This window comes from Plutella xylostella, chromosome 8 (genome assembly GCF_932276165.1).
Source record: "Plutella xylostella chromosome 8, ilPluXylo3.1, whole genome shotgun sequence".
NCBI lineage: Eukaryota > Metazoa > Arthropoda > Insecta > Lepidoptera > Plutellidae > Plutella > Plutella xylostella.
In genome coordinates, this window is record NC_063988.1 from 7,241,651 (window position 1) to 7,353,657 (window position 112,007).

Here is a 112,007-nt window from a genome sequence, read left to right on the forward strand (position 1 = left end):
CCGCAAGGGAGCACATTAGTACAAGGCGTGAGTGTGTGTGTGTGTGTGTATTTACCTCCCATATCTCTATTACCGGGTTCCTGATGCGATCCCGATAGCAATAAATAATATCCTACTAATATTATAAACGCAAAAGTTTGTAAGAATGCAAGTTTGGTAGTCTTTCACACGAAAACAGCTAAATAAATTTTCATGAAATTTTGTATGTTGTAGAGACCTGGTACCCCAGAGTAACCAGGAGATAATCAGATCATAGAAGCATATTTTTTTCAAAAGTGAGTTTAGTAGGTACCTTGACGAACGCGGGAAAAAAGAATGTTTTAAAAAAATGAGTATAGCACTCATTGTTGAAAGAAATTATCGGTATTAAATTAAAAATATTATAATCTGTTTTTTCATCGCATGTTACAGTATTAAAAGCTGGCTTTTATCCCGTTATCTGTCAAATCGAGCGGCAAATAATCTGAATTCGTTTATTAATTCACGACCACCTACGAGAACCAACGTCTAATGAAGCGGCACCGAGGCGCTATTCTACTAAATGTGTACACACGTATCTCATTCTGCGTACAGACCGGCCTAACGAACGCCCAACGATGGATATTTATCATACATAATACAGGGCAGATTGCAGCAACGAAGGTAAACGAAACCCAGGTACTTTTCCACCAATGGTTGCCTGAAGAGATCGCGATAAACCACATACATAATGTATTTTTATTTTTCACAAATTCAAAATTGTGAGCTGAGTCTTGTTATGTCAACAAAGTTATGTATGTATCGTGGTTCCTGGTACGCACTAGAGACCGACAAGATGGAAGTGTTCTTTAACTTGCCCTAAATGCATAAACATGAGTAAGATGTTGGCACCGTGTCAGTATCCAATTAATAATAATTTCACAGATAGAGAAATAACAACTTTTGTTACTCTACTTTTTGTATTTTCTCTAGTCGTCATTGTAGGTAATATAGTAGAATAGGCACCGAAGTTAAACCAGTTACATCGACAATCCGACACTCAGTCGCTTCAGTACGGTAATCTGACAATCGCACAAAGAACATTGACTTGTCACCTCCAATCTGAGGAGATACTGCTCCCCGGTGGTCTTCATCACAACTCCAAAAGGCAAACCTACTCATAAATACATAACTCCTTGCTGCTCATTGTTATGTGGACACGCGGCGCTTCCAATTATGGTGACTTCCTTCACATTTAATTGACAATATTTATATTTGCTATAATGATATATTTATAAAGGTTTTATTATGGCTGCTGAACTACTGATAGGATCACTTCACATATTTACAAAAATTCAGCCGTTGGCCAATATAGTTGTTGTTTCTTACAATTTTCTTCTTACGAGGGTCAATCTGATACGTAACTCGAATAGGAGTTTTAATTATCGTCGTTTCAATACACGACATATCTGGTCTGCTACATAGGTACGCACATAACGCACACAAGTATACACAAACACATTATTTAGAAAAATATACATTCTTATATGAGCGAAATCTATACAGTGCATAAACAGAAAACACAAACGTAAACAGTCCACTGCAGGACAGGGCCTTCTCCAACATTGGAGGGTTATTGCCATAATCTTCTCTCTTGCAAGCGGTTGCATAAATATCGTACAATTCCTACTTTCCATCCAGAACGGTACCTAAATCAGAGTGCGAGCGATATGGGGATAGCTGCATATAAAGCGTTTTTCGAAACGACAATTTTATCACCCGCGATAATATTTACAACGTAAACGGGATCCACCATCGGCAGCTTTCGCCATAAAAGTGAGCTTAAAGCACGTCTTTATTACCTCACATTGATGAACGTAATTGCAACTGAGAGCTTACCCTGTCTTCGTATCGAAACTTACAATATATTTCAAAATTTTATGAACAATATACATACTATTACATACCTAAAGGTATGTAATTTAAAGACACTGTTTACTAAATTATTTGTTACCCGCTGCCGTTCAGTGCAATTTACTAAATGATACGTTAAATATTACGTTACCTGGCATGTCTTTATCCAGGTAATGGCAAGTAAACGGCTGATAAAATAATTTCCAAGGTAGCTATTATATTTATAGTTTTCTTTATGGCATACTAAATTGACTTCTTTAGTATAATATTACGTATCAAAATTGAAAAAATGCAAGTCATAATTAAATATTCATTCATATTATAAGCAAATAATAGTTTAAGATAATTTGCTACGTGTACGTCGAATTATTTCTAATGTACAACTACAGATATGTTTCTTTTTTAAATATTAGACTTATTTCTACTCATTTGTCAAAATATGTCATATCATATCATTCATTTTACTTTACTAAACTAAACCACGTTTATTTCATTGTTCCCCCAGTCATTAGTACTGAATAACGGTACTTTATACTGAACTTATTATAAGTACTTAAAGAGAGTACATCGATTTTTGAAATATTAAATCAAGACCTCCAACAGGTTAATTAGTAATTATCGAAGTAATTACGTACCTTTAGTTCATAAGTTATAAATAATGAGTAATGAACATGTGGTGGGAGATTGGTTTTGAATTATTGCACAACAAAATTTATAAAAAATATTAAGGATCATATTTTTTTGCTAAATTTACGGTCCAAAATATGGACATGCGGTATCCTAAAAAAAAAATTATAGGTACTACCTTAAAAAAATATGTGGATGCATCACCACGATAATAATTCCGTGATAGGGAATGTATTCAGGATTATTAATGAAGAAGGGAAGACGAACGGTTAAGGGTTAAGTAGCTTTTATAATTATTATATTCGTAACAATAAGGTATTGTCGTCAACACCTTCCTAATAGTAATAAGGCTTCATTCTACATATTATAAAAGCTCATTAAGTTAAAAAATATTGATTTGCGATTCGCTCATTAGAGGGACATTAATCGGCCTGTTCTGACATAATCACCCTTAAGTACAAACTGGCTTATTTACGAACTTCATAAATCTCCTGCCGAGTCTGGAGCGAACAAAAAATGCCTCCAGCTGATCTTGTAACTGGTCGGAGCCTACGCGAAAACAAAAGCCGTGTATCTTGGTAAAAGTTTGTCAGTGATTAAGGAGAAATTCAGGAAAGTAAATGTGCCGTGGTTGCGTAAGGTTATAAAGCCTCGTCCTCTCATTCTAGAGGGCTCTATTTAAATCCTGTCATGTACCAATGATTTATTTTGAATTAAGGAAATTAAGTATAACTAAAGCAGTATACCACGTGCTCTTAAGGTGAACTATAAACATCGTGAGTTTACCTATACATTTAACAAAGATGGGTACCCGTAAGTATTGTGCCTACTCATTGGAAAACGAATATATGAAGATATGCAGAATTTTTCATGAAATTTGGTTTGTAGGAAGCCGACAATCTGGATTAAATTCTAAGGGAAAGCGGTGCTCGCGGGCAACTGCTAGTTCTACAGAATATAATCCATACTATGGATATCAGCAGAGCAGAAACCTATCTCCGGCTTTCCGCACCAGCCGCCAGTTCGAGTTGAGGGGTCACGCATTCTTCCGAGACCCGTGTAATTAATTACACACCCAGCTATAAATAATACAACAATGGACATTGAGGAGTCCATGGCACGCAGCATGGCAAGCGCGATAGGTCGTGATAAAACTATAAGAGTTTATATATCTCGTTAATTCTCCTATTACAATTCTCTTGACATGCACCAATATGTATACAAAAATAAAAACAGTCCAAAAAGGCAGCTTTATTGCTTATAGCAATCTCTACCAGTCCTTTTTATGGAATAGAGAACAGAAATGAAGATTAGAATTATCTGTAGTGCGGTACGGTGGTGTATCCATGCGATATGGCTGAGTGAGACAGAAAGCAGCGATACTCGCGATACGATGGTAGTCGCGTCGCGTGCCATGCTGGCCCCCCTGCAGCCTCCAAGTAGCGGGCGGGCGCCGTGACAGCCGCGATTTGTCCGAGCGGCTCCGAGCCGAGCTGCAACTAACGATTCGTTTCGTCTCGGCCCACTGCCACCGAAGAGTTTGGTAACTAGGGTTTAAGAAAGCTCGGGTTAGCTTCTGTCGGTTGTTTACATCTTCACTAGCAACTCAAAGCTAACTCAAATGTAGAGGCGCATAGTGATCATCTGTGTGAATTGATAATTTTAGTTTTTATTTTTTAATTTAAGTTAAGGATGCATGAATGCTAAAAATTATTAAATTAATTATAGGTAAGGTAAGGTTTCAGAATTTTTGTGGCAAATATAATGGATTTGCAGGGCATGACCTTATTTTCAGATAGCAACAACCTTGCGATAGTAATTTATGGTGGTTAACCGACTATAATTATTTGAAATCTTCGTAACCCACGAAAAGTAGATTTCATCGCTTTTTTACATAGAACCAAAAAACTGCGTATAAACATAAATCCATTGCAAAGACGGTAAAAACGGCTTACAGAAGTATTACCTATTTAAAAACAAGAACATCGAGCGTTGATTGAAGTTCAATCAAGTAACAAATGTTTATTATTTGATGTAAGCTTACCAGAACAATATGTAGTGATTAATAAATTTACCCAGCCAATGCAAAACAATAACATTCAAAGTTAATCTGCTCTTTAACCTGAGCTTTAGAATTCACCGATCAGTGGCGAAGGGTGGTGTAGTCGGGCCGCGGTCGGCTCGCATAATCTATCGGTGGCATCGATTCAATTAGCAGAGAAACAATGGAGCGGCTACGCGTGGCCTATTCCACCCCCCCTCTCTTCCCTTCCCCTCCCTTAGACTGTGTTGTGAGAGAAATAGGCAACGATACGTGCTGTTAAATAGACATACGTAGACAAAACGAACTATAGTACGGAAGAGTCATTGTAATTTATTCAGAATCTAGAATGCTTGCATTGCTAATTTTCAACGTCTGTAATAGATACCAACATTAAGTTACTAAGTTCATAAACCATAAAGTTACCTAACCAATACCAATACCTATATGAAAAAGTCAAAATAAGAAAATGCTTTTTAAATGACATGTTATAACAGACTACTTAGATGCCGCTCTGAGGTTTTATCCTGCGTGGGCGAACACATTACCTCGTCTGAAGTCTCCAGCAGTCAGCCGCTGCATATTGCGTCTTGATCCTTTTTGTCATTTACCTGCAATCTTATCCCGAAGTGTCGCGGGGGCGAAGTGTGGTGCGAGTGGTATTGGTATGACTATTGTTAGCGGCGGTGCCACAAACTTATCTGTTCCGGTGACAGCTAACGTAAATGTGTAATATTTCTTCATTATATAAGATTTTAAGTTTGCCAGTAGTGGTAATTCACTCTTGTGGTTTCAATAAACCCACCTAATCTATATTAATATATAATTCATGAGTAAATAATGAGATATGGATAAATTTAGTTCGTTCTCACCGGAACAGACAAGTTTGTCGCACTATAATCGCAACTCGTGGGTTGAAGTGTCTTTATTATGCTTGCAAGTCTGTGATGTAGGTCTGTACGGTAAGTTATATGTACTTAATAAAAAATATAAGGCAGGCAATATGTTTATAAAACTTGAGGGTGAGCTTTTAGATCTATTATATTATGTCATGTCCATAGTAAAATATATCTAAACTTTTCATGTATATTTATTTAAACATATTACTATTCTTATTACATACCTATACATATCGCAATACAGGTACCGCTATACCTTTTTTCTTCAGCTTCTGAACGACAAGCCAAAGTCGATAAATACAAAAGGTGAATTCGTGATTAAAGCTATTAAGACTCACATACAATGCAATCAATAATTAAAACCGTGGGCCTTTCACAAAATTATCATCAATTTTAATAAAATCTTACTTTAAACCGATAACAGACATTTCGACGTCTCCAGTTTATCTCAATGCGGGTATGTGTTTAATTCCATAGAGCTTTGGCCCGAGTGCTTTTAGTTGGACAAAATCGTTGTTAATCCTTTGAAGACGGTCAAAAATGCGCCAGAGTCCCCCGCTACCGGTGTTGCCAGACTACAAAATAAACACCGATATAATCCGACACGCACTTTAACGACAAGCTTTACGTTATCACGCGACGTCTTAACATTTCAATTAAAGGTACCATCGGGAAATTAAACATAATGAGTGTGCGCTTACGGGCGGGTCTCTCCTGAGCCGCGTGCGTCCTGTGTCATGGTTTTGCAGTGTAAAATTTAAATTGCTATTAGTTAGGCTAAATATCACCAATTGATATAATTAAATAAATATGATTAGATGGGATATTGCTAAACTTAGTCTCAGTTATTTAAGCCATCTTAGCCACACTCAAAAACTAATGATTGTACCATTTACAGGAGAGCACTAGCTTAAAAACATGAAAACAAACACGAGGGGCATATCAACAGGTACCTTGCTTAATGTGTATGCCCCCCATTCAGGGCAGTGCAGTGGCTATTCCTTCCACCATTGTGAAAAACGCCCGCCAGTCTACTCGTAGTGTGTCACCAACCAACGTCACAAAAATGCTTAAAAAATCGTGTAGAGATTCAGGGACGCGACGGGAGCGAACCGCTGCGCAGGCGCTGATTATAGAGCCGGCGGCGGATTTACGACGCGGACAAGTGCCGTAATTGACAGTATTTAGAGCGACACACGCCGCCCCGCCCCGCCCCCCGCGCACCCCCGCCCTCGCGCTCCATCATCACTTTATTAGGGTACGTAAGCATTATTGAACATATAAACCCATAGCTATTATATATAGCCTTTGGAATTGAGTGCTATATTATACCACCGTTAATTACCCGCGGCAAAGAATAAAAAGGCTAAGGACGCTTGAAAATGTTTTTTTTTTGTTTTGAATAATAAATAAAGCATCGTGCGGTGAATGTCGTACTTTTATTTCTCCGCATTGACAATGAGCTGTAAATAATATCGAGACCAAAAACAGTCGCTCAATCGAAATGTAATTACGCGAGACCATAGCGGGAACGCGTATCGAGATCGACGAATACATTTGAATATCGGCCGAGAGGCACCGGCCGCGGTTCCTGTGGACCCTCGTGATTCATGTTAAAATCCCGTTGATAGGGCACTATACTTTTACCACACGCACACGCATAAGGAGTTCAAAACATGGTAAATAATAAGGCAAGGCTATTTTCAGAGATTTTTATCGCAAAACAAAAACCAGATTTTAATAATATTTCGAAGCAGCCTTGCATCCTACCAGACGGTAAGTCTCATTAAATTTAACATGAAAACCGTGCGTTTACGGCAATGTGTAACAGGATAGGGTCTGTTGTGCATTGTCCGACGTGTCCTCTCAATGCGCAGCGCGTAATTGGCCGGGACTTACTTACCGCATACGGATATTCACCAAAAACGCACGCAAAAACGTCGATTGTAGCGCGTTCTTGCATTGGCGAGCTGCGACCCTCGAGGTGACAGCGCGCTCGCGACGAGAACAAAGAATTATACTTGAGTGGATGAATATCAAACTGCCATCTGTCCACATACCCGAAAAACTAACTTTTTGATTTAGTCGTGTTCTCCGTTAAAATGTCAGTTTGCCTATTCCCTTCAAAATCAAATAATTGCAAGGCATTAATAAGAAAAAAGCCGTTAAACAAGTAAGTTTTTTTCAAGTCCTATTAAGTCTCACCGTTTCGCATTTCAAATACTAACAAGTCCATTGCGGCCAATCACAGAGCGTAATTTTTTAACATGGCGTCTGTCTTGCTGGGAATTTAGATGTTGTGGTTTGCGCTCTTAGTGTTTTTTTAACTAAAATGAATGAAAATGTGGATCAAATTGTTATTGTTGAGCTCGCAATAGAAACAGGTTGAAGACTATAGCGAAGAAAGCAAGGAAAACTATAGTGAAGTAAGTTTAAAACCCCTCTTTTACCAACCCACGTAGCATTTTCGTAGTAAACACAGGGCATGATCGGGTAGAATATACAGTAGGTACCTACATTTTGGCCAGGTTTTATTTTTTTCTACCTCTATTACCTATATACCTTCTATTTTGTATAACTTTTGAAGGGCCAGTTGATTTTGTAAAATAAAAACTTAAAAAATATTAACCGGTATTTTTCAAACAACTATAAGTCCTTAAGATTCATATCAAATCAGCATAAGTCCTGTATAGGCATATCAAACTGCTATAAGTCCAAACAGTTTTTTTACTTTTCCGCATTTTTATGAGTGTTATAATGGATTTGTTTATTAAAATACATTCTTAAGGCCACAAGTCAACTGATTAAATCACGGGGCAAGTTCTATGACCATTAAATAATAGAGAAAACAAAAACCTCCATTTCCCAAATTTTGCGTGGAGGTGACATATGGCAGTTTGATATTCATCCACTCACTTACAAGAAATAATTACGCCCATTGATCGGAGCTCATTAAAATGAGCCAATAGGCGACGTCGGCGTCGTACACAAAAAGAAAGCGGTGGGTAGGCGCAATTTGCTGCGGCGCCGCGCCCGCTCCTTCTTATTGAAATAATTCGCGCTGCTACCGCTGAATTAAATTAGAGACAGCCCGTTACTCGCTCCCCGAGAATTTTTCAATTAAAGAAAAGTTTTAGTCCGCGATTGCTGCTTGTACCAGCCTGTTACAGTTGTCCGCTGCGAATCCTTTGTGCTTGTTTCAGATCAATGATAATCCAGCTCTCTATATAGCCTCACAGTTTATCATTGCAGGATTTCAATGTCTGTTGCATTCAAGATTTAAATGTCACCGCTAAATATAGAACACAATCCGCTGAGTCAAAAAAGAAGTTCAGGACACGCGTTGATGTCTTTTGTATGGGAGTTCTAACAAATCATCACTTCAAGTGTGTAACAAGCAAAAAAGTTGGGCTTAAAAGTGCGCCGCCGTAATGAACCTTTAATTCGGTTCCAAAAATCCTTGGCTCGCTCGTGCGTGCATTTCCTGGTGCAAATGCATTTCGAGGCACAGTCGGCTGCGCCCGCGCCGCTCGTCCGTCACTCACGACCTGCAAATTGACGTAAAGCAACATGGCGGCCGATCTTGACTGAATAATAACGTGACTTTAATGAGTCGTGTCGCCGTCCGCCGTCCGCCCGCTGACCGCCACAATGGCCTCTTCATCGACCTGTTGCACTTGCCTGTAGGTACTCAGATAGAGGTTCCAAGGAAATTACAGACTGTAATTTGTATTGTAGTTATATGTTACCTATTGCAATGAAATCTTATAGTGACTCTTGGTTGTAAAATGTTGTATGGACATTTGATGGGCACCTATACATAATTATAAGAAAACAAGTCTATCAGTCTCATCCAATGACTGTAGAGAGTTGAGGCGCCCTTATTGTTTTCGGAATTCGGATGAATCAGCCTGACTCAGTTGATGCCCTAAGGGGCTAACTTAAAAACCACAATTATAGAATCTGAAAATGATCCTAACTTCTACTATGCACTGGAGTTTTCTGGGTCATCTGATTACCTTGATTAGCCAAGTCTCGGAACAGACGGGGTAATGAAAGTTGGGAAAGTTACATGATACTTGCAACAAAATATGCTGAAATTGTCTGATGAAGGCGGTGACGAAAATGAAGCAAGTTATAAACACACAAAAAAAACGCGCAGATTGTCAACAAACTACAAGTTTTTTGTCGCAAGCTAATTATTCCACTTGGCGAGCATAAAGATTGATACGCGGGTATCAGCGGCCCTAATGACAGAGTCGATCAATTTTATACTTTCGGCCATAATTTAGCGCGTCATCAAGGGCGTCGGAACGGCACCAAACTGTCCAAAATATCATCATCGGCTTAAACGAAAAGCAGAAATAATTTCGGGATTTTAAGTACGTGTACACTTTACAACATTGTAAGCTGAATACATTTTAGAATGAATTGGTGTTCTACCATGTGTTTTGGTTATTAAAACTAGCCTCGTGTAAATTACTTTTGTAATTATATAAAACTATGTGAATGCTTGTTTATTATAATATATGTGCGCCTTCCTCATGTATCCAATTCATTCCTCCACCCTAAGGTTGCCTGGGAGAGTTTGCACCGCCTATTGTATAATTTACACTGTATAAAATTGTTTGTTGTATCAATAAAGTAATATATTCTATGTAGTCTTTTTAAAATTGCAGTTATTTAAACATTATTTACCAACTAAAACATTTCTCAGCTCCTTTATTAGAACTGAAGAATAGCAATAAATAATACTGAAGAATATAATTTTTTGCACACCTTTAACATAGTCTCTCCTGTACTTCCTGTTGGTTGACAGGTAGAAAATGCTTTTAGAATTAAGTCCACCCTTTGTACACTTATTTATATATTTGTGCAATAAAGGATTAAATAATAAATATTAATAATAGCAATAGAAAACACGAGAGTGCTATTGACACGTCGATATCGCGTCGTGTCGCAATATTTATGAGTTCCTTTATTTCTTCCGATCGCGTAGAGTCGGCAAAAACGGAAGCCCAGCGCAGACGTGCTGCGGAAACATGTCGGTAAACCATATGCCCTAGTGTACTTATAAGTACAGTGGGATAGTTCTATGATGGTATGTACTATAGGTCTTTAAAAGATTTTCAACATACCTATCCATAAATTTATAAAGATTTAACTAGGCCTACTGCGGACATACGAGTATTATGTTGCACAGGTAACCAATCTCATCTAGCTCAGTCTACTTGCTCAAGTATACCAAACATCTCAGTCATATTCACAGGGAGTGTAAGGTAGGTATGAGGCACGGGACAAAATATTACTTCACTAATTTTCTGTACCCTAAGAGGATCCACCGGCCCCCGACGCGACATGCGTCCTAATGGCACGCTCAGCGGACTTATCACTGCAGGTCCGGCTGCAGCCACGCACGGAGCAAAAACTAATCACCCGTGACTACACAATGCATAATACATCCGCGCCCCCGCGGCAGGTATTTTTATAGCTCGCGGCAACAACTCTAGTGCTAATAAGGCTAATTATCCGCTGGTACGAGTCTCTCCGAGGTCGGATACCGACAGGCAATTTGCGGTGCAATTAAAAATCCCCCTCGCCTCGCTGAAACAAAAAGCGATCGCGGCCTTGTCGATAAAAAGTCGCCAAGTCGCTGGCCCGCTTGTAAGACATCGATGGTGAGTTTTTGCGTGCGCCGTATCAATGAGCGGCTGAATGGCGGACGCGGCGGCAAAAAGCGGCGCGCCGCGTGTCGCCATTAGTATGTGCGGTGGCGTCCGAATGTAAGCATTAATTTATTGATAATATTGTATTGAATAATGCACGCGCTGGCACGTCGCCGCCGAGCACGCGCGGGTTCTTGCTGCCCCGCCGCCGCCGCCGCCGCCGTCGCGGGAGCGCCATGTGGTGGTGGACTGGAGCAGCACTAACTAAAGAGTTATAAGTCTTAGTTCATTATTTGATTATATGAGTATTAATTTATACGTAGGTAAATAGTATTAAAATATTTAAAATTTGGTTCCGAGGAAAATCATTGGGAGAACTAAGTTCTTACAATACCTACTTCGTGGGAAATCAGCGATTTATCATGAAAAACTTACCGTTATTTCCTGAAAAAAATCTAGAACAACAATCTTATGGTTTCCATAGTTTTTTCAAAGATCCATTGTAAATCATATCATTGATAGTTCGCTACTGCAAATGGAAAAAGTCTCGAGTCTAATTAGACCGGCTGAGAGTAACCGTAGTTACTACTCTACTAGATTGTTGACATCAAATTAATGAAAATTCTTTACCCGGACGCCATACGCCATTCTACAGCAATCACGTAAGCATTTGACCGACGCAATAACGACCCACTCAGTCCGCGCTTGCGAGACTTGTCGATAACTGAAACAGAAAAGCTTTTTAATCAGCAGAATGAATTTAAAATTTATGTTCGGCTGGTGTGGCATTAATTAAAATACTTGGTGGCGCACAATCGCAATCTGTCCGGGCATGTGTAGCGCATGCGCCGCCGAAACCACTGATAATGTTCAACAGGAAAATTAACGTTTATCAGCTGACTGTAACAGGACAGGGATGTCTGACACAAGAATTTCTCCGAAAATATTTTCATTAATAATTGTTTGCAAAAACCCAGAAATTGCTAAATTGAAAATGCTTTTCAATTTGCTAAACCGATTCTATTGAATACGTTCATATGGACAGAATTAAACATCCTATATTCCAAGTGAGTTTTCCTATCTATGAATAATATCTATCACAAGAGATTCCTTGAATTATTTATGTACCAATAACTCATTCTGGATCATGTGTAGTTGTACTTCGCGTCTCGTTGATTGTAGCTTGCCGATAGGTAGAGTTATGGAATTTTATGACTTGAAAAAGACATAAATCGGTCTTCTGTTGTTGAATGGACCATATTTCTCCGTCGGCCGACATTTTTTCGACCAAATTGACAGCGTCGGCCGGCGGCCGGCAAGCGGACTTATTGCTGCCCGTTATGTTTGGAAACAAGGAGACTGATTATACACAACGTTTGGGAACTCATTATGTTGTGTTGTGTGTACTGAAATAAGACTGCCTACATAATATTAAGACTGTATAGGTACTTGTTGTTTAGGCACACTGGAGAACACGCTAATATTACGCTAATTTAATTTATTGAATTTATGAATAAATGATTGAAATTGAAATTGAAAAATAGTTTTTACTAGGTTTTTGGTGGAGAGTAAATTTTAAATAAGGAAAGGGATTTGGCACTGCTTCCGTAGAATGTAACTACTGATTTATTTATTTGGGTCTAATATATCTCCTCATTGGCAGTTATCGCTAAGGAGCAACTGGCACTGGCACACAACTATATAAAGAACGGTTAGCGCATCTTAAGCTAATAAGCTGAGCTGGAAATGTTAATAAAATGCGAAAATATAAACAAGTGCCTAGATATAGGTCTGTAAAATATACTTAATCGTAGAAAATAATCAGCAGTAGCATGACAAGAACCATATTTTATTCGAATCATCTCATGCCAGCCCCTCAAATTGCTACAAGAAGCCCTGTTTAAAAATAAGTAGTAAATAAAGGAATACATCAGATAAAACATGTTCCATGGAAGGTTGACGCTTTGCATACTCTGCCGAGAGATGGATTGACAATGGAGCTCTCATTACGTCAACTGAATTCGACTCTTTAAACTGATACCCATTTGAAGGCTTGTTGAATTTTAAGGACTTTGACCTTCGGCGCTGGAGCTGCAGCTATCCAGAAATTAAAAACAATTAATTTACTTAACATTTTTATAAAATTGTTGGTAATATCCTGATGCGCAGTTAAAATTGTACTTCAATATTGCAGACGGCGTCATTAGCTAAGCCAGTCTTTTCCATTTAGGAGTATTTTGGTACTATTATCACTGGAACTTTTTAATTTCTCGTGACTATATTGTTATTATGATCATACTTATGCCTTTCTAGACTTTGAAGTCCACCTGTCCTATCACAATATTATGATAGATTTATGAGTCAAAATCAGAGAGGTGAGCATTTTAGGTTTTCAAATATCTGAGAAATTAAGTTTTATTTTGAAGAAAACTAACAAGTGGAGTCTGTTGTGGCATTTGTCATGAACCTATCCTGTGATGAGGCACGCACAAAATTATATATTTTAGAAATTATACCTGTTAATAAGAATAATGACAGGGTCAAGAGTCATTTCGGGAACACTTTTAATTATTTTTTAAATAATAATATAATTAACACGTTTAAGAATCCCCTTCACGAAATTGTAATTAACCTTTTCCTAAATCAGAAAATATTATTATTTAGATTTTTTTCATAATGAAAACACTTATTTTTCAAATTACTCTCCATAAATTTCCAATCTGTGCAAATTTCGTTCCATAATTTCAATTTATTGTATACATTTTTGCACTACGTTATATATTAATAATATAAATACAAAGGTTTCAAGGTAATTTAATGCTGTATATGCAAGATTTAATTATAGCATTACATAATAGTGACTTATTTGCCGTTTTTGTGATGTTCCCGAAAATGATGGGAGTGTTCCCAAAATGACAACGAAGTTCCCTAAATGACGTTGACCTTCCCTAAATGAACGAAAAGCCAGGTTTTTGGTACATTTGGTGTATGAAAATAATATAATCATCATCATCATCATCTCAGCCATAGGACGTGCACTGCTGAACATATGCCTCCCCCAATGATTTCCACCTTGTCCGATCGGAGGCGGCTCGCATCCAGTGCTTCCCCGCAGACTTGACTATATCGACCGTTCATATCGCGGGGGGCCGCCCAACAGTGCGCTTGCCAGTACGTGGTCTCCACTCGAGGACTTTTCTGCTCCACCGACCATCAGTCCTTCGAGCAATGTGTCCGGCCCACTGCCATTTCAGCTTACTGACTCGATAAGCTATGTCGGTTACTTTGGTTCTTCTACGGATCTGTTCATTTCTGATTCGATCACGTAGAGACACGCCTTCCATAGCTCGCTGGGTGACTCCGAGCCTATTCAAGAGGCCTAAAGTTAGAGACCACGTCTCGGCACCGTAGGTCATCACTGGCAACACGCACTGTTCGAAGACTTTCGTCTTGAGGCACTGGGGAATTTCGAACGTGAAGACGCTTCGTAACTTCCCAAACGCTGCCCAGCCAAGTTGGATTCGCCGAGTGACCTCTTTCCCGAAGTTGGATCTTCCTAGTTGGACTGTTTGTCCAAGGTAGACGTAATTTTCCACCACCTCAAGAATCGAGTTCCCTATAGATATTGAGGTGGGTGCTACCTGAGAATTGGCCATGACTTTCCACTTGTCCATATTCATCTTGAGGCCTACCTGTTGGGAAACCCGATTGAGGTCAGCATTTTGCTGAGGTCTTCCAACGATTCTGCCATAACCACGATATCGTCGGCAAACCGAAGGTGAGAGATGTATTCGCCGTTGATTGCCGAGTTCTTCCCAGTCTAGGAGCTTGAAGACATCTTCCATCGCATTAGTGAAGAGCTTCGGAGATACTTATAACATCTCCTTGTCTCACACCTCTCTGCAATGGAATTGCTTCCGTAGTCTGGTCCTGTACTCAAACTGACATGGTGGCGTTTCTATACAATCACTTCAACACTTCGATATACTCGTAGACAATGTGACACCGTTGTAAGGCCTTGTTGTCTCGATCGAATCAAAGGCCTTCTGATAGTCCACTAACGCTAAGGTTCTATTCTATTCTCTGTGGGGTGCAAGTACCTGCACCTGGCTCTCTCAAGTGGAACCTTTGCGCATATCCCCAAGGTCTAAACTGCCTTCCTAAGCTTGGACCATTTCCCACCAAGCTGGTCCACTGCGGGTTGGTGGGTTCACATATCTAGATGTGCTAAATCTAGATATGCAGGTTTCCTCACGATGTTTTCCTTCACCGTAAGAGCGATGGTATACATTGTACTTAAGTTAAAATAACTCATTGGTACATGTCAGCGCCGAGATTTGAACCCGCATCTCTTGCGTGAGAAGCGGGCGCTTACCCGACTGAGCTACCAACGCTAAGGTTTTTTTGGACGCCTATTCTATTCTATTCTCATAGGGGGTGAAGTTCCTGTACGTGGCTCTCTCGAGTGGAACCTTTGTACATATCCCCTTGGTTTCAGCTCAGCCAGCCTAGCTCCCGGGTAAACTGGAGTAGCAGGCCTGGGTGTTGTAATAGCTGAGGTAGGCGCTCTGTTGGTCCAAGAATAGATAATCTTGTTTCTGTAGTAGGTGGACAAGCTAACAGAATATGTTCAACCGTCTCATCTACTTCCTTACATGTCCTACATAAGGGACTAGTTGAGTTACCTATGGTATATAAGTGTTTATTCACGCAACAATGTCCTGTTATTAGTCCTACCATTAATGATATGTTACTACGGGACAGGTTGAGTAAGTAGCGTGTAAGTTTGTGGTTGTGTGATACAATAAACGCTTTAATTTGTCTGCAATCTACACGATTTTTCCACTCCTGATTGTGTTCAGATAGTGTTTTATCGGTGAGACATTGCCTTATTGCCTTTGATGACAGACTAATAAATGGTTCTGGCCCTATTGGTAGGGTATTTGATCCCATTCTTGCTAGTCGGTCAGCCTCGCAATTTCCTATGTTGTCGTTATGACTTTTAATCCACTGTACTGTTACATTATTTGAAATGCTTAGGTTTTCCAGTGTTCTGTGACATTCTAAAATTAATTTAGATTTTGTTACAGTTCTGCCTAAGGCACCTAAAATAGCCATACTGTCTGTGTAGAAGCAGATATTGCTATTTTTTGTGTCTTTTATTTGTGTGGCTCCGTCAAGTAGGCTGGCAGCTTCTGCCTGAAAAACAGTAGCTTTGTTCCCGAAGCTGACAGAGTATTGTAAATTAAGTTCCGGGCAGAAGACACCTCCACCGCTGCCCTTCTTGTTCTTGGCTCCGTCAATGTAGATATTGATGTCGTAATTGTTTTCGTCTGATGTGCCACACTGATCTCGCTGGATAGTGTAGCTTCTGTTGAAGATAAACGTCTTTATATGTATATGTAAATCAACTCAAAAAAAAGAATTTAAATAATTTGCAAACCTGAATTTCTAAGTAATGTTCCGAAAGAATATAAATTTCTCATCTGGGTGGCGCGGCGGTAGAACATGCGGGGGTCCAACTGTGGGCGCGTCCAGCTCCTCGCGTCCCTCTGGGCAGCATCAGGCAGCAGCATCCTCCTCCAGCCTCGCAGCTGTAGCTCGGAGGACATCCTCTGCTCCGACTCGCACACTCCCAGCGCCTTCTCCTCAGCAGCCAATTTGTCTCCCGGCGCCATCCATTTTTATTTATTTTGTAGATCGATTTTGGTTTTTTAAATTTATAATTATGTTGGTATGTTTATTTTCTTGGTATATTGATATAATTAACTCATGATTATAGGTACTTATATTATATTTAGTCCTTTACGTATTTTCATTGTCAATTTTCCACATTATCACTTTTTACCACTTTAGTTCATTTTTATTTTTATATATTTTTAATTTATTATGTGGTCCGCCGGCACTGCCACGGAGGCAGGCCGGCTGGCACGGTCGCCATGTAAGGACGCGCCCAATCAAAGCCAAGTCTGATGTTAGAATGACGTTTATTGGTAGGGGGAAGTGTTGCCACACTACAGTAGTGTCGCTGCATTCAGTGGACCCGGGAGCCGACAACTTGGCAATGTCAAGTATGCGACTGTGTCCCTGTGCAGTAGTATTCGTTGACCATAGTCCCATGTTACTTAGCCTTATCGCCGCCGCTTTAGCTTCCTGCTTGATGATAATATCGAGTGGTGGAAGTCCTAGAATTATTTCTAGGGCGGCTGTTGGGGTTGACTTCATACATCCGGTGATTGAAACGCATGCAAGCCTTTGAAACTGTCGTAGTTTGTTTTTCACAGTAATGAGGTTCGATCTTTGCCACCAAACCACTGCTCCATATGTTATTATAGGTCTGACCACCGCTGTGTACAACCATTTACACAGCTTTGGCTTGAGTCCCCATTTGGATCCAACAAGTTTCCTAGTTTGGTATAGGGATATTGTTGCTTTACTTATGGTTTTCTCCACATGTTTAGACCAGCTTAGGCGGTTTTGGACGCCTTTTTTGACTTCCTTTTCTCTTCATTTTCATTGTTCTCCACCTTACTCGTACTAAATGAATACCTAAAACCAAAATTTTGCATGTTTATATGGTTTTATAAGCATTAAAGCATCATTTTGCCCAAAAAAATGGCATTTCAGGAACGTAGGCGTCATTTCGGGAACATCTGTCATATACCAGAACGTTCCCGAAATGACCGTTCCCGAAATGATTATTCGTTAAATATTTTCATGTCTCGCTTGACGCCGCCATGTTAAATATTGGTTTTAGAGATTATGAACAAGTGAGCAACAATATTTATAAGAATTTTGCTAAAAGTACGCAAATTTTCGAAAAACTACTTACTAAAGAGCGTTCCCGTAGTGACAGGCAATTAAAGTACGCTTCACACATATGAAATTAAAAGGTACTTACCAACAAAATCTAATATTTTTTTTTCGAAAACACAAAACACGCCTTTTGCTTTGAATTGTGAACTTTACACTGCTGCTCGCTAACGCCACCTGGCGTATGTTGTTTTATTTACATCGACCGATATCCACCACGTTCACGGAATGATTTGAAAAACGACGGACAGCATTTGAATAACCAAAATATGAAGAAGTTTTACTTGTAATAATGTAATTTATACGTATATTTTTAATTTAATTATACTAAAAGCTAATATTAAAATAGGAGAGTTTTAAGTGGTAATTAAAAAAAAATGACTTGTCTGAACTATGAAACATGGTATAAGGACGCATTCCCGGAATGACGATTTAGACCTTTTTTGTTTAAAATCAAATAAAACTTACCATAGCGAAATAAATATGCTGAGTGCGCTGTAATAATATGCACAGAACCTTTATTTTGAAATAAGTATTTTAGTAATATCATGTAATAAAATGAGGAAAAACTTTGTCGGAAGCATAATGCTCACCTCTCTGATTTTGACCCTTATATAGAGGCAGGATGAATACTGCGGAATATAATCATCGATCTCTGCCATTGTATAGCCAATGCTCATAGCCCAGCAGTGGCAGATTACTAGTGAAATATCAGAAACAACATTATACTAAAATCAACCTAGGTCCAAGTACGCATGCATCAGCGCTGTGTCTACTGTTGCACACACGCATAATACATTGACCTGCTGCACTAACAGCTACAATTCATCACATCATGTAACAGATTCATACATATTAAGGTTATCGCCATTTAGAATGATCAAATGAGCCTTTTCGAGCGTTATGAACAGCGCCGGCGGAGTGATATGACAATGATTGATATATTCACGTGCGCGCGCGCACCCCCGGCTTTCTACATTGTAGCAGCTTGACACGTCGACCCAGAGATGTTCATTTGTTACTGTCTCCTGCGAGGCTGAGGGATGTGCGGGTTATACATGACTGCCACTAAACATTGCCGCTTAGATGCAGATTATTGTGACTCTCGGGTAGCGACATCGCATACCTAGCACATGCCTACAGTAAGGTGCTGCTTGCCGGTCGTCCTCGGAGCAACGGGGTAACTGGTGTAATAACAATCGCATAAAAACTTGGCATTTATTATTTAAACTGTAATTTATATTAAGAATGTACACATTGGAATACCGCGGCAAGTCATGTTTATTCAGAGCCGCGAGTACCGGAATCTGAGTCCCGGCCGCGGGCAGGCGGGGGCCGCGAAGCACAAAAACCTGCACCCACTGCCGACCAGTTATTTGTCAAAAATAAAATTATGTTCTGATTATTATTTCAAAAGCGGCGGAGGCTGCGGCATCCGCCCGCTCACAGGCCGCGATGCAGGCGATAAAGCGACAATAAAATAAATAAATAATTCATATCGAAAATGCACGTACTGATTCGCAAGAACGTGTCTCAAATGTTTTATTGTCGGTGGTATTAATAAATGGGGACAGATGTATGGCCTCGTTGTTCTTGCGGGCTGCATCTGATTGCTCGCCGGTTGGCAGTTCAATTAATAAAAATCATATTCGTTATTTCTTCATGACAATCGATTACGACTGGGAGCCGCTGGACGCAGCAGCAGGGCGCGATCTGCAGATAAATAATTATACGTCTCCACGCGCGGCCGAGCCAGGACACGGCGCTCGCGGCTGACGATTTGATAAACCTGCTTTGATGAAACTTGACCTTTGTGGTTACCAGGTACATTTATTTCTGCCCAAGGATCGCATACCTACCTCCGAATGCAAGATACATTTTTGTTTTCTGAGATTCGCCCGTTGCCGGCGCACTTTTATGGGCATCGTCCCGGCATTGCTATCCTTTCTTTTATCGCGGCCAATTAAGAGAGAAGTAATAAATAAAATAGAGATGCAGCATAAGCGCAAAAGTAGTTGTAATTACACCCACTGGCCATATATGGAATATGGACAATGAAGGGCGTTCGGTGCAGCGAGCAGCCAATGGCGAGGCGGGGACGAGGGCGCGCGGGGCGGGCCGGCTAGGCCGAGCGCACTCACATACCTACATACGTCTATACTTTATACCTATTAAATGCTATAAAATTTTTTACTCAAGCGCAAGCGTGGCTGAAAAAGCAGCCAATCTGCTTATGGCAATAACAAGCAATTTACAAGTCTAATAAGCGAAGTAATCGACGAAGAGAGCGGCCTAATAGATGCAATTAAATCTATGCGGGCGTTGTTTTTTAGCATTCATCAAAATTAAAAAATAATATGAGTCAGTCGGTGGCGGCGGTGGTGGATCAAAGAGGCCGCGGAATGGCGATTTGCCCCACAAAATGTCACCGACTCAGCGGCTCGCGCGGCGGCGGCGGCGGCGGCCGGGCCGGGAGTACGGACCCGCAGCCTTCATCGTCAGCGGAGTAAGTAATTAAATTACTTATATGGGGCATGCCGAACAATTTTGGAAATATATTTTACATAAATCCTTACTTCCTTACTTATATATATATATAATATAATATTATAAATGCGAAAGTAACTGTGTCTGTCTGTCTGTTACTCTTTCACGCCAAAACTACTAAACGGATTTGAATGAAATTTGGTATACATACGGTCTAGACTAGACCCTGGGAAAGAACATAGGCTACTTTTTATCCCGGAATTCCCACGGGAAAACTTTTTAAGGCGAAGCGAAGCGCGCGGGAACAGCTAGTAGTTAAATATAAAAGTAATAATAAATATCTACCTTAATGTTGACAAAAATTGTTGTAAACAAAAATCATTGTGTTTGCCTGTTGAAATAACTATAAAACTAACTACAACTAACCGAACCAATAGGATTAGTCTATACTGACGAAAAACGAACTAACGAGAGCTGTCTGTGTTTAATACGAGCGAGGTAGAGTTGTAGCTCACGCAGCAACGCTCCGCATAGAGTGAGCTTTCTGTAAAACTTATGCAAACCAAAAATAAGTCATGAAACTTATCCCGACATCTACAAAATTACCCCCTTATTCATAAAAAAGATAGTGGGCGCTTTAGATATTGAACTGTGTCAATCTCGGACAGTGAACAATTTGTTCTTTGAAGGAGGTTAGGCTCTAAAAAATATATACTCAAAGCTCTAAAATAACAGGCATTCTCAAAGATACAAATATATACTCACGACTGTAATCCCCGAAGGGGTAGTCAGAGTCCGCTTTTCGCTGTACATTTGTACTCACGTGGAAGGTCGCGAGCCGTAGCGCCGTTTTTAAATTAGTACAATGGACTAAGGGTTTACATCTAGAATCTAGTAAATGTGCAGGCAATACTAATAATAATAGTCGTGGCGTGGAGATATGAAATACAACCTAAATACTAGTACAGCAAGTGGCATATGAGCATTGACCACGGCTCTAGTAACTATATACATATAATAATAAATAATCCTATAAGTACTTATAAATTTTAAAAGTCAGTCAGTTTTGTGACGACAGCACGAGAGTGAACAACAACCCATAGTGCTGTCGTCACAAAAAGTTGTCAGTCCAAGAAAGTCCAGAAAGTCAATAAAATGAAAAATGCAATTCCAAACTAAATGCCAACTTTAGCGCACAGCAATTTAAGTAGATAGTCATAACTTCGTATCAATATTTGCATATTCTTAAGCTGTGTGAGCTTTTCATTGGTGTTTATAAATATTGACGGCAAGTACAGTCAGTAAAATACCTGCCAAGAACTCTACGTAGAGCTTGAAAATAAAACGTTTTTAAATTACCTATACTTACATATATGTACCTACGTATGCCCACGGGATCTCTATTGAATTCCTACCCCGTATTCATAGAACTTACAAAGCTGTTTAAATCGGCGAGAAACACACGATTTTAGATTCGACTCTTTGTTTCAGACAATATATAGTCGTTTGCAATAGAATCCAACAATCATGTAAACAAATATGGCGGACTGACATTGACAGCGTATTGTTTATGCCCATAGTGATGTCATAGTGTTCTGATTAGATTAAATATATAAGCCATAGACTATAAAATAAAACTGATTATATATAAAAAAGTGTTTAATAAAACAAATTTAAATCTTCGTCTTCTTCATCATCACTATCAGAAGTGTCGCCGGTGACCGTAATTATAAATGGAACCACTGTGTCATCGCTTGCCGTGTCTAAAATGCCGTCGAGCTTTTTCATTTATTCCTCTTTCTTTTTTCGTTTTGGTTAATTATATTAAGCTCTTGAAAATTATTTTTTATTGTATTCTAATAATATTAAATTAAAATAATTTATTAAATTAAAATTAAAAGATAACTTCAGATTACGAACAACACTAACTTTTCAATGACTTATAGAGTTCGATGAGTAAAAAACTAAGATGACAGCTTGTCAAATACTTCGAAATTTTTACGTTGCAAATGTTTTAACAAATTTAACTTATAAATACAAGTTAAATCGTGTTGAAGATAATGTGAAAACAATGGTGCGTTCGTTGAAATCAGACTATGTTCATAATTGATCGTCAAATGTATGTGATTACGGAGTAATCGTGACAATTTGGTTTGTTTACATGATTGTTGGATTCTATTGCAAACTACTATACCTATAGGTACGTCGTGAATTACTTATAGGCAATTCTAGGCTCTACTGATAGAATAGGGACAGTTTTCACGTGACAACACTATCAATTAGTATGGTTGTATACTTAACCACTCAATATTAGAAAAACTGCTCATTAGAATATTTCATTAATTTACATTTAAGTAGATATGTAGGAAGGTCCACGTACCGATCCATATCTGGGGCTGACCGTACGTACTACGTAGGTACTGCCAGGGACCACACACCGCGGCTTGTTGGCTAAAGATCATAAAAGCGCGAATCTCGTCGTTTTATTGGTCGTATTAATGAAGGCGACATGTGAAGACGGCACCCTTATCTGACCAACAAAGAATTCGATTAATTCTTGATTAAAATAATTAGCCTTTCGCCACGGGCCGCGGCTTGCTAACTGAGAGGGGACACACGGGGGCCGGTTCCGCTGTCTTCGATGTGAATATATTGAACGGCGGCTATAATACTCATAATTGTTGGCAGGTGGACTTCTGATTATGATAAGAAATTGTTAAACGTAATAGGATGGATATGACGGATTGCAACTTGGACGGACTGGTCCACCGACATAAAGTCACACGCAAGTAAGTATTAAGTTTACCAGAAGAGTATTGCCATCACCCCATGGTCATGAGCAAATAATACTATCGAAGTATAGCCACTCCTTTATCTGAGTACCCTGTCAAGACAACCGTCCCCTCCCCAACAACCCTAGTGGCAAGGCGCGGAGAAAAAAATCGTCAATGGATGAAGATTCCTAATAGTTCATCGATGACGTCATCATTTTCTTTCTATAACATCAAAACCAATATTGATTACCATCCTAATTGTACTTTTTGCATATTCATAAGTTAATGTATTTATTGACAGGTTTCGATAAAGGGGTCATGCTATTTCAAAAGAAATTGTTTTGCACCGAAGGGTACCTACCGAATTTCAATAAAGTTAATTCAGTCGATTTTGCATTTCATTCTTTTTTACTTTACGGTCTGCCCTCAAATTTAACAGGTCTATAAAAGCTTTTGCATATTCATAAATGTTTCATAAATTAAATTCTGCACGTGCTATCTATAAAAAGGGTTATTAAATTAATTGTCCATCCAAAATGGAAGGCATTGAATTCCTTTCAAAGTTTATCATTAAGTATTTTATAAATTATAGGTTCAGAATTAAGTTACGATAAAGTGTATGATGCCTAGTTGGCCATTTAAAACTACGGACCTTATGGCGGTCGCATAGCGGAGTGGTTTGTTATGTAAGTACTACCTATCTTACTTGAAGCATGTCTGGATTCGTTATAAATATGTACCTACCTATCTAAGCTATAATCGGCCTGTTTCCAGTAGCTGAATCGACATAACATACACGAATAAATTCGACTTGGCAGTTACGACTTGTTACTCTAAATAAAAATATTGATTCGACATTTTAGTCATACAGTGCGGGAAAATGCTTTGATTAGATATTTGTAGGCTAAGAATAATCGACTTACTTACCAAATTCACTGCATTTTTCATCATATTGCAGCACTTTTTAATGACCGCGTAATACCTAAGTTTAATTTAAATAGTACTTATATGTATATCTGAATAGATACCTATGTACTCATATAACTCTACATATATTCACACTATCCATCCTTCACCTGCGAGTCTTCAGACAGTTTTACCGGGGGGGTGGTACCCAATCATTGACTGGACAAAAGAGAAGCGAGGCGTGAGCATAGGATTCGATACTATTTTCGAATCTACACGAAGGGTCGCTTTTACCAAACGCGAAACGTATTTAAATCAAATTTTAAATACATTTTGTACCAACTGACAGACGTATGACAGCATACTAAATACGTTTAGCGTTTGGTGAAATTCCACCTAACATGGAAAAACAAATGCCACTTTTGGAACTAACAAATTTGCCTTACATTTTGACAGTGACATTTGACGATACGCAACGTAAACGGAGGTTTCGAATCCTGTGCTCGGGCAACTGTGGGGACTTATAGAAACTGTGTTCTTATTGTAGTAAATAACAAGAAAATTTTAGGAACTCCAACATACAAACTTTATTTTACCTTTAGGTAACACACCATAAAAAATATTCAGTCCATTAACACTTGTATATCACATGGGGATAAGTGCCAATTTGGCATGCCAACTTATCTGTATCCTTATTATGTTTCCATTGTAATAGATTTGTTTGTCATGATAGTTCTTTTATAAGTTTTAAATTGCAACAGTGTTGTCAGCACAGAATATAAAAGCATTAGGAATGAGAAAATTATTTTGTTCATAACAAATCTTATTAGAAAACTCACATTCCCACGGAAGAAAGATCAAGACATTGGGATAACGAACGTTACCCTTAAATTTAAAAAGCAGCTGAGCATTTCAATAAGTACAAAAAATACTTTTTTTAAACATTATTTTCATACATTTTCCTAATCTTGACTCAGCAGTTTCAGTAAATGCAAATGAGTAAATTATTTAAAATCAAAGTTTTGAGATCCAATCCTGTAGGGGTTTGACATCAGCTGGAGTGTCATCGTCACCAGTGTTAGCTGAACTCTCCGCTACATCGACTTTGCAGCTCAAGTGGGCAAACTCAAAGTCCTTCCCCAACTTGCCAAGGTACACTTGTTTGTTTGACTGGGACGGGTCCACAGATTGCAACTGGTTTGACTTTGTTACTCTTACCATGTTTCTGTAAAAGATATTGTTGGTGTTAGATACTGTACTATTCAATTATTCTACTAGGTTCTGTCTAGACTCGAGAGAGTAGTATAGGTCCCACTTATGGTGTAATGCATAGTAATATCTAATGCATTAGACAGATTTTGAAAAGGACCTTTATTGGCAGCACTACTGTCTGCTGCATACTAATACTAAATTTTCTAAGCAAACACGGTTGGTGTAAATGTTTCATCTAATTTGAAATCTTACTGTGTGTGACTACTAGCACAGTAAATTATAGTAATCATTAAATAAATATCTTACATTTCCTTTTCCAAGAGACTCTTGATGACCTGGCTGCCCTTGGCGAGGGGCTGGTCCTGCTTGTTGCAAAGGATCATCACGGGCGGGCTGTTGCTCTGCACCACCGGGTCCGACAGGATTGTGTACAGATATCTGGAAATAATTTAAGTATTACACATTATTATTTGAAGTTAATTTTTTTCTTCACATTTCAGTCTTTGCTGTATTTGTAATCAAGTGTAATTTTGTAATCATAGAAGACTGGATACAGTAATATTTATTATTGAGTTTCATTTACAGTCAGCTGCATAAGTAGCTATACACTTCTGTACCTTGTCAAACTGGCAAACCATCAATGTTTCATAGAATGGATAGGCAGTTTGTTAGATTTACAAGGTACAAAAGTGTATAGCTACTTATGCAGCTGACTGTACATACAAACAATGTAGGTATGTCAGTCATGAAGTTATGTATTAATGTTATAATAAAAATAACTTACTCTGCAACATCTCTGATTTCCTTCTGAATGGTGACAGAGTCCACAACATAGACAATGCCCTTGGCGCTGTTCTTGTATTGGTCAAAGAACTTGTTTCGCAGCCTCTCCTGGCCCGGAAGGTCAACAATTTTCAGTGAACTCTGAAATTTGAAATTATTTTTGTTGGGTTAAATTTTAAAAGTATAGACTACTGTTCAAGAGGATGACTTCTTTATAACTTTAAACATAACTGTAACTGTGTAACTGCCAGTACTACTGCATAGATAATACATATAAGTTAGGTAAAACTGTAGTGTACTGTACTGCAAAGGAGGTTCATTCCAAAGAACCGTGAATAGGGTTCGAACGATACTTTCGATACCGAGTAAGTATCGATACTTTCGTTCGCGATACCCGATACTGAGTACTCGATACTTTTGGGCCGATACTTTTTCGGTATCGATACCCTCGTCTCGATACACAAATCGCTGGTATCGAGTACATTGTCGTCACATTATAATATGATAGGCCTTCATAAAAGATCTTAAAACAAAATCAATCCGTTAAAACCTCAGAGTCTTGCATTTTTTTTGTGTTTATTTGCTATTATCACCAAAACTTTTTTTCAAAATGCAATGGAAAAGAAGATTTTTATGCTGGTGAAGGTACAAAAATTAACTATTTCGCAAGTACTCGATACTGAGTAGTATCGATACTTTTGGACCGATACTTTTTCGGTATCGATACCCTCGTCTCGATACCACATGAGTACTCGGTATCGATACCGGACGCCGATACTTCGAACCCTAACCGTGAATGGAAGTCTAAAACAGACTCTTGACTTTTTTTATTAGTTTGCCTGCAGGCATAGGCTAGACATGTTATATGGATTAATCCAAACAATAGAGTAGACATACAGCTAACGCTAGACTCTGCCACAAATAGGTTTCCATTTAACTCAGCTCACAAACTCAATTAACAGCAACCCACATAAGAACAAAGAGCTACAATAATATGTACGGTGGCCTGCGCCTAAAAGTATACAGGCGGAGTTTTTAAAATAGCGATCTCAAGCTCACATGCTGCTCAAGCACATCCACATAAACACCACTGCTATACACATCACACACAACACGTCCCCGGATTTATAACAGATGTAGCTGGTCCCTTCATCATCAGGGATCGCTATTTTAAAAACTCCGCCTGTATACTTTTAGGCGCAGGCCACCGTACATACATTGGCTCCGACGAAGTCTTCGACATTCTCCCTCATGGAGGTGAAGGTCTGCCGGTACTGCGAGTAGGCGAGGCGCACAAACAGCAGCGTCTTGCCGGAGTCCGACAGCCCCGCGAGCAGCACGCTTCGCCGCACGTGACGCCGCCGGCTTATGCACCACCAGAATACTGACAATGTGAAAAAATGTAAGCTTAATCTGGTTAGTGGGTCATGTTAGGGGCAAGTCTGCTATGGTTTAGATATGGATTGCAGTAGTAATAGTGTGATTGAATTCAGTAATATACTTACAAAGTGTGAAAACAAGGACGATGACACTGAGTAAGGTTATGTAGCGGGGATCGTTCAGCATCGGCTCAGTGTGGATTTTCTCCTTAATCACTTCAGATTCCATTTTGGAAGGAGTTGATGACGAAATTGTAAAGAAGATAACTTTTATTTGATAAACAATACGGATTTGTTACACGTTGTTGCCAACGCATACAAAAGATTGTACAAAAACAAAGAACAAGAGACTGGAAAATGTCAAGTGAGTGAGTTCAATGACACTCGCATCACAGATCAAAATTTCTATCAAAAAGCTACCTTATTAAAACCGGTTATAACCGATAGATCTATCGATATCGATGTTTTCTCACAAGCTGTCAAATTCAGTAAGTAAAGTCATTGATTGATGTCATTGCCATTGGTATTGATATCTCTAAGGTTTTTTTTTGTTGTCTATTTTAGTGAGAACACTGATAACATTTATTTACGTGTAAGTATACCCAAATCTTGCTTGTAAGAGATAACAACTTGATAAAGTATATTTTTCATCCTCAACCGTATCAGAAATATAATATTCACGAAGACTTGCAGTAAATTATTTTTGGCTAAAATTTATTGCAAACCAAGTAGGTAATAAATCTTTATCTATTGTTCTTATTTGTTCTAGATGTTTAAATTCTCATCACTAATTAGTGTTAGTACGCAATTAGATACGTACGGTAAACTTAAATAAGATAGTTAATGTGAGAAACTGTTTTAGAACGGCTATTCGCATGGGAGTGAAGGGTGTAACCGCTGCATTATTTTCTGCAAGAACTTTTATTAACTACCGCAGAATGAGCATCGATATTGGAGGTAAGTTAAGCGTAGTTAAGCTTATTTTCATTTTACATTCATATGAATTCATTTAACTGTACTTAATACCTACTTACTTTTTAATTTTTTACCATAAATTAACATTACAAAATTACCTAACTACAATGTTTAATTTAATTATATGTATTTAGGTATGCGCATTAGATATAAGGACAAGAGTGAAACATTTTTGGAGTCACATCTTGTTTCCAAAGAACCATTTGGCCAATTCAAGGCATGGTTTGAAGAGGCATGCACAAGAAAAGAAATCCTGGAGCCTAATGCAATGTGCCTAGCAACAGCTACAAAGTAAGATTTTTTACCTAAGTACCTATGCTTCAACTAAATCTAAAAGAGGTTGGGTAACTGATTCCTAACTAAGTATACGATTAAATTAAGCTTCTATTTCCTTTTACAGGGATGGATACCCTTCAGCAAGATTTGTTTTATTAAAAGGGTATGGCAAGGAAGGTTTCAAGTTTTTTACTAACTATGGAAGTAGAAAGGCCAGGGAAATGGTAAGATATTTAGTTTGGACTGAAAGTTCTTTATTTTCATCCTTGCTCACTGAATTAATATCAAGCACTTTCAGTATCATCATCATCGTCAGCTAGTCAGTCTACAACCACATAATGTAAACATTGAATTAATATTTTAGGAAGCCAATAACAATGTTGCTGCTACATTTTACTGGGAAATACTGAACAGATCGGTCAGGATCGAAGGCTATGTTGAAAAACTGAGTCAGGAAGAGTCAGAAAAATATTTTCACTCTAGACCAGTTCCTAGCCAGATAGCCGCGTGTGCCAGCTTTCAAAGTACACCAATACAATCACGAGATGTTCTGTGCGAGAGAGAAGCAGTTCTCGAAGCTGACTATATGATTCCTGGTAAAGAAGTTCCCAAGCCAGAATTTTGGTAAGTCATATTGTTTTTAATATTAATAATATGTATGAATGTGTGCTTCAAATGTTTATTCAATGTACATAATTCTTTTTATCAGGGGTGGTTATATTATTCGACCGAGAGCTGTTGAGTTTTGGCAAGGACAACGAGACCGGCTTCATGACCGAATTAAATTCAGAAAGCCCAAAGAAGGTGAGGTTGCTGATGGCAACCTCTTGCACGAAGGAGAGGATGGATGGGTCTTTGAAAGATTGTCACCGTAATATTTTGAAACTAATCATGGGAGATCAAAGGTATATAGAACAAATCAATGAAGTAAAAATGTCTTCCCTTAAATAAATAGATATAAGTTACAAATGAAATATATTTTTAATTAGTATTAATTCTAGTTATTTTTAAAATTTCTCGCTTCACCCCACCAGAACTAAGCCAAACAACCTCACTCTTTAATTTTAAACTTTTTGAGATACATTCTTCAAACTGTCTAGTGCCTCCACCTACACCGAAATAGTATGTCTTGGCAGCCACAAATACAACTCCATCTTGGCTTAGTCTTCTTAAAAAGAGCTCTATTAATTTGTCATAGTTTTCAGAGTTGTAAATTGTCTCTGAAGTCAAAATAAAATTGAATAGTTCACTTTCTTCCAATATATTCATAAATGAAGCCCAATCCCCAGAGTAGAATGAACACTGAGCTATTTGTTTCTCACGATCCTCCTCTTCGTCAATATTCAAAAGAACATTAGGTATAGTGACATGTTCAAGTACTTCTTTGTTCTGGAATAAAAAAAAACATGTAACATTAGTAACTCTTGATTTCATGACCTTGTGCATAATTGCCACTTTACATACATTAAAAAATAAGTAAATCAGGTAATCTTTGTGTTCGGGTGATATGTATAATTACTCACATAGTCTTGGAAAGTTACTTTAGCACCATTTAAAAAGGCATATATTCCTACTAATCCGGCTCCACAACCTAAATCAAGTACTTTTGTATCTTTAAGTGATATTTCAGTTTTATGATTTTCTAAATATTCAATTAAATCACTGGTACATTCCCAAATCTTAAGTCCCCCTGAAAAAAAAAACAAAATAATTATATCAATACTGCTACTGGATGTTATAATTATTGTGATAAGATGAAATAAATCAAAATCAAGCCCTAAAAGGGTAGGTATCACTTTATGTAGATTGCATATTACAGACGTAAGTGTTTATTCTAGATCAGAAAAAAAAACCTTCATATTTTCCTGTGACGAGATCACTGTGTTGACTTTCTGCGGCTACAATATCACTCTGATTCTCATCAATTAAGGATAAGGCGGTACTTGGAATTATATGGCCAATCTCTACATCTTCGAAAACAAATATATTAGCGCGTGCAGCAATCGTATCAAGATTCTTAACTTGCGTGTCTGGTTTCACAATTTCACTTTCTTGCCATTTAATATTTTGACCAGTATGAGCACTTACTGTATCTGAAATAGTAAAAAATCAGGATCATTACAAAAAAACTGGATAAACTGTATACTTAAATAATTTTGTGATACTCATAATTTCTCTCATCAATCACTTACATCTCTAATATCGTCGATATTCGAATGCTGAAACATCTACTTTTCGATGTAACCTACTGAATTTTATTTTTGGGAAATAATCTGTATGACATTATACATAAACTGAACTTACTGCTTTCCGTTTCAGTGTTTTCCTTCTCATCTGCTGAAAAGTTAAATTTAAAAGATGTCATTATGATTAATTCAATTTGTTAACCCTCATAAAACTTTTTTGAGGTTAGAAATAAATGTTTTTGTTTAGATTAGCACTGAGGCACAGATTACTAGAGAGCCTATCGTTTGCCATTTACGTCATTCTTAGCGTACTCTGTGAAATAATATGTCGATGTTGTCGATAAATATCGGTTTTTTATGAGGCCTTGTTCTCAGAATAATAACGTAATCGATGAATTTAATCTGTGATCGACAATTTAAAATATGAACGCAACTGAACGAAAGAATCTTCGAATAATCAAATCAAATCAAATTCAACGCAAGTAGCGCGATTGTAAAATTTGTAAAGCTATAGTTTTACACATTTTTCATTTGAAATATTGTATTATTTATTTGTGTTGCACATCAATAAAACTGTTTTACGATGACGGACGTAGCAAAGAAGGTAAAGTGGCCAATTTTTCCTAGAATATCCAACAAATTTGTTCCAGCATGAGCAAGTAGATAACTTACAACTCAAAAGGCGTGTTACGCTTGTTTGAATGTATAACGACTCAATTCAGATTAGAATTATCGTATATTAAGCCCATTATTCTTTCATTTCCATGGTTTTGCTGTGGTGATGAGTCTTAATATTGCCAATGTTTATGGTGAGTCAATATAACCTCAATGTTTTGACCATGGGGTGTCATTTCATGATCACTCATTCAAATTTCGCAATAATTATTTTGGTATTCTTCGTGAAAATTTCAGTGTCAATATTTTCAGGTTCAGGACTACAAGGATTCTTTGAAACAGAAAGCTGAGCATCTTATTATAAAGGGCTTCCCTGAAAAGATTGTAAAGTTGAATGAACTGCTAGAAACACCCAACTTCCAGAACAGAGCGTTTGCTGATGTCCACCAGGTAAATAATATATTAGTCCTGTACATGAGTTAACAATAAATAATGTATGCTGCAAATTAACAGATACATTCTAACTTATGTGTTCTGTGCCAAGTATGAAAATGATATGAAATATGAAATGAAATATGAAATATTTATTTTACAGAAAAATGGATACATTTGTCACACAGTACATCCTTATTTCAACTAAACTTAACTAATGAGACTATTTGTGACAAGTAATGTAGCATCTGCTGCTAAACTAGGTATAACCTGTATTTTAGCCCGCAGCGCCCGTTACCCGTTAGTTATATAATATTAAATTGTTTAGATATAACTGATAGAACTGTTATAATTATATCTTGCAGAAGTGTAAAGAATGATTTATCATTTTAATGAAGTCACATTATGTGTTATTCTATTACTGAATTAAAAACTGAATCTCTTTCAACAAACATACAGTGGAATAAATTTCTCTTGAAAAATGATTGCTATACTAGAATGATCATTAGTTGAAGCTCAGCATTGGCTCACACTTTTTACCATCTCCTCCATTCACTACCTAACATCAGCTCTATTAAGCCTTTATAAGGCAGAAAGAAGTAGAAGTGTATGCATTCCATTGTATTTCTGCCTTAACTCAATGGTCTCGATGATAATTTTTGTCCCCTGCCTGTTAAAAGATTTAAGTCTGATACTGAATAAATCTAATTCATACATTCCAGGACTTAAACATTCCAGTACCACCACCAGTAGGTGCCGCCGCTGAGCCCAACTCCAAGAGAGCACGAGTCGACTCTGATCTGAGCCCAGTGTCCGTGGACGGAACAAAAGTATATGCTCTGCCAAATGGAAGCGTCCCATGCAATAAGCCACTCAGTGACCTCATCCATCTTGTGAAACCTCATATCAGAGAGCTAGTTGAAGACTCTAACTTGGTAAGTGGTTTGTATATTATTCTTTCATTTCTTCTTCATGCCAATATCTCTCGGGCCAAGGTAAGTACTTATTGAATTCCTGAAAGAAGTTGAACACTGTATGATCCAGCATTGCTTACTTATTTATTATTCAACATCAATAAAGTCTTTTAGGCTTGCTACAAAAACTAGATCCATAAAGAATAGATAGCCTTTGGCTATCAAATGCTGCATGAAAAAGTTTTGAAAAATTTACAGTTCTTTAACATTTAATTAGTAAAAGTAAAGTGCATGGTTAAAAAGTACATTATGGGTGAAATCGCCAAAATTTGTACGTAACAAAAACGTAACAAAAGGGAAACGTTACAAAAATGTTACAAAAAGGAACTATACGGACTAGATCACACTGCTATGAATAAATAAAACAATTTTTATTTAATCAGCACTACGGCGAAGCGAAAAGGATGGTTATGATTTTGACCGGTACCTATTCAATAATTAAAACACGAACTACTTTCGTAATTTTTGAACAAAAATATTTAAAAAATATTTATATTTATGAGGTTTTTTTTTTATTAATTGAATTATTAATTATTTTGGTATTAGGTAACACTAGTTAGGATAATTTAAATTAAACTTCTGTACAACTAATATGTTTTTGTAATTTATTCGTTTAAAAAATGTCATCACATTCTTGTCAGTCTGAATGTGCCCTTAGCTTTCCTTTTTGTAACGTTACAAAGAAAATTGTAACAAAATGGAACAAAAATTCTTACGTTCATAAGCTAAAAATATTTTAACACACTTGGATTTAGTTTTCCGAAAATTTGACTAACTGCATAGTAAACAGACTGAAATTATGATTTTACGTGCAGGAATTACTTTGTAAATACTTTCCTTTAACTTAATTTGTCGGTTGTTACAAAGAGGAACACTGAAAAGTCTTTTTTCTTCCGAGTTCACTATAACTTCGATAACGACTACAAACAAAATGGCGGAGACGCGACACTAACGCCACTTCTAAAAAAACTTTTGCTCGTGGTGATGCCAGTAAAATAATTTAGATTTAATACTATTTTATACAAAAAAATACTGTTACAAAGAGCATAACCAAAGAAATATGATATTTTTATTAAGATTTAAATTTATGTAAATTTCAATAACCACTGTACAAAATATGATAAAATACAAATAATTTAATACGTTACTTATTCTACTAATATGATTTACCAAAATTTTCTATATGAAGTTGTTATATTTTTCACATTTAGTAGGTTTTAGTGCAACCAAGAGAAATGGACAAAAAATGTACAAATTTTGGCGATTTCACCCTTATACTACAATCCAAAATAGATAATTTAAGCTTTTCAATACCTTATTTGATAAGTGGTTTGATGAGATCTTGATAAGCACCCCTATTTGTAACATTTAAAACTAATAAAATATACCTATGTATAAGAGCGGTGGTAGCTCAGTCGGGTAAGCGCCCGCTTCTCACGCAAGAGATGCGGGTTCGATCCCGGCGCTGACATGTACCAATGAGTTCTTTTAACTTAAGTACAATGTATACCATCGCTCTTACGGTGAAGGAAAACATCGTGAGGAAACCTGCATATCTAGATTTAGCACATCTAGATATGTGAACCCACCAACCCGCAGTGGACCAGCGTGGTGGGAAATGGTCCGAGCTTAGGAAGGCAGTTTAGACCTTGGGGATATGCACAAAGGTTCCACTCGAGAGAGCCAGGTGCAGGTACTTACACCGCCACAGAGAATAGAATAGATAGAATACCTATGTATAAATTCAAATCTGAATCCTATGAAATAACACTACATTGTGGATGATATCAAGTTTATTATCATTAGTTTATTATAATTTTTATCAAATAAGCATATTTATGACAAGTGGGATTAAAAAAATATTAGCCTCCATAAGTGGGAACCATGTGGGAATTGTCCACTCGAAATTGCATTTTCTTTTCTCAACTGCCACAAAAAACTATAATAAGACTTCATCTGTTTCCATTTCAGTTAAAAATGTGGATCTCCTTTATGATTCCCAAAATTGAAGATGGAAACAATTTCGGCGTATCAATACAAGAGGACACACTAGCGGAGATCCAGTCGGTGGAGTCTGAGGCGGCCGCTTTCTTCGACCAAATCTCACGGTACTTCATCTCACGAGCGAAAATTGTGTCGAAAGTTGCGAAATACCCACACATTGATGACTACCGGAGAGCAGTCAGAGTAAGTTCCAGTGTACAGAACTCTGAAATTTTTATACTATACAGGGTGTTGCAAAAAAGGTTTCGGCTTAGTATACCCTTTTTGCAACATCCTGTATATATAAATATTTTACACTTTGTAAAATATAGCATGAGTCCTATGGCATCTGTAAAATCCATACATTTTATATGTCATTTGTTATTTTTAAGAGAAAGCAATCTTTATTTACCATGCATAAGGATCTGCCTTAGTCATACATTATAGGACTCATGCTATGCTATATTTTAAAATGTATTGTTCAGCCCTTTCCCCTCCGTGTCAGTTCATTCTGCCACTTGGTAGTGGCTGATTGTAATTGACATGTGCAGATCTCCGCGCACAAATAGATTGATCATTAGTCGTGATTTATGAGATGGCAGACTACCAATAACAAATTATCTCTAGTATAGAATCAATCATGCACTAATTCCCTACTTATACATACATTTGTCCATATACCCTGATACGGGCTCATTCACAATGAATGATTTTAGATTTATAACTTAGGGTTAAAAAGTTTATTGAAGGAATTTCGTGATAAAAAACAGCCTATAGCACTCAGGGATCAGAGATAATGCTTTAAATGGTTAAAGAGTTATCAAAGCTTTAAACATCTGTCAAAACAAAGCGCCACTTCTGAACGAACAGTAGTAGGTATATTTGTTAGTGTACAAGTGCAGACAATAACCCAAAATGTAATATTCGCAGGAGCTGGACGAGAAAGAGTACCTGTCTCTGTGGCTGGTGATGTGCGAGATCCGCAACCGCTACTGCTCGCTGCACGACATCGTCATCAAGAACCTCGAGAAGATCAAGAAGCCCCGCTCCTCCAATGCGGAGTCTCTATACTAGAGCCAGTTAATACTAGCGCATTACTTAGTCACATCCAGTTGTAAGGATAACGTTATGTAATGGCAAGTCTCTTTTTTATTCACTAGAAATCTGTGTTTGTGTGAGCCATTGTGGACAGAGTTTTGAGAGTATGGGTCTTGTTTAGGGTTAAGCTTAATTGTGCTGTTAAAAGCAATAATGTCAGTAAAAGTGTTTTTTAAATGAATGTTTAAAGGACAAATAGTATCCGCATATCTAACTAAGCAATATTCTTGATTTAGCATTGCAATATCAATGCATTAATATTCACTCATTATTTACGGTAATTTCCACATTGTAAATCCAACATTGATTCATGTGTTCACATATCAATTCTATTGTTTCAAACGCCCATTCTGGGGGATATTTACGTGCCACAATATTATAACTACTGTTAAAGCTCTATTTACAACGGCGTCACGGTTATATTTTCGTCAATAAGTGAGATTATTTTGTAAGGTTCAGTTAGTTTGCTAGGCTCTGATGACAAGAGGCCCTTGTTGAAGTTATGCAGAAAAAGCCACTGAAAGCTCCTCCCGGTTTCTATTTATGTATAATTATTATCTTTAAATATTTTCTAGTGGGTACAAAACAGATTTGTTCAATGCTGTAGTTTTGTGAAGCTAAAGTCTGTCTCGAATTTTCAAACGAAGAAATTCTTACACATTAAATAAATACATATTATAATAATGAATAGATACCAGTGATAAGTTCACCGTTCCTTGAGTAAATAAGCTTTTTAAACTACAGCCGTTAGGTTTAGGTTTATCCCTGAAGACATTAATAATTCCAAATATCTTTGATTCTATTACCGCGAAAGTTCGATTTGTCAGAAGTAATAACAGTTGTTGCTGTTTGAATTCCCTTTTAATTTTATATTTTTTAAATGGATTATTTTTTAAATAAATTTCAGTTGTAAAGTGCCTATGGTATTATTATAGACTTATATTATGTAAGAGTCAGTTGACAGTTAAAAACTTCCCAACTACCCACGATTGGCTAACAGTCAATGTTTAAACTTGACATTGTAAAATGTAACCAATTTGCTAATAAATTAAATTCATTTTTAATGAATGTGGAAACATACTTCTTGTTTTATTTAAGTCATATAATGTAGAACATAAGGAAGTGGATGAGACAGGAACAGCATGCCCATTGCCCATTCACTGAATAAAAATCAATAGAGGACCTATCTCAGCTATTTCGAGAGTTAGGCTGGCTAATGGCTGCTGGCTGGGCTGAGCCTCAGAGAGAGTTAGCCATGTACACAGGAACTCCGCCCCTCTCAGTAGTATAGAACATAATATTTCAGTCAAAAGATATTCGAAATTGGTAACTACCTACCACCATATTTTTTACTTATCTTGTACATAGTGCAATGGTCTAGCTAGAATCAAGCTAAATAATGTTTCAATGATGAGGTTGTCACTGGCAAGCAAGACACGTTTAACAAAAAAAAAACCACATTAACTTCAACTGCGACACCTGACATTTGACATCTTTATTTACAATTTTAATTGTTTACCTTGATTTTACTAGGAATTCCTTACTTTATTTACCAATGTTAACCCTAACCCTGTGAGCGATGCCTCGCGTGGACAATGAAGCGGGCGACAGCGCGCGGGGTAGCGGGGCGCGGGTGGGCGGGGCAGGGCTCGCGCGGCACGTGGTGGGCGCGGCCGGGGAGCACCTGCACTACCACAGCGACTCGGAGACCGCGCCCAAGCACAAGCCACGCTACATCAACCCAGCCATCTGCGTCGAAACACTAGAAGCCTCGCAATCCGTCACCTCACTCACAGACTCCTCCTCCTTCGAAGAAATAACTCCTCACCCACACAGCGGCTGCAGCAGCTCAACTCCGTTCTTAACCGGTCGAGTGTCTAACGCCTCGTCTGCCAGCTCGAGACGGAAGTCGTGTTTCTTGCCCACGGAGCTGAACTTGCGTGATGACGAGGAGACACCCCGGTACCACGAGACGGCGGATCAGAATACGTTTCGTTTGTCTGTCTCTTCGCTAACGACCACCGCTTCAGCCAATGAGGAGAGAGAACTCAATGAGCGGAAGAAAGAGGAAAATTTCAAGGCCTGGCTTGCAAGGAAGGAGCAGGAGGTTAGTCAGCCACTACATCTAGCCCTAGATAATCTAGCTCAGGATGGGGGTTCGAGCCTGAAGAATGCCATAAGTACCTAACCTACAGTGTGTTGTTATACCTACCTACCTATGTAACTACCAAAAATCAGACAATCCCTCCTTGATCATACTAAAGAACATAAACACATTTCCGTACCTATAACGACAGGGCTAGACAGTAGACAGCAAGATTCCGTCCGCCATTTTCAGATATAAGTACCTACCTAGATTACTTCCCGTACCTTCACGCCTTTACCTACAACCATTTGAAACCCTCCACCAATCTCCCAGAAGGCCGAGCGGGCGCGCCTAGAGAAGCTCCGTCACAAGGCCGTCCCGGGGCCCAGCGCGGCGCAGCGCGAGGAGTCGTACCGGCGCTGGCTGCAGCGCAAGCACGCGCAGGCCGAGCAGCGCCGCGCTGAGGAGATGCGGCGGTGTCGGTGAGTTAGAGATGACTTACTAGTTGTCTATTAGTTGTTATTAGAGATTTGTTCTCAGGTCTTGGATGTGCCCGTAAAATGGCAATAGGCCCGCCCCCTATTACATTGGGACTAACATAACATTCTGGCGAAAAGTGGGTGCAGCAATGCACCTCTACCTACCCCGCAAGGGAGTACATTAGTACAAGGCGTGTGTGTGTGTGTTATTAGTGAGATATCTACGTCCACCTTTATTGCTGTTGTCAGGCTCCTCAGCTTCTGCGTCTTCTAAGGAGCGCCAATACCATCCGATCTATCAAGAGGTTCCCGAGTAACTAATGACCTATCTGCGAAGGCCCCTCTCGGGTTTTCCGTATAGGTTAGACTATCCTTGGAATAATAGATTAGTATCCTCCTCTCAGATATCGATCCATTACATAGAGGACCGAGACAGGACCTCGTACATCCAGAGTATTCCAGAGATTTCGCGGGAGTGCGCGGCAAAAATACCTACACGGCTTGTCTTGGACGGAATTATATTTTCAAATTTTCGATGAGTACAAGAAGAGTAGGAGGTATAATAATAGCCTTGGATGGCACGTGACTTTAAAGTCTTATTGTATCTGTGTGCAGGGAAATAGAGAGACAGAAGCTGGAGCAGCTGAAGCGCGAGCGAGAGAAGGAGGAGAAGCTCACGGAGTGGGTCAAGAAGAAAGAAGAGGAGATGAAAGGTACCTAACACCACTACAACAGGTTCCTATGTAGGTAACAGTGGTATGGATACTATGCTCATTGATCACTTGATCAGCCAGCCAGCCAGCATTGCAAAAACTGAAATGTTTCAAAGTATTGCTGACTATTTTCTCAGCGGACCACTTATGCCTCGTATTTGATACATCTGCAACAAATATGTACGACTACGTACCGACCCTTCTACATTTATCTGTCTCCATCAGCAATGAAGACAAAAGAGGAGCGCCGGGCAGCCCGTCTCGCCATCGAGGAGGAGCGACGGCGAGTGCAGGGCGAGCGCGCCTACCGCGAGTGGCTGCGGACCAGCAGGCACAAGCCGCTGCCCGTGCCGCTCAACCAGGGGGAACTCAGTGAGTACATCTAGTACCTAGCCATGAGGAGGAGTGGCTGCGGACCAGCAGGCACAAGCCGCTGCCCGTGCCGCTCAACCAGGGGGAACTCAGTGAGTACATCTAGTACCTAGCCATGAGGAGGAGTGGCTGCGGACCAGCAGGCACAAGCCGCTGCCCGTGCCGCTCAACCAGGGGGAACTCAGTGAGTACATCTAGTACCTAGCCATGAGGAGGAGTGGCTGCGGACCAGCAGGCACAAGCCGCTGCCCGTGCCGCTCAACCAGGGGGAACTCAGTGAGTACATCTAGTACCTAGCCATGAGGAGGAGTGGCTGCGGACCAGCAGGCACAAGCCGCTGCCCGTGCCGCTCAACCAGGGGGAACTCAGTGAGTACATCTAGTACCTAGCCATGAGGAGTGGCTGCGGACCAGCAGGCACAAGCCGCTGCCCGTGCCGCTCAACCAGGGGGAACTCGGTGAGTACATCTAGTACCTAGCCATGAGGAGGAGTGGCTGCGGACCAGCAGGCACAAGCCGCTGCCCGTGCCGCTCAACCAGGGGGAACTCAGTGAGTACATCTAGTACCTAGCCATGAGGAGGATTGGCTGCGGACCAGCAGGCACAAGCCGCTGCCCGTGCCGCTCAACCAGGGGGAACTCAGTGAGTACATCTAGTACGGTCAGGTGCAGAGAAACCTGACCCCCATCTCATAGTAACAATGCTTCTGAGGGGGGTCAGGTTTCTCTGCCCCTTACTGTACCTAGCCATGAAGGCTAATCCGCGGCCGCGGTTTACAAACTCTAGTTCGGTTGTAGTGTTTTATTTATCTAGATATTAGCGGCAGTGGTCCAGTCCAGTAGGTATATAATCTTAATTTCCTTCTCGTAAGTTTTACATCAAAGGAGAGCTTACTGTCAAGTAAGTAATGATTTGTGAGTTTGTAAGCGATTTTAAAATACCGAGATGTTAACGCCGTTTTATTATACTGTCAGGTATCTTCTATAAAAGCATTGGGTTATATGGATGGTGTTTGATTGCTTTCAGGCATGCGAGGGTCGATATCACAGATGTACATAAATCCCGTGCCTTGGCAGTCACCGATATGAACCTGACCTTTCGATCATACGAGGAAAATTGAACCTTCGGGTTTCATGAACAAGTGCCTTTATCGAATTGCTTTCTGAATTGTTGGAAACAATGTCTTATTAGGTGACACCTAATTTCATCACTATATTAGTATTTTTATAGTGTCTAGTTTGGTGAAAGTATTTAGAGTAGTTTTCGATTTTTAGATGTCCTTAGTTAATGGTTTTTTCACGAGTTTAAAATAATACGAAATTTTATACGTACAATTGTGTTTTATTATAATATACATAGGTACTCTAATGTAGAAATTTCGAAATGTTTTACAAACAGGGTCCCCTACAGTACAAATATTATGTGAGTAAGTTAAAAATAGAAAAATATTTCTGAATACGTTCACTTCAAATACTTATTATCACATTCGGCACACAATCTACTTGTTTATTAGATCTTAAATGTATATAATTACTTTTTTAATTGAACAGTGATCTAATTTTAATGATAATTAATGAAAGTGCATAAAAAGCCTTCAAAATACAAAACTATTCAGTAGTCTTGGCCTCTAATCGTAACCAGATAGTCGAAACTATTTGCAAACCAAACCTCTAAACCTACATGATTTATCTCTTGTTGGCATTAAATATAGGTATTCTACAAACAATACCGACATGTGTGCCTTGATACTGCATCTACTACAATCGTAACTTCGTACTATCGATCTAGTCTATCTACGAAAAAATCTCATCAAACTCACCATCACGAATACTATCTATCGGTTTTCGAAATGAAAAGTTATGTAGTTACTTACAATAATTATAACAATCTTTCCTAAACCCCTAAGCAACCCAAATCACGTGTTACAGATACCTTTAGATGTGATGTTATGACCTATTTATGAAATAAGTTGATACCAAAAGGCCATATTATGTCGCCACATCCGAATAAAAGTGTAATCCAACCATATTGAAGCAATAGCTTTAGGTTTGATACCGCATTTCCGACGGGTGCGGTTGGCTAGCCAAACTCATTCTATGATCTCCCGAAAAGCACTCTTCAGTACACTTCCTCCTCTTCCTTCAGCCGTAGTATGTCAGATTTGTTCATGAAGTAATACGAAGGTTGCCGGCCCTTGAGGTCTTTGAGCACTCGCTTGGATCCCGCCTTGATTAGCACCCTGCTCAATGACTCTATCTTGTCTACTCCCATTGCGTAGTGCAGAGGCGTCCGCTCTAACTGGAAAAGGCAACATTTTATGATTAGAGAGATAGATAGATTTATTCGTACAACAAAAACAATAATAAAATTCATTTGTGTAGTAACAAAAAAGCGGTCTGATCACTTAAAGCGATCTCTGACAGACAACCTTTTGATGCGATTTTCGACTAGAGCATTAATGGCATCTTCTTCACTAATAAATAACTAGTATATTTCAGCACATGCTTCGAAATCTTCCAAAATTCTGTTGCTCTACCGCTCTGACGTGCTGCTCTTCCATAACCTACTCTCCTTCCTCAACGAGCTCAACTCACGTTGTCCCCAATCCGGAGCAGTTCCGGGAACTGCTGTGCCAGGTAGTTGACGATCTCCTCGTTCTGCGCCAGCACAGCCACATGCAGGGCGGTGCGACCGAAGGAGTTCTTGCTGCGAGCGAGCGTGCGGCCTCCTTGGGCGGAGACCATCTGCTGGACCGTTGACAGGTCGTCGCGCCGGATGGCGCCGTGGAGGGATTCGCGGGAGTCCTGGGGGAAATGGAGGATTTATTTAGGACAGGAATAGATATAGAGGTACTTTTTATTTGTACGCCAAGATAAACAACGAATTTTGATAACAGCTAAATAGCGTACAAAATGCGGTCCTATCGTTTATCCTATCCTATCAAAACAATTTCATGAGACAACCTTCAGCTGCGCATAAAAAACTCGTAGAAAACAAATGAAGCGCGATCTTTGAACCTACACTAGGTGCTTCAGGCATGACTGTAAAGCCAGATGGGCTGTGATGGAGGTATTATTTAAATTAGTTTATTCTTCGCCTGTATGAAAACCTACTTCAAAAGCGGGTATGGAGGCGAGCAGGCTGGCCATGTCGGCGTCGGCGCGCTGCGCGACCACCTCGGCGACGGCGGCGCCCTCGGCGTCCACCACGTCCAGGATGTGGTCGTAGCCCTCGAGGAACAGCTCCATGATCTTCTCCGTGTTTCCTGATGAGAAATAAGGATTTGAATAGCTGTGAAGTTTTGAGGTTTCCTATGCTGAAAACATTTCTTTTCCCAATTTTTCAACCTTGGAAGGTGCGTTAAATCATAGACTAGAATATTATAACTGGCGTTAAATATTAGGGGGTCGCTTTCTTCTGCGTTTACAGAACCTTGGACCAGTTCAACTCTTTTTGAAAAAAGGTCTTAAGCTAGCTGTACAGATTAACAGATTAATTAACTAGATCTAATTAGCATCGTCAACTGAGTGGTTAAACCAGTTACCGTAAGTTGTAAATTGCCCACCTCTCGCCGCAAGATGCATGATCCAGCGGTCTATCTCCGCGGTATTCTCCGGCACATTAGCCTGCAGCGACACGTCTCGCGCCGTCCGGTACAACTCGTCTCTGTAGCCGAGGTTGATGTCCGACTCTTGCAGCAGCTCGAATAGGGCGTTCTTGGTGTGCGTCCGCGCCGCTGCGAAGTGCAGCATCGACTGGCCGTGCTCGTCCTAGAAGAGACAGCAGGTGTTGAAAAACATGTATTGTGGCAATTGTTATCAAGCTGTCTGACGCTCTTTGAAACTGTTGAAATGATAGGAGTGAAACTAGGGAATGGAAGGAATGCATTTATAACGCAAGTAGAAGGTTTTTAGGTAATGCTGAAGAATTTCAAGATAAGAGAGGCGAAAGATATGCAACTATGCATCCTTTGGGTTAATAGCGTCTCAAAAGACTCCATACCCTATTGGCACTGCTGAAGGCAACCTCAGGTGCGTCAGCGTTGTGCTCAGGTTGTGGCTCGACGGTGATGACGTCGATGGGCGCGGGGGCCAGCGTGGCTGTGCGCGTGCGGGCCGCGGGCTCCGGCGGCGCGGGCGGCGGCTGCTCGTTGTCCACCTCGGCCGACACGTCCATCATCAGCACGTTGGACTCCTGGACAATGGGGTAGAAAAGGTCATGGATAAGGATTTGAAAATGGAATGAGAAGTTATGAATAGACGGAGAGGATCTAGCTGCTGCTAACTAACCAAGGTCATTGTATGATAAAACCCTGACCTTATGAGTTGAATAAAATAAAATCAAAGTGAAAGTAGTAAGTAAAGATCATCTCACCTCCGTACCTAATCGCGGCTTTTCTTGTTCAGGAAAATTGTGCAGGAAACTCGCGAGAAACGCAACAGGGTCTTTCGGTTTAACGTTCGCCACTTCGGTTAGACCTTTGATCAAAGGATCCCCGAGAGCTGTAAACACAGTGTCCATATAAACATTGTCTTTTTCACTGACTCTATTCATTTCGAAACACTATCGAGCTTACACTGGGCTAGATATCTGCCTTCGTCCGTTTTGAAGATGGGAATGTCCATACGGCCGTTGGCAGCGTGCTCGGTTCCTGAAAGGCATCAATTATTTAGACACGCGGCCTTGAGGTGAAGGGCGATGGCGGGGTCATGCAGGGGTGCGGGGTGCGGTGGTCACATATGTTTGTTCACATAATGGTGCGGCCACTGGGCCAGTAGGCGGATCGTTTATTACGGCTGGTAGTAGGCGGACAGAACTCTGAACAACTGTGGGCCTTTCAGAACACGCCAGTCATAATTGATATGACCTACTACTATTGATCGGACACCGCGAACCGTTACTTATTGTTCTGTCACGTTGGTTTGAGAAATCGATTGTTTATTATTAGCTGTTAGTGTACAATTTATTGTTGTAGGTACTTGCTACAGAAATGGTAACTTCGGCATTAAATTATAACTGATTAATGCTAGGTGCTCTTACACAAATCGGAATAACAAAGAACTTTAATTATGTAGATAGAGAATTATTTACCATCAACTAGAAACACTTAAAAATTCATAGTTAACTAGATTAGGTTTGAAAAACAAATATCAAGGCTGGATTACACAACCTCTGAAATTTTTGATGTTGGTTTCCAAACTTTAGCACACAGAAAAAATACACGCATATCTAATGTTGGAAAGACAGTAAGTGAGCGTGCTGAATTGAGTATGTGGAAGCTTATAATTTTGAGGGTGCTAAAGCGTGGACGGATCACACGAGGCACACGGACGACACGGCAACCCACGCGTGCGGAAAATGCGATACTTCTGTACTGACCTAGGGGCTTTCCGAAATTTCTGCAACTAGATTGAGAGTAGTCCACCCATATCTGAATCTTTCAGCACCTCCAAACAATCTTTCCAACATTTGATTACGTAAATAGTTATTGTGCTAGATATAAACAAGAATATAATATAAAAGGAAGTATCTTCTAATTCGTATGGTACAACTTCTAGAATTAAAATATAGTTTACTTATTTATTGCTTGTTCTGCCAGGACTTTCTAAATCTACAATACTACTTCTCTTTCTTTTAAATATGTTCGAAAGCATTGTCGCTATGTGGGCCGAGTTGGAGGACAGTGTGAGATCCCTCTCGAGATGCAGCAGATTGGAAACGGCTGTGGAGAAATCATTGAAGCAGTTCGATTCAGTGACGCTGAGGCACTGATAATTGCTGACTCTGGCGATGTCAGCACTCAAAGTTTCTCGGTACTGAAGACCTCGCATGGCGCAGAGATGTTTCATGTTGTCTGCATCCTTGGATAGACCCGGGAAATTTATTATTAGATTGAAATGAATACCAGCACCAAGGTAATTTGGTCTGCTGGATAAATGCCCCAAGTACTCGTCCCAGATAAAAGACAAATGCTTATGAAGATAACTCATAATGTTTGCTAGTCGACTGAATGGGAGTCCTATTTCTCCAGGGGTTTCTTGTGGAGTGGAGGTTAGCACTCTGAGATGATCATGAACATTGATCCATACAGCTAGGGTTTTGTCGTCGCTTACAAACACTCCACGTCCATATGGCCAGTACCTGCCGTGCAAACGAAGAGAATCATCAATTTCCTCTTTCTCACATAGTGCCACTAGCAAACCCGCCGATGCTAGAAAAGCACATATTTCTGATGGTTTTTCTAAAACCTCATTTAATGTATAGTAATTGCCTCCTTTCAGTTCTGGTTCTGGTTCTGAATCTGGATTAGTTAGCTGACTGATTTTAGTGAATTCATCTTGCATTAAGACATTCGTTATAATTCTTTCAATATCTTCAAGCTGGCCAATAGTTAAATTTAATGGTAATTCGTAGCCACTGATATTTCTCATACATTCCATCGACCCGGATAAAACAAAATCATCATTTCGATCGATATTTAATTCAATCAAAGGATCTGTTGACGTGGAAGAGGTTAAAGGTCTCTCAAAATTCGACTGTGGATGCGGCAGCAACTCACAGTGTACATTCATATTGTGGAGATCTTTTATGAGTGGTATTAGAAATTCATGAAATACGGAATATACATAATAGTCAGGAGCAGTTATTCCTCCTGGAAAATCTTCTTCGACAGTTTGTATAATGTTTCGGTTCTCTGGTAGCTTTTTGACTGCAGGCCAGATAACGTCAAAGAGGTCGTGATCGAGTCTAGTAATTCTGTATTTAATTAGATCAAATGTTGGCCTTTTAAGGAACCTCCCTAGAAACAGAGGAGGAGTTGCTCTGTTGGATGATGCGGATAAGGGAGTTCTGGACGGTCGAGCTGAAGAGAGGAGGCGGTAGCAGCGTTCCAACGTATCCAAAGCTTCAGGTATGTCCAAAAATCGCCGAGAAGAAACACGATCCTCAGGAACTAAACAAATTCAAGATGAGTAAACATTTGATAACAATTTGTAAGTTACTAAATAACATGTAACACAATAATCCCCTAATCATGTTGGTACTCGCATTGCTATACTATTATTAATTACAACCAACCTTTATCCGATAGCATGTCTTGTACTGTTTCCTCACTTATTCCAAAATCTGATACAAGTGAATCGAACGGTAGTAAACTCGGATCGTTATGATAATCTTCAGCAGATCGTCCATTCTGCAAGACAATAAAGTCAATTTAATGAACAGTGATTAAGTAGCTTTAAAGATATTATGAGTTTACAACATGTTCATATGCTTACATCGTCTAAATCCTTCGAATTGGCACCAAGTTGTTGCAACAACATATAATAATGTCCATTATCTGGTAACACTGCTGCATAATGTAGAGCACTACGTCCTTCAAAATCAACAGCTGACAGTGTTTCAGGGAACCTTAAAAAGTTGCAACCATTAATTTTGATATGAAATCAAATGTAAATCTGATGGTGATCTCTGTATTCAGCTATACTTTACCTTCCTCCTAGGTACTTCATGATGTTAGTTTTTCCGAACACGGTGGCTACATGAAGAGGAGTAGCACCATTGGGAGAGGCAGAATCTCTCGCTATTGCAAATTTTCGTCGGTCCAAAGCCGCTTGTAGATCTCTAATGTTTCCTTCCCGTGCTGCTATATGCACTTTGTTAATCTTTTTCTAAAGAACAGCAGAAACATACACAATTTACTAATTTTTATATCATTATTAGTATTTGTAATTAAAGTTACATGTTACTATTGTTATACTGTATTAAAGTATTACTTACCATATACGTTGGCACGTTATTTAGAAATGCTTGTAATTCGAGATTTCTTGACTGTCTTCCCACTAATCTTAGCCCTTCACCATTCAGCACTAGTGCAGCCAACATTTCCATATTTGCACTATTTATCAGTTCTGTCACCTCAGGGTCAATCTCATTATCCTGTAAAAGTAATACGGTGTGTTATAATAAAATTAATCTTATAATAAAATTAGTCGGACTAAAATAAATCTGTTGAGTATTTTACATTCTAGAAAAGGTGACAGGCTTTCGCATTCTATTCTTCAACGTTTGACAAAAACTAAGAAGCACGCAAATCAATTTATGATGGTGGTGTTTTAAAGTGTATGTGAATACACGGTGCTACAATGATGCTTCTATTCTAAGAGGAACACCACAATCAACTTATTAATTTACTGTATTACCTTTATTAGTAGGTCGTATTTCATGCTTGATTCTGTTAGAATGAATACTTACGACAACGAGCACTTCCCCCTCTATGGACTCCTCTCTCTCATTCACACTAGCGTCTTGCGAGTCCATTTCAGCTTCAGCACTTACAATACCTTCTATTAGATTTTCTTGTATATTACGGCCGTTGGTCTCGTTTCCTTAATTGGCAAAATAATCAAAAATGTTGAGCTTGTTGGGGACCCCAAAAAATGATTTTAATATGTAGGTATGTAATTATGTTTTTATTGTGTCACGTTTAGTGCCAGAAAGGATCACAGTGTTACCTCTCTTGGCACTGGCTGTGTCCGATGCTTCCGCTGTACTTCTTAGATTAGAGTCGCTATATTCTGAAGATGTATCTCCCTGTACTTGCACGTCATCATCATCTTCCTTGCTATTACCTTCGTTCACAACTGTGTCTGGATCCTCCTCTGGTTCAGTTACATTTTTTCCGTCTTTATTTTCTTCTTTCATATCTTCGTTGTTTTCAGTTTCATCAATTGATCCATTTTCTTTCACCTCATCACCATCATCGGTGGCTTCTTCCTGAGGGATACCTTCTTGGCCATCTTCAATTTCGTTTCCTTCAGTCTCATTAATTTTATTTACATTTTCTTCACCATGATTAGTTTCTTCATCGTGATCTTTATTTTCATCTTCATTATTATTGGTTTGGGTTTCATCAACATCGTCACCATTATTATCATTGACTTCATCTTGGTCCACATCTTCTGTTTCAGTACCTTCTTCTGTTGGTTTATCAGCCTCATCATCAACCTTGGACTCAATATCATTATTTTCAATATTTTCGGCTTCTTTATCCTCTTTTTCGTTCTCCGTTTCAGTAGCATCAGCTTCTTGAACATTATTTTCCTGAATATCATCCACGGCTGATACTTCACCATTTTCTTCCACTGGTTCACTATTTTCAGGAGGTGCCACATCATTAGTTTCAGTTTGGTTGGTTTCTTCGTCTATGTCTGGTTCCTAAAACGCATACAAAGTAAGTTTCATGCAAATGTTTAAAAAAGCTTTGCAACACAATCAACACATTCCACTTATAATAACCATGCTTTGCCTCACCTTAGTGTGTGAAACATCTTCTTGTGATTTTTTAAAGTCATCTAGTTCAGGCAAACCTTTGATGAGTTCGTGCGTGCTACTATTTTTCATACCACCCATGCGAGTCTCCCTAGTGCTTTCAGATATAGTGTTGTTGGTAGAAGATCCATTCTCATGAGATGCTTTCGGTTTCCTCCTGGACTTTTTATGTAATTCTGTAATGACTTCGGCGTCTAGGAGCTTCCAATCCCATGAAGGTGGGTAGGAGCTAGACGCCGTGCGTGGAGCATCAGGGATGGTCTTCAAAAGATGCTTATCTATTTCCTGTTGCTTATTTAGATAGTATGCTGGTGTTTTGTTTTTCTAAAACAAAACAGAATATTAACTCCTATCTAGGAATATCTCGGTAGGCGTTGTTTTGTAGGTCTTGAAGAGATTTTGTCCTATATATAAATTAAAATTACACGCGTGCACAGCAAGGAAACATAAATCTCCAATGCACTTAACTCACTATTTCATGGCATACATTACACAACACAAATCTAAATAGGTATACCTACTGTCTGATGAAGTTCAAAATATCTGTAAAAGATTGCTTAATCGATAAGAGAAGAGTTTTATTTTACTGGTGTTTAATTAAGAGTTATCTATTCTATCCATACGTGTAAGAAAAACCACCAAGTCCAAAACGCAACTCACATTATCGACAACAGTTTCATCGGCGCCCAACCCGACCAGGGTATTATAGGTGTGCTGGTCATCGCGGACCGCGGCGGCGTAGTGCAGCGGCGTGCGGCCCTCGTCGTCAGTGTCGTTGATGCCTTGAGGGTACCGGTCCGTCAGGTACTTGAGGATCGCCACGTGACCCAGACCCGCCGCCTGGTAACCGGAAGAAACACATAAAGGATACTCATTGGAGACTTTAGGAGGTTATTGATACAGGCTCTCAGCATAAAAGATACTCTACTTTTGCTGATACCAACACATGTTTTTGGACTAAAAATCTACTGATGATACCTTGTGTGTGGTTACTAGGTACTATGGTAGTTGTACTTGAACATCAGAAAATGCAGCAGCAAACTTATATACCTATATAGATGATACGAGTAGGTCGGCAATGCGGCTACATCAACGCCGCACTTGGTCATATTGTACCAGGGCATCAGAAAGTTACAAAAGTGTTCTCTGACCTTATGCATGACAGTCATGTGGTTGACGTCGCGACTGGACAGCGCCTGCGGCGGCACCGGGTCCCCTGCATGCTTCATGAGCTCCTCCAGCTTGTTGTGCACCACCGCCGAGTGGATCTCACGGATCGTGTTCTGTAGGTGAAGAAGGGGTTTTTATTTGTTTTGACTTAGTACGTTTTCTTACTTACAGTTTTTACTATTTTTAGTGAACCGTTAGTTGATAGTTATAATTTTTTACGTGATAAATTTCTTACAACTGATATAAGTATTCCGATAACGAGAAAAGCTTGGCAAATAAGTTTAGAAAACTGAAATGATACTGGGGTAGGTCGGTAGTAGCGTGACAAATACATATTGGAGGATACTTGCCAACCACCAATAGCTCCAGTATCGCTGTTTGCTGTAGTATTTTTTGCATACTACATAGTTTTAGGATGTATTTGCGGTTCTTTAGGGTGGGGTTTCCTTATAAATAATTGTTCTTTACATTTACAAAAGTAAGAGCTCGCTTTTAGGTAGTTGATCTCCGAGCTGTCGAGCATCTACGAAACGCAGCATCGCTACAAAAAATCGCCTATGGCGAGGCTTTTCTAACTCCTCTCTTAAGTAACTGAAACCATCAAAACAAACCATGATATACGGCACGGCCTCCAGGAACTTCCTGACGGTGGGCTGGTTGGACACCTCGGTGAGCAGGCGGCCGCCGTGGCCCTCCCACACGGCTCGCTGCAGCCGCGCCATGTCGCACTCATGGCACCAGATGCGGATGTTGTGGCGCTTGATCACCAGCCCTGGGGGGACACGAGTGTGAAGGTGCGGAGTTACTTATACAGGATGTTGCAAAAAGGGTCCAGGGAGGTGACTCAGGGGGACGTTCTAAACAAGTTTTGCTCTGCATGTTTTGAAAATACACAAAACAAATATTCTTTTTCCATATTTTGTTGGTCACGTGACTTTTTACTGCAGAAAGAAATCCTACACAGGATTGTTTATCTGACTTATGTATTTTCAACAAAATAAGTTTACTAGTTTTGGCGAAAGTTAAACCAACATAAGTACCAAATACATAAAATTTAAAATTTAGTACGTTATAATGGGGACACAAATACATCACTGTTTCAGCATTAACTTTCACTATGTGTTCTTGCATTCAGCATCGAAGGTGAATCGATTTGCCAAGTTCAAGGCAATCGAATGATACGATTCCCGGTGCAACGTGCAGTTAAACACAGAACGATTGGTCATAGATCATAACTTCACACCCTTCAGTATCTAGGAAGGGGTTGCGAAGGTTCATTTAGTAAATGAGTAATGGCGAGGCTCGACGATGTTACTGCGTAGTTCGTGGTAATTAATGATGCATGGGAACAACGCACGTGTCATATCAAGGATATTTGCAGCATAATAATATTATTATGATAAAACAAGTCATTAGGAGTGTGCAAAAGAAGCCGAAGGACGTAATACCTGTCCCTTATATAATTTTAATATGTCTAGCGCAGCCTAGGCAGTCAGCGACTAATGCTAATGTAACTGGCAAATCTTTTCACCACGGTCACAAACCCTAGTGTTGCTCTCGTCACTGACACGCCAAGAAAAAGATGGGATGTGGCCTTGTTGCAGCACAAAATATTTCCAATTTCCGTGGGTTTTGCAGTACATAGTAAGTTGAATACCTATGTAGGTCCATAATAATGGTGCCAACTATCAACAACATTCGATCGATGAGACTCGAGCACGTGTCCATACCAATCGAAGTGGCTGTCACTGATGTCCTCGATTCAAAGGTCATGCTGAGGATACTGCATGGAACCGGGTCGTCGCTGGGGTCAACACAACGTGGCGGGAGCTGGGTGGTGGGCGTGATTGATCCACCATGGAAGCGACACTGATTTAATTATGTATATTATTCTAAATAAGGTTATGCGTCAGGTTGACGATTCGAAATTTATCGAAATTTATCTGACTGAATTTATTAAGGGTAAGTCATACTCATTCCAACATGACTTACCCTTAATAAATTCAGTCAGATGAATTTCCTTCAAACAATTTTACATCGAGGTCGTTTTGTACTAAAATAGCAATAACTTTTTTGTTAATTGAAACAATAGCAACGTTTACCATTTTGAAACTGCATTAAATGAGCAATCTTTTCAAATAAGATGCCAGGTTTGTGTGGTACATTTTTTTTACATTATGAAGAGTCAAAGTTGTTTATAAAAAAATACGATTACCTTTTATGACTTTGAAAACCGTGTTTTTTTTAAACATACATCATTATTCGATATTTATTTTGACTGCGATCAATAGCAGGGCTATACAGAGTGATGCAACACCAAACAAATTCTAACAATATGGATTTTTCTACCGGCGGCAACCAAAAAACTGATCCAAGGTGTCGATTTTCAGCAAATTTATAAAAGTGTCAATATCTCGAAAATTATCGAGTTTTTACTAAGGTCATATTGTGATATTCTGGCCTCTCATGAGCTGACCTATCAGCCCTTTAAGGGATGACGTTGACTTTTGGGACACCCTGTATATGTGTTGGAGATGCCAAATATTATAAAATGGATTGCCGGAATCCTGTATTTGGGTGAGGAAAGCCGAGGACATAGATTTGTATCGCTCCTCAAAAGAGGCCTAGCTCCAACAATAGATGATTTTTGGCTGATGATGATGACAATAAACACTGATTGTTATTATCATTTCATAAGGTGTTATAAATAAATGCCAAGTGCAGAAATCAGATTATATTAATCCAAAATAAGTAAAGAAGTGTACACAGGGACATTGTCAAGGCCTCCATTTATTATTTAGTTCTTCAGTGAAACTCAGACAAGCTCTTTTAATTTTTTAAGTCTCGGATCGATAAAGTGTTATAAATTATACGTAGGTCATCCTATTTATGTATCTGTGCCTAAATACTAGCCATTTACTTGCAGTACAGGACATCCCAAAGCTTGAATAGTAAAAAAGTCATCCTGAACCACTTCATGTTTTTTTATTTTATTATTGTTAAGGAAACATACAGAGCAGATGGATGCATTAAAGTTAAAATATATAAATTATACTTTGTATGTTCTTACACCTTTTGGAGTTTTGGAGATTCATGTGAAAAAAAAATCACTCCCCAAAGTTTATTTTTATAAGTAATTTTCAAAAGACATAAATATTGTCTAGAATGACCACTTGAGTCATGCCGACTCAATCGACTCATGCAGCCCTATCAGATAACAATACCCTTTTCCTAACACTCTGTATACTATCTAATGATGGTTACATCCATGTAAATGTAGGTTTTACGGACATACGAGTAGATAGCCATTGTAATTGGGCTGACTAAGTTATCGATTTTATTATTGTTAGACGTTCCTATAGATTGTAATTATGTATAGTGGTTCGACACGATGTAACCTCATTTCAATATTGGGGAGTCATGTAAGCCTTATTTTTATTACTGCTATGCTGATGCGATCGTAGCAGATCGTATCAATTCATTACACATGGATATTATTTAGGTAGAACCTATCAGAATATTATTATGTGCATCCAAATAAATTACAAAGTCTAAATAATTATAAAAGTAGCAAACATATTTAATTATTCTAAATCTTTATTATATTATTTTTACTTACCTATCTCATAAAACAATGCGGGGTGGTATCGCGAGGTCATTTATGAAATAGAGTTGAAATTCATACATTTTAAATCAGAAAATCGTTGTCAAAATAAATTCACGGTTGGGGACGTAGGTCACGTAGGAACGTAGGAAATTACGCCGAAATGGTGAGTAAATGCAATATTACCTATTGTAATAATCGGGTGCGTTCGAAGTAGGTATTTCTATTTCGACTGAAGTCAAAACAGAGCAACAAGTTAGCGTGCAGATACTTGCCTCAGATTAGCATAAAATAATTCTTACACAACACCACCGAAATGCCAATCTGTACCTACAAAGTATTTCAACCCCTGTTAGGCACTTAAGTGCCTTAGATTGCTGATACACTTTTATTTTTGGATTTTATTGTTATTTCTACATTAATGTAGTTGCAATTAGGAACACAAGAAATTATTGTTGGTGTTTTGTAAGCTTTTGTATTATGTAGAGAGGTATAAAAATGAATAAATTGTTTAGTAGATTGTCGTGTAATAATACCGTAGAACCAACATTTTGAATAATTCATCTTTCCAAGTGTCTAGTTAAATCTATTTTTAAATACTATTAGGTACCTAAGTACATTATAAAAAAACATCGATAGATAGGTATATTTCTAAACTCTATACCAGCTATAACTTAATGTAAGTATGTACCCTAAGTAACGAATATAAATATAACTACAAAATATATCTAGAGATCCGTAATAAAAACAACTTACTTTCCTGATTATTATCCATTATTGATTCAACCACAACGCGTGACCTACTCTAATGAACGTCCGAGCACTAATGCCGCAGGCAGATACACAGTGAAACACACGAATACATTAAGTACCTATATCGAATATTGAAGAAGCCTAAAATAAAAGCCCGACAAATCAGCTGATATAATTGCCTCTAATGACATGTGATGGAAGGTTTTGTTTTGTCTGGCCGCTGGTCGGGCGCGGCACTAGATATTAGAGTCGTGTGAACTGCTATATTATTCATGAACACGCGACATTAGGGCCGCCGCACCTCTCAAGCCTTTAGCACGCTAATGACATCACCCTTATACAATAATAAAGTGGATTGGACCTGAAAGGCTAGACTGGGTGGGTAAGTCAGTAGCTGAAATGAGCCAAATTAAAAACATAGGTTACTTACATTCTATTTGATGAAATCATCACACCAACAAAATAATATAAATAGCTACTTTAGTTTAGTCGTTGTAATTTTGTTATTTGTGTAGTCGTTGCAAAAAATATACTATACTTAAGTAACCCTTCATTGGAAGAGCACTAGCACATCCCTGTTAACTATTTTAATATTTTGTTAGGGCCATTATGTAGCTTAAAATTATGGAAAACTGTATAAGTTTAAAGTTTATTATATGTATTTAGTTGACTGAGAAAGAAAAGTAATTATAAGTTTGATGATGGTAATTGTCCCTAATTCACTGTAATAACTTTTAATCTAAGTTTAGACTTAACTTCTTCTACGATTAAGATGTAGGTTATGATTGGTAGGTTCAGTGAAAAGGCTATAGTGCATATACTATTGTAGGTATATAAAATATGTTGATACCTTTCTACTTACTAAGATAGTAATTCCTATCTCTAAAACATTTGAGTGGGAGTTGAAATAATAATATATCGTCAGATATCGTGACTACAGTCATTAGTTTTTTCGTAAAGAGTCCTCAAACAAATTAGTAATCACCCGTTCGCTGAATATACTTTGAAAACTAAATCAATTATTTCAGATGTATCAGCGAGGGTTAATAAGGAAACGTCGTGTCGCAGACCCGTATGTTTTTATCTAAATTGGATATCTAAACTACACCGGCCAGCAAAAAAAATATACACATTTAAATAAGTAAGTAAGTACCTATACATATTTTTACTAAACTATGTACGAGTACATGGATGTGGGGTTATTGTAATGTAACCCAAAAGACTCAACTCGGTATTTTTTACTGTTTTGATTAATTTCCATGCATTTGGAAAATGGTACTTTTGTTGCCCTGCACATGAATTCAGACCCATATAAAAATGCTTTCATTATATTAGACGTTATCATCCAATATAAATGGAAATTAGGGTTTGATGTATCGGCAGATAATTTATTATTGTAAGTAACTTTCGTTTCTGACTGACACTGGCTTTAAATTAGTAGGTAATACAGTCAATCAATACACAGTAAAATTCTATTGGCAGAAATTGTTTGAAATGTACAACATTTAGGTAAGTGTATCATTCATATAAAAGTAATGCCAACGTTTCTTATGCTACTTTAAGAACCTGCACTATATAACAAATAAACAATATTTACAACTGAGCGATTTTATTACTCGTTCCGGACCGCCAATTAATAAATAAAATAGAGTGCTTTTAACAGGTAGATTCATTTGTATTACAAAGAAGAGATTTTTTATATTCAGTTCATTCACACACAGTAAAAAAAATGGTTTTGAAATTAAGCCCGCTGTTGAAGCAATTTCAAACCCATAAAAAGTGCATAATATTATCTGTCATAAAACTTTTTAACCTAACTAAAAAAAAAGTTGACTAACCTTTATAGGGCCTGTGGTTGTCGCGCGCCATGTCGCTTACGGTGGGTAGCGGCGGGCGAGTGCGCGCCCGGCCCGGGGGCGCCCCCGCCGCGTCCCGCGCGCCCCGCGCCGCCCCCGCGCCCGCCAGCGCCGCCGCCGCCGCCGTCTCGTGCCGCTCCCAGCACGCGTAGTGGAGAGGTGTGCGGCCTAGCTGCGGAGTTGTTGGGTTGATCTTTAAGTCTTCTGTGCTGCATTTAAAGTACTTAAGGCTGTTCCAGTCCTTGCTGATGTACTTATGAAATGATAGACAATTAACCTGTGATTCAGCTTTATAACGATGGTAGAGAACGGCAGCATTTGAAGCGTTAGCGTTTGCGTTTAGCGTTAATGGTTGCTACGACTGCTACGACGCTCGATGCTACGAGATTCGTAGCATTGCTACGCTGCTACGAAATCTTTCGTAGCAAAATTAAAATTAATTTATTTCTTGGAAAATGGACAGCATACTTAGTAGGCACATATTGTTACTTATCAAATGGTTAGGTACATAATGTTACATATCAAATCAACATTCGTTAGGATATGGCACTGAAAGAAGAAGAATCAAATGCATACTACATAGCACAGTAACCTTGTCACAAATAATAATTTGTACGTATGTTTATAAACAGTTTTTTTATTGATAGCTGATTATTTACCGAATCCCTTTGATGCACTAGTTGCGGGTAGTTGTGTACGAGCCACTCGACGATGTCTTGGTGGTCGTAGTACACCGCTTTGTGCAGTAAGCCCACCCCGGCCTCGTCGCGGCACGCCACCAGCTTGCGTTTGTTGTACTCTGAGTCGAGTTGTTCCTGAAATATTAAGCAATAGTATCTAACTGTGGTAGATGGGCAGGCCAAAAACTATAAATAAATAGGTAAAGGTTCTTTCTTTAAATCCTAAATTGTTAAGATGAAACAATTTAATTTACCTATACTCTTCTATTCTATTCTATTCTCATAGGGGGTGAAGTTCCTGTACGTGGCTCTCTCGAGTGGAACCTATGTACATATCCCCTTGATTTCAGCTCAGCCAGCCTAGCTCCCGAGTAACCTATACTTTTTTGTAAGAGTAAATCAAAATATGTATTATGATATTATTATAGAGGATTCGTTATTCAATCCGTATTTATTTACTAAGATATAAATTGCCACTCAGGGTATTCATCTAGAATCTACAAGTGCAGCTGTTTCCTTCCAATATTTTATTAACCGGCACCGTAGCTAAGGACGTAGTGAAGCTGCTTACGAAGCTGAGGGCCGCGGGTTCGAATCCCGCCCAGGGCAAACATTTGTGTGATGAACATTTGTATCATATTAAATATGTACCTATCAATCTATGTATTTGTATAGATATATCAGCTGTCCGACACCCATAACACAGGTTCTACCAAGCTTTGGGTCGGATGGCCGTGTGTGAGATGTCCCCACATATTTATTTATTTATTTTATTTATTTAACCTTTAACTAGTGCACTGTAGAGATAAATCCCAACCCACTTACGGTACATTTAGTGCAATGCTCATGTATTGTGATGATGATGACGAGTTTACCATGAGTACCTGCAGCTCGGGCAGCGCGCCCCGCTCCACAGCAGCGTGCAGCGCGGCGCCGCGCGCCCCCAGCGGCGGGGGCGGGTCAGTTAGCGCCCCCTCGCCCAGTCGCCGCCCCCGGTACCCCCGCAGTGGCCGCAAGGTCCCTTCACCCACCACTGGGACGATGAAAAGAAAATAAATGCCTGGTCCCATCACTGGGATAAGCAAAGGAAAATTATATCAAACCAATCTATAAATGGAGAGTAAATGAAGTAGTAGCCCTACGTGAGATATGAATGTAGGCTCGTTATCGTTAGTGGTAAACTTTTCATCAAAACTCAAACTCAAATTTTTTTATTCATCGTAAAAATATAAAATTTTCTGATGAACGTCAATTTTTACAAACTACTCTCCGTTCGGATAAGGGGAGCTCTTTCTGTCTAAGGAGAAGAACGGAGGCAAGAAACTCCTGAGCCATCTTTTCAAAAAAAGACTTAATACTAGTTAGTATACAATACTTATAAGCTTAATAATAATTATTATAATAATATGAGCAGAGCTAACTATTTATCACAGCCATGCATTAACGTCCTCTAAGTAATCATCAATTTTATAATAAGCTTTTTTACAGAGTTTCTCTTTAATGTAACACTTAAACTTATTCTCTGGCATTTGAGTAACTTCTGTTGTTCATTGACTATGTAATATAGTATGTGTACGAAATCCTGCATTTTTATCATTGTTTATAGCCATTTCTGCAAGACTTCACCACAGTAACACCTAGTCTACTTAGAACATGAAAGGGCTGGTTTTACTTGACCTTAGGTTGAGCACGTAACGGAGCTATTTACTGGTCCCCAGTAATTGTTGAGTTTGCTGATAACCCGCTGCCCACCGGCATTGCACCACACATCACGCAAACCTGCTTGGTGCATTTTTTTTCGTAGTGACCTTTACCCATTTTATATTTACTTGGAGTAGTAATTAAGATTAGAAATTGCGAAACCTATATAAAATTCAAAATGAAAACCTTTTAATAGGATTTTTTTTTTGTTGACGAATGAAATGAAAGATTGTCCAAAATTACCACTGAAAGATGTATTTTCTCTCTTCATTTCTTTCAGAGAACTCTAAATCCTTTCCAGTGGGGTGATTTTACAGAGATTGCTTTAGTCTCTACTAGTTTTACGTCCAACTATAAAGTATAGACTGTAGGTAAGTAGATAAAAGTAAGTAGATAGAAAAATGATATCGGTTGGGATATGAAAAGTGCTAGAGATTTTCTTAAGGATTCCATCAGAAGATTACGAATTACGATGCTATAATGAAACTAAATATATTATAATGTCACCTACATACATCTGTCCAAAGGATGTCCGTTGCAGCAGTAAATTAACTGAATAAAAGATGCCTGCAGTTTAAGCGTCAATTCACACGTACCACAACCACACCACGTCGCAGCGACAAAATGTGGTCAAGCTGTGGTTACGTGTGAATTGTGTGACAGCGGCTTTTTGCAGTTGCGTTGTGGCAGCGACAAAATGTCGATGTGGTTGCGTTGTCGCTGTCATTGCGATGTGGTAACCACGTCGTCGTGTGCAGTTAATACGGAAAACAGGTTGCCGCGGTGCCGCCGCCGCGTGGCGGCGTTGCCGTTGCGATGTGGTTGCGTTGTGGTTGCGATGTGGTTGCGATGTGGTCGTATTACACAGGTGGTCGATAACAACGGCAAAATGTGGCACGTGTGAATTGGATTATTCATTGTCAATACAAAATATACGCCCGACCACATCGCGTGGTTGTGGTGTGGTTGTGGCTGTGGTGTGGTTGTGGTACGTCTGAATTGACCCTTAACCTCGTAAAATTTAAAAGGGTGGCTGGTATGTCGCTTGGCTTGATGGTGAATTTTATAGCCCTGCGTGACCACTGGCTATGCGACTAGATAAAATAACTTTGATATGAACCGGGCGCCTCACTCATCAACTCATAATAGTCATAATTACAGAAATATTAATATATTTTTAATGATGTAATACTTATATTTCGGAATATGCAAAAATGGTGTATAACCGTTTAAGAAAAGGTATAAGATCGAAGAAGAAGATTTTGGTTTGAAAGTATGAGTAGGCATACTTAAGTATATAGTAGAGATAAAAAAAAATATTATTGCTAGAAATCTTGTCTTATCAGTTTCATTTCATAGTACAAATGTTTTTTTTTTGTTAATTAAATTACAGGAATCTAGATAGAGTATTGAACAAAAAAGGCTAATGCACTGCCGACAATCCATTAAACGTTACACATACCATCACGAAGCGTCCTGATGACTAATTGCAGTTCAGTGGGTTGTCGGCGGAGGTGAACAACCGATCGGCCGTCGAACCTTCCGGAATATTCTGAATGCCCGACTTATTTAATTACTTGTCAATATACCCGGCTTTAGAGCCGGACCAAAAAGTGGGTATAGGTTGCACGTATCTACTTGCAGTTCAGTTCCTACTTATCGAGACCATCAAAAAGTTTGCAAATTTTACCAGCGTTATACCTATATTACATGGTGAGGTGAGGATTTATCTAAAGATCAAGATTATTATTATTACATAAGTATTATGAAAATTTCATGTATCTGTTTAGAGGTGTGTCTAGGCCCTAGACTCTAGGGAGATAATAATATGGAGATTTTTACACTGGTAAAATGTGTCTATGAACACAATAAAAATGTTAGGTACTTTTCCATGTATGGTCACTGAAGTAGGTAATTTAACGGAGAGTACATATCTTTTTGTACGAGCTGTAATACCTACTTGTAAATGAATGCGGGTAATACCTATTTCAAAATTAACAACAATTAATACTTAAGTGTATCTACAACGACTACTACGTTGATATAACCCACATGATCTACATAAAGAAGTCCATAAAGTTCCATAAAATATCGCAGCATGCGGAAAAACTTATGTAATTGGTCATGAAACACTTTCATAATCTGCACAAAGGTATTGTAATGCTAAAGAGTCCCGTTCTTTAGCGACACGCTAAGGTCATTTTTATTTTGCCAGTTAGATTAGTAAGTTTTCTTATGAATAATTCTAATATTAATAGGAGCTTGCATTGTTTTTCTTTTGAATACCTACAATATGAATCGGATTGCTTAACTAATTAGGTTTCTTTATGATAAAAACTGAAAAAGCTGAATTAATTAAGTTTATATAGGGTAGAATGTTATTAGTGATCTTCCTGTTGGAATGTGAATGTACCCGAAATACTCGAGAAATTTTCATTATGAGACCAATATTTAAATTACGAAAAATCATCAATCATGTCGGTATGATCCGTACGAACTGTCCACGGCAAGTGGCAAGTGTAAGTAGACTGATTCTATCCTGTATTTATAAATGTCTAGGTGTAGACACCGACACAGACATCTAGGATGCAGGTAAAAATGCACTATTTATTCACGAAAGCCAGCAGTATACCCGGAACGTGTCTGCAATTCGGGGAGTGTTTGCTCCGCACACAGGCAGGCGCTGGCGTGACGGCCGGTAGGAGTCGGCAGGACTGCACGTCAACTAGCATGAACTGCTGGTACATTCGCTAACATTTAACATTTTAAGCCAAGTGTTTAAAAATTCAAAAGAAATAACATACTTTCTACTTACAAAACAACAGCTATCTACGTATCACAAAGCAAATACATAGTAGAGCTGTTGTTAGCAACGTAGCCGTGACGTAGCCAAGTTCGACCTGTCGTCACACGTTCTGTAGTTCAGTTACTCCACGCTTTGGGTGCTGACATCAGTGCGTGACAGGTCCCAAGCTTGAGCGGTACGATTGAGTCTTGAAATGATTTTATTTTACGTGTTTCTCGATCAAAATGAAGTTGTTTCATTGTTGGATGTAAGAGCTACAGTGATGATAAAAGACTTGTGGACGAAAGCAAAGTATATTTTCACGCGTAGTAATATTTTAAATTATATTTTATTTTACTTCTAGAACATTCTAAATTGCTGGAAGCACCATCTAGTGTCAAATAGAAATACTAGACAGGGACGAACTCAGGCCGGATAAAAAATAAATAAAGGGCGTCATGTTTATTTATGAATTAAAGACGTAGTTATTTTTAGATTTCCTGACACTGCATTGAAGCAGCAATGAATTAAACTAATCCACAGGCTGAGTCCCACAAAATACAGCAAAGTATGTTCTCTACATTTTAATGCGGAGGACATACCTACTAAACACGAAAAAAAGGTTTGAAAAAAATAAGAGAAGGCGCTTACCCTAACATTCGATCACAAGAAAAGCTAACTTAAATTAATTACTAAAACAATCGATGTTGACAAAAAGGCGGAAGGAATCTCGCTAACTAAACAATGAGGCACAACAATGGCGGCGACATGAGAGTGTGTGGGTGCGTCGTGATTATCAGCCATAAATGAGGATTGGCTCCATTCACTAAATGCACATATCCAAGAACAGACACCTTTATTTAATCATATCACACACCTCTCCAAAGCAATTATAGAGAAATATATAAATATTAGATTCAGGCATATTGCTACTTCCAAACACAACAGAGTCACAAAGCGACAGCATTTTAATAAGACTGTTCTTTTTACAGGTGATTAATATTATAGATAGATAGATAGATATACCTGATTTTAATCACCTGAATATCCGAAATGAAAACGATTCCGTGCTTTGGAGGGCACGTTGAGCTGTCGATCCCGATCGTCATCTGGTGTTTTGGTCCGTACCTACTCACATACGGTATTACTCGATCGAGCTAAACTGTCGAGTATAATATAACCTGAATGACTTTCGTCCACCCATTCAGCTTTGATTTATCGAGTGGGGCGCGTCGTTTAGTATTCACATACTTACACATATTTCGAGCAGCTTCGAGTAGGTTAGACGAAAATTACTTTCATTTAATTCCATCGAGCCGGCTCGGCGCGAGCCTTCGAGCTGTTTTTTGAGCTGAGTTTTGCGGTCCATACGTAGATTTTTACTTTACTTCGAGTAAAACTATTGAGTAATAACGATAGTGAGTTGAGTACTGTCCATTTAATTAACAGTAAGTGTTAATATATAAATAATAAAAAAGTTAACTGTTAAGTAGGTAACTATTTAATAAACATATTCAATTATTTTTTCATGTTTCCCTTTCCTCATACTGTATTTAATTCTGACCATTTAGCCCCCCAATTTTATATTATGTCTTAGTCCGTCCCTGTCTACCAGTTCGTAATGACAAATAAATTTGAAATACATTACGTCATTTAGGTGGAATTTCACCAAACGCTAAACGTATTTAGTAGCCTGTCAAACGTCTGTCAGTTAGTACAAAAAGTATTTAAAATTTGATTTAAATACAATTTTAAATACGTTTAGCCTTTGGTAAAAGTGACCCTTATTCTTCTTTGGCCTCTGATATCATATGAGCTACGCAATGTATAACCACAGAGGCTTCTTTTTCTACTTGAACTAAGATGGAGTTCGCGTCCCGCACCCCCGCGCACCTCAGCCTTCAACCCCGATTAGTGGCTTCATCTCACCCTATATAGAAAACGATATATGGCAGCTCTACTTTGTATTTGCTTTGTGCTACGTATATACAGTCAGTGAAAAAAATAATTACAATAACGTTTGCTAAGTTTGACACACATATTTTTGATTAATTAGATAATGATAATGATAATGATAATTTACTGTTTACTTACATTTCGGCAAACTGTGGTGAATGTAGAATCCGTTCCGCATGGTTTGTCTATCAGCGAGCCGCATCTTCACCCCTTCCATTTTCAAACTCGATCACAGAAAAATTCACTCGTAATTTAAACATCACACACTTGACCGTTCACTGTCGATTATAATCTATATCAAGATAACACGGTGTATCAACTTTGTAACACTTCTGTATAGCATATAAAGTGGGGCAATCGAATCATGGTGTTACGGAAAGTGTACCTTTAGCCTTATTGAGCACATGGGTGGTACTGGGGACCGGCCGATCGAAATGGTAATAAAATATGCAAGTGACATACTTTGTGCAATACATAGAGCTGTACTGTCCAGTGAAAGTTCATCACACAAGGTTGCTTTGGTGAATCATATAGGTAGGAAATGTGTCTTTCTAAGGTGAGTGAAAAATATAATTTTTTAAAGGTCTTCTGCTCTGATGCTTATGAATATCAGGGGATGTAGGATATGTAAGTAGATATTTGAGCCTTAGATACTATTACCATTATATTGTACTTTGAAACTGAACATTTAAATCACCGTCAACGATGCCCCCGACATTACCCCTTGGGCATTCTGAAGATAAACACATGTAATGATACAAAATTGTCAAGCGCTTTAATGTGTAGTCATTTCTTCAGTCAGAGAATACTTAATTATTATGATTCCTCTACTTGGAATACCCCTACTTATTACCTACATAGGGGTATTTAATTAGGTTGAAATAATTATACTTATTAATTATTACAGAAATACGGAATTATCAGCATATTATAAAAGCAACTGTACCTATTCCTACATCCATGGAAATGACTGCTATTAAAATAATAATATTATACAGAAATTACACATGCTACGGACATTAAAGTTATTAGTTTATACTAGTAGTGATAACCTTCAGTACGCTGAAATAAACATCGTCAGCTGTTCAAATACCATTGGCTTATTGTATTGAGCTTCAATTATCATCGTCACATTATAATTTATAATTATTTAAGACACACATCACATACACAGTCAGTTTCATTGAACATGCTACAATTAAAACATCTTCAAACTTTCAAAGTCTGTGATATCGTATTTGCGACTGAAAGTTTCAGAAATAGGTCAATTGTACCGTCAGCAGTGAGTCAGTAGCTCGCACTAACGGTGCCGGCCGGGACCCGCGCCGCGACTCGAGACAGACGCCTTTCCAATGAACCACTGCGGTCACTGTACACCGATGAGAAAATGTTTTGCTCTAGCATTCTATAGCAGGGCTGAGGCAGAAACAGGAAATGTTTTGGGAATTCAATATTACAGAAAGTATTCATGTTACGATTCGAAACCGCACTATATTGAACACTTACCATAATGTTTCAAGTGATCGACAGATCGTGACTTCGTAAACTGCGGACTTGGAAAGATTTTTTTATAAATACATTATTTTACACAAATGGATATGGGGATATATACAGAGCTTATAAATTATTAGATGTTAATGCTATGAGATATATCATCAAACGATATATTATTTAATAAAATATATCATCACCATAACAACTGAAAACAAATTAAATAAGCCTAAGTTGAGTACTTTTGTATGTAATTTTACGTAATTGAAAATCATTATCAGAGCCAGCTCCTTGGTTTTAGGGCCCAGTTAGGTGACTATTCTGTACCTACATAAGTAGGTATTATCTGTAAGTTCTTGGTTAGTAAAACCAGGTAAAACTAGAATTTAGGTAGGTATTTGCGGTATCAATACAAATGCAATATAAGTAAATTAGCTTAAAAAATACCTAATAACTAAAACGTTTTCGAAGCAGTGTACCATGATACAGCAGATACTGACAATAGTCGCGCATCGATCCTCGACCTCAACACGTTATAATTAATGATCATTTTAATGTTTCCAAGAAGCTACTTCTTTCATCACCCCTTCGAGGAATCATCAGAAAGGTTATATGAAGTACCTAACTTGTATTTGCCTATAAGTAATGGAATTAAACTTTTTAGAAATGAGTTTCCTCAAGTATTTTAGTTTGAAGCTGGGTAGCCGCACCACTGTCCTCGGTTTTCCTCTTCTACTTGTGTGACGTCAGAGGATTAGTGGTAGTAGGAGTTGGGTGATGATTGGTCGTTCGTATGAAATGTCATGTACCTACTACTACCTATACACCTATACTTACCAAAATCAATATAGGTATCTTAGGGCACGCAGAGAGATTTATGTGAAGGTAACAGTAGTAATTTAACAGTACTTTATATTTGTTTATTTAACACCTTAATTACTACAACTCGCTTTTGACTATAAGAGACATTTAGTAAATATTTAATGTTCATTCATTACGATAAACAGCAGCTCTACCTTTTATAATTTGCCGTGCAATCTAGGTGGACAAAGGTGTAATGTAATTAATGTAATTCTACCTTTGATGATAAAAATCAGAATATGGGTTCTTCTCATCTGTATCATCTTCCCTTACTTTAACCTGCTTACTGCCAAGAAAACGAACAACTTTTTATGTTTTTAAAAATAATGTATTCAAAAGCAGTGATTTATTTTAAAAAGTACAACAAATATTAAATTTGGTATCAAAATTCAAACATAATATTTATCTCCTGACACTAAAAACTGACATAATTTTAAAGAAATTACGACTAATATTTTATTACATTTAATTTTCATTGCTGCTTGCCATGTGTATGTTGAAGCCAATATCCTTCTTGCTCAGATCGTGTTTGCTGGGGCTCGGCCCCAGGGCGCCGGAGCCCGGCCGGCGGTCGCTCTCTGCACAGTTCTGCAGATGAGAGTTCAAGATGCGATGGTATAAGGCGTTGAATTTCTTTTGCCTCTTCAGGTTCGAAGGAGTTCTGGCCACCAGTGTTGGCAAGAGGATGAATTGCTCAAGGTTCGGTTCTTCTTTTGAGTATTTTCGTGGCGGATCCTTCTTTACTACCAATCGGGCCGTTTTGGATTTCGTTTTGTCCCGGGCGAGGCCGGGCTCGGCGGCGGGTGCGGCCGGGCGGTTGAGCGAGGGTGCGGGCGCGGCGCTCGTGTGGAAGCAACACGTCGCCTCCCTGTGCTGCGGCGCCCCGGACACGCCGTAGCTGGGCCCCGGGGAGGACTCCTCCACCCTGTACGCGTTCCTCTGCAGCTCCGGGAACTGCATGCAAATGGTGCTATTTTTATTTGCGTTGGAGGAGTCCCCGCGGTGCCCTCTAGGCGTGTCGCGGCGGCGCCGCCAGCCGTCGTCGTGGTGCTTGTTGGCCACGATGATGTCGCCGGTCTTGCCGAGCGGGCGGCAGCTCTCGTGGCGGTGGTTGAGCTTGATGATGCGGTAGTGGCGGCGGCGGCGGCGCTCCACGTGCGCGATGCGCTCGCGCAGCAGCCCGTCGATCTGGCGCTGCAGGTCGGCGCGCGGGGGGCGGTCGCCGCGGCGGCTCAGGCGCGTGCTGGGCCAGTGCGTGCGGCACACGTCCTCCCAGATGATGTCGCTGAGCACGGCCTCGCGCGACGGCGTCAGCTTGATGCCGTCGTCGCGCGGCGCGAACTCGCCCTGCGCCAGGTAGTGCACGGTGTCCATGAGCCGGTAGTCGCGCACGGGGTTCAGCTTCTGGCGGATCTTGTGCACGCGCTCGGCGGCCACGGAGCGCACCTCGGCGTGCTTCACGGGCACGGAGGCGGAGTGGCGCCGCGCGCGCGCCGTCAGCCCGTCGTACGTGGTGAACTCGCGCCCGTACTGCTCCGAGCTGTGGCCGCGGTCGATGGTGCTGGCGTGCGCGGGGGTGAGCGGGGGCGCGGGGGGCACGTGCGAGTACTGCTGCACGTAGCTGCAGCCGGGCCGGGGCTCCGCCGGCCGCGCGCTCGCCTCGCTTGAGGGCGGCGACCGCGCGGGGCTCAGGCTGCGCACCACCATCTCTTGCCTCATCACTTTCCTCTCCAGCTTATCTAGGCGATAGTTGAAGTGGCTGAAATCGAGATCATGATTCTTGGGTCTGATAGTATCGGAAGATGTTTCGGAGATTATTATCAGCGTACTCGAAACGCGGTCGCTTTTATTTGTTCGGGTCGGTGTCGGCGGCTTCGTCTGCGTATCAACACTGCATGGGTTCATAGTTGTTTGAAACTGCGTATAGACGAAGCATTTTTCATGTGGTCTATTATTCCGGAAGTAATGGTTGTCAGTCGGGGGCGAGACGTGGAGCGACGAGCGAGGAGCCACACTCAACAGCGACGCACTTGATGTCAGGAAATCCGATGAACAAGCATTACTGCACACTGTAAACCAACAGTGACAAGTTAATGATAAGGAAATAGGTACGTAAATACCTACGATAGGACCTACATTATATACAATATAATATAAACTAACAACATACTTACAAGTGTATTCCGAATTGTGATCCCCAATGCCCAATCGGGATCCCTGAAACAACAATAAGTGCCCGTAACTTTTCTATAATTACGTTTAAAAATTATATAACAGCATTATTTACCTTTCTTGATGTTAGTCGACTTTTCTCAGCAAGGTATAAAGATTTTACCGCCGATGGGCGCGGCTGTATTGATATGAGGACTTTTCCAAACTTTTGAAATATTTCCACACCTGAAACCGTAAATACATTAAACTGTCTTCTAGTCTCTACTAATGGAGGCCAAGATAGAACACTCCAATGCTGCTTTCAAGACTCTCTTAATCACACAAGACAGGTCGTAATAATTATGAAAAATTTAAAGTTGATAATTATATGCGACAGAATTTTTCTACGAGTTGCATTGGACATAAAATTTCTCATGCTTCTGGTACCTAATACTTTATAAATCGCTTTAAGCGATAAGACCGCCATTTGTAAATATATGTGTTAGATAAAGTTTTTTGAAATGTTGTCCATGTTTTTGTGTATAAATAAAGAATATCTATCTATCTATGTAATGCCTAGTTGGTGATGATAAGAGCAACATACTGAGCGAGTCACGTGAGGCGCCGGCCTCCACCTCGTAGTCTACCGCCCGCAGCTGTTCCTCAGATATCAACCTGCTGCTCGGCGCCCGCCTACTTTCCATCACACTTCATTCTCTTCTTCCCAGGCATACTTTTCACATGAATTTATACGGAAATTGGAAATTGCGGAAACGAAAATTTTGCTCAATAGATGAAAAAAGACATTTGGGTGACAGAGGATTTGAGAGGTTGGTGTTTTTCTTCTTTTTGAAATCATAGATCAGGCAAGTCTATGCTTAGTAACAGTTCATACTCGTTACAGTGAATAATTTCTGAAATATTTAATGAACGGCTTTTAATTTACTGCTTAATTTTCCGGTACACTTTATAAAATTCTTTTGTAGTTTTAAATTAATTGATTACTTTACTATATAAGCAAAACCTCTTATCTAATTATCCTCCTTTCGCATGCAAAAAGCTACCGCCGAAGGCGCCAAAGAAATTATTTGTCATTTGTCAAAATGAGAGCGGCTGCAGCGTGACGTCTAAACGTGTTTGTTTACAAAAAACCAAAAATATTCATTCCAGATACATTTAGATGCAGTCAATGTGAACAAACGCCAGTTGCCTGATCATGTCTGATACCGAGGTGGAAGGCGAGGCCGAGGAGCCCCAGGGAGCGCCGGGAGAAAGAAAGTCTCATGTCCGTCTGATGGCGCCAGACCCAGAACAGAATGAACCAACTGACGACTCCAGTTAGTGTCTTGATAGCCACGCGTCCACCTATCGGCATCGTATGCCACGGACGCATCCCATTTAACATACAACTTTTATTAAAAGTTACACAAAAGCGTCCACTGCGTCTGTAGAAACACATTCCTATTTACAACTTTTGACCGTTATACCTTTGATCGCCTTTGGTGCACTGGTACGAGAGCTACGCACACTGCATTTAGATTTTACCATGATGATATATTTGCTTCCAGAAGTTCACATGAAGTCATCACAAAAAGATATAGTGCCAGATAATGTAGACACTGCCAAAGTTACGGATATAACAAATACAGGCCAAAGTGAAACAACGGAACAAAAAAGCTGTAAGATTGTTTACTTTCTTAGGTATTTCAGGACTGATAAAATGTATATTAAAACTGTTGTGGTACTACGGATTTATAACACCCATTTCAGCAATGTCTGCGGTAAAAGAAGAGGAAGTCAAACAGTTGGCCAACACATTGGCGACCAACATTTGGACGAAGCAGTCGGCGCCAGCGCTGGCCGCCGCCGCTGAAGACATCAAGTGCGCTTTGAAAGACAAAGTGAGTGTCATTAGTTCATTACACTCATTACATTATTTACCAAGGTTCACATAAGCCTCCTCGAGTGAAGTATCACAAGTTTCTCTTATACCTACATCTGGCTCATGGCAGTCAGCAACTGACGCTAATCTGACTGGCCAATCCTTACAAGTAGCAAGTTAAAGTATGTATTTGTACAACATACAATACCTTTGGCCTATCCTGTAAGCATAGTTAGACATGTTATCGGGCTTAATACCAAGTTAATGCCAAGAACCTATGCTGTGGAATTATAGCAAGTACCTACATAGGTGCATGTACTTGTATGCGTTTAAAATTTTCAGAAAATGCCAATACCTTCAGCACCACAGCTAAACCACCTGTCGGGGACAACATCATACCCAATCAAACCAGTGATTTCACTACCAGCCAAGAGAATAGAGACCATTCCTGATAGCAAGGAGGAACATGAGCAGAGCAAGACAGAGCTGAATAAAGATACAGACGAAAATGTAATCGAAATGCCGGAGGTTCAAGCAGAGCCAACCACTACTAGAGAGATTACTGAGTGGGTATGTAATAAGTACTAATTATGTTATTTATTTAGGGCTATAGGGCTGTTATACCAAGTCACTCTCACGTTGTATCATTGTCATTTTGCTGTCGTATGAAGTAAAGTCAAGCGAACGCCACCGTTGTGTTTTACGATGGACTACTTTTATAATGAAAAATGCATGGAATTCCACTTAGCTAAGGCCCTTGGGCTGTGTCATTTTATACATGTATCCTACCAATATTATAAAGGGGAATGTTTGGGAGGATGGTTGTTACAGTTTCACGTCATGCTACGACGTAGCAGCTACGCCGTAGCCGTAGCATGTAGCCGTAACGGATCGTAGCAACCCGGTATTACGAAAACGCGAAAAAAAAACATGAATTTTGTTGTGCAGGAAGCTGATAACCTGGATTAACACATTTACTTTTCTAGCTATAGAGTAAAGTAAACAAGTTGCTATTCTGTTACAGGCAGACGAGGCGGGGGCGAGCGGGGCGCCGCGGGGCGAGGGGCGGACGTCGCGCGCGGTGCGGCGGTTCTTCTGCTGCGGCGCCGTCGACGCGGCCTCAGAAGACAACGTCACCTACACACGCACCGGCAGTGGCATCTAGGCATCTCGCTCGCACACATCAAGCTACTAGTATCCATGATATTGTGGTGTTCGCATATTTAATTGGTTTCTATAATGTAAAAATCGTAAAAAATTACCTTGAAAACAAGTCTAGCTTCTATTCTTGAAAAATACCAAATTTGGTCGTTTCAACCCACTCAATACCCCAATTTTGTCCTTTGTAGGTGTTGAAGTTACTGTACTAAGTTCTTTCGAATAGAAACTGTATGGGTCTCTTTCAATCCCTTTAAAGTCTAAACTCTCTTTGCTAGTCTACTGTTGTTTAGTCTCAGTGAGTTCATAAAGCCTGCAGAATATGGCAATAACCCTCATGTACTGCAGTGTATTAATACGGGCTGTGCGTTAATTATTAAATATTACACATCATAAACGCCTATTTGAATTTTTCAGTCTGGTTTCATTTATTGGTATAAAAATACAAAACTATTCATAGGCTAAAAATCACAAAAGATTCATTGAACGGTGAAGAAGTCGTCAAAACGTACAAAATTCTAAACAGCCTGTATAAATATTAGTAGAACAACAATAATTTAGCATGTGGTACACGGAGGTTTGGGCCTCCGTCGTTGCTGGTCCGCATACCGCACACTAGGGGGCGCGCAGGAGGCGGGGCAGGCGGCGCTGCGGCCCGGCATCTGGTGCGCGAGGCTCGCCGCCGCGCCGCAGCCTGCCTCGCGAGGCAGCCACTGTATAGGTGCCTCGCTGTAGCGGGACGTCATTTCGCGGCAAATCTGTGGATTTGTGGTTTTCACGGCATGAATTTATAGCATAGGTTTTAAGAATAGATCTCGCACGTGAAAACGATTTGTGCTGCTGTAGCGAGTCGTAGGTTGGATTTTTAGGATAACAAAAGTAAATATACTTTTGACCTGTAGCGAGTCGTAAGATTTCTTTGATAACAAAACTGATTATAGTTGAAGAATGGTACCATCACGCTGGGTGCCCTCCATCCCGCTTGATCTTACATAGGTAAGCGGCAAAAAGATGCATAAATGGTACGTTTTCAGAAAAAGAAAAGCCTAAGACAGAGTGTTGTGGCTCTCTCTCCTAGGAGGTCCCTAGGTGAGAGGAGGTGCTGAGCAATGAACGATTATATTCTGATGATAATGAATGTTAACTGACCGTAGCGAGGTACTCGTCGGGGTGCCCACTGTTCCAGTTGGGCGGCGCGGCTGCAGCTCCGGCGCACGGGCCGGGAGCCGCGGCCATGGGCTGGTTACACATCGAGTACACCTGCACCAAACATATACACAATAAAAGCTATCAACAAAAAAAAAATGTTTGTGATAGAATGTATGGAATGGATGGGATGTGTGATGGATGAACAGAAACATCGTACAAAGATAGCTAAAGACAACTTCGTTGTTATTTTAAATTTGAATATTATGTACAACATAGATAAAGAATGCCGTGCGCCATGACTAGGTATATATCAGAAGATAATATGTATACATAAGACCGTAGGTACAGACCAGCCACACGGCGCGCGCGATCTCGTTGCGGATGAGCGGCAGGCTGGAGCACAGCAGGCAGTTCTCGAACTTGGTCAGCTCGGGGATGCCGTGCACCTTCTCTATACCCGACGGGCCCAAGTCCACCTGAAATCACAAAATAAATGATTTTGGGTATTAAATTTTTTTATAAAAAAATGTTTCTGACATGACTTGTACCTAAAAGTAAAACAACATTAAATCTATTGCTCTCTTGCTCTGACATTATACCTACGTCCAAAGCAAGACACCAGTAGATTTCACTTTTAAAATCAGAATCATTTCAGTAGTAAGTATTCAGAATATATTTCAAAACTCTGTGTGAACTTACTTCAGTGGCAAAGAACTGGCAATCGGGAGCGCAGGTGCCGCAACTGTCGACGTACCCCACCTGAACAAATGAATAAAATGATTTATACTTAAAGCCAAACCAGGAATATAAAAACCCTCGCCATATTGCGGAAAAGCAATAGAACTTTTTTCTTGCACTGGTATCATTGACTCAAAATGTCATTTGTCTATTGCTGTCAAACTGTGGTGCTGTCAATGCGTAGGGTTTATTATAGCTTTTGTGAGTTTTTTGTGTTTCCAAATGCCGAAAGCTATCCATAGCCGTGAAAGGAAACTAATTTACCACATACACAAGTATTTGTCGGAGAAAAAGTCCGAGGGATTGGACTTATTTCCACTTGATAACATAACTGATACTATTGTCAAAATGACTGGTAGGTATATAGTATAGTAAGAGCAAATTAATTTGGCAAATTTATAAGCTATAACTGTAGTTTTGACTGATTATACCTAACACTGTGGGAACTGTAATCTAAATGTGGGTTTCCTCACGATGTTTTCTTTCACCGTAAGACTGTTAGTACACAATAATGTTACTTAAGTTCCAAAGAACCCATAGGATATATCCACTCACTGAGCTACTGACACTCCTTTCAAAATAAATAATAAAATATGACAATTATAAATTTGAGCATGGCCAATTCACATTGGTATGACTATACTTAGTGTTGCAGTCCTCAACGCGAATGTGGCGCATTTAATACAGGGTTTTTATATTCCTGGTTTGCCTATACACGTAAAGGTCAAATTATTACTATCGTAGCGTAAAATAATAACTAGTAACTACAGAAACTTTACTTAGCAATGGTTTTCAAATAAATAGACTCCATCTGATAAACAATATGATTTAATTTATCTCGCGTTCCAGTCGAGCACGTGTTCATTTACATACCTACAATTTTTTCACGATTCGTAGGTATATTTTTTTATGCCTAAACGTGAAGTGATAGAGGCCTGATACTACTAATACGTTTACGTCGACCTTAGCGCATGCTGTCCAAAAAAGAAAGACTCATTAGTTTTAGGCGAAGTTAGGCAGTAACCTGTGTAGTGCCCTTGCCCTGCAGGCCCTTCACGACGTTGAGCGTGGTCCGCGCCAGCGCGTAGGCGCCGGCCAGGCACGCCGTGCCCGTGGGACGCCCCTTCGCCTCGCGCACCGTCTCGTTGCCCGACATTATGCACGACGTCAGGCACTCCACCTGCGGATAGTATATATATATATTGTTTTTAAAAGTATGCTGAAATAATAATTTAGATACTACTACTGAGCATTTAATTTATTACTGAGTTCAAATGCATGATCTTGATGAATGAAATTGTAAAGAACTTGAAACATCACATGAAACCGTTTTTCATGAACTTTTACATTAGTTCGTCCAATATGCTACAACTGGCTACGGCGTAGCGGCTACGCCGTAGCACGTAGCAGCCGTAGCCGATTCGTAGCAGCCGGCGTAGCAGTTTTACAAACACGATTAATGAATAACAAAAATAAGTGTTTTCTTGAGTGTGTATGTGTGTGTAAAAGGTCTACCTGCTCCTGCGTGAGGTTGTTGGGGTGCAGTGCGGAAGACAGCACGGGCACCATGGTCTGCGGCGTCGCTCCGCCAATCACCGGCACGCGCACCTGATGCAGTACACATTATCATGTAAGTTAACAACTAGAACTGAATAGCAGCTGGTTTAAACTACCTAATCTGTATATATTGTAGCGAGAAACAATTTTTTATAAATACACTTTGATAAACACACTCGCAAATTTTCGCATTTATAAGGTTGTAATGATGAAATGGGTGCATGAAGGGAGCCTAGAGAAGAATTCATTTACCTGCCAGCAAAATCCTATAAATAAACTTTGATAAATACACATTTACTCGCAAATTTGCGCATTTACCTATACCGTTGTAATGATGAAATGGGTACATAAAAGAAGCCTAGAGAAGCAGTTATTTCCCTGCCCCAACCCCCATTCTCACCTGTTCAGGCGGCACATTAAGGAAGTCTGCCAGCGCGGTGTTGGCCCGGACAGCGTGCAGCTCCACGCAGCCCAACAGCCGCCGCGCGCCGCCGCCACCGCGCAGCCGGCGGAGCTCCGCCACTAGCGGCACCAGCGACTCTACCGGCTCCGTGCCGACTATTGTGAACGCCTGGAATGTGATGGGAACGACCAATCAGAAACTGCAAAAACAGGCCAATGAATAACAAACATATTGAAGCAAGGTTGCAGCTGTTCTATATAGATGGTATTGCAGTATGGGCTGACAGCAGTGGGATACGCGCGGGGTAATCGAAGTGACAAATGAACATACGGTACATTTAATTTGACAAGATGAAGATGTGGTACTGGTTAACGCAACAGCTCTTAAATATTCAGTTTTTTTAAGAATTCATGCCATGTGTTCGTTGGGGTACGTAAGTAACTACAAAGTAGATACATGTAGAATACAAAATTTCCTAGTTTTTTGATCCATGTTTAGTATATCAGCGTAGCATAGGTACTTAATAAGAAAGGTTACATCAGGGCAGTGGTTGCAAATCTGCACGGCGAGCTCCGTCATGACAGGTGCGTTGCTCTCAAACGAGTCGTCGCAGTCGCGTGCCACGATCACCACCACCTTCGCATCCTGCAACGAACATTGTTATAATCATTACTAAAGTTACAGTAGGTTCTCAGACACAAATACTAAATAATACAACAGGTGAAATATTTTTACTTCGTCTTTACTCGTCAAACTTCTATGCTGCATTACTTCCAGGCTATAAATAATTGAGTATTGAGTGTTGAGTATGTAGTGCCGGTTCGACGTCTGACCTCGTCTATCTAGAAGTGGAAATTCTTCTTTAGTTTCTAGAGTTCCTAAAGATACTTTAGTACAGAACCGAAGCATGCAGCCCCCAACCATCAAACTGTTGGGATATTATACCAGGCATGGCCGGATATACCGCTACTGAAGCTGATAATATTAATAATAATAAAGCAGATGAACATACATACCTCCAAAGCGCACGCAATATGCTGCGGGCACGAGTACGAGGTGACGCGGCAGCGCGTGTCCACGTGGTTGAGCTCGGTGCCGGCGCCGCACGTCGGCCGCACGTCGTACAAGGCCACCTCGTCCAGCAGCGGGGACTGCTTCAGGAGTAGCGCTAGGGGCTGACCTGCAACATCATGTGTATTTAGTACAAGTTTTATACAGAGAAGTAAGCGTAACACGAATGTTCGAATTCGATTCGGCCCGTCATCCTGAAGCAGGAATTATCGCCTGATACATGTTCTGTCCACAAGTTGATTTTAGAAGCATTGCGGTCATCCAGCCGTATTGGATGTTGTTTCACTTTTGAAGTTATGGCTAGTTTACACAGTGCGAGCTACCGTACGAGTCAGCCTTCCGAGTAGCTGCACTGCAGTAACTCGCACTGTTTGGACGTAACTTACGAGTTACGAGTAACTCGTACGTGTGAGTTGGTCAGTAGCTCGCATCCGAGTTACTTCAACATTTTTTGTTTTCACTCGCCTGCTCGCCCGGCAGCAACTCGCCCATGACAGCGGATTGGCCGTTGCCGTGCCAGCCGGAGTGAGTGGAACTCGTGATTTTTTGTGTGCTACGCCGCGACTCGACTCGCACTGGGACTGGGTGTCGTGTAGACAGCAAAGTCAAGTCGAGCTACTGGCGTACGAGTACATAAACCGAGTAGCTGTCTACTGGCCAGGCAGCAGCTCGCACTATGTAAACGAGCCTTTAGAATTTCAGTCACTTACGTAGCAACCAAGCAAAACTATCAATAAACTAGAAGTTCATAAATGTAGCTCTACACTAGCTTTAGCAATTACACACGCTTACCGGTACATCCAGCGGCCCCACAAATGGCTACCTTCATGCCGGGGGAGGTGGAGGCCTTGGCGCTGTAGCGGCGAGGGGGGCAGGGGACTCCCCCCGCGACCCCCGCAGCCCCAACTGCCCGCGCCCCGCCCGCATACCACCGTTGTAAAGACAGCAGACGCTTATGAAATAGTCCAGCGGTTACACTAGGAATTTGCATGTTTTTTTTTTCTAGATTTTTGTCTTATTTTTGTTTTTATTTACATTTGTTTTTTGAGGAAATTATGACAGTTTTGCTAGAAGAGTGTGGTGATGAGTTTTGAACAAGTTTTGAATCACTTTCATAATATTCTAGTCTATGATCACTTTTCAATGCTCTATACGTACTCTGTGATTCCCAAGTGATTCCGTGATTCCCTCTATAATTATTTTTTTAACTAAGAAAACTTTATCATCAGCCTTTAGAAATTCTAGAAAGTCTTCGTAAATTGTTCGTAAATCTAATTTTCCGATCCAAAATTTTGTCTTGACAGTGCTCAAGTTAAAATTAGTGTCTTCCAGTGAAACAAAAAACTGTGCACACACCACAACTATTATATTTCACCCACTTAAAATCAAAGAAACTATCTAACAACAATGGTAGGGACTTATAATAGATTTTATTATTGTTATACATTATTTGGTAATACTTTGCGGATATTTTATTATTAACTAAATAATATCTTTATCTAATAACTAAAATCTGACAGTAAATCTCACTTCAAAAGTAATAAATTCTTATCAAATTTTACATATACTTAAATTATTAATAAATTTTAATCATATGAAAACCTAGTCAAACTGAACAAAAATAATCAGATACATCATTACAGCAGCCATGACCTGGAAAAAAGCATATTAAAGCGTTAACGACGTAATTATGAAATTGCCTGAAAAATAGGGAATACTTAATGAAATTTCTCTACGAGTAGGAGTTACAAAACTTACATTGTAGATCATCGTACCATCCACCGGAAAATATCCAAAAACTGTTAACTCAATTTTCCGGAAGTAAATATTGGTGGAGAAGTGTTGTATCTGCAACAATGACCGCAAAAGTAGACACAAACTTTGTATGATATATATAACTTTATTTCGTAGATGTTTCATGGATAACTTACTTCTAGCATAAGACGTAAATCTTTTCTACCAGCGTTCTCTATGTAGAGCATTTCTCCAACTTTTTTCACCTGAAAAGTAATCAATAGTATTTAAATATAAGTACAAAAAAAATATCACCAACGAATAAACAAAATAATACCAAAAAATGAGAAACGTAGGTGGTTACTTCGTTTTTCAAAGAACTGCCGCCGTGTGCCAACACGTAGAGTTTGATGTACTGACACAGCAGCCACTGCAGCTGTAGCGCCGCGCGCGGGGGGTCCAGCACGGCGCGCACCACCGCCGCGATGTACAGCTCGTGCGAGAACGACACCATGCAGTGGAAGCTCTGCAGCACCGTCAGCAGCACCACGCCCTCGAAGCACTCGTTAATGAGCTCGACGCAGCCGTGGGCGCGGGCGAACTCGCGCTCCAGCCGCGTGAACCCCCGCACGCCCTCGCCCCCCGCCCCCGCACCCCCCCGCGCCTGCAGCTGCGAGCGGGCACCCTCAGCAACACTCTTCAGTACACTCACCACTAACAGCACCAGAAAGTAAATGTACGCGATAGCCGCAAAATTTATAATCTCATTTAATGTAGCACCGATCAATGTGAGGTTCTGCCAGAAGTCTAGACGAATAGCGATTGCGCAAAGCGTGACGTGCAACAGGGCGATGATGGTGAGAGACAGGGCGACGATGCGTGAGGTGGCGTGGAGGCGGGCGAGGGCGCGCGGCGCGGGGGGCGCGGCCCACAGCGCGGCCAGCAGCGCGCGCCCCCGCGCCCGGCGCCCCCACACGCTCGCGCCGGCGCCCCCCGCGCACGCACACAGCAGACACTGCTGCAGCACCCAGTTGGCGCCCCACGGCACCAGCGCCCCCTCGCCCCGCGCCCCCCGCGACGCCTCCAGGTTGCTCCACACCAGCAGGCAGAGAGAGACCATGTTCGTCGCCGCAGCCATGACTGCGCTCATAATAAGATCGCTTTTCAAAATCAGGTTATTAACGGAATCATAGTTAAAACTGTAAGGGAATAATCCCAGTGCGTACACTATTTTATAAATTGGCTTGAATGCGTCATTTAAATGTATTACTTTATTTGGTTTAAAAGTTTTAGTAACAAAAAGAGAGAAGTTGAAGGGCATTTTTTATAACTTTACTAAAGTGTACACTGCCGATGGTGATTGCTAGCCGCCGTCACTGTGCAAGACAAAGATACATCAAAAGCAACCTTGGTAAGGTAAATCACGATATAAAATCTGTAAATTTAGGTCCTTCCAACAACTAAAATTTATAGTTACACGATAATGACAGGTTTGCCACCGTGTCCTAGCTACATTTTAGTTGCAGGGTCATTAATGCAAATAATATTTTATTATCTAAAAACGTATTCAAGTTATCTTTTATACAGGGTGTTGTAAAAAGGGTATACTAAGCCGAAAACTTACAGAAACTGTACAGCGAGTACATTCATTACTGAAATCGCCTATAATTGGCCTCTTCTATCTCCCCTTAACAGGTCCGCCACAAATTTCCAATCACCCTGTCTAGATATGTATACTATTAGCATTAGTCATTAAAAAACCCGTGGGACTCCCGGGAATCCAGGGACAAAGTAACTAAGCATGTGCGTTATTCCAATGTTCGTTTCCTGGTTTTTTGTGTAAAGAGTAAGAAACCTACACACACTCACAAAATTTCGCTTTTAAACTAAGTATGCCTATCAAAAAAAAACTTTAATCAAATACTTACCTAATTCATTCATAGCGACCATAGAACAATGCAAAATCGGGTGTTAGCGACTGACAACTCTATCTGACTGGTTATTCCTTTCACCACACGGACATAAGAAAACGAAAGCAACGCTCGCAGGAAAAAAATATAGTTCTTAAAATGCTATTTTAATAATATGATCAATCCCTAATGTCTTTTTAAACACAGGTAAAATTCCAATGTGATTTAAAACGTATGCATGTAATTAGGTCCGTACCTGCTTATTAATTGTGTATTGTAACCTACACGTAAAGGTACTCGTACATGCTCGAACAAACACCGGGACTCAGTGTCTACTGCTAGCAGCAAGCTGCGAACGAACATGTTCACTAAAATTAAACGATATTTGCGACGATTTTATAAACAAAAATCAAATATATCCATTAAGGAGATACTACAGCCAATGTCGTATATAATATTATTTTTTGGTTTAATGCCGTATTCTCTTACATACAATGAAAGAGAACAAAACTTTACAATAGTAAAAAAATCATGGATTAAACGACTCTCTTTGTCGATCTGCAACGTGGCGTTCTTCACTGTATTTCACTTTTACCACACATATTTATACATCGCAGCGCAATCGCACAATGAGACCGGTTACGACTTTTATAGTTTTTTTAACTATTTACTTCAGGGAATATTAGGATACTCGTCCTGCTTGACGTACTATGTGGAGGTGTACCGCCACCGCGAGGCGAGCGTGGCCATGCTGCGCGCCCTGTGCGCCGCGTGGCGCGAGGCACGAGGCGAGGCACGGCGCGGGGCGGCGCCGCGAGGTAGCGAGACTCCCGGCCGCATGCTGCTCAACGTCTATGTCATCCTTCTCCTACTGCTGCTCATAAGCTCCCTGCGTTTCACGCTACTCTCCATCACCGTCAAGAGCCAGGGCAGCATACTCCTTCTCTTCTTTAAGTACGCCCCGCTGTACTTAGAGACGATCTCGTTTGTCATCCTCGCTCACATTTACGTGATAATGCTGTTATTAGTGACCACGTTGATGCTCATGAAGGAGACAGTGTTGAGTGTTGCGCGACAGGATGGTGGGCCGGCGCTGTCGGACGCGGCGCGCGCGGGCCGCGTGGTGGCCGCGCTGCGCCCGCTGCGCCGCGCGCACGCCAGCGCGCACCGCTGCCTCGCGCTGCTCAACCGCTGCTTCCAGGGAACCATCATCCTGTGTTTTATGCAAGCATTTGTTACCTCTATAGCTACAATGCATATTATTTTTCAAGATGTTCTATATAATTTTACAGTGCTGGATTGGTATAATAGGGTTTTGACTGTGGTGTGGTTTCTATTTCTATTATTAAAAGTGTATGTGTTAGGACATGCTGGTCAGCTGATTGAAAAAGAGGTTAGTATTCATTGTTATTTACACAAGTAAGTATTTCATTTTTATGCGAGAAATGGTCGGTGTTGGTAGGTTCCATATTTTTTTTCCTTCAGGGTTTGTGTTTGTTTATTATGTAAATTCGGATCATATTTTTTGTTATAAGTAATTAAATATTTTCTTATCGTATGTAGGTACATACTTATAATAATTATGTTTTTTGTTTTTAGAGCATTAACCTTGGACGAGCTCTACACAGAATACCCACTAACACGAATGGTCATATTTTTCAATGTAATTTATCAATGTAAATTCGGATCATATTTTTTGTTATAAGTAATTAAATATTTTCTTATCGTATGTAGGTACATACTTATAATAATTATGTTTTTTGTTTTTAGAGCATTAACCTTGGACGAGCTCTACACAGAATACCCACTAACACGAATGGTCTTTTTGTTTTACTACAGGTAATTAAGTAGTTGATACCATACAATACAGAATAGACAGAGGTAGGATGTAGGTGGGCTAGCTATAACACTACATGTTGCTTACAATAATAACGTTGATTGTAAGCCATCGACACTTCATATTGCGAGATCGTCTGTTTTCCGTTAACTCTTTCCAAATTTGGGGAAATATGAAATATGACCTTTGTTATTAATGATATACTTTTGCTAAATGGATTCGTACCTATAAGCGCACACTTAACTCAACAATTTTACATTTTTATTAATTTCGTAATTACTTATACGTGCTTTGTTTTATTTTAGATTCAACACTTTGCCAAGGACATGAGCTGCAGAAAAATGAGGATATCGATATTTGGATATTTTCCGTTAAGATCCAATGTTCTTTTTAACGTAAGATTCTTTTTCTCTTGCCTAGTACAGTTAGATAAAGATTGTCTGGCAGAGATCGCTTTTAGTGATAAGACCGCCTTTTGTACCCTAATTAATTTTGTTAATTTTATTATTCTGTTTTGGTGTACAAATAAAGTGTATTCTATCTATCTTTCTATTTTAGTTTCTTAAGCAAGTATACAATTTGGTATGTACCATGTCAAACTAACATAACACATTCGCGCTTGAGCGGTTTCAGACAGTTGACGCGCTTCTAAGCACGCAGTGAATTTTGACTTGATAATTTTTACTCTTTTCGTTTCAGATAATTGCAGCAATAATGTCGTACCTGATAGTGATAGTTCAGTTCGATCTGGTGATCATCCGACAGAACCTCGCCGCCAGCGCCGCGCCTGCCGGTGCCAACTTCAGCTCTTCATACAATAATGCCACCTTGTAAATACAACATCATCGTCACAACCCATCACGCCTCCACTGCTGGGGCTCGGGTCTCGTTTGAATGAAGTAAGGGTTTTATACCGACTCTTGTTACTGCTTCAACTGCTTGATGCACGAAAATAAATATGGGTTTCGAGAAATTAGTTTTGGTTTTACTTTATTGCGAGTACTTACTACCTACCTCTATCTTATTGTAACATTTAATTTATTTTATTTATATTATATAACAATAAATAAATATCAGAAAATGGTATACGTTTGCTAAAATACTCGAGATTTTTCTTATAGCTTCGCATGATTTCCTAAGTAGGCCATACACGCTACGGTGTACCGTGTAATTCCTGGCTAGGATTGTTCTCCGGAATGTCAAATTGTACCAATATGAGAAGATACATCATGGCCGCTGTCACCATCTGAAATAAAGTGGTAAAAATCTTGTGGGTGCCGGATGGCTCTCATTAAGGTCACACTTAATGTTGTTGCTAAGGGCTACACCTCATTTTCACCAGTTTTATGTTATGTGTTATTTACCCACATATAATTTACCTACCTACTTAGATCATTATTACAGTCAATACCAAACGGAAAATAAATGAATGGTTTATAAAATGCTTCCGCATCGAGCTTATAGGACATGAATTATAACCGAAGTTCATGCAGGGTTAAAAATGTGCGTACGTAAAAAATACAGCAATTTGAATCGGCTATAGGTTGGGACTACCCCTACCATTTGTGAATATTTTTACCTACATTGGTTGGAAAATGTATTCAATTTGACAGCGAATAACTTCGTAAATGTTGCTTCGTTTTGACTTCACGATACACCCTCAGTCCAGCAATATCGTGTTGTGTGAGAAAACATTAATTTTATGGTAGTTACTTACGTTAAAGAGCAACGTAGAGTCAACGGGGAAGTATCCGTAGACCGTCAAAATCATTTTTTTAAACCCTATTTGAGTGGAAAAGTGTTGTATCTGTAAAGAACAAAGAATATTACCATGATGATAGATGCAGAACAGCCTTGTGAGCTTCGGGTTCACTGAATAAATTCCACCCTGTCTCTGTTATTATGTTAATGTAGATAGTTGCATACCTCTAGTAAAGTCCGGGACTCCAGCTTGTCCACAGGGAGGTCATGCAGAGCCTCTCCGATGCGCCGAGACTGAAAATTTATTACATTTGTATTTTCCCTAAGTATACTTAAGTACCGGATTAGGTTATAATTATAAATTATCATTTCCACAGTTGTTTTCATAACTTTCTTCACAACCTTCATAAGTTGTAACTATAGAATAGTGAATAGACCACGTATTCAATGCATATTCGTATTAGGTTAAGAACGTAATTTTAAAACTTTTGACTCACCTCGATATCCAGCCATCTCCCAGCGCGCCCTAACACATAAATTTTCAATATCTGCCACACGATCCACACGCCGCAGTCTATTCCATCGAGAACATTAAAATCCTTCTGCATCATAATACCGTAGTAGATAATGTGCGAATTACTGAGAATTGAATGGAAACACTGCAGCAGAGTGAAGAGGATGGGGCCCTGGTAGCAGCGGTTGAGTTCGGCCAGCGCGCGGTGCGCCTCGGAGTAGGTCTCCTCTAGATGACGCACGTTGAGCGGCGCCGACATTGCCTTGCGGAGCCCCAGGGCCGCACTCTCCTTGGCATGCACCGCCACAGTCTCCCGGATGTTTTGCAGCACCGACACTATCAGCAGCGCCATAACGTTTAAGTACGCCACAAAAACGCACTGAATGAAATGGGGGAAATTGAAAGAGAATATCAGCAAGACCTTCTTCCACAAGTCCGTGTTCAGGGCTCCGATTATCACAGTGTGTACGATCAGGTGGAGGACGACGGCCGCGACGGAGATGTTGATGTTGTGCTGGAGTTGTGGTAGTATGGTGGAGGCGAGGTGGAAGGGCGCGGCAGCCCACGCGGCGGCCACGCGGTTCAGCATGGCGGCGGGGGCATGCCGGCGCCGCACGCTGCAGCAGTAAGGCACCACGCAGCACAGCAGAGACAGCACCAGCTCCGTGCAGTAGTTGGTGGTGGTCACCACCGCCTCCGACAGGTTGCTCTCCAGCCCCGCCTGCGACACGTGGTGAAGATGCAGGCAGAAGAACACGCAGCTAGTCGTAGCGCCAGTCACCGCCGGCAGCAGATTGAAGTACAAAGAGTTGGGCTCCGTAGTGAACTGCTTTTTGGATTTGTTGAAAGTTATACTGTAAGGGAAGAGGCCCACGATGGATAGGAGGATGTACATCGGCTTGAATATCTCGCCCAAGTCAGATTTGGTAGAGTTGTTGAAAGTGTTCTTCACCATTTTGTTTAACCAAAAAAACATGATATGTTCTTGTATCTCGGATAATATTAGTAACTAACTATGTAGTAGCTGGTCCAAAATCAGTTTTAAACTCTAAAAAGTAGAAAATATATCTGAATATGAAAAAATACTGTCGAAAATGTAAATGGTTATACTTTTGAATGTTGATATTTTATTAAATAATTCGAATACAATTTCAATTATTTCAAATTTGAAAATGAGTGTTTACTTCAATTCGTGTGGCCATTTACAGTCACGTTCCGTGACGATGGGATCTCGGCACTCGTAGTCATCAAATTATTAATTCATGGAAAGGCAGAGGCAGTAAATTAATATTGCTGTAATTATGCATCATGCATTGTATTAAGGTGAAGTTTAGGTACTAATTGAAATAATTATGTACAGTCTTCGAAATATAACAGGCCCGTTTGGACAGCTCCAAAATATATGGGATGACAGCTGGTGTCAAATCTAAATCATAAAAAATCTAAACAATCAGTAACTTTTGTTTTTTTAAAAGTTCTTTTTACTTTCGACCGTTAAATAATAAGCCAGATTATGTGTCTTTTTATGTATTTCATCAAGTAAATCAAGAGTAAATAGCAAATTTGTGTAGCTGTCCAAACGGGCCTATTATATTTCGACGACTGTAAGTACTTGAAACTTAATATAATATGTACTTACTCAACTTAAGATAATTGGATAATTCGTTGGCGTATGTGTATCGTTTCTGAAGGAGCATACTTTGAAGGTGATAAAATAAATTTGTATGAATAACAAACATTTTGTAGTGTTTTATTGAACCAGTACCGATACTTTTTACACAGAATGTATGTTATTTCTAGAAGTTTCAGTGTTATAAAATTAATTGATTGGGTCATCAGACTCATCAACCAGCAATTTTTTTTTTTTTTTTTTTTTTTTTTCATTTCAAAATTTGTCTTTGTCTAGATTTAGGTGTGTACGCACTCATATAACAATAGTTCCAAGTCACAATTGTTTTTAATGGAAAGGACCGTCGCCTATAACACAGGTTATCCTAGTATAGGTGACGGAAGCGGCCATTATATTCTAAAATGTATTTACAAAAAATACTAGTGTTAAAATTAATCTTAAGACAATATGTACTTTTTTCTTTGAAATAAAGATTTTATTTATTTATTTATTTATCAACCAGCAAATTCCACCGTTTTTTTACTTATGATACAATCTTTCGTAGATCGTTTGACAAGGTGTCAGAGCTTTTTATCCAAACATAAAGCTCACTATTCTAACTTGATTGCAATATGAATATAAATTCCCCCTTAAATTAGTAATAAAAACAAACGAATTTTGAAACCTAAATTATTGTCCTTTTATTATATTTTTCCTGAAGTTATAATTAAACATAATCAAAACAGGCGGTACAATAGCAGTTATACATATTATACATATACATAGTTATTAGACTGTTTAATTAAACTATTAAAGTAATTATAAAATACTTAACACGTTCACGGACAGTTGATGGTTGGAAAATATTTTGATATGACACCTAAAAATCCCATACATTTTATCGTTCCGCCTTGAAACGTATTGCCGTATCTCAACATATTTTATTTACGTAATGTGACAGTTACGGCCATAGACGGTATCGTCTACAAGCGGTCCGCCACATCATGCATATCCAACAATGCGTATAGTGACATCTACGGCTACAGGCGGCAGCCGCCAGTTTTTTTCAAGGACCGTTTCATTTTCAAATAGGTTTGGACGTTTTTCAGATACAAAGTTCCACTTTTAGCATGCTATTTACAATAAATAAAGCTGATATAGTAAGATTAAACAAAGGGGTTCATCGACAAAAGCTAAAATTTTCTAGTTCCTCACTACAGTTATATCTTCGCTTTTCTTTGTTCCATTTAGGTAATTATAGTATTTGAATCGAATAGGTAGGTATCCTATATGCAAAACAGTATAATATTTATCGATTTATTATTAATTTACCTCGTAATTTGCCACAAAAATTACCAGACTACCACCCGTTTTACACAACATTTCCGCGACGCGCGCGCCGTGACACTAAACTTCTGGAAGGTTATTTTTATTTTTAACGGTTACGGCGACAGGCGGTATGTCACTATAAAGTTCACTTATGTGTGTGCAAAAGAAACCCCGACAATTTCTTTGTTATGACACCTATAAACAAATGAATTAGCACAATACGACACTAAATCATGCATCTCCTGTTAAGAATACGGAAATGATACGGCTGTTGACGGTTCGTCCGTTTCAATCAATAGAAGTTGGACGGCCACAGGCGCGTAGTCATATTACAAGGATACTTAATTACAGCCCTCGACGGATTGTCCGTGAACGTGTTAAGTACCTATTTAATAATTTTATATTGTCATGGTATATTCGTTGTACTTATTCTTGATTCTTCTTATCTATTCTTGAAGTTTGTGTTTTCTTATTGGATCGGTACCAAATTGTACCAATATAATCAAATACATCATTGCAGCTGTCATGATCTGAAACAAGGAATTCGATAATTAGTTAATTAATGAAATTACAATCTAGAGCTACGCCGCCGCCGCGAGCAACAAGCAAGCTTCAATATAAATTATCTAATCCAAAATCCAGGCAGTGTTTGTGAGGTAAATAAACATACCCTATCATTATAGTTATATCACACGTTGATATAACTGTCAAAGAAGATCATATAATTTAATAGTTTAAAAAAATGGTTTTTGAATATTTAGAAAATGGATCTTACATTATACAATAAAGTAGCATCAAGAGGAAAATAGAAATACACTGTCAGCTCCATCTCTTCAAAATTAATTTGATTAGCAAAGTGTTGTACTCGTATCGTATATGAAACGAACAAAGGATCTATGACGATCGTAAATCTGTAACTCATGTTGAAGAAAATAACTTTTGATTTTAGATATTTCGTAAAGTTACGTTTGCTTTAATAAAAAAAAATAAAAACACGCACTCACGCCTTGTACTAATGTACTCCCTTGCGGGGTAGGCAGAGGTGCATTGCTGCACCCACTTTTCGCCAGAGTTATGTTAGTCCCAATTCCCAATGTAATAGGGGGCGGGCCTATTGCCATTTTACGGGCACATCCAAGACCCGAGAACAAATATCTGTGTTTAAATAAATATCTGCCCCAGCCGGGAATCGAACCCGGGACCATCGGCTCAGTAGTCAGGGTCACTAACCACTACGCCATTCGGTCGTCTCTATTAAATTAATTGGTATAAAAAATATTTACCTGTATGTATTGTAGGTGTATGTAAATACTTATCTATTTAGTTTTATGCATCGGTTTTAGTGTGAACATATATGACATAAGTACATTTTATCAAGTACACTTTACCATATTTCTGTCACATTTAGTCCATTCATCCAAAGGTTGTCTGGCAGATATAGCTCTCAGCTATAAGTGGTTCAGTAATAAAAAACATCACTCTCTTTCATTAGCTTTCAAAGCGAAACGGTATATTATAAATAGACTATCCAAACCTTCAACACCTAACGTAATAAATAATATAATTATCCGTAGTGTGGTTCCTTGGAGTACCTACTAGTGGTGGCCTCCGCCCGCCGGCTTGAGTTTGTTCTGTTTGTTTGTGCGGCAGCGATGCACCAAGGCAGATGAATCCTTGTCGTCATCTGTCACCACGCAGGACGACCCCGGCGCGCACACGCAACTGTGGATGCAGAGAACGGTGAATGATACAGGAACTTCAGCACTACTACTACTTTAATGAATCAGTCTTTCTTGCTGTCTATCTAACTAATAAAATAATAAATACCTAACTATCAAAATTGGCCGAATCTTGAATATTTTTTTTATTTTATTCTTGCTAGACGCCAGAATAGCTACCGGCCATTAGCAATCTGCAATACCTACTTATTTGTCGAATTGAAACTGCCAATTATTTATATGATGACTGATATTATATTGAACAGATAGTCGATGGTGCTTAAATATTTTTTGATGGCTAATGTGTAAGACACCAGCACAAAGGTTTAAAAACTTGAACTTACAATGTATTAGTAATATTCATCGTTATGGCCTTGGATATAGGGTTGTAGATGGTCCAGCCGCAGGGCGTCTTGAGCTCGCACGCCGCCGGCGGCTTGGAGGTGGACTCTACGGACTGCGCGGGCGACGCACGCTGGAACAAGCACCGAACAAGTTAATTGTAAATTGTAGACTATAAAGGGGTAGGACTGAGCCTAAACCCTCCCTTCATTGGAAGGGTACCCGTGGCCCAGCAGTGGAGACGTTATGGGTCGTGATGATGATGATAAAGGGGTGGCAAAATTGTTTGAAAGAAAGAAAGAAAGAAAGAAAATAATCTTTATTGCCACAGACGAAGTTTTACACTTTAAAGATGTACAACCTTACCTTACAATTTAACATAATCTAATTCTTTTAATAGAGTACACCTTAGTAACTATATCTACACATAATTTATCTGAGGCAAATGGCAACAGACTCAGCCATGTTGTCAGACCTCCGTCTGAACAACGCTGATTTCCAGTCTGCTCCATGTTTAATAAATATTTTATATGTATAGGTACAATTACCTTATTAGTAAACCTAATGTTGCACTCTTTAACAAATACAATTATAATATTATGATAATGTTCAACATTAAACTTAAAATTAAATTTATATACTATATTTATACTAATATTCTATACTAATACTATATCTAATATATATATATATATATATATATATATATATATATATATGTTTAAAAATGTAATATAAATATATATATGTTTCGATATCAGTTTTTCTTTTTTATTTTTTTATGGTTGTATATATTGTTTTTGAGGTCTCTATTTGTTTTAAAATTTGTATATTTTTCAACTTTAATTTGAAAGTACCAAATGAAATACTCAATGTTTTTAAAGGAGGAGGAAGGTCATTCCAGATTTTCGATGCAGAGAACTTAAAGCCTCCTCTGTAGTTAACCGTTTTATGCTCTGGTATCGACAAATTATTATTAGTTTTACTGCGTGTGTTTATATTGTGTGCATCTTTAGCCCAAGAAAGTTTATCATATAAGTAGATAGGTTGTCCGGTTTTTATAACTTTTTTAATAAGTACCGCTAAATGAAGTTCTCTTCTTGCTTTCATTTTCAAAATTTTCCGCTTATCTAGATATGAGGTAATGTGAGCACGCTTAGGTATTCTATAACAGAACCTGGCACAGGCATTTTGTACGCGTTGGATTGCTCTCTCGGTTTTCACATATAGCCGAGGTCCATATACAACGTCGCAGTAGTTGAAGGGAGAAAGAACCAGCGACTCTGTCAAGATCTTGCGAACTTCTTCTGTCAGATAGTCCCGAATACCGTATAATACCTTTAGCTTGTAAAATGCATTTCTTACCAGACTGTTGACATGCTCCTCGTATCTCAACTCGCCATCTACATGGAGACCCAAATTTCTTACGGAATTTACTCTAGCTACAGGTTCGTTATTAATTAATATGTTGGGGTCATGTTTTTCTATTTGCTGACGTTGGTTCTTAGTTCCCATTATCAGACATTTTGATTTTAAAGGATTAAGAACAAGTGCATTCGTCTTAGCCCAATCAAAAACTTCTTTCAGATCACTATTAATCTTTTTAACTGCCGCTATGGTATTTTTAGGTTTGAAAGAATGGTATATTTGTGTATCATCAGCATATAAATGTACTTTACAAGTTTCGATTTGCTTTAATAGGTCAGTTGTATAGATGATAAACAGCAGAGGACTAAGAATCGATCCCTGTGGGCATCCACGTGACACATCTTTAACTTGCGAATTATTTATGTCACCTTGAATACATTCTATCGTAACATACTGTTTCCTATTCGTTTGTTTATTGGCAGTTAGCTGACGTTTACACATCATGCTTAGGAACAGGGCCACCCCGGTACAGATATAGGTAAGTACATTTAAAACTATGTAAGTAAAGTAACTATGAGTAAAATCTGAAAATTAAAGTCATGAGAATTTTAGGGATTTAGAACGAATGTAAAATAGTTATAAAAGTTAGAGTTGCGTATGTGTCTTGATATACAGGGTGATTGGAAAGTCGATGTATTCCTTCAAATGGGTTATAGACGAAGGCATTTCCAGTAAATTGAACCCCATAATGCATAATCCGACAGTGCTTAAAAATAGTTGAAACATTAAGAAAATTACAATGAAAAACATTTTCTTAATGTTTCAACTATTTTGAAGCACTTTGTCTAAATTAAGTTAAATATTGCGCATTTAATGATTAAAATTAGTTGACTAGCGTGTCATTGATGCAAAACAATCAAAAAAGTATTAAAAAATGGTTAGTTTTTTAAATATTTTGCTTTTAAACATAAATTTTGGCAAAATTATAAAAAAAAAAAACTTAAATAACTCAGAAATGGTTGACTTTCGGATAATGCATTATGGGATTCAATCGACTGGAAATACCTTCGTCTATAACCCATTTAAAGGAATACATCGACTAACCAATCACCTGTATAGCATAGTTATATAGCTATACATAACTACTTATGTTATATTTGTCTAGGAGGTACACTTATCACAGCGAATATGTTTAGAATAAGATAAAGAAGCTTCACTAACTCAACAGCAAAAAATTAGATGACCTCTGAGATTGACCTACCCACTTTTAATTACTACAAACAACTTATTAACTATTTATATTAAAAGTTTTGCAATAATTTTAAGTTGTGTTATCTTGCTTTACTGTTAAAGTATTTTTTCATTGTTATAGTTTGGTACCTACTCATTTAATAAGATGTCCAAGTAGTAGTCGTAGTAGTATCTATGTTCATCTACATTTGTAAATCATATCAGAATGCGAAGAGGTGTGAACACTAGGTACAGGAATGTTAACTGCTTGTGCAGCATAGTGCGCTAAATAAGCAATTCATGTTAAAGTGTACAAGTGCGTTTACTGTCTCATTACCTTTATTTTTTTCTATGCTCATCACAATCACAACACAACAACAGCCATGTAACGGAAAAAACTAATTCGTTCAATTTATTTTCAAAGTTAATCTCCACGACAGTTAGCGACCTCATCATCATCACCGATTAACCGAAGCACATCAATCCTAAACACCTGTCCGTACAGTCTGACTGGAGTTGTAACCACGGGGGAATCACTGTGTCACTCACTAAAGGCTGTGAATGGTCGGGTGGTGTACGGTCAGGTGCAAAGAAACCTGACCCCCCTCTCATACTAACAATGCTTCTGAGGGGGGTCAGGTTTATCTGCCCCTTACTGTACTCACCCTGGTCCGGGGCAGGGCGGCGGCGAGGGCCAGCGCGCCCGCGAGCGCCAGGGCCAGCCAGAGCTTCATGTCGAGTGCGGGGGAGTGTCGCGCGCGGAGGTTGCTGCTCGAATGCCGCCCGCCGCGCGCCGCGCCACTATAAGTAGCTGCAGAAGAGGCCACTTCTTTCAGCTCCTATCGGATGCCGGTAAAGACCCCTACAAGCACTTGTTGGATATACTTCCTTCCTCCGAGCAATTAAGCTCTAGCGGTGCACCACTCAAGCCAGCCAATGAAAGCAAGCAAGAGGTGAGTGAACCAATAAAGTTAAGCCAGATATGAGAAACAGGGGTTCTCCCGGCATCGGGTGGGTGGGTCGCTAATGCCCAACATCCGCGACACCATAATCTCTCGAAAATACTAACGTGTCTGAATGTTTATGAAACTGACAGCAGCAAATGCTTTGATAATAACATTTAGGCAGCGTTCCCACTACGCCGGACCGGCAGATCTGCCGCGCCGGTAAATCTGCCGGAAGAGCTAGTGGCTGTACAATTTATATGAAGCTATTCACATTATCCCGGGTCCGGCATTTTTGCCGAGCCCGGCATTTCTACCGAACGTTTTGTCACTACGAATTGCCGGTAGAACGACCGGGCCCGGAGTAATGTGAACGAGTTTGTGCCGGTATCTGTCCCCCGCTCGCCCCGCTCGTGCTCCCCTCGCCCCTGGATATAAAATGAAAAGCATGGAAAATCTTTCCCGTAAAATAGGGTGTACCCAATGTTTTCTTTTATTTTGCCTTCTATTAAGATACCCCCACAACACAACAATTTCGTCGTCCATTGTGCGCGCAGGTCCAAATTCAACTGAGGACTGTCTGAATTTATTCCGGGATCCGATGTAATGTGAACACTCTGTCCGGTGTCCGGTTTTCGGCAGATCTGCCGGTCCGGCGTAGTGGGAACGCTGCCTTAGGGTGCGGCAACAATGAGCGTAATTTTGTGAGTTGTGAGTCGCGTAATTTCGGTCGCAGAAATTCTGCCCAGCAGAAATTCTGTTGGGCTGCCAAACGGGCGCATTTTTTTCATTTGCTTTCCAACGTTTATGGGTGAGGCCACACGAGCGTAATTTTGTGAGTTGTCGAATTGTGCGTGTGAGTCGGCAGACAACTCATTTTGCATCGCCGTGAGAATCAAATAAGTAGGACTTTTCTATGAAACCGAATGCGGCAGATATTACGCGATCGAAAATGCGCGACTCACAACTCACAAAATTACGCTCGTGTGGCCTCACCCTTAACCACATATTACTAACTACACTGGCCAGCAAACATACATTTTTACTGAAATAGAGGTTTTGGTAAAAGTGTTAACTATTATTATATTTTCCTGAAGTTTTAAAGATAATCAAAACAGGCGGTACAATAGCAGTTATGTGCATAGTTATTAGACTGTTCAATTAAATTATTTATTCGTTGTATTTAATATTCTTGATTCTTCTCTTCTATTCTTGAAGTTAGTTTTTTCTTATTTTAAGCGTCGCTATCAAATTGAACAAATATAATTAAATACATCATTGCAGCTGTGATAATCTGAAACAAGTGAGTTAATATTATTAGTAGGTTCAATATTATTGGTAGGCGAGCATGCTTGACTTCATTATAAGTAAGTATTCCAGACATAAAATTAATTAAGTATCTTATCCAAACTACAGGCTCCAGTCTACTTGTGTATGGCAAATAAAGAACATGATAGGGTAGGTACTGTCATGATATATATCAACGTGGCGACAAAGAAGATATTAATATAATATGTGGGGGAGGATATCTACCACTCGGCCATCCGACTCTAAACTAGGCAGAGCCTGTAATATGGGTGTCGGAAAGCTGATATATACACAGATATATCGATAGATACATTTTATAAACATATCAATACCCAAGCAAGACCCGAGTACAAATATCTGTGTTTAAACCAATACTTATCTGTCCCAGCCGGGTATTGCACCCGGGACCATTGGCGTAGCAGTAAGGGTCATTAAATTAACCACTACACCATTCGGTCGTCACTTACTTAGTATATTGAAAAAATATGTATGCAATGATTTGTATTTAGAAAATGGAGCTTACATTATACAATAAAGTAGCATCAAGAGGAAAATAGCCATACACTGTCAGCTCTATTTCTTCAAATTGTATTTGATTTGAAAAGTGTTGTATCTGCAACATAATGATAAAAATAAATAAGTAGGTAGGTACTTTTCGTTAAGTAAAGGCTCAGTTGCTTCTTTAGAAATTTTGTAAGCAAAATACATAATTTATAGGTAGGTACAATTACCTCTAGCATCAAACGAAGGTCTTGTTTATCTGTTGGTATATCATGAAGAGCTGGTCCAATTTTAGACGCCTAATAAAAATCAAAGTAAGAAATTGTGTTATTATTAATCATTTATACATAAATATACTAAACTCTTGATTATTTACTGACCTCATCTTTCAAAATACTGCCTATGTGACCAAGTAAATAAATTTTGAAGACCTGAGACAGCACAGTACAGAATATAATGACGGCCTTCTGTGGTCCGACGTCGTGGTCGACGACTACGCCGTGGTACAGCGCGTGCGCCTCGCCCACCATCGCGTGGAACGCCTGCACCGTGGACGCCAGCGCCGGCAGCTGGAAGCAGGCGTTCACCTCCGCCACCGCCACGTACGCCTTGCTGTAGTTCACCTTCAGCCGGGACAGCGTCGTCCCAGACTTGCCCTCCCAATCCGCACTCCAACAATCATTATTTCCCAGCACATTTTTCTTCTGATTCATAAAATGCGCCGCGTTCTCTGTGATGTTCTGCAGGATTGATATAGCCAGCTGGATCAGACAGTAGAAGTGCACTATCATCAGGTACTGGATGAAGACCCCGAATATGGACAAGGTGTTGACGATGACGGTGTCCTGCGACGCCGCTTCCGTGCTGATCAGCAGGATGTGCGCTGCCGTGACTGCTGCGAGCCCGAGGAATCCGCGCCTTTTGATGTTGTAGCGTATGTCTCTAGTGATCTGGCTGTTCGGTACGAATGGCAGTTCGGTCCAGGCGGCGGACACGGTGTTGAGCACGCGCACGTGCCTGTTCGCGTGGATGAAGGCGGAGGCGTAGATGAGGAGGTTGAGCAGCATGCCGAAGCAGAGCTCGAGGATGTAGTTCATGCCGGAGAGCCGGTCGTCGGCGTCGGCGGCGCGCAGGGCGGCGCGCACGCGCAGCGCGGCCAGGGCGAGCAGCAGCGCGAGGGCGAGCGGCGCGGCCAGCAGCGGGGCCCCGCGCGCTGCCCGCCGGTACTGCCGCCGCCGCCCCGCGAACGCCACGCCCGGGTGCAGCCCCACCGCCGTCAGCACGCGCCGCGCCGCCCCGAAAACATCCTCCACTGTCACGTCCTCGTTTGTTTTTAAATAGTGCACCTCGTTGTTACGTGACATGATTTTGAACCGACTTTGTAAAAATTGAGGAGTTACTGAATTCTTCTGTATGTAAGTACCTAACTATGTTTTGCTAGTGTTTAATTACGAAATGTTACCTAAAGTGAATTCTTCGTTCAGGCGTGTATGAATATTTTACAAAAGCGGTGGTTAACATGCGCGGCGCTGCAATCAAAACCACATTTTATTAAATGCTTTTAATTGTAGGTTTTGTTCTTGTTCTGTTGTATAATTTGGAGCACACTAACATGTTAGAAAATAACAACACACTATCAGACAGGAACTTATAATGATATAGTAAAACGACCACTGCAATATTTATGTACCTATTCGGTATAAGTATGCTGCGAGTTGTTATAAATGTACCTACACGGTACAGGAATTACAAAGAAATAAATATACTTACTTACCTACTTACAGAAAAGCTATGTACAAGAGCTCGAGCTAGCTTCAGTGTACGTAACTGATCACTGAGGTTAAGCAACAACTGGCACGGTCGACCGTGCGGCGGACCGATTTCAGGTGGTTCTTTTCTGGACGCTTCGGTGCTTCGGACGGCACGTTAACCCGTGGGTCCTCAGAGGGCTTTGGGCAGCTTGAAAACATCTGACAGTCGGGATGCCCATTTACGCGACACTAGTGCATTGTAGTGTAGTCATTCAAAAACGGCGATACGGCTCGCGACCTATCACGTGAGTACAAATGTTCAGCGAAAAGTGGGTGACTCGTATGCGAGTCACCTCTAACTCTAACTACCCCTTCGGGGATTACGGTCATGAGCATATAATAATTATGTATGTACCTATGCATATATTTTATGTAGGTACCTAGGTATGTTATCACGGTAAGTGACCGCTGATCCTCATCGTACAGGTTTTTACCTAGTTTAGGAATCAGGGGACACGATTTATACAGCCTATACTTATTTTATGAACCTTTGTAAGATTGTTCCTTTTCTTATGTTTTTGGCTTTGAAAATAAATACATTATTATTATTTATGTAAGTCGAGTTAACTATCGTTTGTTATCGTTACGATCTAACTAAGATATTGCGATTGGTGTCGCCTCTCAGTTTCTCGACGTATTTTAAACATTTTTGTGGTACGTAGGTACTTCTACAGCCAGTGAAAAGTTGTTAATGTTGATATTCAAGCTGGTGAAAGTCCAAAATTTAACTATTTCACAAGTACCTACTCGATACTGAGTAGTATAGATACTTTTGGAGCGATACTTTTTCGGTATCGATACCCTCGTCTCGATACCACATGAGTACTTGGTATCGATATCGATACCGGACGCCGATACTTCGAAATTATATTATATTTTATACTACTGCGAATGACTATGGCAACACCATTATGTTTATTACCACAATCATTGCGTTCTATTGAGTATCCTTTAATATTTAAGCGTTGTGTTGTGTAGGCTTAAGCCATGTTTCGCAAACTAAAGCTATATCAATATTATTATCATACAAAAATTTTGTAAAAATATGTCGATTACATAGCAAACTTTGAGCATTCCACTTTACAATCTTTAATTTGTTTGTGAATTGGAACTAATATTTTTTGTTTCACTGGGGTTGCAAATATCATTCAATACTTCTAACACATTTTTAGAAGATATTGATTGGGGTATCTTGGGTCTTATTTAATGTTATCATTTTTATGATGCTTTGCACTAAAAGGTTTAGTGCCTTGTCGTTACTTTTCAATAAAGACAGAAGATCAAGAGGCTTCTTTGGACCTAGAGGGGGAAACTTTCATTATTGAATATGTCAGCAAATGATGATGGCTTAACTTTCTGTCTGTTTTCCTGGATTTTTTTTTGTTTGATTGGACACTGTGCTGAGATACTGACATGATTGCCATCGCAGTGGAAGCATTTTGCCTTTTCAATAGGTGTTGTGCATACTTTGAAAGAGTGCTCTTCCTTACAGATGGAGCAGCGTTCCGAGTTCTTACAAAACTTTGCTAAATGGCCATACCTGAGACACCGGAAACATTGCTTGACTGGCGGAACATACGCTGTAATATCATGCCGCCATCCGTCCAAGTCGACGTAGTCTGGAAGTACTGACGTCGCGAAGGTGATGGCTACAGTCTGCAGGGGCTGTAGAATAAAATTGTTGTCAATCTTTGTCCTCTTTGTAAATCTCCTTACAGATATGATCTTCTTGTAACTAGACAGCATGGTGAAGATTTTTTTGTTAGTCAGGTTGGTAGGCACATTTTTAATAATACCAGTAATTTCTGTGCTTTGTGCTGGAATGTTAGCCTTAAATTGATAATCCTTTAGAAACGTGGAGTTATTCAGAAAGGCATTTGCAAGGCTGGCCTTTTAAAAATAAATTGCAATTTTAAATTTGTTCATCGATCTTAAGTATTTTACCCCTTTATTGAATCGTTTAATGCAACTCGATATGGACATAAGGTCTCTGGTTCCGATGGGCATCTCCGCATTAGACGACTCTACGAAAACTACAAATTCTGCAGCTCCGGAATCCTCTGGGTAACGCCTCTTGTAATCTGTAACTAAGTAAGGTTTTGAAATATCCAAAACTTCGACCTCTGATTCGGAGGACGTCGTATCGACGTCGGACTTTTCACCCTCATCATCCTTCTTCCTTTTTTTTCTTGTCCTCACCTTCCCCATTGCTATTTTTTAATTTATTGTGTATGTAACAAACTTTTTATTGGTTTTTATTAGTAATTTACGTATTTGCAGTAGTTTTAATTAATATTATTAATAAATTTTTCGAAAATCCCGCCTGGTCTTTTCAATGGTTCCCGCGCTTTTTCCTTCCATAGAGTTTAGTTTCCTGGCCAAAGAGTAAAAAATGGATGTAAATATTTCCAAATTTCTTTATTCTTATTCTAATGAATGACTTTCGATATATTTAAAACCGGTTTTAACCGAAAAAAGTATCAATATCCGTTTTTTTTTTGTTATGGCAACTTGAAAAAGTCTTGCTTGTCTATGTATAAAATAAAAGGTCAAAATCATAAATTTTACTTTAAAATTTGATGATTGATTTGTTGATTTTAATCGGAATTTTGCTATTTTATTCCAGCTAATAATAAATAAAATATATATCAAAGCCAACTGTGATCTAGATAATAGTTTAGAAAATATAAGTTATCTATTTGTCTGTGACAGACACCTCAATCATAAGGATTTACAGAATGGTAAGTTTTTAATAGTTCCAGAAAATGTACAGCTATTATTATTTGATTTTTTTAAATTACTTAGTTATAATAGAGGAATTTTGTTACTAAACTCAATGTTTCCCCAACCAGCCGGCATGCGGCGGCGTAGCCATCTTGAATTTAGATTATGGCCGCCATGTCACATGTGAAATCGTGCCAGTGAAATCGAATTCGATAATCAGTGGTTCTATCGAGTTTCTGTGTTATTGTTACCGGTGATCCTCGTGTGCTAAGCGTGATGTTTGCGCAGATGGACGGCGGTGTGGTTCACCCGCACGGGGGGGTCGTGCACGGGCCGGTCGGCGTGCCGGGGGTGGTCCACAGCCTGCCGGTGCACGGCGCCGGGCCGGACGGCGAGCACGCGCCGCACGGGGGCCCGCGCCGCCGCTACCAGAACCGCCCCAAGCCCACCAACAACTTGGAGCGCCTGCCCCTGGATGAAGCCGCTAAAAGGGTAGGTAGCTGTATAGCTAGCGAGTATAGCTAATGAAATCGATTGGCTCGCCGGTTAAGGTATTGATATTGATAGTTTCAATTTCAAGCTCAAGTTTGATGTTCGTTGTCAACATACAGTTCTAATTATAATAACGTGTAGCCAGATTCAAATTAGAGAATTGATTAGAGGGTAGACTGCATACAACTCTCTCTTATTACTTAATAATTGGTATGTTTGGGCAGGAAATGGAGTCATTGCCAATGAAGACTCCAGTGTCGGTGTTGCAAGAGCTGCTGGCTCGTCGGGGAACGGTGCCCAAGTATGAGCTGGTGCAGATTGAGGGCATGATCCATGAGCCCACCTTCCGTTACCGAGTCACTGTCGCTGATCTTGTTGGTGAGTTGATGCAATGTTTATTTACATTTTATTAATTCCAACACATGGAAATCATTCAGCTCCAATGTACTATTGCATATTTTGTATTATTCTTTACTTTCTTTACATATTTTGTATTAGCTTACTAGTTAAAAAACAATCTCCATTTACTTCATAGCTTAAAGTTCAAAATCATATTACCTACATTAAATTAATTATGATAACTTTTGTATGGCTTCAGCTATGGGAACTGGTCGTTCAAAGAAGGAGGCCAAGCATTCTGCAGCCAAGGCCTTGCTGGACAAGCTTACTGGTGCTACACCTGCTGATCAGAACTCCAATGGAACTGTGCCTGAGGCGTAAGTATCTAATCTATCTTTTAATATCATTTACTAACTTCCCACAAACTACAATTCGCCTTAAAAGGTTTTGCCATGAGTATAAAAGTAGCCATGTATTTAATTTGGAGTCAGCTTTCCAAATATCATACAAATTGGAGTAATAGGCATCCATGCCGTTGTTATAAAATATAATTATGCAATGTTTGTCATTATAATTTCACATTATAATATAAATTCTGTTTGCAGAAATGCTGTGGTGACTTCGTTTGAGGACAAGCTGATGGGAAATCCTGTTGGTTGGCTTCAGGAACTGTGCATGTCGCGATTCTGGCCTCCTCCTTCATACCATGCAGAGAATGATGACAATGTTAACAGGCGTAAGTAAACCTTTAACAACACATAATATGCACAGTCCATAACAATAATCCATGAGCCTTCTCTATACTGGTGGGGTATTGCCCTAATCTCCACATTTGGTGGGCATGTTGGTGATATCGCATAACACAAACATCTAACAACCAAGATGAATTTGTCTTTTTAACAAATAACTGGCAAAGCTGGAGATCAAACCTGGGACCTTTAGCATAGCAGTCAGGGTCACTAAATTGACCAGTACAATTGATGTACATCCGGTGGTATTATTATTATTAACACAATATTTAAAGTAACGAAATAAAATTATCTTATGTAAAAATAGTATGTTGGTGTATTCAGTAATTTCAGATAAATCCTGTAAATTAATCACAATTAAAATGATCATGATTAATGCGTTTGTATCCTACAAGTTGACAAAATAATATTCCAGGTTTGCCTCACGAGCGCCAGTTCACAATAATCTGCACACTGCTGAAGCGTCGCGAGGTGGGCACCGGCAAGTCGAAGAAGTTGGCCAAGCGCCAGGCCGCCTACAAGATGTGGCAGGCGCTGCAAGACAACCCGCCAGAGTCTTTCCAGCCTGAGGAAGAGGTATGTAGTATGCAAACATAAAATAAACCACTTAGCTTGCTTATTAATCATATGAAGGATTTCTCACCATGAGAGTAGTGGAAAATGAACGCGAAAATTTGTGCGGTTGCGCTCTGGCGATTCTTCGGCCGCATCCACGATGCCAGCGGGCAGAGCGACGGCTTCGACTAGTATTATTTACTCTATGGCGGAGATTGGTACGTTATTCTCCGCCATAAAATAATAGTACGTGCCGTCGGCGTCGCTCTGCCTTGCGCGCTTTTCTTATCTTCTTTGTAATAAAATTTACTGTTGTTTTATAGGGCGGTGTCGGAGCGCGCTACGCCGATCTGAAGGACAGCAAAATCTCGACGCTGACCACCAGCCACAGCCACAAGGTGTCGCAGTTCCACAAGCACCTCAAGCAGTCTGTCGGACCCAACCTGGCCAAGCTTCAGGTATGTTATTCATAATTATTATTATCAAGATTTTTTTACTAATTGTAAATAAAATAATATGAAAATGGCGGCAGGCATATAAGTAATAGGAAGGTGTACAGTATTGTGTCAGGTTTTTTATGATTAGAGTGACATAAGAATGTGAGATAGCATGAGTCTGTCTGCCATTTTTAACCGACTTCATAAAAAGGAGGAGGTTCTCAATTCGTCGGGATCTTTTTTTTTTTTTTTTTTTATATTTTTTTTTATGTATGTTCACCGATTACTCCGCCGTTTATGAACCGATTTTGAAAATTCTTTTTTTGTTGTATTGGGTTGAGCTTCCAGGTGGTCCCATTTTTTTTTCAGAATTTTATCTCACCCCCAAGGGTGGGTAAAGGGGTAAAAACAGGGTATGAATTTCAATTTTGGGCACATATTAACCGATTCTAATGAAATTAAGAACGTAAATATAGTTCTTATAACAAAAAAATATGATGGTGACCTTGAGCTGATCTGATGATGGAAACGGAAGGCAGTCAGGGGAACTCCTCAACGGTATATAGCAACTACTTCGTGTTTAGGCTTGAATGATTCGTATTGATTAGTAGGACATTTTGGTATCATTTGCACCTTACTTTTGATTGAAAATTATTACAAATAAACTAAAAACTATTAAATAAAATAATAATTAAAAAAATTCAAAAACCGACTTCAAAAAACCACTAAAATGTAAGAAATAATTTAAGGTTTACAAAAATTCTACTCGTATGAGACAGTACAAATATACCTAAGCAGGAACTGTTCTTTTTTGAAGTTGGTGCCATATTTCTTCAGATTACTTTGTCACCGCACCAACATCAAAAAAGAACAGTTCCTGCTTAGGTATATTTGTACTGTCTCATACGAGTAGAATTTTTGTAAACCTTAAATTATTTCTTACATTTTAGTGGTTTTTTGAAGTCGGTTTTTTCATAGTGTTTGTTTATTTGCGAGCGTATATCAGCCCACTATTAGCCATTCCCATTTTAATCCTAAGGTGTAATATAATAATGCACACATTTACTTGTCCACTTACTAATATTAAATTTCTGTTACTTTCCAGGTGACTCCACTGAACAACAAGGACTTCAACTTCGTCCAGTTCCTGCAGGAGATCGCCTCGGAGCAGTCGTTCGAAGTGACGTACGTGGACATCGAGGAGAAGTCGATGACGGGGCGCAGCCAGTGCCTGGTGCAGCTGTCCACGCTGCCCGTCGCCGTGTGCTACGGCTCGGGGCTCTCCAGCAAGGACGCGCAGGCCTCCGCCGCACAGAACGCACTCGAGTATCTCAAGATCATGACCAAGAAGTGAGTGTCTCCTGAGCTTGCGACATCAATGCGACTCGCATGTAGCCCGTTTCCGGCAACATACTCGTTGTGGTTCTAAACCGATGTTCAGGAAACTAAACGCTTGATTGAGTGAGCTCTAAATATACTAGTGACGGGTGTAAATATTGTTTTTGCGAGGTATGGTCGTTGATGTCGCCAGGTCTCGAGTCTGTACTTGCTGAACCCACTTCCCATTTGAGCTGGCATTATGCCTGAATGTCATGGCTTCGGGCTATGCTTTATAACTGGCATATTTGCAGTATATTACTTGTGATTATTGTTTCCATTTATTTGTTACTTAATCGAGATTCTATATTCGAAATCTAAGTTCGTGTGCATGAGCAATCCGATTAGCAACTGGTGATTGTTCTCACTTGTACACTACTGCCAATGTGCGAGGGTAAATTGCATAGCCCGAAAAATAAACTTATTGAATCAAAGTATGAAGTGGTCATATAATAATAAAAATACAAGCTATACTTTGCATAGAATTAGTGTAATTTTCCCAGCGTGGAAATTACTTTTAAAAATATAAAATAACAATAAAACAAAAAAAAATACATAAAATAATAAAATACAAAAAAAGAGTGGACTATGTATTTCCAGTTTAATATTCAGCATTATTTAGCATGGTTTTTGCATTCATATCTAAATGAAAATATGAACTACTTATTATATACTTAGGGAGACGTCTTGTATTAATGTGACACCTTTATTTATAATAATGTATAATCGTAAAGCATGTTTTGTCATATTTATTTGTTAAGACGTCTATATTAATTAGTATTTTAGACACAGTCGATCTGATGTTTTTAATAACATCCATGCTGAGCATTAAACGGAAAATAATATTCTCAGCTTAAAAGCATTGTCTTGTTGAAGAACTGCCCGACCTTTGCTTTGTAACGAGCTCCGACTAGCAGCTAACTTACTTGAACTTACTAGAGAAGATTATTTACAAAGTGCAAGGGTTGGTTTTAGCAGAGGTGTGTGTGAGGCAGGATTGCAGAGTGGGTTCCCTTTCGTCTCTATAATCAAAAAGTACGGTTTTGTTTAGTACACAATGTATGGAAAACTTTGCGGGGAAGCTGAGAACTAGATGTTAGAGTGATATTTTCACTGATATAGTGGTTGCGATGTTCGGACCCCTTGCCTGTGAAAATGGGCATTATTTTAATGCAAAGTATAGAGGTTGTAACATTTTCTATCAGTGAAGTATCGTCGTCATAGTTGTGCGATAATTATAGGACAATGAGGAGGATACTCCACTCGCCCAGTTTCTTTTAAATTGAATGGTGTGAGTTCAACCTGCCCAATAGAGACATCGCACTGTTCAAGTTAGAAAAGACTACTCGGAGTAAAGGATTTGGAGTTCTGTTCAACCAAGACCAACTAAATAGCTTCGTGCCTAACATCGTGGCATGGAATTTATTTTATCATTTGTGTTTAGTGAGTCTTGGTTTTACTTATTCTTGTGAATTATTATGTGTCTCAAGAAGTAGCGTTTAAATATCATGTATTTTTAATCAATTTTGGTGTTTGTATAAAATCTGCACATTTATCGATATCATTTGTATCAAGTAAATTAGTATAATCCTAAAAACGTACTGTATAAGTGCCCCCATAATTATGATGTATGAGTTTTCAAATCAACTTTCAGACTAAAATTAACAATTGAATAAAGATGTTCGTGTTGCTTACTCTTTTAGTTTCATTTTGTCGTTTTTAAGATAGTATATTCGTTATGTTGATTAGGTTTGCTTTCGATTGACTTACTTAAACGGTAAATAAATACCATAAGATTGTAGGTACACGGTTGTGGCGACATCTATAATGAATACGCGCAAGCATAGAAGTCAAGATATAGATCCAGCAAAGAGATATCAAGGACGACCAACAGATGGCATGGAAGAGTGAAAGCAAAAATACCAAATCCTACATCGCGGTATCTAAGAATTACAGCTACTCAGTATATATACAGAATCCCGACATGTAACCGTCGGGCAGTTGCCCACCAAGCTAAACCGCCCAGCTTGGTCGGAGGATCCTCCCTTTTCAATGGAGGAGTGGCAACACCTTCGCTCCTCCATATTGGTGACCCCTACAACCTGAACACGACCTGATGATGACCATGCAGAACAGCAGCAGCAGAACATCTTCCACCATGTCGATGACCTCACAGACGATCAGCAGACCTTCCAGCAGCTACAAGATGAAGTCCAGCAGTACCATCACCCCCACAGCATCCTTCAGCAGCCACCCGAGTCAACCAGCTTGCAGATTCCATGGGCACCGTGACCACCAGCTTGCAGCGGAAATGCGCGAGCCTGGTCACACCCTCGAGCGGACAGACTGCAGCGACCTTGCAGTGCACTTCGGCCAGCCGTAGCAGCGTCGGTCCAGGGTCCACCTCTCCTGGTCGAAGAAGCATTGGGGCAACGCACCGGAACAGTCGTAGCAGAGCGATCCTTGCAGTCCACTTCAAGCCGGTACGATCGAGCGTCAACTCTCCCGGTTGGAGCTGGATTGGGGACATCGCCACGCGCCTAACATGCACTACTCTTCAAGCCGGTACGATCGAGCGTCAACTCTCCCGGTTGAAGACGAAGTGGGGTTACGGCGAATGAAGACCGCACACAGTCCTGAAAGGCGGACTAGCGGCAATCTAGCCTGGTGAACAAGACAAATACAGATGCACTGAAGAATATCGACCTACGGTCTCGGGGGGGAGTGATGTGGCGACATCTATAATGAATACGCGCAAGCATAGAAGTCAAGATATAGATCCAGCAAAGAGATATCAAGGACGACCAACAGATGGCATGGAAGAGTGAAAGCAAAAATACCAAATCCTACATCGCGGTATCTAAGAATTACAGCTACTCAGTATATATACAGAATCCCGACATGTAACCGTCGGGCAGTTGCCCACCAAGCTAAACCGCCCAGCTTGGTCGGAGGATCCTCCCTTTTCAATGGAGGAGTGGCAACACCTTCGCTCCTCCATACGGTATAGATACATTAGGCCATTATTAGGTAAGTATAATTAATTATGTCCTTCCAAGAAAATAATCAAGTGTCAGATAGATGCGATTCACAACTAAGAACTGGGAACTGGCGAAAGATGATAAAGAGTGTATAGTGCCACAAACTTATCTGTTCCGGTGACAGCTCACGTAAATGTGTAATATTTCTTCATTCTATAAGATTTTAAGTTTGCCAGTAGTTGTAATTCGCTCTTGTGGTTTCAATAAACCCATCTAATCTATATCAATATATAATTCACTAGCTGTTCCCGCGCGCTTCGCTTCGCCTTAAAAAGTTTTCCCGTGGGAATTCCGGGATAAAAAGTAGCCTATGTTTTTTCCCAGAGTCTAGACCGTATGTATACCAAATTTCATTCAAATCCGTTCAGTAGTTTTGGCGTGAAAGAGTAACAGACAGACACAGTTACTTTCGCATTTATAATATTAGTTAGGATTAGTGAATAATGAGATATGGAATATGGATCAATTTAGTTCGCTCTCACCGGAACAGATAAGTTTGTCGCACTGTAAATTAGTAAGTACAAGTTCACTATATTTGAATAATTTATTTCATTCATAGATAACAATGTTGGTATATTGTGTAGGAGATTTAGGTACTTTCAGTCAGAATTACAATGTCATTGCTTTCAGTGTACAAAAAAACATAACATATTCATAACTTATTTCTACTCACTTTGAACTTGGCTTTTGTGTTTAATTGATACCTACCTAATTTCTGTTTCCTATTATACCCAATATTGAATTTACTTGCAGGTATAAAATGATCACTAGCCCGTACGAAAGAAGGTAAAGAAGTGCAAGCATCCTCACCGGTACCTAAGTTCCACACCTCCATATTTGTTGATGGCGTTGATTCACCGTGTTCGTGTTCACTATTATCATAACAGGATCTTTCCACGGCATCCAGGTAAGTTTTAGCGTCAAACTCATCAGCAGTATCGCAATAACTTTCAAGCTCATTATGTAACATATGGGGAGCTGGAGATTGATCAGAATAGAAGTTGCTTTCCTTTTTTGGTGAATACACGCTGTCATCACAGAATTGCGATGGAGGTGGTATAATTTCGTTTTCATCCAAGTTTTTATAACACTGTTGCAGAAGACTTTTCGGGTTCAATAATGATTGATCTATATTGAAACTAATTTCATTATCGTTATCTACTATTGGCTCAGAGTAATTCAAAATTGGATCTACGTGTTTCATCTCCATTATTGGCATGGATTGGTGAAAATCTGGTTCCCTGCTGGATTTCTGGTCAATGGTATGTTTATATATCATGTTTCTCCCTTCATCCGGAATAGGTGTGATGGTTCTAGGCGTCATATCTATCAGAGTATTTGGTAAAGTGGCATCTATTCTATGAATGTCGGATATTTTAAAGGGTCGTTTTGGTTTTAATTTTTGAGAGTTTGTTTTGTTTTCTGGGATATGTTTTTGAATAGTTCGACAATTCTCCTGTTCAGCCTTTTCCCTGAAAAATTGAATTATTTATATTTATTAGTTAAACGCACCTTGTTTGGTTTATACTAGGTACCAAATGATTTATTACTTACTTTAAGATATTTGCATATTTTTTAAGCAAGTTATCCACAGCAGATGGTCCATTTTCAGAAGTACATTTTTCACGCTTTATGTCGGTCATTTTGTTTTCATGTTGGAAGTTATTTTCGATCCTTATTGATCCTTCATTCGTATTATTCGGGTCTTCTTGAATTTCCGATGTCTTGGTTTCAATTTCAAGAGGCGTAGCGAGTCTATCTGACGGAGTGTCACTATAATTTAGGTTACCAATGAAATTACTTATTTTATTTTTGGGCTCCGATATAATTTCTTCTGTTTCTAATCCCGATGTATTTGTTTTAATTTCAAAAGGTTTAGCTTGTCTAACTAATGGAATGTGTTTATCCTTTTTGTCACTACTGAAGTAAGTTTTTTTATCGCTGTCCTTCGACACAATAGCGGCTACATTTACTTCCATTTTCTTTATAACTTTAACAGTGCAGTTTTCGTCTGAATTATTCTTGGTCCATATGTCAATCTCGGTGGTAACGTAAGAATACTTTTGGGTGTACATAATTTTTGGTTTTTTACTTTCAAATTTAGTGTTTATTTCTGGCTGACATTCTTCTTCATAAATTCTTTCAAAATTATTATTTTGCATAGCTGGGCAATATGGAATTGTACTTGGTGAACTTATTTCCTTACTAAAGTCCATATTTTCATTTTCAGTGTACGGTGAATTGTTAATTGTAACATGTTTTTCGCGGTTACCGTGAATAGGGACGGCATTTCCATCTCTATTGCGGCTGTCCAATGAAAATGAACTTGTATGTTGAGTACCGGTTACAAATTCACTATACTGATGTTGGGGCATTTGATTATCACTACTATTCAGTCTGTATTGCTCTGAAACTAACATTCGATCCATGTTGCCTTCATTTCCATATTCTTCTAGTTTTTTAAGTTTTTCAGTTTTGAAATACAGGTCGACCTGCTGGTTATACTGTTTTGGCAGAAGTGCTGCCCTGCTATTGAATTCCTGTAGTTTGACTGGAACTAATGCGTGACTGCTTTCTGGTAACTGAATTGCATTTGTTTCAACACATTCTTCGTGGTTACTATTTATAGGAACTGGCTTTGCAAAACTACTGCTACACTTGTTATTAATCATTGGATGTATTGGTTTAAAATATTGTTCCGTAGTTGTGTCGTTTTTCTGCAATTCATCATTGCTCGATGGTCTATTTTGAGAACCCGCTATTACAATAGAATCAGTGCAAGCATCTTCTACTTTATTATCACTATTTAAAATAGTGTCATTGACTGTTTTATCACTGTATACTTTATCGTTCAATGCCAAAGTATAGCATCCTTGAATTGTTGTATCTACGTCTTCATTCTTCTCACTAGTTGAAAGACTACGAAATAAATTACCGATGCCAGTTAAATCCTTTTCTAAATTACCATCATGCGTACGGTAAATTGGCTGCACAGCTTGATCTATATCATTTATTTCTATAGGTTGATCAATATCTATTAAACTATTTTGAGACGGTTTATCTAGACATATATTTTCTGTGTGCATGTCTTTCTCGCTTATATTACTGGATCTATTTTGTGAGTTCTCTATTAAAATGCAATCTCCTTCTGTATTGTCACTGACCAAAACGGTTTCAATGTGTGTTGTATTGCTGTGTTCCTCGATGCTTTCTGTTTGAGCAGATGATACAGGCTCTAGTAGTTTTTGAATCACTACCGCACTGTCCATTCCAACTTTATTATTAGATTTCTGAAGGAATTTCTGAATGTGACTCTTTATAGCGTTAGAAAAGCCACTTTCTTTCGTTACCGGCTTTTCTATAATAACTTCATCGTCACTAGAATTACCGATCTTATCCAAGAAACTGTAATTATTAAGCCGTTTCGTATTTCTGGAGAGACCATTTTTAACTTTGTAGTTCTCTGTTCTTTGAAATTTAACAGAATCTTGGTGTTGTAGTTCATTGCCTGGTTTACCCATCTTAGGGTGGATAACTTTACTTGACGGTAGTTTAAGAATTAAGGGCCCGATTATGTGATGTTTGTTATTTTCATTTAAATTCGGCAAATACGGTTCCCAAGGTTTTTTCGATATTTCATTTTCGATTTCAGTTAATATGCTATTAATGTGTCCATTATCTATAAATTTACCGTCTTCAGTATCCATTTCAGGATATTCATTCATAATTGAATCAATGTATTGGCAATCTGTCGGAATAGTTCCTGTTTTCGAATAATTCAGCACTTCAAATTCTTCGTCTTCTTCAAAAGCTTTAACGTCTTCGCTCATACTATTTGTGAAATCTATAAATTCTTTCTCATTTAATTCAGCTGGTATCAAATTAGACATGGTAGGTTCATTTAACTCTTCACTTATACAATTTGTATAATCTGGAAATTCTTTGTCATTTAATTCAGCTGGTATCAAATCAGACATGGTCGTTTCATTTAACTCTTCTTGTAGACTTTTTGTAGTTTTACTGAAAGATCTTTTCAGTAGCTTTAGCTTTTCAAAGAGTGCGTTTTCTCTCCTCTTTTTTTCTTTGCATTGCGATATTTCAATACTGTTATTACCTCTTCTTTTGCGTTCCTTGAAAGTGTCTGTAATATTTGTCTGCTTACTCACAATATTCCTTTGCGAGTCCGTAACAGTTGGAGGCAAACACACAGGCATTGGTTCCAAATCTTTGAATAAGTAATCACAATGATCATCAATGCCAACTGCAATATAAAAAGGTTAAGCATTAGTGTTGCAGCAGTTATTAATAACATGTTATGTCTAATGTTAAGTACAAACATCATACCATACGTCGAGCTGATGCAGTGAGCTATTATTTTGTGTTCGCATCTGTGTTTCCTCGTTACGGAAAACGTTAAAGTGCCATCATAAACTTTTATCAAGGTTTTGTCCCTGAATAATAACAATAAATTAAAATTAATATAATGTAGGTCTTAATAGTGAACCCAGCAATGCACAAATAATTATTTTAAAAGCTTACACAAAAGTTGTGAGCAGAAGTATGTGGTTTTCCGAGTCGCCTACAATAACGTAACTTTTATGCGAGTCTCCTGCTGTCAAGTTGTCCATGTTTTCACTAAGATAGCTTTGGTTCATCAACATGAGTTGTATGGTGACTGTTTTCTCATCGACTGGTGTGATGGTCAGCTTGTATTTTGGCAATAAGCTTATTTGTTTCCGTATTATGTTACCAGCTGGTGGGCCTTTGTTCATTATCTGTAAATTCAATAATAACAATGTACTCAGTTGGTATGATTGGGTGTACCTACCTGCAGTGGGTATATTGCATTCTTGGATCATTGCCTAATAGGTATTTCATTAAAAAAAATTGCTTACCCTTTCTAAATCTCTCGGATGACTTTCTTCTAACAGCATAAAGTTGACCTGCAGAAGCAAATGTTTAGTAGACTTACCTAATAGGTATCTAGTATTTATCTAAAAGGCTCTGGAAACATCCTTGAAATTATATGAACACAACCTACATCCGTAGATTCGCAGTTACTTTACCTTCCCGGCTGTAGCCAACGAGTTGCTGTAAGTAGGCCCGATGCCTTTTAGCTGTCTACTGACGAACGGGGAGTTCTCCCACAGCTGAGCGCTCATGCACTTGGCTAGAACTACTGAGTTCAGTATCGTTGAATAGTACTGTGGCTGGTGCGATAGAAGGTTCGGACGCGTCAGGTAGGCGACCATGCCTGGAGGAAAAATGCAAGGAAATATGCAACTTTATGACCAATTATTGGTGTTTTTAGGTGACTGGTACAAGAATGTGACACTCAGGAAGGCCAAAGATGGAGATAGGAAATGAAATCACTCTGTATGTACGGCTATATTACTAAGTTAACTTAAGGATTGATGGTGCTTACACTTGCAAATCCTCGCAGCAATCCTCATAATTTTCATTGCTTCTTGGTTCAAAGATGGATCGGGGATAGGTAGGCATCCCAAAACTGCTTGTATTAGACTACAATGTAAAGAAAAATAATAAAGTGAAATTCTCGCAGATCTAAATATGTGCAAAAAAATGAGTAAATTATAAATTAAACAAAGTGCCGAAGGATCCGTGTTCGGATCAGAAATTCGTCAACCGACTAAAAAAACCTTAACAGTGTGTGTTGAAAAGTGCTCTCTAATCTTGGGCGCCCCTATTTAAAGTAGGTATGTTTCCTCACTCACCAATTCAGCTTCATCTGCCTCGTAGTAATCTTCCCCTTCATAGGGAATCTTATAGCCGCGCTCTGTGAGTTCCTGTTGAGTGCGTTGAGCGTGCGGCGCTCCTCCACGCGCAGATGCAGGTCGGCCAGCTCGTGGCTCTCACACACTGACAGTAGTAGCGCGGGGAGCTCCGTGCAGCCTGCTAGCTGATGATGATGATGATGATGATTGTTATGTATACAGGGTGTTGCAAAAAGGGTATACTAAGCCGAAACCTACATGTGCAGCATGGTATATCTAAGACCGAAACTAAAATCTGAATTTGGAAATTCGCGAAAAAAAAAAAACATTTTCCATAGTAAAAAGTCACGTGACCAACGAAGTTTTTATGGAAAATAAATAAATTTTTTCGCGAATTTTGAAATTCTGATTTCAGATTCGGGCTTAGCTATAACATGCTGCACATGCTGGTTTCGGCTTAATATACCCTTTTTGCAACACCCTGTATATGTTAGAAGCGTATGGCTATGCTCTCACACACTCACTAGCGCGGGCAGCTCAGTGCAGCCTGCTAGCTGACGGCGTGTCATGATGATTGTTAGGTCTATGTTAGAAGCGTATGGCTATGCTCTCACACACAGCTCAGTGCAGCCTGCTAGCTGAGAGCGTGTCATGATGATTGTTAGGTCTATGTTAGAAGCGTATGGCTATGCTCTCACACACAGCTCAGTGCAGCCTGCTAGCTGAGAGCGTGTCATGATGATTGTTAGGTCTATGTTA

The 112,007-nt window shown here is 39.5% G+C and overlaps 15 protein-coding genes across 26 annotated transcripts; 6 read left to right on the forward strand and 9 right to left on the reverse strand.

The window, feature by feature from the left end:
* Positions 1-24,647: 24,647 nt before the first annotated feature.
* On the reverse strand, positions 24,648-27,821 carry LOC105393375 (signal recognition particle receptor subunit beta). Its single transcript, XM_011565124.3, has 5 exons — positions 27,586-27,821; positions 27,298-27,464; positions 26,082-26,221; positions 25,604-25,735; positions 24,648-25,310 (listed from the first exon to the last, which is right to left on the reverse strand). The coding sequence occupies exons 1-5, from the start codon at positions 27,686-27,688 to the stop codon at positions 25,100-25,102; spliced, it is 753 nt and encodes a 250-aa protein (XP_011563426.3). The 5' UTR covers positions 27,689-27,821; the 3' UTR covers positions 24,648-25,099.
* A 162-nt stretch (positions 27,822-27,983) lies between these two features.
* LOC105393373 (pyridoxine/pyridoxamine 5'-phosphate oxidase) lies at positions 27,984-29,705 on the forward strand. 3 transcript variants are annotated; one of them, XM_011565118.3, is made up of 6 exons: positions 27,984-28,051; positions 28,322-28,416; positions 28,569-28,725; positions 28,835-28,934; positions 29,075-29,334; positions 29,420-29,705. In XM_011565118.3, exons 2-6 carry the CDS (start codon positions 28,335-28,337, stop codon positions 29,583-29,585), a joined length of 765 nt encoding a protein of 254 aa, XP_011563420.3. In that variant the 5' UTR covers positions 27,984-28,051; positions 28,322-28,334; the 3' UTR covers positions 29,586-29,705. The 3 variants fall into 3 exon arrangements, with proteins under 3 accessions (XP_011563420.3, XP_011563423.3, XP_011563422.3); XM_011565121.3 differs by having other exon boundaries at positions 28,050-28,191; XM_011565120.3 differs by lacking the exon at positions 27,984-28,051 and adding an exon at positions 28,079-28,187.
* Positions 29,677-31,160, reverse strand: LOC105393372 (histidine protein methyltransferase 1 homolog). Its single transcript, XM_011565117.3, has 4 exons — positions 31,015-31,160; positions 30,564-30,803; positions 30,234-30,400; positions 29,677-30,099 (listed from the first exon to the last, which is right to left on the reverse strand). Exons 1-4 carry the CDS (start codon positions 31,073-31,075, stop codon positions 29,692-29,694), a joined length of 876 nt encoding a protein of 291 aa, XP_011563419.3. The 5' UTR covers positions 31,076-31,160; the 3' UTR covers positions 29,677-29,691.
* Positions 31,161-31,324: 164 nt separating this feature from the next.
* Positions 31,325-37,078, forward strand: LOC105393370 (proteasome activator complex subunit 3). Of its 5 annotated transcripts, none has more exons than XM_011565114.3 (5): positions 31,325-31,500; positions 31,809-31,961; positions 32,666-32,878; positions 34,889-35,104; positions 35,831-37,078. In XM_011565114.3, exons 1-5 carry the CDS (start codon positions 31,480-31,482, stop codon positions 35,972-35,974), a joined length of 747 nt encoding a protein of 248 aa, XP_011563416.2. In that variant the 5' UTR covers positions 31,325-31,479; the 3' UTR covers positions 35,975-37,078. The 5 variants fall into 5 exon arrangements, with proteins under 5 accessions (XP_011563416.2, XP_011563418.1, XP_011563417.1 ...); XM_011565116.3 differs by having other exon boundaries at positions 31,327-31,500; positions 31,830-31,961; XM_011565115.3 differs by having other exon boundaries at positions 31,330-31,500; positions 31,824-31,961.
* A 389-nt stretch (positions 37,079-37,467) lies between these two features.
* On the forward strand, positions 37,468-40,978 carry LOC105393369 (coiled-coil domain-containing protein 34). Its single transcript, XM_038114944.2, has 5 exons — positions 37,468-38,105; positions 38,418-38,566; positions 39,179-39,276; positions 39,502-39,648; positions 40,674-40,978. The coding sequence occupies exons 1-5, from the start codon at positions 37,578-37,580 to the stop codon at positions 40,733-40,735; spliced, it is 984 nt and encodes a 327-aa protein (XP_037970872.1). The 5' UTR covers positions 37,468-37,577; the 3' UTR covers positions 40,736-40,978.
* LOC105393377 lies at positions 40,968-58,067 on the reverse strand. Of its 4 annotated transcripts, XM_048622343.1 has the most exons (20): positions 57,916-58,022; positions 57,020-57,175; positions 56,343-56,532; positions 50,759-50,919; positions 50,129-50,260; positions 49,638-49,817; positions 48,960-49,301; positions 48,161-48,863; positions 47,901-48,034; positions 47,427-47,585; positions 47,139-47,317; positions 46,925-47,057; positions 46,725-46,839; positions 44,224-44,298; positions 44,022-44,149; positions 43,650-43,841; positions 43,213-43,417; positions 42,761-42,912; positions 42,242-42,451; positions 40,968-41,945 (listed from the first exon to the last, which is right to left on the reverse strand). In XM_048622343.1, the coding sequence occupies exons 1-20, from the start codon at positions 57,916-57,918 to the stop codon at positions 41,766-41,768; spliced, it is 3,729 nt and encodes a 1,242-aa protein (XP_048478300.1). In that variant the 5' UTR covers positions 57,919-58,022; the 3' UTR covers positions 40,968-41,765. The 4 variants fall into 4 exon arrangements, with proteins under 4 accessions (XP_048478300.1, XP_048478302.1, XP_048478299.1 ...); XM_048622345.1 differs by lacking the exons at positions 40,968-41,945; positions 42,242-42,451; positions 42,761-42,912; ... (2 more) ...; positions 44,022-44,149; positions 44,224-44,298 and adding an exon at positions 45,032-46,599 and having other exon boundaries at positions 57,916-58,067; XM_048622342.1 differs by lacking the exons at positions 40,968-41,945; positions 42,242-42,451; positions 42,761-42,912; ... (2 more) ...; positions 44,022-44,149; positions 44,224-44,298 and adding an exon at positions 45,032-46,599 and having other exon boundaries at positions 48,278-48,863.
* An 8,165-nt stretch (positions 58,068-66,232) lies between these two features.
* LOC119693065 lies at positions 66,233-68,832 on the reverse strand. Its single transcript, XM_038115363.2, has 4 exons — positions 68,590-68,832; positions 68,122-68,231; positions 68,009-68,051; positions 66,233-67,903 (listed from the first exon to the last, which is right to left on the reverse strand). The coding sequence occupies exons 1-4, from the start codon at positions 68,687-68,689 to the stop codon at positions 66,300-66,302; spliced, it is 1,857 nt and encodes a 618-aa protein (XP_037971291.2). The 5' UTR covers positions 68,690-68,832; the 3' UTR covers positions 66,233-66,299.
* A 246-nt stretch (positions 68,833-69,078) lies between these two features.
* Positions 69,079-71,140, forward strand: LOC119693066. 2 transcript variants are annotated; one of them, XM_048622587.1, is made up of 5 exons: positions 69,079-69,322; positions 69,557-69,664; positions 69,756-69,886; positions 70,210-70,437; positions 70,892-71,140. In XM_048622587.1, exons 1-5 carry the CDS (start codon positions 69,202-69,204, stop codon positions 71,030-71,032), a joined length of 729 nt encoding a protein of 242 aa, XP_048478544.1. In that variant the 5' UTR covers positions 69,079-69,201; the 3' UTR covers positions 71,033-71,140. The 2 variants fall into 2 exon arrangements, with proteins under 2 accessions (XP_048478544.1, XP_037971293.2); XM_038115365.2 differs by having other exon boundaries at positions 69,081-69,322; positions 69,554-69,664.
* A 288-nt stretch (positions 71,141-71,428) lies between these two features.
* On the reverse strand, positions 71,429-77,022 carry LOC119693088 (malate dehydrogenase, mitochondrial). Its single transcript, XM_048622586.1, has 10 exons — positions 76,736-77,022; positions 75,889-76,052; positions 75,410-75,517; positions 74,870-75,040; positions 74,428-74,520; positions 73,937-74,092; positions 72,874-72,933; positions 72,525-72,650; positions 72,175-72,285; positions 71,429-71,783 (listed from the first exon to the last, which is right to left on the reverse strand). The coding sequence occupies exons 1-10, from the start codon at positions 76,932-76,934 to the stop codon at positions 71,583-71,585; spliced, it is 1,389 nt and encodes a 462-aa protein (XP_048478543.1). The 5' UTR covers positions 76,935-77,022; the 3' UTR covers positions 71,429-71,582.
* A 609-nt stretch (positions 77,023-77,631) lies between these two features.
* On the reverse strand, positions 77,632-79,532 carry LOC119692966. The gene is made up of 3 exons (XM_048622566.1): positions 78,042-79,532; positions 77,875-77,943; positions 77,632-77,643 (listed from the first exon to the last, which is right to left on the reverse strand). The coding sequence occupies exons 1-3, from the start codon at positions 78,996-78,998 to the stop codon at positions 77,632-77,634; spliced, it is 1,038 nt and encodes a 345-aa protein (XP_048478523.1). The 5' UTR covers positions 78,999-79,532.
* Positions 79,533-79,857: 325 nt separating this feature from the next.
* Positions 79,858-82,258, forward strand: LOC125488871. The gene is made up of 3 exons (XM_048622567.1): positions 79,858-80,980; positions 81,730-81,819; positions 82,124-82,258. The coding sequence occupies exons 1-3, from the start codon at positions 79,949-79,951 to the stop codon at positions 82,256-82,258; spliced, it is 1,257 nt and encodes a 418-aa protein (XP_048478524.1). The 5' UTR covers positions 79,858-79,948.
* Positions 81,328-84,775, reverse strand: LOC105391462. Its single transcript, XM_038114703.2, has 4 exons — positions 83,623-84,775; positions 83,351-83,419; positions 83,142-83,231; positions 81,328-82,670 (listed from the first exon to the last, which is right to left on the reverse strand). Exons 1-4 carry the CDS (start codon positions 84,613-84,615, stop codon positions 82,578-82,580), a joined length of 1,245 nt encoding a protein of 414 aa, XP_037970631.2. The 5' UTR covers positions 84,616-84,775; the 3' UTR covers positions 81,328-82,577.
* Positions 84,776-86,108: 1,333 nt separating this feature from the next.
* LOC105391452 lies at positions 86,109-95,390 on the reverse strand. Its single transcript, XM_048622769.1, has 5 exons — positions 94,369-95,390; positions 94,219-94,287; positions 94,037-94,100; positions 87,353-87,420; positions 86,109-87,107 (listed from the first exon to the last, which is right to left on the reverse strand). Exons 1-5 carry the CDS (start codon positions 95,350-95,352, stop codon positions 87,024-87,026), a joined length of 1,269 nt encoding a protein of 422 aa, XP_048478726.1. The 5' UTR covers positions 95,353-95,390; the 3' UTR covers positions 86,109-87,023.
* Positions 95,391-98,324: 2,934 nt separating this feature from the next.
* LOC105391463 (interferon-inducible double-stranded RNA-dependent protein kinase activator A homolog) lies at positions 98,325-104,166 on the forward strand. 2 transcript variants are annotated; one of them, XM_011562936.3, is made up of 8 exons: positions 98,325-98,540; positions 98,812-99,015; positions 99,240-99,393; positions 99,614-99,731; positions 99,960-100,090; positions 100,519-100,679; positions 100,982-101,116; positions 102,201-104,166. In XM_011562936.3, the coding sequence occupies exons 1-8, from the start codon at positions 98,538-98,540 to the stop codon at positions 102,447-102,449; spliced, it is 1,155 nt and encodes a 384-aa protein (XP_011561238.2). In that variant the 5' UTR covers positions 98,325-98,537; the 3' UTR covers positions 102,450-104,166. The 2 variants fall into 2 exon arrangements, with proteins under 2 accessions (XP_011561238.2, XP_037970673.1); XM_038114745.2 differs by lacking the exon at positions 98,325-98,540 and having other exon boundaries at positions 98,672-99,015.
* A 1,879-nt stretch (positions 104,167-106,045) lies between these two features.
* Positions 106,046-111,437, reverse strand: LOC125488835. Its single transcript, XM_048622355.1, has 8 exons — positions 111,249-111,437; positions 110,939-111,036; positions 110,580-110,767; positions 110,409-110,456; positions 110,053-110,288; positions 109,858-109,964; positions 107,068-109,774; positions 106,046-106,985 (listed from the first exon to the last, which is right to left on the reverse strand). Exons 1-8 carry the CDS (start codon positions 111,287-111,289, stop codon positions 106,166-106,168), a joined length of 4,245 nt encoding a protein of 1,414 aa, XP_048478312.1. The 5' UTR covers positions 111,290-111,437; the 3' UTR covers positions 106,046-106,165.
* Between the last annotated feature and the right edge of the window lie 570 nt (positions 111,438-112,007).

Excerpts from the sequence above, each read along its gene's own strand:
- LOC105393375 (XM_011565124.3), bottom strand. The coding sequence starts at position 27,688 with ATGGAATCTGAAGTGATTAAGGAGAAAATCCACACTGAGCCGATGCTG. Across the intron at positions 27,465-27,585 it reads CGTCCTTGTTTTCACACTTT|TATTCTGGTGGTGCATAAGC; the intron begins GTAAGTATATTA and ends TCACATTGTCAG. Across the intron at positions 26,222-27,297 it reads AAGACTTCGTCGGAGCCAAT|AGTTCACTGAAAATTGTTGA; the intron begins GTATGTACGGTG and ends TTCAAATTTCAG.
- LOC105393373 (XM_011565118.3), top strand. The coding sequence starts at position 28,335 with ATGGGAGTGAAGGGTGTAACCGCTGCATTATTTTCTGCAAGAACTTTT. Across the intron at positions 28,726-28,834 it reads TGCCTAGCAACAGCTACAAA|GGATGGATACCCTTCAGCAA; the intron begins GTAAGATTTTTT and ends TTCCTTTTACAG. Across the intron at positions 28,935-29,074 it reads GTAGAAAGGCCAGGGAAATG|GAAGCCAATAACAATGTTGC; the intron begins GTAAGATATTTA and ends TTAATATTTTAG.
- LOC105393372 (XM_011565117.3), bottom strand. The coding sequence starts at position 31,075 with ATGACATCTTTTAAATTTAACTTTTCAGCAGATGAGAAGGAAAACACT. Across the intron at positions 30,804-31,014 it reads AAACACTGAAACGGAAAGCA|ATACAGTAAGTGCTCATACT; the intron begins GTAAGTTCAGTT and ends TTACTATTTCAG. Across the intron at positions 30,100-30,233 it reads AAGTAACTTTCCAAGACTAT|AACAAAGAAGTACTTGAACA; the intron begins GTGAGTAATTAT and ends TTTTTATTCCAG.
- LOC105393370 (XM_011565114.3), top strand. The coding sequence starts at position 31,480 with ATGACGGACGTAGCAAAGAAG. Across the intron at positions 31,962-32,665 it reads CGTTTGCTGATGTCCACCAG|GACTTAAACATTCCAGTACC; the intron begins GTAAATAATATA and ends CATACATTCCAG. Across the intron at positions 32,879-34,888 it reads TAGTTGAAGACTCTAACTTG|TTAAAAATGTGGATCTCCTT; the intron begins GTAAGTGGTTTG and ends TTTCCATTTCAG.
- LOC105393369 (XM_038114944.2), top strand. The coding sequence starts at position 37,578 with ATGCCTCGCGTGGACAATGAAGCGGGCGACAGCGCGCGGGGTAGCGGG. Across the intron at positions 38,567-39,178 it reads GAGGAGATGCGGCGGTGTCG|GGAAATAGAGAGACAGAAGC; the intron begins GTGAGTTAGAGA and ends ATCTGTGTGCAG. Across the intron at positions 39,649-40,673 it reads GCTCAACCAGGGGGAACTCA|GCATGCGAGGGTCGATATCA; the intron begins GTGAGTACATCT and ends GATTGCTTTCAG.
- LOC105393377 (XM_048622345.1), bottom strand. Across the intron at positions 47,318-47,426 it reads ATAACGTGCCAACGTATATG|AAAAAGATTAACAAAGTGCA; the intron begins GTAAGTAATACT and ends GCTGTTCTTTAG. Across the intron at positions 46,840-46,924 it reads ATTCGAAGGATTTAGACGAT|AATGGACGATCTGCTGAAGA; the intron begins GTAAGCATATGA and ends ATTGTCTTGCAG.
- LOC119693065 (XM_038115363.2), bottom strand. The coding sequence starts at position 68,689 with ATGGAAAGTAGGCGGGCGCCGAGCAGCAGGTTGATATCTGAGGAACAG. Across the intron at positions 68,232-68,589 it reads CGCCTCACGTGACTCGCTCA|GTGTGGAAATATTTCAAAAG; the intron begins GTATGTTGCTCT and ends TTACGGTTTCAG. Across the intron at positions 67,904-68,008 it reads TCACAATTCGGAATACACTT|TGTGCAGTAATGCTTGTTCA; the intron begins GTAAGTATGTTG and ends GTTGGTTTACAG.
- LOC119693066 (XM_038115365.2), top strand. The coding sequence starts at position 69,202 with ATGTCTGATACCGAGGTGGAAGGCGAGGCCGAGGAGCCCCAGGGAGCG. Across the intron at positions 69,323-69,553 it reads TGAACCAACTGACGACTCCA|AAGTTCACATGAAGTCATCA; the intron begins GTTAGTGTCTTG and ends ATTTGCTTCCAG. Across the intron at positions 69,665-69,755 it reads AACAACGGAACAAAAAAGCT|CAATGTCTGCGGTAAAAGAA; the intron begins GTAAGATTGTTT and ends CACCCATTTCAG.
- LOC119693088 (XM_048622586.1), bottom strand. The coding sequence starts at position 76,934 with ATGCAAATTCCTAGTGTAACCGCTGGACTATTTCATAAGCGTCTGCTG. Across the intron at positions 75,041-75,409 it reads TTTGCAACCACTGCCCTGAT|GCGTTCACAATAGTCGGCAC; the intron begins GTAACCTTTCTT and ends ATCACATTCCAG. Across the intron at positions 72,286-72,524 it reads TCGCGCGCGCCGTGTGGCTG|GTGTACTCGATGTGTAACCA; the intron begins GTCTGTACCTAC and ends TGTTTGGTGCAG.
- LOC119692966 (XM_048622566.1), bottom strand. The coding sequence starts at position 78,998 with ATGCCCTTCAACTTCTCTCTTTTTGTTACTAAAACTTTTAAACCAAAT. Across the intron at positions 77,944-78,041 it reads GCAGTTCTTTGAAAAACGAA|GTGAAAAAAGTTGGAGAAAT; the intron begins GTAACCACCTAC and ends ATTACTTTTCAG.
- LOC125488871 (XM_048622567.1), top strand. The coding sequence starts at position 79,949 with ATGTTCACTAAAATTAAACGATATTTGCGACGATTTTATAAACAAAAA. Across the intron at positions 80,981-81,729 it reads GTCAGCTGATTGAAAAAGAG|ATTCAACACTTTGCCAAGGA; the intron begins GTTAGTATTCAT and ends GTTTTATTTTAG. Across the intron at positions 81,820-82,123 it reads GATCCAATGTTCTTTTTAAC|ATAATTGCAGCAATAATGTC; the intron begins GTAAGATTCTTT and ends TTTTCGTTTCAG.
- LOC105391462 (XM_038114703.2), bottom strand. The coding sequence starts at position 84,615 with ATGTTTTTTTGGTTAAACAAAATGGTGAAGAACACTTTCAACAACTCT. Across the intron at positions 83,232-83,350 it reads AGTCCCGGACTTTACTAGAG|ATACAACACTTTTCCACTCA; the intron begins GTATGCAACTAT and ends TGTTCTTTACAG. Across the intron at positions 82,671-83,141 it reads ACTCTACGTTGCTCTTTAAC|ATGGTGACAGCGGCCATGAT; the intron begins GTAAGTAACTAC and ends ACTTTATTTCAG.
- LOC105391452 (XM_048622769.1), bottom strand. The coding sequence starts at position 95,352 with ATGTCACGTAACAACGAGGTGCACTATTTAAAAACAAACGAGGACGTG. Across the intron at positions 87,421-94,036 it reads GACAGTGTATGGCTATTTTC|TTAATTTTGAAGAGATGGAG; the intron begins CTCTTGATGCTA and ends TTGCTAATCAAA. Across the intron at positions 87,108-87,352 it reads ATGCTACTTTATTGTATAAT|ATCATGACAGCTGCAATGAT; the intron begins GTAAGATCCATT and ends TCCTTGTTTCAG.
- LOC105391463 (XM_038114745.2), top strand. The coding sequence starts at position 98,800 with ATGTTTGCGCAGATGGACGGCGGTGTGGTTCACCCGCACGGGGGGGTC. Across the intron at positions 99,394-99,613 it reads CACTGTCGCTGATCTTGTTG|CTATGGGAACTGGTCGTTCA; the intron begins GTGAGTTGATGC and ends GTATGGCTTCAG. Across the intron at positions 99,732-99,959 it reads AATGGAACTGTGCCTGAGGC|AAATGCTGTGGTGACTTCGT; the intron begins GTAAGTATCTAA and ends TTCTGTTTGCAG.
- LOC125488835 (XM_048622355.1), bottom strand. The coding sequence starts at position 111,289 with ATGAAGGGGAAGATTACTACGAGGCAGATGAAGCTGAATTG. Across the intron at positions 110,768-110,938 it reads TGCTGCGAGGATTTGCAAGT|GCATGGTCGCCTACCTGACG; the intron begins GTAAGCACCATC and ends TTTTTCCTCCAG. Across the intron at positions 109,775-109,857 it reads CTGCATCAGCTCGACGTATG|TTGGCATTGATGATCATTGT; the intron begins GTATGATGTTTG and ends TTTATATTGCAG.